The sequence below is a fragment of the Tachysurus vachellii genome, chromosome 22 (genome assembly GCF_030014155.1).
Source record: "Tachysurus vachellii isolate PV-2020 chromosome 22, HZAU_Pvac_v1, whole genome shotgun sequence".
Lineage (NCBI taxonomy): Eukaryota > Metazoa > Chordata > Actinopteri > Siluriformes > Bagridae > Tachysurus > Tachysurus vachellii.
Window position 1 is genome coordinate 12,442,584 of NC_083481.1, and position 137,034 is coordinate 12,579,617.

The 137,034-nt window shown below is 37.7% G+C and overlaps 2 protein-coding genes across 3 annotated transcripts; one reads left to right on the forward strand and one right to left on the reverse strand.

The window, feature by feature from the left end:
- The first annotated feature begins 200 nt into the window (after positions 1-200).
- Positions 201-8,654, forward strand: mdm4 (MDM4 regulator of p53). Of its 2 annotated transcripts, none has more exons than XM_060857704.1 (11): positions 201-367; positions 863-947; positions 1,034-1,108; positions 2,400-2,533; positions 3,320-3,369; positions 3,803-3,864; positions 5,916-6,015; positions 7,272-7,432; positions 7,622-7,810; positions 7,903-7,971; positions 8,125-8,654. In XM_060857704.1, exons 2-11 carry the CDS (start codon positions 870-872, stop codon positions 8,632-8,634), a joined length of 1,428 nt encoding a protein of 475 aa, XP_060713687.1. In that variant the 5' UTR covers positions 201-367; positions 863-869; the 3' UTR covers positions 8,635-8,654. The 2 variants fall into 2 exon arrangements, with proteins under 2 accessions (XP_060713687.1, XP_060713688.1); XM_060857705.1 differs by having other exon boundaries at positions 7,637-7,810.
- An 8,005-nt stretch (positions 8,655-16,659) lies between these two features.
- On the reverse strand, positions 16,660-67,434 carry lrrn2 (leucine rich repeat neuronal 2). Its single transcript, XM_060858164.1, has 2 exons — positions 67,186-67,434; positions 16,660-20,123 (listed from the first exon to the last, which is right to left on the reverse strand). The coding sequence occupies exon 2, from the start codon at positions 19,890-19,892 to the stop codon at positions 17,754-17,756; it is 2,139 nt and encodes a 712-aa protein (XP_060714147.1). The 5' UTR covers positions 19,893-20,123; positions 67,186-67,434; the 3' UTR covers positions 16,660-17,753.
- Positions 67,435-137,034: the final 69,600 nt, after the last annotated feature.

Genomic DNA, 137,034 nt, shown 5'->3' on the forward strand with positions numbered 1-137,034 from the left:
TGATTGATGCTAGGACGCTTGTTTATTTCACACAAAACTCTGAGTCAAAAAAATAAATCAAACATGTTTTATTATTATTATTATTATTATTATTATTATTATTATTTTGAGAATGATTCTGCTTAAGAAACACCGTTTTCTAAGGTACCCTTATTTTGAAAAGACGCTTTTCAGCTTTTTTTGAACGTGATAGACTTGTGATCGACTCTCACCATGTCTCCAACACGCACCACGTCAATAGTAGGCGGCTAAAACTTCCCCAGCTTGTTAGCTTGAGGTAGCATACAACAACAGTATTGTCCTGCTTATTAGAAACGCGGACCTGCTTTGAAAAGGGCCAACAATGTAATCGTTTAATTATTTTAAGGTGAGATTTTCTACTTCATCGCCGTATTTGATGCTTGTAAAAGCTTTAAATTTGTGGATGTAACGTAATATATATGTAGCTAGCGCGCTAACTAGCAGGGTTTGTTTGCTAGCTAGTATTGTTCCCGAGGGAACGTTTGCTAGCGATATCTTAGTTAGAGTGTTCGTTATCTGTATCGAAACGTTCTTTTAAGGGCCTATTTCAGTTCTCTGGCCATAACAGAAGTGTTTTTAAACGAATTAGACAGATATAACTATATTTAGTTAATGAATTAATTTTAAGAAAAATGACTAGCATAGAGTGGAGCTAATAGTTAGCTTTGTTGACAGGTGAATAATCAGCTCATGTGAGTGTTTAATGAACACATAAGCCAGCAATTTGTATAGAAAGCTACTACCCTGTTGTCGTTTTTATTTTATTGTAATAAATAATGGTCATTTTGTGCTTTTCCAAGGGAAAATATAAGCATTGTTGGAATTTAAAATGTCTTTACAGCTTGCTAATGATGAACTCCATGTCATCGGCCTTGCATTCGGCTTCAAGCCCAGCATGCAGAGCTCTACCCGGGGAAGGAAGTCAGGTAACTTTGACGTATTGTTGTATTTTTTGCAAGCAGGGCATAAGATGATCATTATCCAGTATGCTGAATAATTCTTTGTCATGCAGGTCCAGCCCAAGGCTCCACTGCTGCAGATTCTTCGGGTAGCTGGAGCTCAGGAGGAGATTTTCACTCTGAAGGAGGTTTGTACTGCATGCTGTCATTGTAACATCGAAGCTATAAAGCTACATTCACTGACCATTTTTCAGCCTCACTTACATATTATCTATTTTTGTTGCTATGCACAGTATGTCACCTCTCCCTGTCTGTAATGTGTCATTGAAAAAGGAGCATCACTGTCAAGATACCATTGAAACTGTGAACCATTCTCTGCACTGACATGATGGATATCAGGCTCCGCAGCATTGCTGGGATTTTTCACACATTATTCTCCATGCTCTTTTAAGGAATGAGGTCTAGTTTCACCAAAAATATTCAGCCAACAGCAGTGCTGTGATTTAGAAACACAAGTGAAGACTGGGAGGAAAAGGTTGCTGTGTGTGAAGTGGCCTGTCAGAATATATATGCTTTAAACTGAGCCCACAACATATCTCCAGTATCCTCTGAAGCCTCTTCTATGCAGTGAGTGAAAAATCATTAGACCGGCCACACAGGACACAAAGGCACGTAGTTTTGTATTTAAAGTTCAGCAGGATTTTTTTTCTTTTCTTTTCTTCACTCCTCCAAAAGGCAAAGCAAAACCTTTTTAATTGATCAATTTGTTTTGTGATGCACATCATAGTTCATGTTTTCAGTGCTGTGATGCTATTCACAGGAACCCTAATGAGAACCACTAGACAAATTCATTAGGATTATGTTATGTATATGGATTGTGGAAACAGTAACAGCTGAACAAAACACAGTAGTGCAGACTCCAGTAATGTCTTTACATAGACTTATATAGCCAGTATGTGGACAGCTATCCATCACCCACTCCAAGAGCATTGTTTAGCGGTGTTTAGTGGGTTTGAGGTCAGGGCAACCAGTGGCAGGAAATATAAATGCTACATCATTCAAAACAATTTTGCTAAAGGCCTCTATATGGGTGTGATGCTCAGGTATCTATATACTATAGTTTCCAAGACTTGCCTCATAGCTGAGCTCTACCCGGGGAGGGAATATATTGACATATTGTTGTTTTTGCAAGCAGGGCATAGATGATCAAGTTTAAGACCTCATACCAGAAGTGTTAGCCAGAGACCTGCTACCTTTTTTTTTTTTTTTTGGGAAAAAAGCAATGGGATGCCATAGGGAGAGGATGAATACTGAATAAAGTTGCTCTACTTTTCTATGATATGCTAGCTAGGCTTTGTCTTAAAGTGAAAGGAAAAGTGAAAGGAACAGATCAGGCTCTAATCTTGAAAATGTTTAGCCAGTCATCAGTGGGACATTTTTCACAGATTTTTCATTGACCCCACTACATTTTTATTTCAGGTAATGCACTACCTTGGCCAGTACATCATTGTGAAGGAATTATATGACAAACAGAGGCAACACATTGTCCATTGTCAAGATGATCCCCTTGGGGAGCTGCTGGAAGTGGAAAGCTTTTCTGTCAAAAGCCCCAGGTGAACTTATGCCTTCTGTAAGCCATAGAAGAGCCATGTAGAGCCATAACCTCAAACCAAGATAATCAAGAAATAAAACATGGCATTGTAGGAACATTTTAAATGACAGATAACAATTAACAATTACATTTAACAATACAGCGCTACAGTTTGCCAACACTAACACACTATCATACTTATCCGTTATTTGTTTATTGTTATGTTTCCCTTTGTTGAAACATTTATTGTGGCAGATTTACGGCCTAGCACGGACACTGGAGAAATAAAAACTAAATAAATAAACATCACAAAACAATTACATTTTTATTAACAAATCTGTTTATATGTTTTTCTTTCCCCAAAGAAGCCCCTGTGTCAGTCATTACTGAAATGATATATGTATATATATATTAGTGTGTGTGTGTGTATATGTATGTGTGTGTGTGTATATATATATATATATATATATATATATATATATATATATATATATATATATATATATATATATATATATATATATATATATATGTGTGTGTTTATATGTGTGTATATATATATATATATATATATAATATGTATGTATATATATGTGTGTGTGTGTATGTGTATATATATATATATATAGTTATGTAGTAAATATTTTGTTGCTGGCACTTTTTAGTGCTGCTCTTATAGACACTTGATCATTGCATTTTGACCAATCTGAATGGAGGATTCATTCTAACAGCTGTGGTATTAAATAATATGTTGACCTATACCCAGTACAGGGGTTTCTTCATGAAAAGCTCATTATCTGTTTCACAGCCCTGTCTATGAGATGCTGAAGAGGAACTTGCTCATTTTAAATGGCTCGGGTATGTTTTCTACGTGTGTTATTCTCTTTCTCAATTAGTTAAAGGTATTTATCTGAACATCTTAAAAATTATGTACACTTTATTTCTGTGATATTTTCTGTGAAGTTTTGCACTGCCCTGTGAACATGGATTTCATTTTATTTTCACCTTTCTTAGCAATTAGTGCGTGTGTGCGTGTATGTGTGAGAGAGAGAGTCTGTGTGCATGCACATGGTGAATTTGGTAATTTTAATTCCTTCTGTAAGTATTTATAAAATTCTATGTCAGAATCTTTGTGCCATTTAGATTTTTTTTAATTCCCATACAAATCTGGCTAATGGCATGATGTTTGTCTGAATACTAAGAATGAATGGTGTGTGCTTGGTTAATAAAGGGCAGGTTTTTTTTTTTTTCTTTTTTTTTTGTATGTTACTATGTCTTATTTGAAATGCAGACGCGGCAAAGAATGTTTCAGTCGGCAAGGATTCTATGTCTCCATGTGAAGATCCCGGGCAGGTAAAGCGACAGCATGGTGCACAGGAGAAGCGTTGTTCATCTGCCCCTTTCATGGCAACAACTTTCATGTGGACGGATATCAAATCCAAGTCACTATATTAGAGTTTGACTCTCTGTTTAAGTACAGGCTAACTGAAACATCATTGCTTAAGAATGTTCTTTCGAAAGAGCTCGGAAAATACATGCGCCTTTAACAGCTGTATATTGTAGCCTGCTCAGGGTTCAGATTTATCCCAAACTATACACTATATATTAATGGTGATGATGGATTAGTTTTACTGAAGGAGGTTCATTTGAGTAGTCTGTAAGGGTTTTGGCCAGTTCAGAAAAATGTCTGATTTAATTTGATCAGATTAATGAGCCATCGCCTGAAAGTACATCACCGGAGTAGTTAGCACATTAAAGCGAGGTCCAGGTTTTACTATAACCGAGAAAACTGTGTTTGCCGAATTTCAGGCTTTTGCTCAGGAATTGTTCATTTTTAATCTTTTAGAGACTACAGACATTACCTGTTTGTACTGTTTCATCTCTATTATCGCTTAATATTACCTCCCCAGGTACAACTAATCCATCTTACACAGGGCTTTTCACAAATTATTTATTTTTTCTTTTCTTTTCTTCAACCTCTGCTTTTGTACTATTTGTTTATATTAGTCCCCATTAATGTTACTAATAATCGTTTACTTAAAGTCTTTTGCTAAATCTGAGTTGCAGGTTTTGTTAGATACCTAAATCTTTAGTTTTAGTCCAAGGCTGTTTTGAGTGTTTGTATTTAGCATTTAGCTGGTAAGATGAAATGCAGATGAAATGCAGTTTGCCATGAGAGGGCTGGAAGAGCAGCTGCCTCCAACTGTCATGTGTGTACAGAGTGGCACCGTCTCTGTACATCCCCAAGGCCAGCTTCGCCTGGTGGTCTTAGTTAGGGGGGGAAAAGCCACCAGTGTGGGCATGGCTAATGGGGAAACAGAGTCCCCGTCTCTGTTTGTCACTCAGAGTTTTCTTCTCTGCTCCGCCGCTTATTCTGGCATAATAGCAGCTCTGTTTGTTCCACACGCTGGCCTCCTCCACCCCTCTATCCTACACCCTTACAAGCATTAACTCATATTAGACAGTTTGTCATGGGTTTACACAGGAGATTATGATTTGCCTGATAAAAGAGAGTTTGGTGTGCGAAGCCTGGCAGTTTTTTTTTTTTATCTTTATCACTTGCTTGTGGTGGCTACACCTTTTGGGTGGGGAAGGGCAATACATGTTTAAAAAAAAAAAAAGAGGCAAAGCAATTTCTTAAATAGCATTTAGTATTGAAAGGTATGGCCACCTTTAAACTGCATATTGTATTGATATATCCTGATTCAGGATTAACAATATCTTTTGGTTTTTTTTTTAACATTAAAAGATTAGCTCGACAATCATATTTTTCTCTTTTTTTGCTTTTTAATTTCTTCTTTTTTCCCTGTCACAACCATCAATTTTAAAAGTAATAATATGTCGAACTCCTGAGGGGATTTTGATGCCATTTTGATACCCACAAGCTTAGATACCTTTTTCCCCTTTTCCTTTCTGTGTGTGTGTCTGTCTGTCTGTGTGTGTGTCTGTCTGTGTGTGTGTCTGTCTGTGTGTGTGTCTGTCTGTGTGTGTGTCTGTCTGTCTGTGTGTGTGTGTGTGTGTCTGTCTGTCTGTGTGTGTGTGTCTGTCTGTGTGTGTGTGTGTCTGTCTGTCTGTGTGTGTGTCTGTCTGTCTGTGTGTGTGTGTGTCTGTCTGTCTGTCTGTGTGTGTGTGTGTCTGTCTGGTGTGTGTGTCTGTCTGGTGTGTGTCTGTCTGTGTGTGGGTCTGTCTGTCTGTCTGTGTGTGTGTGTGGGTCTGTCTGTGTGTGTGTTGGTCTGTCTGTGTGTGTGGGTCTGTCTGGGTCTGTCTGTGTGTGTGTGTGGGTCTGTGTGTGTGGGGTTCTCTGAAGCCACATAAACAAGGTCTCTGTTGTGGAGGAGCTGCTATTCTGCCTTTTGTCACATCATAGCCACTGGCAGTAATGCCGCTTCTCCTTCACCATGTAGGTGTCCAGCAAGATGTGTAGCTCTGGAACATCCTGCAGTGATGCCAGTACCTGTGCCATGCAGAATTCGTCTCAACGAAGACCGCGGGATGAAGAGGACGGTATGTATTTAATTCAGGCCCAAGCGCAACAAATCCTGTTAAATTAAATTGCCTTATTGCTGGAGTCAGACAAGACAGAGTACTATACATACACATGTAGAAGTCAATTATGATTTGGCAAATCAATAAAACAAAAAAAAAAATCATTATCTGCATATTTTAAGTGGTTCTGTTCAATTGAAAAGCATGTCTGCAGTAGAGGACAACACTCCCCTACACTTAGCAGAGCTTACTTAACATGTGCCGAACAGTCAAGTAAAACACTTGGGGCTGTCCCAAAAGTCTTTTTCTGTGGAATCTCCAAATTCTTACCGTGCTTCAAGCTTTTGCCACTGATTTTGTCCCAGCTCTTTTGACTCTCCTTTTAACTCTCCTTCATTGAAGCTTCTGTCTGATGTTCTCCACAACACAGAAGCCTCTCTTGGGTTTACCTGCTAAAACTTGCTGGTGCCCTGCATGGCAGATCTAACTCAGTCATGTGGTGACCAATTTACAGCACTGCTTCTTCTTTACTCAAGAGTCCAACACAGAGGTGATGTGATGACAGATTTATCACTGTAGTTCCTTATTTACTGGATATTTGTGCAGTGCAGCAGGGTGCATTATCCTGCTGAAACAGACCACTGCCATTAGGGAATAATGTTGCCATGCGTACTTGGACTGCAGAACTGTTTAGGTCAGTAGTCTGTCTCAAAGTAACAACCGCTTCCCAGCAGGACATTGCCCAGAGCTGCACACTGCTTCCTCTAACTATTTTTTCTCTCATAGTGCATCCTGCTGTCATCTCCACCAAGTAAATGATGCACTCACACCTGGCTTACATTAGCTCTTCTGTCTCTTCAGACGTGTTAGCCTTTATTCCTTGAGAGTTTCGGTGAGGATTGGGCACCCCTGAGGAGGCCTAAGGTGTAGTTGTTTTATCATTTCCTCCAGAGGTGTATAAAGGCATGGATTGGATTGAAGTCATGGCTCTGTGCAGGCCTGTCAAGTTCTTCTCCACCAACCCTGGCAAGCCATATCTTCGTGGATTGTGCTTGGTGCACAGGGGCAATGTCATGCTGAAACAGTTTTGGGCCCCTTTAATTCCAAAGAAGGGAAATTTTAAATCATACATTATACAAACACATTCTCTGTGTGCTTCTACTGTATGCTAAAACAAGTTTAATATATTTATTCTTTACAAATAAGAGTGTCTATAAAGACACTGTATAGAACCCACAAGCGACATGTTTTGTATTTCTTGAAATTGTTTACAGACTCTTTAGATGGGATGCCAAGGTCAGCCTGTAAGCGGCCAAAGCTGGATGTGAGTCTTGAAGAATGGGACCTGTCCGGCCTGCCTTGGTGGTTTCTGGGTAATCTGCGCAGTAATTACACACGCAGGAGCAATGGATCCACAGATATCCACACAAATCAAGTAAGACAAGCAACTTAAAACAACATTTTATCAAATATATTTGTATTCAGACTCTGTATACATGGAGGGACCTAAATTATTATTGATGTTTATATGAAAATGTTAATAATTTAAACAGAGACGTTTATGCAGTAAAATGGTATTGCATCATCACATTTCCATCAATACCCCATGTTAACCTAGTAATAGCTTCTTTGTAAACAGGAGGAGGACACTGCTGTTGTGTCAGACACCACGGATGACCTGTGGTTTCTGAATGAGGCAGAGAGCGAGCAGGTTAGTGTGGAAATGAAGGAAGCAGCACTTGAACAAGGCAGTGACTCAGAGTCTCCTCAGGAGGAAGAGGAGCAAGGGAGGGGCAGTAAAGAGGACAAGGAGGTAGAGGCTGCTACTGAACCACATCTTTATCATTTGTGGATTAGTATAAATCTGAGGTGAGCTGTAATATTCTTTTATATTTGTATTCTTAGATGCAGGAGGAGCTAGATGATGACTCGCAGTGTCTCAGTGATGATACAGACACCGAGATCTCCACTCAGGTACCTTTTAATGGATGCCTGTCCACTTAAAGAATGCAATACAACGTTATGAAAATATTAAATAGGGAGATTTATTGTGGTGACAATAGCACAAATAATGGATTAAAAAAAATTTTTTTTTGCCCACTTCTGTTCCTCCTCTGTTTGCTGCAGGATGCCTGGCAGTGCTCAGAGTGCCGCAAGTTTAACTCTGCCACACAGCGCTACTGCATGCGTTGCTGGGCACTCCGCAAGGACTGGTACAAGGACTGCACTCGACTAGCACACTCTGTTTCTGTCCCGGAACTCCCAGATCCCAAAGACGAAAACGAGGATGAGGATGATGGCATCGACGTGCCTGACTGCCCAAGAACCGTTTCAGACCCTGTCATCCTGCCCTCACATTGGGTATCCCGTGATTTACCTGCCTCGCCCGTGTCCGCTAAGGGCAAAGCCCCACGACGGGTCCTCCAGTGTTCCCAGGAGAGCCAAGAAGGGCGTGAAGTCATGCTGGAACCCTGCAGGCTGTGCCGTGTCCGCCCACGTGACGGCAACATCATTCACGGGCACACGGCGCACATGCTCACCTGCTTTCCCTGTGCACGCAAGCTACACAAGTGCCACGCCCCTTGCCCTGGCTGTGGCCAGATCATCCAGAAAGTCATCAAGACGTTTGTAGCCTGACAGCTTAAGAAATGGTTTGTGTGTATATATGTATATATGTATATATATATAAAAAAAATACACAGGCATAAAGCATACAGAGGGCTCCATATCCTAATGACCAAATAGCAGGTTGCATGTGAAAGTGTACATTTAAACAAAAAAACCCCCCAAAACAGCTATACGTTGTACAGAGTTGTTTATAGCTAACAACTGTTTAATGGTCTGCATGTAAAATCCACATGATTAAGTTGTATAGAGAACTCCGGCTCAGTGTTGAAAATGTAAATTGTAAATAGGTTAATCCTGCGGCCTGCCGTGTGTGTATATACTGTACTGAGCAAGGTAGCTTCTGTCATGAGTATTCATGTGAAGCTGACATTTTCTCTGCATTACAGAAGGAAATGTACATACTTCTATTCCTGTGATGGTACCTGTGTAAACTTGACACAATACAACAAGGAAACCAATCCTTGCGTTAAAAACAAAAAACTCGTACTTAAATACATGAAAGATATTTGCACAGATGCTTAGCCCTTGCCACCATGATGTAATACAAGAATTTACCAGGTGTTGGGATTTAAGCTAAGAATCAACTAAATTATTTATTTATGAACATTATCTCCCCATTTCACGGGGTTATCTTGTTTGCTTTCTAGTTCGTCTAGTCCCGCATGTGAATTGTGACTGAACCACGGTTGTTTTGCGTGTGTTGTTTTTTATTATTATTATTATTATTATTATTATTATTATTATTATTATTATTCATTAATCTGTGGGTTTTTTGTAGAGAAACACCTCAGAGTAGCACTTAATACTATAAATGTCCTGGATGTCTGTAAGCTTAAAATACTGCTATTATATGTGTGTGTAACTATATAACTGCCTATGCGCCATTGTTTCCAAATGACTAGCCAGCGAATCTTCATGTTTCCTCAAAGTTTAGACTTTTTTATCAAACAGGCCAAGAGGTTTCAGTTCTCCGCACGGCCTTGGTGAAAAGTCGATTTCTTTTTGCCGTCACCCTCATCTCAAGTTGGAGTCTTGGCCATGTCTAAGCATCACCAAAGTGTGAACGTTGGGGAACAGAGGATCTTTTTGTGTGCCATTCTTGCCTTTCTATTACACCGTGCCTTTATGCCTTCTTTCCTGTCCACTGTCTCTTGTAGCCTGTGTCATGAGCATAAAGAAAAATCCTGAGAAAGCCGGATCAGTGTGATCTAAATGACTCTTGTTACAGATTTTGCCAAAAGTTTTCTTTAGAATTACAATTTTGCTCCTGACATTTGAAGCTTTAGTTGAAGTTGTTGCTGTTGTGTTTTTTGAGCTTGTTTTAGCACTTCTTTCCATTGAGTTTCTGCCACACTTCCTTTTTTCCCCACAGATGAGCAGTTCTTTAAATTATTTGTGCTGTTGTTTATAATTCTCTTATTTGACTTGCAGTATGTAGGAAAAAAGATTGTCTGCTCTGCCTATTGAATGCTTGATGTCTGCTATGCTAATTTTTTTGTTTGCTTATCTTACAAACTGCTAGATCTTTTCTGTCTAATTTATTCTGCCACCAGGGGGCGATAGACGATGATTTTCTGTACCTGTAATCTTAAACAACAACGTGTTAAGGGCCCATTAAGGGTCCTTGCACACAAGAGAACTGATTTTAGTCGTTTTTGCCACATGGTATTTAAGGTAACACGTATTTCAGCTGAATTCACTGCCATAATTATTGAAGTTTGTTTATATGTTTTTATGTTTTGCTTGAGTTCTGCTTTTGAACACATTTCATGTTTATGAGCATATTTTGAGTTGAATAAATAGTGCTACTAATTAATAAACTAGGTCTCTCTCTAATTTTTGGTGGAGTACTTTGTGTATTTCTGAATCCAGTTTGCTTTCCAATCACCACATGGCCTACTCTGGTCATTTATTTATTTATTTATTTATTTATTTATTTATTTATTTATTTATTTATTTATTTATTTTTAATTTCTGTTGGGCTTTTCATATAAACCAGTAGGGGGCAGTCAGGGTCTATGAAAGTATTGCAGAAGACAGGATCTGAAGCAGGACTGAACACAGGTATTAAGTACACAATTACATAATTTATAATATAATAAATGTACACACAAACTGAAGCTGCCCAGTAGTGATTATAAGATGATTGAAAAGACTATAAAAGAATGATGTCACCACCAGGTTGATTGTTTCACAGTACCTGCCATGCAGAGATGTACTGATACACTGTGTAATTGCATTTACAGGCCTAATTTGCAGTGCTTCAATCTGCTGATCTTCTATTTAAGGTCATTGCTTTAATTGCATGTGATGGCATTAACGGGCTGTCTGTAATGTTCCGCCATCTAAACCGACAAGAGCTAATCAGTGGAAAACGAGGAGCCGAAGTAGTGCTGCATGTTACAGCAACACGAGCATGGACAGAAAGAATATAATGGGTCTGACTGAGTCCCATCATCTGTTTATTTTGTTTATTCTATGCATCATCTTTCTTGCACGTGCAGCATCTTTTTTCCAGTGGTGAATTTACATCAACACCAGACTGAAGTGTTTTATTCTTGACCTTCTCAGACAATGTTTATGATTGGTGGTGCTGTTGAGGCAAAACTTGATTAAAGCACGAGCTATTTCTTTAACATTTAATCAAGTATGTCTTTATACTAAGAGTGTGTGTGTTGGGGCTGCTGTGGTCTATTATCATGTGGCATTGCTCATGATGACTCTGCAGTCCTCAGGCCCTGCTAATACTTACTATGCTCATAGGACTAAACCGTCCCTCTGTTTTAGGGAAAAATACAGAATAATAAGCCTCAATTTTTGTTGTTTTTGCTGTTAACAAAGATCTTAAAAGTGGATTATCTTGATTTTTCTGGAATGGTCTCAGAAATAGTCTACATGAATCCACAGCCTCTACTTTTGATCATTTTAACTATCACTACACAATGGCTGTAATGAATATGACCAATGTGAGTTACTTACACAATTACTTAAAGAAGTTTGCATGTTTCTTTGAGCAATATCCTATAAACAAGTGACTGACAGATTGGAGGATTTATAAGTAATTATATTTGTTACCTGTACATGAACTGACTAGATTTTTTTTAATTGATCCAAACAGGTACAAAGTCACAGCAAGGTCAAATTTCAGAAAGGATTAGAGACCTGATGGTGGTGGTGTGGAGGGATTCTATTTGTTTAAAATACTAACAGAGGGACTAGAAGTACGTAGAGTAAGGAAACTATAATAAAAGGACAAATAAACAGAACAGGGATTGAATGCTCAGCTTTTCTTATTCGCAGTGTTTCCTTGGAAACAGATAAGCTGTGTTTGTGAACTTGAAACACAACGTTAGCGATCGAGAAAGTTTTCGTCTGTCTGTTTTTCTGCGTTCATTTGAGATTATGAAATAGCTTTATTATTACTGTCATGAGAGCCTAAGCTATAAGCCACAACCCTAATGCTTTATTAGGATTAATACAAGTGATATTTTTAATATCACGACCAGCTGCCACTGACAATACTGGTTTCAAAATATTACCATATCAATGCTTTATTATTGCTTTCATACCAAAATAGAGGAAATGAAAATCTTTGTCTAATAGCTTCTCAGCTTTGTGATAAATACTCTTGGAGAACCTAAAATAGCTGAATTCATTGGGAGATCTGCAGTGCCATTAATTAGAAACCCCAAAATTGCTCTGTGGAGTAACAGGAGCTCGTACACATATGACTTGACTCGAGCACTGCTACCATCTGTGAGCTGCATCGTGGTTATAGAAATTCAGTTAATTAATATGTTCAGCGATGGCTGACTAAGAACCCTGTGGGGCCATTTCAGTTTCGTCTCCATGACCTGTCTGCTCTATGCTATATCATGCTGCCATGCTCACTGCACACTTATTTCTGTCATTAGCATGAGGTCTGTCAGTGCAGCTAATCTTTTTTTTTTTTTTTTTTATTGAGAGATCAAACTTAGCTAAAGTTATCTAGGGGATGGTCCAGGGATGTATGCTTATCCATATCCATATATGTGCTGCCTTGGCATCTGATACTAATGATACTAATTACTATTTATCATGCCGTTTTCCCAGAGCTTGAAGAATTGTCCATGTAAAAGCTCCAAAATTCTGTCTTGTGGTTGTCTGGACTACTAAGAAGTGTTAGGTATCATAACATGGTGAGTAATTTGGAAAAATCTGGCCATGATTTGTTCACGCTAATTAACTTGGCTTCTTAAGATCATCCCATCGACATTGATTCTTTCTGGTTGTTAAACCCACCCTCCAAACAAGCTCCTACTGTACATATCTATTACAGAATTGATGTACATGTGGAACTCTGATATAAAACATATTGCGTGTGTTGAAATTGGAGCGTTCTGGATGTGGATATGTGAAATTTGCCCTCACACTGGCTAACAAAACAAGCTTAGGATCATTAAGCCAATTTGCCTATGCTGTCATTTAACCACTTGAGGAAAACACAGACACATTTTCAAAACGCATCTACTGGTATCAAGTTATTTATATACCTTTATTAGTAATGGGTGTGACATCAAACAGTTTTTGTCAGAAATGCCAAACAAAATTTTCTTACAAACTCTCAATTTTAAAGATCCTCACAGAAAGCATCATTTACGCATTTAAGCATTGTGTCTTTTTTTTATCTTAGGAGTGATTCTCTACACCTTATATACCTACTTCTAACCTTTGTGCCTTTCTCTAGTGTTTTTAGTCAGGAATATTTATTAGATGCTTATTATCACTTCTGTTGCTGCTGCTGATTAATGGTGTAAACACCAAACACACAACCTATCCAAAGGGCACGGTAAGGTTACAGTAGCAAGAAAATCCCACTGTGTATAGCAGCAAGGCCGCAAAACCCCGCCTTAGACACATGTACACACACACCACTTAAAAAAGTCAACATCTACTCCAATAACCGGCGTCACTTTCCATTTCTGTGATCTCCGTAGCCTATTCCAGATTCCATTACCCTTCCTGCTCCTTATGTGGAAATCAGTAATCAAATTCACAGTCCGATGCACTCCGTTTAAAAAATGGTAACACTTACTATGAAGGCCATATGACCTGTGAATACATTCATAATGATGTATTTTTAAGGCATCTAAGACCACTGTAGGTACTTATGGAAATGCAGTAGACTTTATAGCCATGGTTAACAGAACATTGTGTTATGAAACGTTGTGTTCATGACAGTGCAGTATGTTACAGAACCATGGAGACCTGCCTTGGTTTTTAAACAATTTCAATGCGATTCATTGTGCATATACTTTTTTGTTGAGATTACTGACTGACTTTAATGTCTAACCTGATTCTAATATATTCCAAGGTGCATTTATGAGCCATAAGTAAAGTTAAACCATTTAAAATGTTTATTAATCCAATGCCATTTCCATACTAGTGATTTACTCATAAAGTCACCGGTATTAATGTGTAGCGCCATGTACATAGATAATCATTTGTGCACTTTTCTGGTCACAACCTTCAGGATCTTGAAGGCTGCACTTTGATTGGTTGTCTGTTCCATAGTCCGTAATCTTGTTTCGAACAAGAAACCAAACACGTTTTTGGAGGAGGGCAATTTTCCATTTAAACTTTCAAGAATAAATGTAGCCGGCTTCTTATCAGTAAAATGGATTTTTGGCCATGTTTATTGAAGAATCATACAATACTCTCTAGTGAAAGGTAGAGGTCCCACCACTAATGATTCATTAATAATATAGACGCTTAAATCCACGTTTAATTTATCATGTGAAACCCCCCATTTGCTGAACTGAACTGCCATGTGTGAGAAAGACATGGCAATGCCTTTACTATTTAAAAATATTCTAAAATCTTAGAAGGAAGCTGTCCTTTGTGCGGACCTTTTCAAATGGCACAGAATTTATCTTGGGAGCTCAGATGCCGAGACAGCATTTCCCCCGAACATAACGCAAACATAGTTGAAGGTATTTTAAAAATAAATTGAAGGAATTTAATTATTCAAAGGAAATGAATTATTCGAGAAAATTCAGTGCAATCGGAGCTTGTGGGTTTATTTAAATGTAGTCGTATTATGTAGTTGCAAGTGATGTAATTAGCATAGGTTACTGTAGTTTTATATACAGATTGCTGTGTCAAGTTTAAATAGCTAATCCATAAAAAGAAATCTATAAAACAAATAAGCTTAGCTATTCAATTAGGACAAATTGCAGGGTATAACAGGAGGAAGTGAGTATAAAGGAAATCAGCTGTGTTGATAATATGGATATATCCCATGGGATTTTTAACTTGAGTTGACAGAGAGTTACATTTGATGCACTGATTCCTGCATTAATTATTTCCAGTTTGAACTTAAGAGATATGATGTGTGAGGTAATAACATTCAGCTTGACTGGTTTATTCATTAAATTATAATTCATTAAATAATAAGAGGCGCCCTGTCTTTTACACAGTCACGCTATAACATTGTAGCGCACCTTCCTGAGAGACGACAGTAATAGTTTAGCTTTGATATTGGGCTGTGAAAATAGACCTTTGCCCCATTATCTGCAGGTCAGCGATGCAGTGAGCTTTATTCTTCTTATTTCCACCCTTAATAGGTTAGGAGGGGACCGTTTGAGTATGTAAGACAGCAGTAAATATTATGTAACTGAATGATGCTTCACTACTTTCTGTGGTTAAACTTTAGCTGCCTAGTTTAATCCCATTTCCCCATACAAGTTCTGTGTTTTAACTTTCCTATTTTATATTTCAACATTCCACCAATGCAGTATCTATAAAAGTAAAAAAGCAATTTTAAATGAATACAAAAATAAGAGATGCATTTTTAAAAGTAGAGAGATGTTAAAAGCTGGTAAGCAAAATGTAGTAATTCTTAAATATACTATATTGTTAATGCTTTCAGTTATATCAGATAAGAAGTTTGCTCAAGAGGTTTTTGAGGTTTCTTTTATGTGATTATAATATTTGCTTTTATTTTAGAAAGACAAGAAAAGTATTTAACCAGACGCTGCTGTAAATCCCACGTGGTGGACGAGTTATGACAAGCACATTTTAACCTGCAAAGGAAAGTGAGATTTCACATTAATTGTGGTATGCTCGAAGAAACTGGATGTGATGAGGACTGTTATAGTAGATGAATGTTGCCGAGAAGAGAAGCATTACCCACCTCAGGATCCGTGAGATCTGTAAAAAGCTACGAGCTATTCTGCAAATGAATATTTATGCTCATTATAATTGAAATTAAAATTGCTCCAGGAACAATTTCACTGATGTGCAAATGGCAAGTAACTTGAAGCCCACAACCCTGACTTTGTATACGCTCAGGTTTGATTTAAAGGTTTGATTTGCACTTGTTCTCACATTGAATAAATTCTCAAACCACGACCAATTAATCAAGACACTGACATCAGTCTAAAATGGTTTAATAATACCTCAAAATAGAATTTAACACACAGCCTTCTTAATAATTTCTGAAAGGGGAGCTGAACACAGACAGGAAATTTAGGGTGATTTAGTGTATGTACAGATTCGAGGTGATAGAAAGTAAGAGCCAACGAATTATATCAAATGGAAAAGAAATAGTAGGGGAAAGAGAGACAGTTTAGTTAGAGCAAGAGAAATTCTGTAACATGGGGACACATCAACTACAATCTGACAAAAAACTCAAACAAAACAGCAATTTTTTTTTTTACCATAAATGACACTGTAGAAAATGGGGATCCCCATAGTAGAGAAGTGAGAAGAGCAAAGCTCACAATCCTTAGAGCTGACAATCCTGTTAACAAATGACCAAGTCCTTTGGCCCTGGTAAGGTTTCTTCCAGTGTTAATGCCATTTTGTCGATGCAGGGTCGCTGACTTAAATAGTCAGACAGCAAGCTGTTGAGTAAGAAAGACATTTTGTACTCATGTGGTCTCCTCCTTCAAGTGTGTCCTTGCTAGCAGTATCCAGTCTTTCCATTGAATTTCCATTGAAAAAAAAAAAAAAAAAAAAAAAAAAAAAAAAAAAAAAAAGAGAACTGCCTTTTTTCTTTTTTTAAACAATAGGACATGTTTCATTCATTGTACTCAGCATGTTGGCAAGTATGAATACCCCTCACAGAGTCCTGGGGCTTTTCCTTCTGTCCCCATGCATAAAATATATGAAGCTGGCACAATGAAGCTGTTCAGGGCTGAATGTCACTTGATAATCAGTCTTTTGGCAGATTGCTTTCAAAATTTTTGTTTGGTTTTGAGTGAGATAAAGAGAAAATCCATAGCCAAACAGAGCCCTGATTCACACGTAATACTGTGTCCTTGGTCATATATTGAAGTATCCATCATTTAAAAGACAAACACATACACACGCGCACACACATACACACAAACACACACACTAAGACAAAGATACCTCTTGATAGCTTGGACTTCATATTGTGTGCTGATTATGGCCCATAATATCAAAGAGAAATACTTGATGTACAGTTATGCAACATATTAAAAATACCCTTCTGTATTGTACATATTCTTTCAGTACCTATGCTTAGACCTGTTTATTTGAAAAAGAGTATTAGTTTAAAAAATAGAAAAGTAACATTTAACTCTTTAACAACTCGCACAAGGAGAATACGATTCTTCAAAACAAAGAAACAAACAAACAAAAACAAAACAAAAACACCAGTTTTCTTCCAAATTGTCACAAAATCGAAAGTTTCTTTCACAGAATTTCTTTGCCTGTTGGTCAGCTCTGTCTCCAGCAGTACGAAAAATATGTGATTATTTCATATCACCTTGCAACTTTCATGTAAAGTTCATGCAGCTTTCAAAGTTTCAAGCTTCTTGCAAACATTTGATAGCGCTCACTTACAGCTGCTCTGTTTTCTCAGAATATATTGTACGTGATTACATGTAAAATGCTTTCACTGTACATATACGGTCTGTATCATTTCCATTATAAAATAAATACAAATGAAATCTCTTATTATGACACTACTGTTTTAATTGGGACACTTGTAATTTTGCGAAAAAAAGATATGGTTTTGTTCAGTGGTCTGTTAGTGTGGACCGTGAGCTGTAATTTGAGTACAAAGTTTGTAGGGCTTCTCTGACATAATCCCTTTCAGTTGTTGAACAACACGTATCTTAAAATGTCTCTTTCTCAGTACCTGGAACATCTTGTGCTGGCTTAGCATCGCTTAGCGCCTTTCCGCCGCCCTCTGAGAGTTTATCCTTGTCCTGCTGAAGTGAAACTGGTGCCATGAAAGCCATTGCTTCCTGGGTCAAAATGGTAGAATGGGTTTTTTCATACTCTTTCCAGTCATACATTGTCCTCAACTGACAAGCTCTGACTGCCATCACGATCATGGAAAAAGCTGATAAACCCAGTAGGATTGCATGGGTGAGGTCTGCCCAAAGATGTAGTATAAACTCCTCTTTAGTCCTGAGGTGGACACATGAGGTGTCATTTGACCCCATATGCAGACAGACCTTGTAATGGGTTCCTGGTTGGAGGCGGGATAGGTTGAAGCCCCTAGTGCCAGCGAGTATTCTGATGCTATGCTTTTGGTGGTCTTCCAGGCTTCCATTTGCTATCCAAGAAATTCGTGCAGTAGGAATGTTGTGACCCGTATGCCAAGATAGTAAAGCATACCGTTCTGTAACATCGTGGACCTGCAGGCTGTCTTCATTTATTTGATTGATTGTTATTTGAGCCCTGCCAGATCCCTCCACTTTTAGTGTTAGACTCTTTGTGTCAGCTCCAACTAGATTCTGTGCGACACAAGTGTAGATACCAGCCTCCTCAGCGGTGACTCCAAATATTTCCAAAGTGCCCTCTGTTAAAACCTGGTAACGTCCATACCTTGTGGAAGGAGTTAATCTCAAACCTTTTGGAATGACCCAGTAAATACTTGGTTCTGGTTCTGCCAGTGCTCGGCAATGCAGGGCTATGTTGTCCCCATGTCTCAGTTGAATGTAAGAAGGGAACATGTTTGGAGCAATCAAAGGGAGGCAGCTATCTGCCATCTCCCTGAAGGAGACTTCTTTCACTCGTCTTGCTTTTAACTCTGGCGGTTCTGAGCAGAATGTGGACTGTGGTTCAATGAAACGGACTGGCTTGTCATCCTCTGCTCCTACCCAGCGAATAAGGCAGTCACAGCGAATGGGATTGGTGTGTAGACTGATCTCCTGTAAGCTTGGCAGAGACTGCACAGTCTGACGATGCAGAGCACTCAAGGCGTTACTGTTGAGCATCAAGCTCTCCATACGTGGTAGCTTCTGGAAAGCCTGAGGGTGAATGAAAGACAGTCGTGGATTGTTTGTGATTTCTAGTTTTGTTAGTTCAGGGAGGTTTTCCATTGCTGATTGCTCAATGGACACCAGATCCTCCATGTTGTTTAAGCCAAGCTCCTTCAGATGAAGCATGTCCCTGAAGTCCCCTTTCTGCACCAGCTGAATTGGGTTCTTGTTAAGATCCAGAAATTTCAAGCCTGGTAGCTTCTGAAGTGCCTCTTTTGGGACCTTGGTCAAGTTGTTGTCATAGAAGCTAATGCTCTCCAGGTTCAAAAGTCCTTCTAGAGCACGCTCTGAGACCTCACGTAAGCCCATGCCTGCCAACACTAGGCTGCGCAAGGATCCAAGAGGTTTGAAGTTGAGCTCTTGGATAGTGTCCACTGGATTTCCACCTGTCATGAGTACTTCAAGTTGAGGCAGAGAATGGAACCAGCGCCTGTCAATTATCATTAGGTGGTTAGAGTTGAGATGAAGCCTCAAAAGGTTACCTAAACCTTTGAAAGCTCCTGGCGAAATACTTCTGAGCCTATTATGATTGAGATACAATTCTTGAAGGTTAGGCAGTCCAGAGAAAGCTGCTTCAGGCAGGTGCCTCAGCTGATTCTCTTCCATGTGTAGGCTTAGAACAGCTGGCAGGTCAGTAATTTTCAAGTTACGGGTGCTGATGAAACTGTTGTGGGAGAGATCCAGCTCAGTTAGATTTACAAGACCCTCGAGTTCACTTTGGTCCACTGAACTGATGAGGTTACTCTGCAGCCTTAATGTTTGTGTCTCTGGAGGGAGGGATGTAGGCAACTGAGTGAGGAGCAGGTCATTGCAGTCAACAGTTGGAGCCTCTCTATACACAGACTGTGGTGAGTACCAGGGTTTGATCTGGCATACACACTGGTGAGGACAGGGTACCTTCCAGGGGATTGAGTGAATAACCAAGGAGCTGGCAACCCCAAGCAGGAGATGAATAAGCACAAAGACCATTGTAATCACACTCATTTTTTTTTTTTAAATATTGGTTATTTGGTTATATCTGCCAAAATTTACTTGGTGTTTGCAAAATTCAATTTCTTGTGTTTCATCTTTTCCAGTCTTCTATCAAAGAATGACTTGATTTGATGTTCTGGAGAGGGACACACTAAGATGGTTTTGGGTCTTCACTCATTTCCTTGTTCTTACATCCTTGTGCAGTGGAGCTTTCAGGATTACTTCAGAGCTTCAGGGGCAGACCTGACAAAGAGAAAATAAATGCAGTTAGAGATGTCAGGATTCATATATAATACCATATATAGGAGCAATACCTTTCAATTGTTCTTGCTAGTTGTCCAGTGAAAATTTGTGCTTGTGTTAGAGGCTATTAACTGTTACTTTCATTTAACTCACAGTTTCAAAGATAGTTCTCTCCTCGCTAAAATTCGAAAGCATTTTCACTAACACCTTACCACAACTTCATCTTGTAAATCCCTCAAAGATTATCTCAAAATTTGTTCAGGGATATCACAATACAGTCTGACTGAATTCCTAATCCCAGCTGCAGGATCAACGCTGTGGAAATGTTAAAGGACTAAAAGCTTCTGTTCATTATTGCCAGATACCATCTGGGCCTTACACTAGCATAGGATTGAGCCCTTAGGATAAAGCTATCGAAGATTCATATTGTCCCACATGGTGTTCATATACTGTATATTGTAGCTCAGTAACCAGAAAATTATGTCATTTATGTTGATTTGACCCCAAGAGCCATAAAACATGTTCTGGGATAAACAAGGATATAGCTTTCTTTCTGTGTTTTCTTTCTTTATTAATTTTTCCAGAAAGAAATTCTGTATATTTATACATGAAAATTTGTTTTTATCCTTACTTATTGGTGTTTTTTCCCTAAAATTGCACCAGACTCTTAGGTGCCCAGGCATAACTGCACTGCAGCTAAGTGGCAGATTGGCAAAGGCTCTTCACTTGCTCTGATTATTGTATCCACCACCCTCCCCCCTCTTTTCCTTCCTCCTGCCTTGCTGATCCATCCTTCTTCTGAATGCCCAATTACTCCTAATGTACTCCCTGTCTCTCTTCTCCAGTTCACCAGAGAGCTACCTGATGGCTCTGAGACCATTTGTTCTCCTTCAGACACGCACACACCTACACACACACACATGCAGAAGAAGCAACAGCGTGATCTTGCGCTAACAACACATCGCCCATTCCTGCAAGCAGAGAGCATGCTGTGCCACAAAGCTCGTTTACAAAGTGTCAACTTTACATGCAGAAGCTTGGCCCCAAGTTCCACTTCATCAAACCATCCTGAATGGCTGGGCTGTGTACCAATGATCCCACTCCTCTGTGCTAACAAGGCGTGAGGGTGCTTTGAGCACTTTTGATGAATGCAGATGTGTTGTGTCTTGTGTGTGTATCACAAGTAGCCCATGCCTCCAATTTGAAATCTTGTTACCGTTGCCAGTAAATTTCCAATTTTAATTAGTTCACAAAGAAATGGACTTAAAATGTTCCCCTAATGATGTGACTGTGTGTTTTGTATGTTGATTAATGATTGAATTGGTTCTTAACAAGCAAAAACAGCATTTGTTGTTGATGATTACTGTATATCTAGACACACATTATTGTCTTGTTTTTTTGGTAATGGCTTGACAAGAATAGCCTTAAGCAGCCTCAAGGTAAATATTTATTTATACGTGAGAAATCACTTTGCCTGCAAAAATTAAAAGTCCTGATTACAGCTCCTGAGTAGTGCAGTACAAGTGTTCACCTATTTGTCTGGAGATTACAGGTTTGAACCTCTTGCGAAGGCAATGGGAGGTTTTGGGATCTAGTGTCTCTACTCTGTCTTCGTACACAAATACTCAGCTTTGTGATGAAATACTCTCAGTCACTTGTAGCAATAGCTATCTTATAGACAAGAATGAGCTCATGCATGCAGAATGGGGTGGATAGCACTTTACACTGAGTGTGTCACACTGCTCTGTGACACCACATGAGAAGCTATTTGAAAGGTTGCAGATGGTAGAAACACCCTCAACACCTTGGCCAGCTGGGAACTGCTGTATAATTGTGGAGACTTTACTCAAGGGAAGGAACTGGCCAAGACTAAATTAAGAATCATGTTTGAAATCGGATGTATGAATTCATCTGTGCTTGGGGAGATGAATAGAAATCTGAGCATTTTTTGTTTTGAAATATGTAAAAAAATCTGAGATGTATGAGACGTTATGAACTGAATGTAGATCAGACCAGATTCTCTAGAGCTGTGAGGCAAAAGCGAGAGATGGAAGAATGAAAAAGAGATTCTCATTTGAGATTATTACTGACAGCCACTTTCGGTTCTGGAGCAGAATAATGATCAAGAATGCCACTGGTTCACAATAGTATTCTTTTGTACACAATGGCTCATGCAGTTGGGTACATTTTCCTCTTTAGCAGACAAAGACTGCCATAGAGATATAAAAATCAAATTTTAAAGTTTCATTAGAGCATTGCCTTATGTCCTTGCCTGTTGAAACCTCTCATCATACGGAATGTTTTGGCGATGATATTGTACATTGTATTTTTAATCTGCTTTTCTGAAGCTCTGAAAGATGTGTAAGCTATTAAATGAAACCCTCTGGATGAAATCAGGGTTATGTACTCATCTCAGTCAACACTATAATGCCATCTTATCCTTTGTTTTTATTTCAAGCCTTTCTCTCAACTTTTACTCTCACTTAATTATCATTTATTGTTCTTATTCAGTAATCCAAGCTACATCACTAGCAATAAGGCAACAGAGCTCATTTTATATACTTTTTAAAGGAGCTTTCATTCTTCAACAAACCATTTTTATGAAACAAAGTGTGCAGTGATAAATGGTTTATTGGAGAGTTGAATTGACTAGCATTTATATTTCACAAAATGTGGCTTGAGGTTATTAAATAAAAGGGAATGCTTGAATCAATGTTGAATCCATAAGTTGTTTTTTTTGCAATGAAAAGTTGTAAGTAGGCTTTTCCCCTCTGGTGCTTTTAATAAAGAATGTTTTGTGGTGTAAAGAAGCTCAAAAGGTTTAATTAATGACAAAGTTCAAAGAGTTTGTTTGTATAGATATATAGTATTAACCACTGATCATGGAAATTCAATAGAATTTTATTTGTATAGTGCTTTTGACAATGGGCAGTGTCTCAAAGCAGCTTTACAGAAAAATAAAAATTACAAGGTTTAAATGTATATGTATCCCTAGTGAGCAAGCCAGAGGCAACAGCGGCAAGGAAAAACTCCCTGAGACAAGATGAAGGAGCCATCTACAGAGACACCTTTTGGTGTACCAAAAACAGTGTAATTATAAATAATGTCCTTTTCACAACTGTAAATAGTCAAGTGGAAATGTGTAACCAGGAGCTTTTGAGGAACTTCTAAGTTCCATTATAAATTGAACTCTAATTCCTTCTTGACAAAGCCATCAAATGTTCAATGATGGAGACCCAAGCACAAAACCAGCCACTGTAACAGCAGTTCAAATGTATAAATAATAATCCAGGTATATGTTGAATATAGATTTAACTTGTATTCTGCATGGACAGTTAGGTTCAGTGTATTCAATCTGTAAAATGAAAAATGTTTAAGAAAACTGACCTATAGGAACTCTTTACAACCATAGTGAGTTGTAGAATGTCCACATCAATATTCAATATGTTGTGCATTCTGAGATGCTTTTCTGTTCACCACGGTTGTAAGGAGTAGTTATGCGAGTTACTGTAGCCTTCTTATCAGTTCAAACCAGATCCACTGGATGAAATCAGGGTTATGTACATATATCAGTTAGTAATGTTAAAAAGAAAGTAATAATAATACGTTATAATTGCATCTCTATTCCCTATTTGTACAGTATATGGAGCATCGCTCTCTATCATTTCATTGTTCTTATTGGGTAATCCAAGCCATATGGTACCAACCATGCCACAGTCAAAGTCACCAAGATCATATTCTTTTCTTCATTTAAACAGTAACTGAAACTCTTGACTGGTAATTGCATGCATTTTTGGACTGCACTGTTGCTACATGATTAGATTTCAAAAATAAACAGATTCTCATTGGTTTCTCCAGACATAAGGCTCCCTTTTGCTCTCAATTACTTATGACCCTGATTGATTTTACTCTGACCTCTGCACCAGCATCTGACAGTGCTGCTACTCTGTCCTCCTTTTCTTCCCTCCTCTTTCTGAAATCCTGTCTGACCCACCTGTGCTCAAAGCGAGCGTTTGTGCACTTGCAGTGATTTTACACAGGGAGCAGTGGGCCAGGGCTGATGGCCTGTAAAACAGTATTGACCAAACTGCTCTTACAGCCTGTAATGGGTTTATAATGGACAGATATAATTTTATTTAGTTAGTTATTTATTTTTATTGTTATTATTATTTTTTTTAAAAACTCCATGCTATTTTTGCAGCAGACCTATTGCATACTTCCAAATAACCCTTGCTCTGCCCTTGATGTATGGATTAGTTCCAGCTTTGGTAAACATACACACATGGATTTAGGCATATACAAGCTTGTTACAGGCCAGAGGTGAGATTGTAAATACACACTGCAAACTGCTGACACAAAGAAGCCAGTGTTGAATAATAAATAGCTAAAAATCACCTACATGATTTTATTTATTGGGGGATTTTAATTCCCAAATGCTGTGTTCATTTTGATTTGACAGTGATGATAACATTCAAACTTACATCATAAAATAAAATAGATTCTGTCTGTTATTTTGAAGACAAATATGAGATTCTTTTAATCTAATTTTCTTGTTCTTCATAACATTGTAATATGTTTGGTATATTGTACAAACTTCATATCAAATAGACCCTTCACTAAATTGTATGGGAGATATGAGCTGACAAACTTCTGATGATAGACCAGTTATCGTATAAGACACAATGCTGGACAGATTACCAGCATTTTTATCTGTCATTCAAAAAATGGAGTCACTTTGAAGCTTTATTAAAAATTTAATTTTTTGTGTGTGTTTGTGGCTTTCTGTGAGCAGGACCCTCAATCTGTGTTGTTAAATCAGTTCACTGGTATATGTGACATTGTCAAATATTAACTGATTACAAAAAAAAAAAAAAGAATTGCAAAAATCCAAAATTTACTTGTAGCTCAATTAAAACGGAGAACATCGAAGTAGATGGTAGATTAAAGATGAAAAATACTCTATAATAGAGTCTAAAATAGTCTGTAAACATTGCACATTTTCTCTTTCTTAAGACAGTGTGAGGGAAGGTGTGCACCAGATAGGTCTTAGAGCACTAGCTACTGTAGCGGATCTATTATCACAACTACACATACATCCAAAGTACACAGGGGAATGTGGTAGCTTAGTGATTAAGGCGATGGACTACCGATTAGCAGGTCATAAGTTCAAATCCCAGGTTCACCAAGCTTGCACTGCTGGCTAACCCTCAATTGCTCATGAAATGAGATAAAACATAAGCTGCTCTGTATAATGGTGTCTGCCAAATGCTGTACACACAAAAGAGTGTGTTTTCTCTCCATTTCAGGAAAACATTCATGGAAGGTAGACTATTGGTAATTTTTATTGGTATTGGTATCATTGTAAGCTAATAATATAAGTTAAATATATGGGATTTGCATCTGGTGTTGCTATTATGTGCTTTTTATAAGTCACAATGTCACTTTTGATAGTCAGGTTTAATAGTATGGATACTAATGAAACATAAAAATAAAATAAGAAACCACTAGAATGGAAAAAGACTAGCCGTATACTGTAGGTTATATACTTTTACAGAAACTAAATTTATTTGTAAATTTGTTTTGTGCCCTCTGGCCACTAATACAGCTTGTGCACTGAGGCATTGCAATAGCAATCAACGGAAAGGTCATTGGGTGCACTTTTATATAATGAGGTCTAGGTGGAACAATTCCCCATCGGGTCACCTTTAAAAAGCTCTTAATTCAACACCTAGGACTCTGCAAGAAAGAAGAATAGTTCCTTATGTGTCCATATTGGAAAAGGTGATTCTTTTTTTTAGACAAATATTACTTTTATATCAAAAATCCTGTGGTGTAAATGCTAAGCTAGATGACAGTATCTTTTCTTTTTAATAATCTACAAGTTACTTGTACTGTCTATATGGTGGGGGATTTCAATTAATATCATCATTGTTGAAAACATTGTTGAAAACCTCCATGAATATAATTGTGTTCGTCCAACAGTTTGTGGAAGAACCACATTGGGTGTGAGGTCACGTGTACACAATCCTTTGGTCTTCAGTCTCTACTTATAGCATTCATACACTCTAAATGTAAGTGAGTATAAGTATTGATTTTATACATAAATTCAAGAGAGTGCAATTACTACATCCATCATAAAGTATGTCTATAATAAATGAACGAATCATGTCATGTGAATCACAGGGGACAATATTTGAATCATGCAAAAATTGCATGTAAATAATAAACCAAAATAAATGTGTGGAAAGATGTAGAAGATGTAGAAAATCATCCTGTGAGGTGTCCTCATGTGGTAATTCCTCATATTTTATTATCTAAATATGCAATGGCTGTTTTTATTCCATGTAGGTGTGAAGTGAATGGTTTACTGGCTCCACCAAATGGCTGCTTATAAATCAAAGCGACATGGCAGAACACATATCAGTCACAACTTAAGGCACATGGACTAAGGAATTTGCATTAAGAAGAAATTTTCTGATGACAGTATTTTTTTTTTTTTTTTGTGCATTTTTGTAAATGCACATGAAGTCACAACACTGAACCTGTGTGATGGATATGAACTTCATTATTCTGATTAGTTATTCCTTTTGTCCTGCTGCTACTGCAGCACCCTAGCCACCTCTTTGTCCTGGGAGAATCGCTGTGTATTATGCTCACCTTCTCAAAGTATATTGACCTTTATAATAATTGGATGTGTCCTGCGGCATGAGCGCGCAGGGAATTGATGGCAGCTTGTCAGAGAGAAGAAAAAAGGCTGAGGATTATGGAATTATATATGCTCTTCACAGTTTGAAAGGCACTATAATCATATCCATTAGCAGATTGCCTTTTGTTGTGCTTTAAAAGCAACGTGTCCTATATGCAAAAATAAGTTGCGATATTCCTCTTGTTTTCTCTTTCTCACGCACATTCGCAAACACACACACACTCACACACACACACACACACACACACACACACACACTCACAGTGAGCCTCTGCATAGCTGCCGTCATTTATTCCTTGGAAGGAGCTATTGCAGTGGTTGCTGCAGAGTTGCCATGGTGATCTGCCTCTGTGTTTCACAAGGTCAGTAGGAAAGTTGAGAGAGCTCTGCTGTTTTCTCATACACACTCAGTGCTCATGCACTGCCATATGGCAAAATGGGTTTCTGTTTTTGTTCTCCCTGCCCTGGTATTTTAATGGATGGGGTGGGATTATGTAAGCTGCTTTTCTTTGTTATTTTTCATCCATCTTATATGGCAACAGACCATTTGTAGTTGTAGCTGGAGGATGCAATTGTGTATTGCAACTATAGCCTTCACTTCTGTCTTGCAGCCTTGTATATGTATTCATGCCCCTTGAACTTTTCCAATATTTTGTAGTGTTACAACCTGCAACAGTTTGTTTGCGAGCATGTCATCCCTCCCACCCAGAAAGCATGGCCAATTTTGCTCGAACATGGAATTACATTACGTAACAAGGACAAAGGTTCATGGGGACCTGACCATCATGCTCTAATCTGAACTAATTTTTAATGACATTGTGGAGAAACGCTCACAAATTGTAAAAAGCAATTAAAGCAAGCTGTCATGATAGAGTCAAGAAAAAGTATACATGACTCAGGCGTGACTCAGTCACACAATCGGAACCTCTGCACCACTGAGGTTCAATCACTGTGAAAGAGTTTGGCGGTTACGTGCTGATTGAATTTTATTTGTAGCAAAAAGAAGTGACTCATTTCTTGACAGAAATACTCTGCACTATTTACACATGATGGAGTTTTGTGTACAGACCTTCTGGGACGGCTTGTATGTTGGTGATATTTGGTCTCACAACGCACAAAATAAAACCTGGCTTGGCTTGAAACATTGTGAAGGTCTTGCAAATGCTTCATTCCAGTTTTCATGCTGAAACTCTAAAAAAATAATTTGAGGTTTTTGTTTTTTCATGAACAGCAAATCCTTTATTAGTGGTTTACTTTTGGGCTTTTTTTTTTTTTTTTTTTTTTTACTACACACATTACTCTATTTTTCCAGGAAATCCCTGGAGTCTTGCTTTGCCATATACAGTATATGTATACCTATTATCCTTTATTATTACATTTTCTCTATTTTCCTGTAGGTATTTTTAATTTTGTATGCTAATTTGCTGCTAATCGATGCTGAGGAAGCTACACTTTGTTTTAGGGATTTTATACTTCTAGTCCCATGAACACAAAAGCATTTACGCAACACTTTTGTATTCAGTGGCTGTGATAGCACATAATACCCCAGAGTATATAGGAACACATTATACACCTGGAATAAGTCTGAGGAAAATCCACTTTCAAATCAAATTCTCTCTTGAGATTCCCTTATCCATGCTTCCCAGACATTCAGTTCTAACTTGTAGTAAATGGAAACGAATGGAGAGCAGGTAATATCTATCGCTAATGGAAGGAACGCAGCAAATTAACAACAAGCACTTTACATGGCAGATACAAGCCAATGCACAGCAGTTAGACTGCAGTGCTAAATTGCACCATTTCCGAACCTTCACAAGTTGTTGACACTTTAATTTGTTAGGAAGTGAGACTTGTTAGGAGCCACCAGTTATGGTTACCATAGTTACCAAAGTCTCGCATTGACAGATCTTCAAACTGAAGGCAGAAGGTCTGGACTACATATCAGCTTTTATTGCCCAAGGACCTGATTGTCATGTAAAACAAACGATAAAATCATGAAAAGGCATGAAAATGTAAAGCCGATGTTACTACAAAAAAACAAACCACAAGAAAGTCATGCAAATTAACCAGTCTGTACCATGAACTTCAGATCGTTTGAAAAATCCATCATAAGCGCTCACTATCACATTGGTGCAACAGTTTTGTTTCTAGGCGGATTTAAAAAAAAAAAAGGCCACACATACAACCGTCCCATAGAATTCAATCAACCAGATGATGACTTTGAAACATTTCCAATTTTGTTTGCCATATGTATCAGATGATCAGCCGATGGTTTGACATCTGAGACTGAGCCTATTTTTACCAAAACCTCCAACTCTGACCCCTGCTGGTCAATTGGTTGACTGCAAGACACAACACATCTAGAGAGTGACCTTATATCATACCATTCTCAATAACACTGACACAGGTTTGCCTGTGGAACCGGTATTCATCTTCATTAACTCAAGGTTTTAAGCATCACTGTCAGAGCTTGCTCCCATGTGATCAGGGTAGCTATCTCCGGCCCTGTCTGCACCAATCTCTACCATCTCTCTTGCAATCCCAGCCATTCCTCTTTAGCTCAGAAGAAGCTCAATCAGACCATCACCTGAGGGAACTGCGCCTGAAATTGACATGGACTTTAAACTACAGGAAACTAGGCCGAAGAAGAGATTAAAAAAAGGAGAAAAGCCATCAGATGTAAAGATTGAGCAGCCATATAAACCCGAATATAAAGCCGATTTACAGCAGTGCATCAATGTAAACAAGATCTCTTTTATGTAAGTATAATGATCCCTGGTTTCCTTGTAAAGCTCTTGAGTTGAGTCCGCTGATACAGCTGTCTGTAAGCTATAGATATAGTTAGCAGGTGGGTGCTACAGTAATACAAATCTAGATCTACCTGAGTCCTGCGTCCTTTCTTCAGTGCAGACAGATACTGAAGATGTATCTGGTGCTATACAGTCTGTTAGGAAGCCAGCTCTTGATATTTAGGCTACATCCAGTAACGCAATGTCTGTTTGTCCAGTCGACACTATAACAAAAGGAAAGTCTTTATTGTACATTATATACTTGCTGCAGATTGGACACTGCATATAACTATGACAAGGAAAATGAATTAGCTAATTAACTCATGAGAAATCCAGATTTCCTTAAGTGATATTTAGATGTTGGGGTCAAGATGGCTTAGGGCGTGTTTCAGGGTTTTCTCTGTGTATTTTCTTTAGATTTGTTCCCAGTCCAAAGACATGTGCTGGAGGCTGACTGGCATCTCTCTTTTATTGCTAATTATTTGTGTTGTGTGGGTGTGTGTGCAATTGTGCCCCTGGGATAGGCATCAAGTTCTTAGTGACCTTGTGTAGGATAAGCACTAAAGATAATGGATGAAAGGATGGATAGACTGTATAAAGTGATCACAAATTCAAATTCATTCAGTGGAAAGCTGATCAAAACAGCATGGTTTTGGTAATGCTGTATTGTTCTGTTTTGTTATTGTTTTTGGTGTTGTGTCTTTTGTTATTATTGGTATTGAATCATGGTTTTGGTTTTGCTGTTAAGCTTGTTTATTCATTGCCTGTTGGGGTTTTGCTTTTATATATATATATATATATATATTGTGACGGCGGCACGTGCACCACCGCACACACACGGAGGAAAAACCGCTCTTCGCCCACGGCATCGGCAACCCGGAAGCGGGAGAGTGGAACAGGCGGTGGTTCAGCACCCTGGCCAGCGGCACTATCCGCGAGCCCCCGATCTCCAGCACCCTGGTCAGCACCGCGGCAAGTGAGAGAGGGGCGGAGCGGCCGAAACTCCCGCCGGAAATCCCGGACCATTCAGGAGCGCCGCTGGAGCATTCACCCTCCAGGAGGAAAGCACAGCAGGAAGCAAGGCTCAGCGACTGAAGAAAGGAAAGGGGGGCGTGCTAAACGGGACTAATGTTGGTTATCTTTTCTTCCCTTTTTTTCCAGAGACATCCAACTGACCTGGGACTCCACGGTGCTGGCTGAGCCTTGCTAATATCCTGGGAGGGCCGCTGTATGATTCTCCTGCCGTCCTCCTCTTGCTACCGGGTTGTGGAGCCTGGTTCTCTGCCCAACCGCCCCTACAGGAAGGACTCAGTTTTCTGCCTTCCAAAGTTCTGTTTTTCTTGCTTTAAGTGAGTGAGGAAATAAATACCTCATTTTTTGTTATCTCTCCCACCGCCTCTGTGCCCTTTTTTTTTTTTTCCCGTGTCCCATCTCTCGAAGAGCCCTACAATATATATATATATATATATATATATATATATATATATATATATATATATATATAGATAGATAGATAGATAGATAGATAGATATATCATCAACATATTGAGATTTATAGTGTGAAGTCTGTATATAGGTTTGTTTACATAAAAAAGTCACCTATGAAGTCAGTGTTTTCTCCTGTCAGTCTTTGCTGTTTTCATGCTTACCATCACGTTTGTTGTGTTGTTTCAGTTTAAAAATACTATTACTGAAGAATGCTCTATAATGGGAAGCTTTATTTCTCACACTCCTGCGCTTTCCCTGATCTGTCCAATTTTTTTTCCACACATACAGCGATGCAAAGTGTGCCAGACTGAGACAGGCAAAAACAAAAAGGACTTATTTATGTTTTAGCTAGTAAATTATTTATTTATTTTTTAAATCTGTGTAATTTTATATAGATAAAAATATATATATATATATATATATATATATATATATATATATATATATATATATATATATATATATACATTAAAACCCTACCCATAATACAAATCCTGAACATGACTAACAAATAACATTATATTAAGCATAATAATGACATAATTATAAACATTATCATTATTGATTTAAATTTCCTTTTATATACATGATAGAATTCTGTGGTAAAATTTAAGTTTAAAGGAACAGCTATGAATTGTGTTCTGGACTACATTATTCATGATACTACACTGAACTCACCAAGGAATCCAGGAAAAACACTTCAAATGAAGATTTTTATCTTTTTAAGTGAACTTGTGCCTGAAACCAAAAGATAAACCAGTTTACATGACCATCTAATGTCCATTTATTATTTAATTTAATTCAACTGTAATTTCCCCATCAAACACAACCTAAGGTCCTTGTTCAGGCACAAATTTTGCTCCCGTAATGAAGTTATGTAAGCTCATGTTTAGCACTGACCTTTCATGTCTTTGCTTGGCCTCCTGCACAGACTGCTACATGCTTTTATTATGTTGTTGACTAGCAACGCTAATGCCATTTTACAATTCAGCCAATGTTGAGAACTACAGTCTTGGCTTGCCTGAGTGAAGAAAATAGCGCACAGTATTGTTTTAAAAACCATGAATACGACCGAGAGTAGTCTGGCATAAGTGCAAAGTCGATATTAGGCTTTTTCAGAAGAAAAAGAATCAGTTGCTTTAAAAGCTGCTGGGATGTGTATGTATTATGGTGCTAAATACAGCTTTCCCATTGAGTTCTGTATTTAGATGCATATATCCAGCACTGAATTCATTCTCTAGTGTGTTGCAGTTTCCAATGTACCAATAACTGCCTTCACAACGTGAGCTTTGGTTTTAGTTTCGGTTCTTGTTACCCTGTTGCGTGCACTTGTTATGTGTTTAGTTTGTCTACTGTAAATATGTATATTCTGTATATACTGTATAACATCCCTGCTGTTTTTTTTGTATCATTGCAAGGTTTAATCATGCATGTAGTGATGCACCAAGCTGCCACCTCTGGGCTCCTGAGCAAGGCCCTTTACCCTCAATTGTTCAGCTGTATTAAACGTAATAAAAATGTAAGTCGATCTGAATAAGAGTGTCTGCCAAATGCCGTAAATGTAAACTTATTACTGCTTTAAGTACAAATCATGTTTCTAAATTATATATATTATTGTGTTTCCTAGATTTGTCCTTCACTTTTATGATCCTCCCTTTTTCTTCTTATGGTTTATCCTGATATAATTTTTCTCAATCTAAAGCCACTTATTATGTTATGAATCTTGGATTGCCCTAAATGCGCTTTATGCACTTGCGTCTTGTCCATCTCACCCACGCGTTACAACATACCACCCCGTGCATGCTGTTATGAGCTGCTTCTGACTCATTGCTGAATCTTGTGCTGTCAGTGTTATATCATCTAACAGCATGCCCAGATGCCCCTCTGAAGAATCCTCAGCATCCATCTCTTCTTTTGTGAAGACGCAGGACCGGAAAGAGATGGGGCAAGGATTATCTGTCTCCTGTGCTGCTACATCTCTTTTTCCATTCCCTTTGCTCATCCTCTCCTGAATGCTCCTCTCTGGCCCAGGAGAAAAAAGGATGCTTTTTGCAGGTTCTTTAAACAAACAGCAAGTGTGCTGAGGGAAAGCATACACTGCCATCCCGCGCTGCGGCATGACCCCACTGTGGGTTTAAACACTGCTTTCCGGTGTGTCAGCCTTGATGGATGCATGGACCCAGGGCTGCTAGCTTGCACGTTAGAAGCATACACTTTATTCTGCCTCATACTGTTGAGCTGCCTAAACACCCACACACCTCACTTATATCAAGCTCAAAGTGGCACAGTGAATCAACATCAAGCTCACACATAACAGCCTTCTTTCAAGATGGATGGATGAATAATAACAATTTACTACTATTTTTAATTTGAAATCCTTCTCATGGCCTACAAAATCATTGGTAACACCTAGTTTTTAATAGATATTTGGCAATTCCAAGCAATTTCTGAACTGGAGGATATCTGTTGTAATGTCAAAACACCCAGATTCCACAAATGTTAAATATAACCATATATTATTGCTGTTGTGATCTGTGCCATATTTATTTAACATATTCTGTATTTAGCTGAGATTCTGCAGTTTTCAAAGCCAAACCTTTTCCATGTTCATTTTCTACCTCAGGAAAAAAAAAGTAATTAGCTTAGCTAGTAAGGTATTTTTCCCAGATGTCATTAATATGCACTAGAAACACTTTGAAACCCATTTTACAAAAAAAGAAGGAAGTGAATTTATGCCTGCAGGCATTAAAATCTTGCTAGGCAGAAAGTCACAAAAAGCTGAATATTTTAGTTAGAAATTTAAGATAACTAGCTAACCTAGAAATATGGTCCAGTTAGTACATTTCAGGAAGCTGGTGAATTAGGGTTATAGACACATTTTGTAGGGTATATGAGGTGGGTAAATTATTACTATTAAATTTCAGGTTCAGTTTGCACTTTTGCCTCACACCTCCAGCGGTTCAATTCCTGCTTCCTCCATGTGGTTGTGGTGTTCGTATGTTCTCCCATTGCCTCAAGGGTTTCCTGTGGGTACACATCAGTTTTCTGCCCAGCCCATATTGTATGCAGATTAGTATTTCTAAATGGTCCGTATTGTTTGAGTGCATGTGCGATTGTGCCCTGCGATAGACTGGCATTGTGTTCAAAGTTTACCCTGCATTGTGTCCTGAGTCTCAATGGATAAGGTCTAGGTTCCTGGGACCCAGCAGGATAAGGGTTGTAGAGGATGAATAGATAGATTCATTGATAGTTTGAAGATCTTAACTGAAGATGTGTCATGTTGTGACTTCAACACAGCACAGACTCCAACTCCCAGCAACCACCAGCACTCCCACACACACAGTCACCAGCCTTCTGATTATGTTCAGCTGTATTCAGTTATGTATCTTTTGTTTGCGCTCTTTATAAGCACATTGACTTTGGCAATTGCTTATGGTTCTGCTCTCCACTTATGTTGACATGTTCCTGTTCAAATTTGCGTTATGCCTGACAATTTCGGATTGTTCGCTGTTCTCACTTGTTCCTAATTTTTTGGCTTTTGCTATTAAACACCCTGCACTCGGATCCAACCCTCTGTGTCTGTATTGTGACAGGAAGGTGCTAAGAGAATTTTATATTCTGAAGTTAATGTCTCACGGTGTCTCTTTGGTTGGTTGATTCTTGAACAGTCTTTTATCAGCCGTTACATCAGTGTAGGATTTTAGAGAAAGAGTCTGTTGAATCCTTGACTCTTGCTTCTCTGGAGTCTTGCCATCCTGTTTGAACAGATATCAGCACAGAAGATACAGCCATAGCCTCAGTCTAGCCAGCTTGTCCAGAGAATGCACACTGATGCTCCAAAGATCTCCTGGGTCTTCATCTTGCAGTGGTAGATGCAGACTGACATCAGTGCATAATTCAATGATCAGAGATGCCTGGTTCATGGATATTTTATACAGGTTTTATACTGATGTGTGAACAGGCAGGCCAGTGTTCCTGACTCTTCTCATTCAGTGGTGCTGATTGTTCAATCAGCTGTTGTTGTTCAAAGGGAAGTCTTGGGGTGGAATTTCAATTCACTCCCCCAAGCCCTGAAACTTTTTGCATGTTCATAAAATGCCTAGCTCATTTCCCACCACAGTGTTGATCTTTCTTGGTATGGTTGAATAGGAAAGATCATACTTGAAGTGATATATTGCTGGCAATGATCCGTTAAATTATATTTTACCTCAGGAAAAATAAAAACCCACCTTAGCTAGCATGGTATTTTCCCAAATGTCATTAAAATGCAGTATTCCAGCTTGAATCACTATTTTGCAAAAAAGGTTAAAAGTAATTGTACCCTGGCAGGTAGAAAGATGTTGCGATGCAGAAAGACTCAACCAATTTCCTAATTAGCTGTATAGCCTAATTAATGTGACCTAGCATATCTGAATATCACAGTAATAACCTGTAGGAATGGTACTTTCATGGGTTGTCTTTTGGTTTTCTTTTCTTTTTCGGGATAATCAGTTCTTGTTGAAGTGTCCTTTTTTATCATTAAAAATGTATGAATAATAGCTATCTTTAGTGATACTGTTTTAACCAAAGAATTTCAAATGAGATAGGAAATTATTAATTAGTTGTGTAACTGGAGGATATAAGAATACACATCCCTGATCAAAATAAAGCACAGTTTTTGTGTGTATCTTGTTGATAAAGTGTTGGAAATGAAAGGTTTTGATAGCCAAAGGTTACATACAAGAATGCTTTCATAAACTAACAAGTCACACAGGGGGGTGTTTATTTCCAGCATGGAAGCAAACCACTCTCAGAATCCAGCACTGAACATTGGGCACTGAAGCCACACCTTGCAAAAGCAAGCCAAGAGTTCACTTCTAAGTGTAACAGCAAGAGAAAGAAAGCATGAAGGCTTTCTGGCTTCTCTGATCCTCTTCTTTTGATCTCTGCACATTTCCTGAATAATGTATTTAAGTTCATTTATTTTTGATTCCCTTTATTTTTGACCTATCTTTCCACTCTTATTTTTCTACCCTCCGATTCTGTGCTTCTAAATACTGCATGTATGACTTAACACCCAGGAAAAGCATCCGAATTGCTTGTGCCCCATTGCGTGGCACACTCAGATGAAAGAAAATCCTGTCAGATAAGACGCAGACGTTCAAAAGAAATGCCCATAAAAGCAGACAGGAGGCCTTGAAAATAAAGTCTGTCTCGCAATCTCAGATTTATGACTTAATTGTCATATGCTTCAGCGACGGAGAGCCCACCCGACTTCATCCATCTTCTGTGAGAGATGACTCCGAATGTCTGATGGAAGAGAGAGGAAAAAAAAATGTTTGCAAAATAAAATCCCTTGCCGGTATTTATTTTGAAGGGTAAAAATATTGTCTTGTCCCTGAGAGGACACAGAGCCACCTACCAGATTAGAGATAAATTCATTTAGGTTAGAACATTAAAGCCGTGAAAGTAATCTAGATCATAGTCAGAGCTCATTTGTTTGCATGATCCCTTGTGATGGGAACTGGACACTGTTTAAAAAGTTTTAATTATTTAACATTGTTTTAGCAAGTTTGACTATAATGTAGTTTTATTTACCCTGAAAAAAAAAGAAAGAAAAACTGAAAGTCCATTCTGGCCTCGGGTCGAACATTAAAGTGTTCACATGAGTCACAGTATAAGTGCGGGCAAATATAACCCAAATAAATGGCTATTTTGAACTGATAATGAGGTTACAAACAGGGTCACAGCCCTACAATCAGGCAATCTGTAGGTTACTCACTCAGAAGCCAGGAATGCTTTAGGGTCTGTGTGTTTTTGTTTTTTTTAATCTTGATAATATACAGTAAGCCACTTTGATGCTTTTTGCTAACATTTTTATTCTTATTCAGAGCTAATAATCGATTTCCATCCAAAGCTTCTCCAGCACTCTCTGTATGTAGCCGCAACATTTCGTTATGTTAGATTAAGAAAAATCACAATAAAAATCGCATGCTTGTACACGTGTATTCCCAACAGTCTCTTGCTCTGATTTCCTCCCTTCTGTTGCCACCGCACTCATGGTGTTACCTTAACCTTATTTTGTTCCGATTGTTTCCTTATTTATTTTTATTTCCGTAATAAAATCAGATTGTGCAGGAGCCAGGGCTATTGATCTGCACTGCACTGATGAATGACCTGGTTTCTGCAATGTGCTGATGGATACACTAAAGCCTTTCCCTGAGCTCAATCTTGGCCCAGCAAACACATTGGGCCCACTGGCAGGGTTTTACCTTGATTAACTAAAACTTCCTGAAAGCCACTGAGATCCAGACCCCTCGCTGCTGAGCTATGACCTGCTGTCAGCCATTTACCAGCCTGCATATGCTGTTAAAGTCCTAGAGGCGTCTCTGTGTGTCTCTCTGTGTGCCACGTTGGTTATTTTACTCACCATACTCATTCCTTGTTACACAAATGTGCCAGTGGCTGTGATCCTCTTGGGAAAACTGACTTTGACAGTGAAGGCAAAAAAAGCCTGGACTAGAACTGGCTACTTCAGATGAAAGCACAGAGTGGGATTGGTTTTGTTGTGCACCACACTACTTTAAATCTGGAGTACTTAGCCATTAAACTGTCTAGTTAAAAGGAATGTCAGCTTGTCTTAATTCTGATTGTACAAAGGCCATAATGTGTTATTTCCTTTGGAAATCAAATAGATATTTAATTGATTTCCCTGACAAACGTTCTTGTTCTTTTGTCCTACAAGCCTCGTACACTGCTTTGAATTCAGCATGCTTAGCAGGCACAGACATCATTACACACTCGGTCAGTCCAACGCAAACTCCTAATGAGCAACTCCCAGCAGTTCTTCACTGAAAAAGATGTAATAATAGGTTATGAGACCTAACTCATGACCCGTGAGGAAAAAGGAGAAGAAAAGGCTCTTAGATGTTGTAGCCATCAGATGGCAGAGGCAGAAGGAGGAAAGTGCTGAGTACTTTGTTTAAGCTAAACATGGAATTGTAGCTGTAAGATAGACATAGATAAATTGCATAAGCCAAATACTCAAAATGAGATTAAAATGTAATACTAGATAAGGACCAGTAGTGCTCAGGATGCCACAAATTACAAAGAAAAGTCTACAAATCTGTTTACTCTTTAAGGTGTCCAACAACCAGAAAAATCAAAACTCTTGCACAAACATTTTCTATCCAAACAGTTCACACCATGACAAAACTGTAAAATAATAATAATAATACAATTATGTAAGTGTATTGCTAGCACAACATGCATTCATCTCACATTTAACCACTTAAAGATGAAAATGAAGAGGACAAATGGACTCAACCGGCAGTGTGACACAGCTTTGGGGCAGTGGTGGAAAAACAGTTAGAGTTGTTACATGGAAGGTCAGGGTTTCAAGACCCAGCACTGTCAAGCTGCCACTGTTGTACCCATGATCCCTTCCACTCCAGGGGTGCTGTATCATGTGCTTTGACTTACTAACTTACTCATTTGGAATATGTGATATTTTCTTTGTGCTGTAATGTGTGACAAACAAATAAAGTCTTCTTCTTCTTCTTCTAGCTGAAATGTTATCCAAAGATTTCTGTCAGAGGTGAATTCACAAGAGACTTTATGCACATAATTAGCTTGACATACTTTTGAGTTAAATTATGCTGGTTGCCACTTTTTAACAAGAACATTATGACCTATACAAGTCATACTGAGTACTTATAACAGTAGCCTCTTTTTTTAACATAGATTGCTGATGTAACAATGGACCCCGCGATTTCACCTCCGGCTCGTCTGAGGGAACCGGAATATTGAATCATCCGGTTTACTTCTGGATTCAGGGACCTTTAAAACGCGTGCATGTGCAGTGTGAAGTATTGCCAGTGTAAGCCGCAGTTTCGAGCTGGGTTTGTTGTGTTTCTTTGCTGTTCTCCGTGATGGACCTGTTGATCATGCTCGTAGCATCTATGTTTTTGGATTTGTTTGCTGTTTTGTTTTTGTTTTCCTGGTTCTGATTTGTGTGCTTACATTTCCTGACCTTGTCTTTGGGATTTGTCTGCTTCAATAAATCCTATAGATCCAACCTCCAAAGAGTCAGGTAATCCGTTACAACTGATTCAATTGAACTGAAGTAAATTGAATTATTGATCTACTTTCATATTATTACATTTTTACCTTAGCTCAAACGTGGACTTTTTTTTTTTAACACAGACAACTTTAGAGAGCACATTAAGCCATGTTTTCTGTGAACAAGTACCATCCATTGCTGCTTCATTCCTTCATGAAAGAGATTAAATGACAATAAAGATGGCTGAAATACATTCTTTGGAAAAGGGTGAGTCGATCTTACTCGCATCTTTGCACTTGCCCTCTTCGTACCCTATGCACTCAGTAGCACCATAATTCTTCATATCCCTCTAATGAGATGATGAGCACTGCAGCAATAATCCCAGCATGCAATATGCTCATCTGCCACCTTTGGGTGTCCATGAAATGTGGACCACTAGCATCATCATTAAACTTTTAATTAGCAGTAGTTGAGGCAGCACTCAGTCCTAACTAACAGCAGAATCTCTGAGATCCCCACCGGTGCTGAGACGAAAAAAAAAAGCTTGAAGAAAGAAGCAAGATCACACCATTCCCCCACACCATTATTCATTTGTCTGCTTCCTAGAGGGATATCAGCCTTATTATATAGTCTTCCTGAAAGCAAGGTTCTTTTTATTTAAGCACTTTCATTTCATTAAAACACCACTTCTGCTTCTAATTTCATTTGATGATTCTCTGGCTTTATTAGGGAAGAGCCTAATTAGCACAACCTGATCTCAAGCTCATGGGCAGAGCTTTGTAATTAATTTGTAATTAATAATTTCATTATTTTCCTAGGCTTTTAATGTAAATAACATTTGTGTATAAAAAAAGTTACTAATAGTTACCAGGATGCTCTCTGATTCTTTTTCTTCTGTAGCGTCCAAGATTTCTAAAATAGCACTTGATCCAGCACTTCCTATTCTATTGTATTTTTTACACTGGCACACATTGAGGTCATGAAATCTTAATGTGTACATGGGATGTAGGAACAATTCATTGGTTATTTTGAATCGTTAAAGTAAATACCACCACTGATTTTGCTCATTCAAAGCAATCCCCTTTAGGGAATAGGATAAGTTGACCAAACATTCTCTATTCATTCTATCTCACTTCAAGTTACCTTCAACGTTACATTTACAGCATTTAGCAGACACCCTTATCCAGAGCGACTTACATTTTTCATCTCATTTTATACAACTGAGCAATTGAGGGTTGTGCAGTGGCATCTTGGTGGACATGAGATTCAATCTCACAACCTTCCAATTGGTAATCCAATGCCTTAACTGCTAGGCTATCACATCCCATAAACTTGGATGGATTATTCGGATTGATTTTGCATTCTCCATTGTACTGCTGTCCAGAACCAGCATTTTTCTTGCAGTAAATCTCAAGCCACCACCTGAGCCTGAGAAAATGTCTTTCTTCACTTCCAATCTGAGCTCCGATGATGATCTTCGTCTCGGTTGCTCCTCTGAGACTGCTCAGGAGTGTGTGTTTCACCTGTCACCACAAATAACTGAAACATAGACATTAATCAGGCTGCTGTAGTAATGTGTAAGGGTTCTGGCCTCCCAGGACTGCTCTTTTGCAGGTAGATAGACAGGAAGATAGACAGATGTGTCTACTTGCACTGTTAGCAGTGAGGAGCTTACTGATTTATTTCTACCATTGCTGATTTACCCATTTGATTTCCAGACTCCTTGCATTGAACATGACACTGACACTAAATTTAAAGTCAGGACAATTATCAAGGCAGACAGATGTGTGTCCAAAAGGCCAACGGATCATGGCTTATGAACAAAGAAGGAAAATGTGTTAATGCTGGGAAGGACTTTACTTGAACCTTGTGTTACAGGACTGACTGATGGGGAGTCATTAATACATTGTTATTGTTTGTCTCTATGACCATTTCTGCCCTATGCTACTATTTTGGTATAAAACTGATTTTAGAATGTGCTTTAACTCAATTCAATTTAATTTTGTTTGTATAGCACTTAACAATGGATATGCATTTTTGAATGGAGTAATTTATCCCTAATGAGAAAGCCTGAGATGACAAGAAGAAAGTTTGAAAGAAATCAGAATAAAAAATCTCCACTTGAAGATCAACAGTTGTAGTAAGAAAATGATTTATAATCACACTCTCTGGTGTCACATGAAGATGAGTTCCCTTCTTCCTCATATCGTTTCCTTGCCACTGTTGAATCAGGCTTGCTCATTAAGGAGAAATTTATTCTTAAATTATATATTTCTGTAAAGCTGCTTTGCGACAATGTCCATTTTTTAATGGAAAAGGGAATCCATCTTAAGCTGGGTGACACCAGATGATTTGAATATAATCCAATTCCCTTCTATAACTAGTAATATATAACATATACCATTGCTGAATTCATATTAATTTTAAGTTCTATACTGATGTACTGATCAATGATTTACTGTTCTGTGATAGAAACTTGAGTGCAAATTGTTCTCAGCAATTCCAGTCCTAAATCTATCCAATCAGTAAACAATAATTTAAACCATGTCCAAAACATCAGTGAAATAACTCACCACCTTGGCTTGGTATTAGGAGATTTAGTTATTCTGTTATTCTATATTCTGCTATTCTGATTCTGTTATTTCTTCATTTTAATACAATTTGCTGGGCGCACAATATTATTATTATTATTATTATTATTATTATTATTATTATTATTATTATTATTATTATTATTATTTCACACAATAAAAATACTTAGAGTGGATAGACAGGAAGCCAGTGAAAATTAGGAAGATGTGGATTTGTCATTTTTAGTAACTGTTATTACAGGTTCTTAATATTTATTTTTTTTTGTATACTTTTTATTGATTATTCATTTGCTCTTAGTCAAAGACAGTGTATTTAAAAGCAACACATTTAAAGGCTTAATACAATTTAGCGTAGTCTGAAATAGATGAATTGTAATGGAAATAAACTCTAAGGGATAGCTACTGAGGCGAGCTGCAGGACTAATCCTAAATGGTTTCTCTAGTCCACTAGGCAAGGTGTCGAAGTCATTATGTTTTGCCCTACGTAGAGCAGGAAGCCATTTGGGATTTGGGCCACTCGCTGAACTTACATTGTTACCATAGTAACAGCCATAAATAAGGTTGGTGTTGAGTCTCTTCACATCCAATTAGAAAGTAGCCTGGTCTTGTATGACTTGTAATAACTACCTGGGAGACTTGCCAAAGATGGCTGCTGAGTGGACAGACTTTACTATAATGAACAAGAATCAATGAAGTAAACTCTGCTAGGACTCAGTGTTTCTTGCACTAGTAGCCTTTCTGCTGTAATGGTAATTAATGTTAGCATATGAAAGCAGAGAAAATGCAGAGGGTCAGTTTCCTCATGATCTATGAAAGCGAATTAATACTACTGGTTTTACAGGAAGTGTTTGGCTCGAGCAAAGCTGTCAGTGGGACATAAGAGAGTACCATATTGATTAGATGGAACAAATAATCTGATAACTTTTGTCTCTGAGCAATGTGACTTCAGGGACTCCTGAGTCATAACCTACTAAAAACACACCACAATTCTATTAGCAAGAACAATTTAGCTGTAGGTCTTAGGTTCAATCTCCTGGGCTCCTTTTTTAGGCTTATAAAACGTTTATTATTAACCGAGCTTACTGTATATTTGCAACTTTTTAAAAGGTAAAAAATGGCTAAGCTAGCTAATGTCGTTAGCAAAATTGCTTAGCATTTGTTAGCAAATAGTCATGATATGCCGTGCTATCAAAGTATGTACACTATGATATATACATAGCTATTTGTTTTTAGAATCTTACATTATAGGCTGTTTAATTATGTGCAAGATGCATGCTTACCCATACCTAAGAATGTACCTATTTATTACATAATCATTTGCTGAACCTGACAAAACAGATACAGTCACAATGATATTTGCCCATAGGAAATGGACTTGTTGATAGTTATTGCATTTTTAATTTGACTAAAATAATAAGGGGAATTTTAGTAAGTTTTATTAGCATTAGTAATAATGCAGGGAATAGGGGAAATGGCTCAGCAATGACACTAGTATTTGCTAGGCTCAGTTTTATTTAATGTACGGGAAAAACAAACCCTTGATTATATGGCACCGAGGGTCTTTTCACATTTCCTCATAGTGCATTTATCACAGGCTTATGAGGAACAGAGAAAATGAGTTTTCATTGTTTTTGCTTCTTAACACTACTGTATTTATGACAATGGGAGATTTACACCAAGCATATTCTAGTTAGAAATAACATTGCATTATTTTTTTCCTCTATGTCCCTGAGTATCACTTCCAAGCATCTGCTTTATGCACAGCTCTTGTTGAGATATTTCTTTTTTTATGGGAACTAAAATGAGCTTACGCTAGCATAATTACAATATCCCTCCATCAATCTTGTTGCATTCCACCACAGCTGCCTGTTAGATGATTCAGTAGGCTGCAGGAATACTTATGAGTGCATGTTCATTCACAGCACTAATGCAACCTCTGCCTACCATATTGTGAAGGAGTACATGGCATTTTTGCTGCAATTGTGATGACGCTACATACAGTAGCACCGTGCTTCTAAAACACCTTGCAATAAATCATCACATCAAATCTATTCATTTCCTGTCTTTCCCAGAACTCCGTTATGAATGTGCCTTAGACACTGGTATCCAAAACTATTCTGAGCTTTTAAAATGGCTTTCCAGTAATAACCGCATTTCATCAGTGAAATGATTTATAGCCTCCATTAACCACTGAATAAACGTACGGCCTTTTGTGTAATAAGCTAAAGTGATAAATAACTAAACTAAATCCGGGTAAAAGGAACATTTACCACCCAAATGTATGGGCTACAACGTGGACTTGCATTGTCTGTGGATTACTGTCAGTTTTGCTTGGAATTGTCTCAAATTTGGGAATTGGGAATATGGGAATAAAATATTTTTTTTTATACTGAGATTTTTTAAAAATAATATTTATGTTGTCTTCTCATGTTAACCCACTTACAGTATATGGCTAATATTTTTGATTTACATAAAGAAAATTAATCTATTTTGGTCTTTCCTGTATGACACTGAAGTAAAGGCTTTGCATCAATAAAGCATTTAATAGATTTCAGTCTAAATCTGGACTTATTCTTGCTTTTATTTGGATTCCACCCCCTTAAAACTCTGCCTTGACTTGATCTCAGCTAGTCCTGAGATTGGATTTGGACATGGACAATAGTAGTTTGACTACAACCCTACCATGGGTTTTTGCATTTGTGTTAAATACAGTTATTAATCTATTTATGAGCGTTAAATTGTTCACCAAGCTTTGACAAAACAGCAATTAGGATTAGTGTTTGAACAATTTAGCATTGCTATTCTTAGAATTATAATTGCACGTTTAACCAGAATGACCATGTCAGGGAAAATTGCTTACTGAATCTTCAGTGCTGTAGTTGAGGATATGAAATTACTTACAAAGTTATTTTGCCTGGTCAGTCTAACTGGACATAAATTGAATTAGAACATATCAGAAAAGCTGACGCAGGATGTCAGGAAATTTCATCCTTCAAAGTGAAGGCTAGGTGAGAGGACAGGACGAGTGGAGGAAGGAATAGTTGGCACTCAGCCACTCCTGTACTTTGGGCTTTACTGAGGTGTCCTTACAAAATGTGTGTGTGCCTGCCTGCCTGCCTGCCTTCCTATTTGTATGTGAATTGCATCAGGCTTTTGTAGCTTTCACAATGGTAACAGCATTCACATCAACTTTGTAGCTTGATATTTACTCAGGTGGGCTGAATGTCAACACCGAGGACCTACGTGAAATGCCATTGATCTCTGACATTCTGTGGGTGGAAGTGTAGCAGTACTTGCCTTTAATTTTCATAGAGGGCACGTAATTGTGGAGCGGCACATTAAAATCTGTATACGTGACTCTGAAACAGATGGATGTGGAAAACGGGAGAAAATGGATTGGCCTGAAGTTGAGGAGAGATTGAAAGGATGAGGCACAGGGCTATAAATCAAGCACACTTGTCACAACAAAAAAGAGAGGAGCTGTGAAAAGAGGAGAGCATGGCAGTAAAGCACAGTGCTCAGCTCTAGTCATCTATCTATGTGAGGACGAGGCTATTAGTGGAACGACAGAGCTAGTAGACCTCGGTGAACCCATTCTCTCTCTCTCTCTCTCTCCCTCTCTCTTCTCCCTTTCCATCTATCCTTCCCTCTGTCTTTTCTTCCTGTCTCATATTCTTGTGGTTTGCTAGTTTACTAAGTTTAATCAACAACATAGACCAGGGGTGTTTAGTCTTATCCACAAAGGGCTCGTGCAGGTTTTCATTCCAGTCAAGACACACTTGATTCCACCTGTTTAATCTGTTTATCCTGGCCTTTAATAGACTCAGGTGAAAACCTGCACCAATACAGACCATGGTACTTTCTAGATAAATTGGAAATCTCTGACTAATAGATTAATCTACCTTTACGTTGTTAGGAATAGGTTCAGATTTGTAAAAAGCATCTGTAATGTTGTCGTCCTTCAGCTGATCCCTGTTTTCGGGTTGTCCCAGTAGACCATCCAATCTGCATTTATTTGATTTCGCACAGGTTTTTCAGACTGGCACTGAGTTAACCCCTCAGTGGCTGGGTTTGTTCCCTTTTTCAGGAATCTAACCCAGGACATGGTTTGAGATCATGGGATCCTTAACTGCAGGATAATAAGCATCTGTAATAATGTATGTCATTTATTCACTTTATACCCGAGCATTGGTATTGCAAAAAGAATAATATTCACCAGTGTAATTTTGTCTGCATCTTTCTATTAGGTTGTTCTTGCCTTTACTAGCATTTTACTGTGAACACATTCAACTGTAATGTGTCTATGATCCATAAAATAAGTACAATTCATAACATAAGTAAAATAAGTGGTGTGATTGTCTGGATATTTCAGCAGACCAAACTGAGAGCTTGAAAAAACAGTGACTGTATTTCAGTGTCATTTTTAAAAAAATTCAAACAGTGTGGCTTCTGTAGCAGATCCAACAGCTGCAAATGATCTAATAACATACATTTATGTGAACTATTTAACTCCAACAGGGCCTAAAGATCGAAAAAGAAACTTCACAAATGGGGTTTTTCTTTTGTTAAAGTGTTTACCTTCTCTGGTCTGATTAGTGATGTGATAACGTAGAAAAAACTAAGAGAAATAAAGGTTTATTCTCGCTGAATCCGATTCATCTTTTCAGAGTCTATGGCACTTTTCGTGAAGCAGCAATACAATACAAAGATACTTCACATTTTGGCAGTCTGTATTTTGCTGTAGCTCTTCCTGATGGTGCAAAAGAAAAATACAGATTTTACAAGACTCCTGTGCTAGATATCATATGATCTATATAAGGTAGGTGTTTTTTCCTTCTGTGTTTTTGTACATGTTTTATGTAAAACTTGTGTCAGTGTAGGTGTTATTTTTTTCAGGATGTCTGTTTTCCTCCCACCTCCTGAAAAACATGTCAGTGGGTGGATTCTCTCTGCTAAATTGCTCCTAGGTGTGAAGGAGTAGCTCTTAATTATAGTAACGTATGATGCCATATGCATTGCAGTGTTGGTGTGCATTAGTTTCTGTATTAGTGGAATGTAGACTCTTGTCACTTTATTCATTACAACAATTTCAAGATATCAATCAAGTCTTGATTTTATCAAACTTGTATTATTTAATACAATCTTTGGCTTAAAAAAAAAGAGGCATCGTTCTATGCAGAATTGTGCTTTTTTTTTGTAGTTATACTCTATACGTTTACGATTTAAGTTCCTTGTTGATTCTGAAAATTCTAAATTGATTACTTTCAATTGCTCTGTAAACATGACAGCTTACAAATCATTATCTGGACCTCTGCTGTCAACAGCGTGAAAAGCTGACAGGCATGCAAAGTGAATGTGAGTCAGAAGAGGAGATGGAACACAATGTCGTGAAATCTCTGACAACATTGTTTAGTCATGATACAGAGCCTGTCTCAGCTGATGTAAGTGTCACATGTCTGTATCATCCACCGCTTATGTAACCATGAGCGAGACTGTCTTATTCAAGACTCGGTCCTTTATAATACATTATAAAACCAAATGCAAAGCATCAAAGCTTTCTCTTTTGCTCTCTCTCTCTCTCTCTCTCTCTGTCTCTCTCTCTCTCTCTGTCTCTCTTGCTCTCGCTAATGGATTCAGGCAAGGAGCATGCAGTGTAGATAAGTCTCCCAAGGGTACTGGATAAATAGCATGCAGGCAACAATTATTAAACCTACTGAAATTAATGATGGCTTTTTCCTGTTTTAATAAGGCATATTAATTCATTTCACACAGGGAATACTGTAATTCTGGAATCAAATGTATTTATATTACCACATAAAACATAAACGTGAGGGTATATGGTAATAATGTAAGAAGTCTGGAATATTATTAGTAGCTGTGACTTGAAGACTCTCTAATAGAGCTTCTTTTCCATGTGTAAAGACGTGCTGGTTATTTGTCTAAAATGCTGGAATGGTTGCTGATTTATTTCATCAAGCAGTCTCTTAAAGCCCAAGTTAAGAATGAAAGATCAGGGACATATAAATATATTATATATTTTTTTCTGTATTTTTTAAGTGTTGTTGGCATCTAAGCGCTGGAACATGAGCTCAGAAAATGTCAAATGTGAAATAGAGCACTCTCAAAAAGAGAAGCTGAGATGGAAAAAAAACAGTTGTGCTTCAGAGGAAAGCACTGGACAGACAAGGAAGCAAGAGATGGGCTCCACCTTTGTATTGTATACACACACACACACACACACACACACACACAATGCCTGAATTGTTCTTGCAGACATTTGACATTTCACCTTCTGTTTCTCAGAGGTTGTTGAAAAGGTCCATCATTTCCATCAACAATTAATCTCCCACCATTATATAAGGAACACAAAGAAGAAGCTAATTAAGTGAATACTCATTCACTCATTATCACCATCTTAAACTGGAAATGTATGACGCACGTTCCAATTTGGATTAAACACATTTAACAAAAAGCATAATTGTTGCTATGGTGATTATAAGTTATTTCCGTCTCGAGTTGCATAGATGTTTGGTCTTCTCCAGCATATCCTGACGACTTTCAACAGGGTTAAGCTCAGGACAGTGTTCTGATCAATTCACGTGTAAAAATTATTTCTACTCCCTGAAACACCTTTTAACAATCTGAGTCCAATGAATCTTGCTATTGTCATCCTGGAATATACCTGAACCTTCAAGGAAGCAGAACAAATCCCCCATGGCTTAGGAACAGGGTCAATCTAGTCTCATCAGACCACATGACCTTTTCTTATTGCTCCTTCTTTGCTAACGTTTCTCCTCTTGATGCTCCCTAACAAATTGAAGCCACTAACAAGTGTTTTTCTTGTGAAAACACAGCTGTTTAGTATCAGTCGTGTCAGCTCCTGCCACGTTGTGTGTGGAAATGCTCTTACTTTCGACTAGTAAACATAGCTGTGAGTTCTAATGTTGACATGTTTAAGTTCTGACTTCACCAAGCGTTTTTAAAGATCTACAATCATTAATAACATGTTGGACCATTCATAAGTCAGTTCAGGTGATTTCAGTAGTATCCTTATGTGCTTCCTTTGCTTTTTACAGGCCAATAATTAGCTTTCAACATGGTTATTTAAGAAATAAAAAGCTACGCACTGCACCAGTTAATTCAATTCTGTTTATTTGTATCACACTTTTAACAATTAACATTGTCTCAATGCAGCTTTATAGAAACATAGAAACAGAATAAATTGTAAAGTTTAAAATTAAATTACTATTTATCTCTAATATCTATCACTAGTGAGCAAACCTGATGCGACGGTGGCAAGGAAAATCTCCTGAGAAGTTACAGTATGAGGAAGAAACTTCGAGAGGAACCAGACTCAGAGGGGAACCACATCCTCATGTGGGTGACAATGGGCAGGAAAGTAGAGTGGAATTAAGCAACCAAGAAATTCTGAGGAACTAACAGTTCAGCATAATTTCTGAATTCATTACAGACTTAACATTGATTCCTTCCTGCAGAAATCTTCAAATGTTTACTGATAAAGACCTGAGCAATTCAAAGACTAAGTGATCTTCTCTAAGTGATTCTATCCTCAGTAAAATCTTAAAAGAAGTTACAAGGTTTTCACACATACTCGCGGTAACAAAGTGACCAGAGAATAGAGCTGGTGTCTTCTGGGGACACAAATTACTGTGATTCTTATCGACTAGATGTGGGTGTGTCCAGTGACGAGAGAAAAGTGCAACTGTGGAGTGAAGAGCACACACTGCTCCTTCTTCATCATGCATTCACATTCTCCCTCTAGAATGTTTCGGTTTAGTGGCAAGAAAATTGTTTTTGAATGCCACTCACTGATAAAAATTATTACTATGCAACCAGCAGACGGAACGCCTACTGGAGATTTAATAGTACAGCAATAAAATCACTGTGTGTGAATGTAGCTTTAGGGATAAAAAAATCATTGGAAACATCAATTAGCATAACTAATTTCGTTTATTTAAATCCAAATCATGACCTTTTTTGGTCAGACAAAACCAATCCAAAGATTTTTAAAATATATGTATGTTGTGTCATCATTAGACATGAAATTGGTTTGATTCGATTGAAAGTGATGTAACTGTACCATTGAGGTTTTTTAGGTTTTTGGTTTTAGGTACTCAGAACTATGATACCAGTATGGTATTGGTGTCTCATTAGGAGATTTTTTTTTCTCCATAGCTCCATTTTATCTACTGTAAACTTCATGAGACTGTCTAACTGAAAATGATTTAACTCTATCAAAGCCAGAATACTAATGGAGCTTGTTGCTGAATCAGCCCTTTGGATCCTGAGTGTTTGCTGTGGTGTGATTTACCACACTGGGACCAGCATCCTAACCATCCTAAATGAATCAACTGGGCTTTTTGCCCATATTTGGAAACATGCCAATAGGAGTGAATTTATCCTACTGGAACTATTACATAAAATAGCTGAGATAAGTAATAAATTGCTTCATGTATTGTGTCTTATTTCAGCAAAATGAAGATCTTGGGGCTGAGAAAACTATTAATTTGCCAGTTGCAAAATATTCCAGATATTAAATGTATTGCATAATCTTATGTTTACATTTAATAAGGATTGGCGTTTCATTCTTACAACATTAAATCTAGTTTAAACATACATACTTTATTTTTATACTTTTAAAATGTATATTTAATTTTTTTTGTATAACACATTCAATCTAACAATTTTAATGTTACTAACAGTGTTTCTGGTATGAAACTTTAAATTGATTCAGAAACTTAAGAATAAAATATAGTTATACTGTACAAAGTATAAAAGTAATTTAATTTTATTTAATTATGCCTAAAAGTGAAGTTTAGTTAAACTGGGATGGGCAATACTGCAGTTTGTGTAGAGTGGGTGCTGTGTTTGTGTTTTTGTGCTGTGCGGGTTTACATTATTTATCTGAACTAATAGCCTGAAATATCTGATAACAACAGGTTGTTGTGAAGGACACTTATCTATTCTGACCTAAAATGGGTTGGGGTTATTCAGGGTTATGTATTATGTATCCGCCCTATCCTTATTTCCTTCCCGCCTCTGCACACCTGTCCCTTATATATCTTTAATTGTTTTTGTTGTTTTTTTTGTGCTCTAATTGTTTTGTCTATCTTTTACTTTTTATCTCTGCCGCTTTGTTTGTCTTTGTCTGTGTTTTCTCATCAGTGCATAAAGTCTGTCTACTCTGTTACTTCTTTATGGATTCTTTTGTAGTCCAGTTATTTTTTTTGCCCAGTTTACTCCAGTGTTTCCAAAATGCCAAAATGTCAATCTTTACTTTAGAGACATATTTGTAAATGTACTCTCTGTAAATCACCAAGCCCTTCCCATAGTGCTTCACTTTAACAAATTTGACGCTTGTAATATTTCATAATTGAAATTGACTGGTCCCAATTGTTAATAATCTGCAGTTATGAGATCATGTCTGACTGACTTTATTTCCTAGCAGCTGCTGGAGATTTGATCTAGATATGTCTGGTTCATCACAAGTGCCACTTGGACACTCTGCAGACTTGATGGACAGGGCCTGGTGGTGCCTGGATGCTGTGATATCTTAATAAAGCAGTTCTTCACTATAATAACAGCATGCTGGGATAATCTTGTGCCACCTTCATCCTTTGCAACTATGACCAACCGGGTCCTTGCTGCCACGCTGGGATCTCCAATCCCACACAAGTCTGCATGTGACGAACAAGATAAGTGCTTAGATACCTGCTTTTAGTATCCCTCTAATCACTCACATATACACAAGGTTCTGATCTGTCTCTCTATTAGACTTTCAGACTGTGCATGCAGTCCGAGTCTAGATCTATATCAGCGTTAGTCTCGCTTAAACGACAAGCGCTGATGGAGTCACACAGTCTGTTTGGTTCTCCAGTGTGGCTCAGTTGATAAGTCACAGTAACAAGGCAGCCTCCTGTGGGTCAGTGAGCATGTTTTCTCCCAATGTCTTTAATCCTATGTTTTAAAAAAAAAACAAAAAACGGTGCAGTGGAGATAAAAACAGAGGCTAGAAAAATCCATACTCATCCACTCGGCCTGTCCTCAAGACTTCTGCCTTGAATGAGCCACAGGAATCAATGGCATTTGTGTAATTGGCTGACCGAGCGAGTCTACTGTAATTTTTTTTACCCTTAAGTTTGATTGATCACAATGTCAAGTGTGGATTTGCCCGGCAGGGTGCACAACAGGGCCGGCAGTCAGAGCTGTGGGGACGCAGTGTGAAACAGTAATGCCTGCTTTAACAGAAACAGGATTTTTGGAGAGATTACAACCAGATAGTCTTGCTGTAACTGTTCCAGATACATATTGATTATAGCCTGTTTTCGATATGACGTTTAATAACAAGTTTTGTCTTTTCTTTTTGTTTTCTCTCAGCAACATCAGTTTGATTGTGGTTATGTTATGAAGTGATTAGGTATGTTGCTAAGCAATTACGTATGTTTCTAAGTGATTCATGTGCTACATGTTTTGTCGTGGCTATAAATTACACGTGATCGAATGACTAGGACACATGGACAACTTAAAATGGACTATTAGTTTAGAGAACAGATTTTGAATCTAAACTGTAGGATTATTGAGAGAGCCAGTTGAAGAACAGAGCTTTGTAATGCGCTTCAAGTGTAAGATGCTGCATTAAAAAAAAAACAGCCTTCACAAAACAAATGGTCTGTTAAGACTTTATGGCATTTCAATTGCATTTTATCTCAGCTCTGATTGCTGTCATTTGGCACGCAATTAATTGGCCTGTTGGCCAAAACTTAGAGCCTCATTTGCCTCCAGTTAGAATTATCATCTGTTGCACTAAGCAGCTTGCTAGCAGCCTAGAGGCTAAGCCACTGCGGTGGAGCCTGCCCTCGAGCATGTGTGTAATTCCCCCTTCCACCTGCCTGTGTTAACCAGTGGAGATTTATGCAGAGTGTTTTGAGGTGGGGGCTTCACACACAGATGGAATAACTGCTTTAGGCTGCTTTATAAACATTGCATTCAATTACATCCAGATACTCCTTTCCTGTACTCTGTGCGAGCCTCTGTCTTCATGACACTCTCTCTTTCTACTTTGAAATGTTAAAGCTGTCACTCACTCTCATCTCTGTCCCTAGCTATTATGCAAATAGACATTTTACTACTTGCTGCAAATCACAATAGTTTAAAGAGCTGTTTCTTCAAACATATTAAATTGCAGGGCTGCATGCTGTGAATTTAGGGGAGATTACAATATCAAATGTTTTCTTTTTTTCCCCGGTCTCTACATATATAACATTTGAACGTTGAATCAAATATCAGCCTGTCTTCCGTATGCTAATGGCATTGCAAGCACTCTAGTAAAGGTCAGGATTTGGGTAATGGTACTGACGCATGCTCTCCAAATGCTTGACTCTGAAATGAGGATCAATATATGAATTGACATGTTTGTCCTGTTCTTTCGGTTCTTGTTGTCAAATTCTCTTATGTAATACACAGAGGTTGACAGTAAATTTTCTTTATATGCCCCCTCCAGCCCTGAAAAAAAAATTGTAATGTAATGTAATGCAATGGCACTATCTATATCTGTTTAACGCTTAAAATGTTCATGTATCAGATACGTGTACACTCGAAGTGGGCTTGAAAATAGTGACTTTCCTATTTGTACACATTATCTTTTTATTCTGAGTAGTGGATTCAGTTCCATCTCTAACATACACTATATCTTATGTATCTTCTCATTTTCTTTCATCATCCTGGTCGTGCTGCTGCTGCTGCTTCATTCATTATAAATGTAGCTCCTTTCTTTAAAAAGAAAAAGAAGCATAACCCTCACCCAATAAACATATTGCACTATGTCGCAGACATACCATGGCCTCGGGATGACCCTGAAATTCTTGGCTTGGTTTACTTCTAGTGAATGCTTTAAGACTGCATGAGGAATAACAGCTTTGCCATTGAACTGAGTTGAACAAGATGCAGAATTGAAGTGTTTAATTGTGTAGCATTATTCTGGTTGATAAAAATACGGACTATAAAGAATTTCACTCTGCACTTATCCTGCTGTTCCCAGTACAGTTTAATGTGGCGTTCGGAAACCAGGAGACTTCAGCACAATTATGTGTCTTTATTCAAAATGTTTTACTGCATAAAATCTCAATATTTATTGGATAAGAAAATCTTTTAAAATGTCATATTTTGTTTATATGTGCCTTCAGGGGTTGACAGTGAGTGAATAGAAAAAGAGAGAAAGAAACACACATACGCACACAGAAAAAGAACAGAACTTCTATTTTTATATTTCCTATATATTTTCTCTTAACTTCCTGTTACTTGTAAGTCTATTTCTGTTTTTTATTCTACTTTGAAGACAAGGACATATAAAAAAGCATTTCACTACATCATATTATGTATGGTTTGAAGATTACCTATCATGTATGAATCATTTTTTTTTCATCAATTTCATGTTATTAAATGCAGTCCAATTATACACTTTTCAGCATGTGATGTTTATCATTGGTTTATCAAGCATTGGACGGTAAATTTATTTTTATCCTACCCACAAACCTGGCTTCTTTACTTGCTCACTGGCAACCTTATAAAAACTACCAATAATTGAATCTAATGTACTGTATGGGTTAGAAGGTTTCAGACTAGAAGGACAATATCTGTATGCTTGTCATACAATTCTATGCTCAATTGTTCTGCTGTAATTTGTAATAGACTATCATTTGTTAAAGCAATTAGCATGTGGCCATATAATATTATTATTATTAATAATATCAGCGTAGACATTGAAAATATATTTTATTATTAATATTATTAACAGTCAATGAGTGGATAAATACAATTCTGCAATATAATCTGATTCATTGGATGTATTTTCCTACAAATAATTTGTTATCTAGCTAGCATTCTGTGAATTTCAAAATGAGCATATTCAGTCTGGTGTATGCTGGTTACATCTGGTCTGTTGCACGGTTAGTTACTGTTGTAGATGTCATTAGCAGACCCCTTTACTTTACATTGAGCTACGTTCTTGCTTGCTTTGCCATCATCATGGTCGATATGCTACAGACTGAAGCTCTAAATACCTTTGATTAGCTCAGGCATATACTTTCTATGTGTCAGAAAACATCATCTGCATCTGAAATCTATACCAAAGTGTGCTGCAGAGATGATGTCTTTGATTGCATCACTTTGATTCCCTTGACAAAAAGTCAGTAGGGTTTTTCCGTTGGCTTTTGGATTTTTGCATGAAATAAGATATCAAACAGAAAATTTTTGTTTCTTTCACATTTTTCACAAAAGAACACAATTTTTTTCCTTTCATTTTGAAGCTCCAAAAACACAACATATCTGTGTATTATACGATTCAATAATCCTTTGGATCCAGTCAAATCTGACGTTTGATTCATCTAAAACAGTCAGTTCAAAGCACTCGAACTTCACATCCATGCTAGTACAGTGTCTGTAACCTTTGTCTGTCCTCCAATTTACACAGTGTTAATTCTTAAAAGTGATTATGAATAAGCAAGAAGTGGAAGAATCTGCAGCAAACGGGTTGTACATGCCGAACAAGTGTACGAGTGTGTGGGTGTTTGCATCACTGATAAGGGAAGCAGACACTAGCTTACATATCCCAACAGCATGCCGGACTTATGGGCCCTGCATTATTTATTTATTTATTTATTTATTTATTTATTTTTTAAAGGGCTAAATGTTAAAACACAACCCAGCACTTGACCCATAGCTAGAGACGACGTGTTTTTAAAGCATTAATTAGTGAAGTGTGAAGCTTCACAGAGATGTTATGCCGCTCTTTATCAAGACTCTTTGGCAAGTTTTATGTTTGTATCTGACTGACAAGCTTCAGTGGAAGACCTGTTAGTATATCTGCCTTACATGTCTTTTACAGTATAAGCCATTAAAACTTCCAGCCTCTCAATCTCTCTTTCATACAGCTGACAACAGTTACACACAGAACCTGGCCTAGCCAAAGCTGACCCATATATCAGCAAAAAGAAGAGCAACTAAAGTCTTGAATACACAGCCAGCATGATTTACAACCACATTCCCAACAAGTATAAATCTCCAGCACTTCTCCAACGTGACTTTTCATTAGCAAATGCTACCGTAGAAGTAGCAAAGCCCCATGGAGTACTAAGTCTCTGCATTTCTTTCTTTCTCAACGCAATCATAGATCTCCATATCAGTGCTAATTGTGCAAAAAGTTGTTTGGGGAAATTACCTTAGCACAAATGCCCAAACGACAAATTAGTTTGTGTTGTTGTGTGCTCTGTCCCTGGTTCTCGCACCCACCAAATGATCAATTTCCTGTATGTAATGAGCATTATTAGGGCAGCCCATGTACTGTAGGAGGAGAGGCTTTTCCATTGCCACCTCAAGCAGGGGAGAAAATAAAGGTTCAATGGTGCACAGGGAGGAAGCAAAAAAGCTGATAGGATTTTTTTTTTTATTGTTGATAGTGCCTCATGAATTAGAGGGGATGCTAGGGATGGGAAGTGTCTGCTTCTAATAAATGATCTTGCGGCCTTGACTTTTTCTTTTGGAAATGAGCGTATTGAAGAATATAATTTAATTTCTCGTTTAAATGGCCCAATGAATCAGATAAGGAGCACAGGCTCGCAGGCAAAGTGTGGGACGTTAAATTAAATGGACGTACAGGACAGAGGGAGTGCAAAAAAAAAGTGGGTGGGTGGGTGGGGGGGGCTGTTGTGGGGTTGGAGGGTTGTAGTTGTACTAGTAGAATCAATGCTTCACCCATCAGCACCTCCACACCTGCCAACTTTGGATGTACGATGACCGTCTCTACCATTATGCAGTGAAGAACAAGCACTCACATTTAATTAAAAGCAAACTCAGCCACCTGAGCTCGCGCCTGCCTTTGCCCATTTTACTGATTTCACTATGGATTATAGTCAGGCATTGAATTTGTGGAAATTTAAGAGGTTGAATCTAATTATGAACATTGCATCTACACTCATTAAATATGCGCAATGCTTTTTTGTTTTTATTAAATCATACAGAAGCACTTCTGCATAAATTTTGCCTCTACATGCACTGAACATGCACATGCAAATGTTTACACTGATGTGTTTTTGATGTATTTAACAAATCTCATGTTAAGTTGTTGGCTGGTGTGTTTGTGTCTTCGTTATGTCAAACAAAAGCTTTTTTTTCTCCCTCATCACTTTTCAGTGGTGTTCAGTGTTGTATTAATGAGAAATTCATCATCAATGCAGTTTAGTGAAGACAGTGATACAACCAGAAAAATCAAACAAACAAAACCTCAACCACTTGTTCTCCCTCAATAGAATTACAGAATTCCTGCTCAGGAACTTGAGATGGTTTTCTCAACACCAAAGTGCTCTGAGTTCACCTGATGATATCAAATGAACATAACTGTGCTAACATAACTGTACATAACATAGCTTCATCAGTAAACAGCATTTACTAGGTATGTACTAGTTTGATGGTAACATACGATGAACACAGAGATATTCATGACTTTTTTTTCCACCCACTTTGAAGCACAAATGCATGGAGTGGAAAATGACATCATTCTGAGGTCTGATTTTGCATTCCCTAGGCAAGTTGAGTGCAAAATAATTCATGATAAGCAGGTTGTTTGCTGGCATTGTAAGGAAACGGATATCTAAAGTGAAAATACACCGGTGTGAAGATGAAAGAGCTAAACTAAAGAAGAGAGAAAATGAGTGTCATTACAAAATAAATCTTGGAGATCATATGTTAATTATTAAGTCATTCATGCTTACTAAATGTTAAATCATTCAGGCCGGATTGTTCCTTTGTGTAGAAATGTTGCTGTGCATGTAGATAGCAGGGATTTATAATGCTAATCTGCTATTTATAATGCCGAGCTGTACCAAGGTGTCCCTTTCCCGCAGACAAGCAGGTGTTTTGCGTCCATAAGGAGTACGTTACGTGCAGGAGGAAGGAGAGTGTTGACGGATAAAAAATAAAAAATAAAAACAAGAGAATGAGAGACAGAGAGGCTGCTACTAAGAAGAACAACATGTAGATCATGGTGATTAAATGCAACAGGAAGCTCCAGGAGGTGGTGGGTGGGCAGAATAGTACTTAGGCCTCCACCAGGCACAGATGGCCCATGGCATCCTGGATCATGTCACACTGAGCTGGGAAGAACCCGGGGCGAGGCGTCTCCTCCCTGGACTGTCACCAGTCATTGATGTCAGGTGACGCTGCGGGGAAGAGACTGCTCATTAGGTTTGCCTCAATTTCCTTCAACCTTCCTGGATAGAGAGAACAACATTCAATTTGTGTCACTCATTAAGCCCCTTATTTCCAGTGACACTTAGCAGAGGGCTGTGGCTGCTACATTGCCTGCAAAAATGAAAAATACAAGCAGATACCTGCTGTAACAGAGGGCCATGCCTCCATATGGGTGTTGTAGAGAGAAGAAGAAAAGGAAGTGTGAGGATGAACGTGGGTATTTATTTTGAGGCAGCTAAGTATAACCACATGGTTGCACATGGAATATAGAAACCGCTAGGGTCTGTTGGATTATCTAACTAGTGCTAATGTGTGATTATTGCAGAAGATACATTTGATGGATTCATGTGTTTGTGACTTGAATAAGTCTCTCTCTTTGCTTTCTCAGTAGGTTTTTGGCCCTGCAGGGAATTGTCATCTGGCAAACCACTATTTCTAATTACTGTTGTGTTTCTACACAATGAAGTACATAGATTAATGTACTGTTTAACTGGTGCATTATGTTAAACATTCTTATTATGCAAACTTCTGTTATACTCTACCGATCTAAAAATGGATCTGTATCTGTTTAGCATTCCAATCATTTGTACATCTGGATTTCAATCTGACATCACACCTCCAGGGTTGGGGTTCGATTCCCGCCTCCACCTTGTGTGTGTGTGGAGTTTGCATGTTCTCCCCGTGCCTCGGGGGTCTCCTCCGGGTACTCCAGTTTCCTCCCCCGGTCCAAAGACATGCATGGTAGGTTGATTGGCATCTCTGGAAAATTGTCTGTAGTGTGTGATTGCGTGAATTTATGAGTGTGTGTGCGTGTGCCCTGCGATGGGTTGGCACTCCGTCCAGGGTGTATCCTGCCTTGATGCCCAATGACACCTGAGATAGACACAGGCTCCCTGTGACCCGAGGTAGTTCGGATAAGCGGTAGAAAATGAGTGAGTAATTAAATATGAAACATTTCACTGTGCCCTCAGAAACAACGAACGTCAATGCAAGTCAAGTAAGTCACAAATGTTGCCATTCAAGTCCCAAGTCAAGACAGTTGAAGCCCAAGTAAAGTTAGAAATCCTTAACTTTAAGTCAAATCGTGTTGACGTTGTCCTTCGGTTGATCCATGTTTGGGGTCGCCACAGCAGATCATCTAATCTGCGTACTTTGATATGGCACATGTTTTCCATTCTTCCTCATGCACCCCTCCCATTTTATCCCGGCTCAGGACCGGCATTGAAAGTTAACCCCTCAACGATTCCCTGCTTGGAAATCAAACCCATTCCGTCTGTCGCGGTGAGGTAAAGGTGAGTGAGGATCCAAATGCAGTTCAGTCTTTTATTAATCCAAAACAAGAAACAGGCAAACAGACGGGCAGGCAAAACAGGGCAGAACACTGAGCAAACAGGAAACAGGAACATAGACACAAACCTTCAACAATGACCAGCACCAGGGAAGTGAACAAACAGAGTAGATATAACAAACAGGAACCAATCACCAAGCAGAGACAATCAGAGACTAAGACAACACACCTGAGGGAGAGATGGAGTTCAATTAGTGTCTATGGTAATAAATGAGTGGGCGGAGCAAACAATTAACAGCAATGCAGACCAGCAGACAGAAACAGGGCAGAACACAGACAGACTCATTACATTGTCTAAGTCAAATCATATTAAAATCTACCAAATTTAAGGCAATAGTAATAATTTGTTTAGATAATGATGAGTAGAAATCAGTTCAGCTTGGAATTTGCTTTGTGCAATTGTTATTGCTAAACAAAATTTCTAAGTTTTTGCTTTTCTGTCAGGGTTATTCATGGACATTTGCTGTTGATACTCTAGGGGGCGTTTTGGCAGTGTGTTTTTTTATGTATCCTGTTATGTGGTGTTGTTTTTCATGTTCACGTGTCCTTGCCCCGCCCTAGCCTTTATTTCTTCCCTGTCCCTTTTTGACTCTAATTTGACTCTAATTGTTTCCCCTATTGATCCATGTCTTCGAGTTCTTCATTCTGTGTATTCTTCTACTGTACGTAGTTTCGAGTTCTATTTTATTTCTAGTCCAGTTATGTTTTTCCAGTGTTTCCTGTCTTTGTTACCCTTGTTATTTTTGTTCGTATTTACCCTGAGAGGCATCGCCTATCGCTGACATTTTAATCTTATATTCTTAAACCACAAGTTCTACATGTTGCAACCTTTGCGTTATTGCAAATAATACTAGCATGGTGCCTCCAAAATCGTGGAATGATCTGTCTTTCAACGTTGTCACTGACAAGCACAAGCTGATCAGCTGTATTCCTGGTTGAACTTTGACTCTAGAATTGAAGATTGATGCTAATTTGTTAAAAAGTTAAAGTTTGCAAATTTGTAACTCAAGTCAAAGTCATGTAACTCAAGTGTGCATGCAGATATGTATAAATAGAAAATAAATAGAAGATACAAAAAAAGAACATTATTTAGATTCATAGCTCTACTAAATACCTGATTTTTTTTTTTTTTTTTACTATTTTACCTGACTAGTCTCCTATTTATGCATGACTCATATTATTCAACAGTTTGTATACCCATCAATTTTGTAGCTAAAAAAAGTCTCTATAATGCAATAATTCAAAGAAGTAAAACATAAATGTGAGCTATTTCCAGCCACGATAAACAAAGAGCAGAAGGCAAAGTCAATAGCAAAAGTAACATAATTTTTTTTTTTTATCAAGACCTTCACAGTCTCCAAACTTGATATGAAGAAAGCAATGTAAGGCATATGAGTTAGAACAGATAGAATCAGTCAGAAGGTGTGAATATTGGCCATCCAATCTGATATGGGATATGGATATGGATAGCTCAAGGCTTGGAAGCAGTTATGAAAATGATTAGGTATATTTATTTTGTAGTTGGAAAGTTAGATAGCAACCTTTGATTTTATTATTCAGTATATAGCATCTCTGAGTGAAATATCTGATCATTTGAATTCATCTTCTTCCCTTTGTCCTGAGGGTATGCGAAATCTTGCACACAACAGTGGATTTTATACGTTAAGATTTAACTAAAATGATAAGGAATGATTAGCTATGCAATCTATGATCAGCACTGTGACTACACAACAATGAGTTCTGCTTGATTGAATAAATGTGTACCACCGTGAAGGCTGCGTATGGGAGATTCCCTAATGAGGCAATAAACATGCATGTGTTCTGCATTTCAGCAAGATGGAAAATCTTGATGGAAATATCATGATAGAAATGCTTAAGTAGGAGTGTTGGAGCTCAGGAATGTGGATCTGTTTCAACAGAAGTATATAGTGTAAATGTATATATTGTTTTAAAAAAATATATATTTCGCCAAAACAAGAAGTGTGAATATGTGTGTATGTGTGTGTGTGAGAGAGAGAGAGAGAGAGAGAGAGAGAGCCTGTGCAAAAATCTCAGCCACGGAATCACCTAAGCATTTGATTTTGAGCCACTTTCCTTTAATTTAATTTACTAGGGTATGTTATGAATTATTCAGTTTTGTACATTGTGATATTACCCGAATGCTCAGAGCTACAGGCGGCAGCTGCAGTCAATTTCTAGCACTCACTTTGGGACGTTCTGGGCACCTCCAAACCATCATCTCATTAACCCTTCCTGTGTTTTGACTCTTAGCCTCTGAGGCGCTGTAGCAGGCATTTTAATAATTCTCAAGGTGAGTTTGTATCTCTAATCATTTTTCTACTAATGGTAGAGACTGCACTAGTGCTAGAATACATTTTATTACAGAAACAATCTAGTGTATTTTCTTCAACCTACACGCTTCAGTGTACTAACAAAAGTACAGAGAGGTTCTTGTGTAGTTTTATCCCAGCTTTCCGATGCTGGAGCACTGTAATTCTGCAGCATGTAATTCTGGTTACTGATACTTTCAGTGAGACATAACATCAACGGTGAAGTGAGACATAACATCAACGTGCACGACATCAACATATTACTCATTGCTGTGAGCAAAGTAGAGTCAATGGCAAACACCTTTACTATAAATCTAACTGCTGTGAAATTCCTTTTAGATTTTGCATAATCATGTGATAAAAGGTGCACGATTTCATCATTTAAGGTCATTTAACCTATTCTACCATGCACAGTTTGATCATTTTTTGCTATCTATATTTTTTCTTCTCTTTGTCCTAAAGGGGATGCAAACCTTTGCACTCGATTGCACATGTTTATATGCTATACAAGGCAATTCACCTTGATTAAATAAATGTGTATTCACATTCACATTCAACATGTCTTCTTTATACGTTCTGGATCAAAGCATGTCAAACTTCTTGTCTGTAGTAATCACACATACACTAGAGATGAAGATTAATGAAAAAAAATAAACTGTAATGATTTAACTACATTTCACTTTGTTCACTCTGAACCATCCCATCTCTTTTGAATGCTTCCTAACGAGCTCAGTGTTTTTGGCCTGTTACACCTGAATAATATTAACACTAATTGGAGAAAAACCACTCGAGAAACAACTCAACTAAGCATCCTTTCTTGCTTTGTATTTGTATTCTGACTTCCCGAGTCCTTGCATAGCCCCTATGTTCTGTCATGGACTTTATTCAGGGTACTAAGATTGGTTTTTGGCAGCTTGATATACTTTAATCCACATGTGGGTCAAGACTGTACTGATGAGAAGGTTGTATAATCTTGCGATCAATACGTTCCATCACATTTTGTTTTAAGATGCACCGTTCGTTTGGTTTAACATGTTCACCATGTAGACAGATGGGCTCCTTCTCAGCATTATTTATGAAGTGCTGTAGCATTAAGCTCCTCTGAATTGACCTGGGTGACCTGTTTAATTCTGAACTCCAGTCTAATTCCAGCCCATTTTTTTCCACGCTCTTACTCTTTCATACCTGAGATTTATTCTCATGACTAAGCGTTTTTGATATGAGCTTTTAAAAAAATGAATGCATTAATATAGGTGTCAGTTTCAAGGTATAAAAGGAATGTGGTCGGACGGAGGTCTGGTTAAAGTGTCTAGAGAGACGATACCTGCTGACGAGTGAGGTGGTGTTCAGGTAAACTGGCATTCTGTCAAGTTACAAATGACTGCGATTAACCGTGTTGCTCTTAAATCTATCCAAGTTGCTACAGCGTCACTGTTTGCATTCATTAACGGCTGCAAAATGGCAGACTGCTCTATTTATTCATTCAGCTATGCTCTTGAGGGATGTGAGCACTGTTCTTTCTATCGCTTCTTCTTTCTGTTCATAGTGTAGCATGAAAATTGCTTGTATTTGTGAGAAATGTAAAGCACATTACTTTGTTTGGGAAAGGTGTATCATTTTACTTTAAATTACCTATATAATTGGAGGATTTCCCACCAAAAATGAATAAAAAAGGTAGCTGCATAGAGTTTCAGTGCTTTGGGGACGTGTGTGTGTAGTGTGTATGGCTTGACGGGTGTACACCACACTGAAAAGGCAGTATGTCTAGAAATGTGACAGCACAAGTTTTTTTTCCTCCTCTCTCCTCTTTCACTTAGACAGACGTTGGCGATGCCTGCGCTCTCCAACCAGGACAAAAGGTGACACCTAAGAGCACTTACAGTACACACACTCAACACACACATGCAGGCACAGAGTGCTCATCTGCAGTACTACTGCTTCCTAGCAGGCAGGAGTCAGGTATTGCCTCTGGCTGTCTAAGCTCAAGCTTAACTCAGTAAATCAGAGAGAATTCAAGAGAGACAGACAGGAGGACAGAAATCAATAGATATATCAACATAATGCCCATTTCTGTGAGTAGCATTAATAATAAACCTCATCCCGGGCAAATCTATCTGCACTGTCTTAATAAACATGACCATTTTTATTTTCAAGTATCTCCAGGCCTTTTCTTTGAGTGGTGTTTTATCTCACCTCTCATCTACAAGTTTTAAATCCACTGTAATTGGGATTATTCTTTAACTCCTTTGGGGCTGATCCAAGGTGATAAAAGTGGGATTACAACAGTTAATTCAGTGGGACATCACTGGAATGCTAATTAGATGTCAGACCTTGAATGTTGAGCCATTGAACCTGCAGAATATTAATACATTAATCATGCCAACTCATGGCACGTCTACGCATGACAAAGAAACGTGATTTTTGTCAAATAGCCAACCCAAATCAATATCCTTACATCTCTTAATCCATACGATGAGATAAGATCCTTTGACTCGACTGCTGTAGTCAAAGTGGCAGACCTGTGAGACAAAAGCTATACCTGCAATCAACCCGTGTCCACTCTCTAATCATTAGGACATCTGTCTGTATTGACTTTGCTCATCTGTTGGATCTCTCTCTCTCTCTTTCTCTCTCTCTCTCTCTCTCTCTCTCTCAGCTCAACCCCCCCTCACCCCCCCATCAATAGTACTTGAGCCATGAGACAAGAAGGATATAACAGATGTTTTGTTCAAGACGTGCAAAATCTCACATTTTTGCAAACTTACCTGCAGAATGAAGACATTGCTAAAAATGCTAGAAGTATAGAGAAGATAACTAAAAAAAAAAAAAAGGTTTACAAAAGAAGCTGTATACAGTAGTATTGCAGAAAATGGATCTAGGGTATTTGTATTCATGGAGTCTTTAATTGTTCGCAGCTGCCTGGTCAGCCCTCCAGCGGTTTTATTTTTAGAAGGATCAAGTGTACAATCCGCATGGTCTTCAGTGGGCACTTTCAGGGCTGAGCACAACATGAAATGGTTTTGGAGTTTAGAGTTACAATCACTGCTAATACAGTATCAGATTCGATAGCCTAGTTCTGATCAGGCATTCAAGGTGTTGAATCTGATAGCAAAGACAGAAAAAAAACATACATTCACAGTTTTTCGTCCGATGTTGCTTATATGCTTTGGGACCTGTGCCATGTTTTCTTTTGGTGATTTGTCTCCAGTGACAAATTTGACTCGGAGGTGCCGTGAAGGTCAACCTGAAATGTCTGATCTGGTTCCTGGAGGCTGCAGCGCATTTAGCTCTGGAGTGATGGAGCTCGGTGAGACTTTGCAACCTGAGCCAATTGAAAGGCAATATCCTAATCCCATTAGTTTATAGCTCATTACATGGACAAATGCCTCCATCTTGTTTTACACCAGAATGTTTAACCCTGTCTTGACAGTAGCTTGGCTTGACCCTTGAATGTAGACTGTGTAGAACCTACAACCTTGGTTTCCCCTTTCGGGAAAAAGATTCAGTTTAGAAAGGTAGACTTGTTACCTATTCACCCAATCTGTTTCTCCTCAAATAGGATACGAAGAACAATTAGATCAGGAAATATGGGAAGCTTTTATTAAGTAATAAAGATTTTTGTAAATTTCAAAGCTGAATACAAGGTTTAATTTGCACTTGAGTTCTTGAAGCAGTTTGGACCCATCAGATGGAAGCAAGAGAGAAAATCTTCACATATTCACCAGATGCTAAAATTGGCTGTGAAATAGCTACAGATGGGTGACAGATTAATGGAAAACTGGTGGCTCTGTTTTGTTCTGGCATTTCCCTGGCATGGTTTGAGTCCATTAGAGAAAAAATTCGTTCCTGTAATGTGCCCATTAAGGGAAAGTGTCAAAACATCCAACTTTTTAACTTTTTTTTTTTTTTTGCATATCCTTGCCTTGCAGTACATACTTCCAGAGTCTTGTAGAAACTACACTTTGTTCTTGTGGCTTTTGGTGTTCCAACACCTTACTATTGAAGTGCCAATGGAAAGTTAAGTACAATCAATTTTGCTGGCTATACTCTTAAATACATCTTAGATCAGCAATTATTAGTGTGTCAATTTGTTCTATAGCTTAATAATTTGTGATAGGACATCCTTCAGTAATATGATGAGCAGTCATAATGATAATAATGTATAGATGCTGGAATGTAATCTGGGCAAGAGTCAAGCATCATCATGCAAGAAATGGATGCATATTTGCCTTCTATAATCATAGCTCAGACAGGAGTGAAGGCTAATCAACATTACGATGAACAAACGACGCAATTATCTTTCCAGTCTAGTTGTCAAGCCAAGCCATGTGTTTAATTTCAGGGTACAAGTTATTAGTGATTCAGTCATTTATTTATGGGATAGAGTTCTATGAGCCAAGTAGTTGCTGTACAAATTTAAATATAAGATTCGAGGTCTTTTCCCGAAAATCTCTTTTCAGGATTGTTGAAATAAGCATCAAAGCTAACATGTGGGGCAAATATACAAAAATACATCCAGCGCATTTGATTGAACAGAATAAATATACGTGCACATTACACCCTCTCATACTCCTATATGTATGATCCTCTCCAAACAACAGTGCATACATATACAACAGCAACATACCAAACCCCTGCTAGAATGTTTACATGTCTGAGCTCATATATACACACACACACATGCACACACACAGACACTGATTCATTTCACAAGGTCAGGCAGGGGAGAATGAAATCCTTCAGCGTAGACTCCTCAGATATGCTTGCGAAGGAAGATGATCAAAACTGGACTTCTAGAATTACTCTAAACACTAAAGCAACCACACAAACACAGTAGCCAAGTACACAGTTAGATGACAAGTGATGAAAAGAAAGGAAGGGGTAGAGAACGAAAGAGAGAGTGGGGGAGAAAGAGAGAGAGAAAGGAGGAGGGAGGAAGGGTTTGGATGTTGATCACTTCAATGAAATGACAGATGCATCGCACTGAATGCACACACACGTACAGCCACCCACACACACACACACACACACACACACAATGGATTCAGTGGCACCCCACAGACACCTTATTTTACAATCACTTTTGCAGTGAAATTTCACGACAAGACGCATTCCCCTTTTACTACGAACAAGTTAATAACAGAATCTGAATCTGCTCGAATCCTGTGTGCCTGGCATGCCAATGATAACTGCCACCCAGGATGAAAGAGGAAAAAAAAATCAGACCAAAGCTGATCTCTGCTTAACAGCACAACTTGGGTTAGTCGACTCGAATTGTTGCCAGTTTTTTTTCTCCCAATGATGCACTTTGATGATGCCAAACCACAGGGCTACGGCATGAATCCTTAAACAGTGTTTACAAACGCGTTCTTCTTATTCTTAATCTTTTCACCTTTAGCTATGAGGATTCAGGGGTAAGCTATAATTATGTAAACATACAGTATTGCATTTTAAATGCCATTTCCTTGGTTACAAGTTCAGAAAGAAAGACAATAAACTTCCTTACCCTGAAAAGACAAGAAACGTCTGTGTTTCTCAAGGCTTTGTCTTCTGATCTTCTTTTTTCTTTCCCCTTAGCTGTTTTTCTTTTCCCCCCCAGCTTATTCTGTCTTTTCTCACGACGCCACTCTAGCGTACCTCTCAGGATTGCACACAGACCAAGTCTTTAGCCCCAAACCTACAGCACTGTGTCTTTATTTCTGACACTGTGTAGGCGTTCTACAGAGGACGGATTTGTGTGCTCTCCGCTCGTCTCTCTCTCTCTCTCTCTCTCTCTTGCTCACTCTCTCGTTCTCTCTCTCTCCCTCGCTCTCTCTCTCTCTCTCTCTCTCTCTCTCTCTCTCTCTCTCTCTCTCCCTCCCTTGCTCACTCTCGCTGGCTTGCTCTTGCTCTGAGCATGACTCTCTCTGTGTTTCTCTGCCGTTCTCACCATGTGACTGTTACTGTTAGGGATTAGTCCACTTGAGTGGCACAAACAAAGTGGCAGTAACACCCCCCACCATGACCCCCCCAACCCCTTATTTCTTACCAGTTATTTTCTTCATCTTCGTCTTCAACCATTCTAACTCATTCACATGCAGATAAAGAATACTTACTTCTGCCTTTACAGGAACACAAAGACATTTAGTCAGTAACCGTCATCATACACATGGTCTTCAATTAGCAAAACCTTTTTTTTATATATTCAATATTTGTTCTGAATTGTATGATCACATGAATATAGAGATGTTGGGTAACATGTCACTTGGGACACATTTTTCCAACAGAAATGTTTCCCCAATATTTCACCTAAAAAAATACATAGTAGGAGCACTTTGGAAGATTGGCATAACCCTACTTAATAATAATAATGTATGAATCAGTTCATAGGGTAGCCCTTATGAAGATTTTATTTAAGGATAATGTTCATAGCACTAAATGATACCTGCAGAAGTGCGACATAACCCTACAGGAATATTAATAATGTCTCTGCAGATAATGCAGGTTTTATGTAGCCCTTTAAACACCATCATACAAAAAAGTGTAAAGCTGCACGACTCCTGTTTATGCCTTCCTGACAATTCTAGTTGTGCATTCATGACAACTAACACAACCCTACGTAAATATGAATAAATGCTTATTCAGGTGTCATGTAACCCTTTTGAAACAATTTACAGGTAAATTGTTAGGGTCAACTAATTGCTTTCTGACCTAACCTGATATAACGTTACATACATAATGGTACTACATAAGGGTTGTGTTCATAGAGCTACATGATGCTGGCATAAAACTTCATAACTTCTCTTTATGAATATTAAGGGAACTCTTCCTCTTCTGGGATTATAAAACATGACTCTTCTACAAGTGTATACTATAAAGATAAAAGTGCACTGAAAGGATCTTAAGTATGCTCGTCACAGGTGGGAAAAATTGGATATTGTGAATTTGAACAGTAAGAGTGATCTTAAGCAAAGGTGAAACTTTGCACATGCACCTTGGCTTGGGTGAAATTTCTTTTGGAAAGATTATAATGGCTGCTGTACACCTTCTGATGTGCAGCCTCCTGACTGAGGAAAGAACAAAAGCATAATGGCTGCAGCCCATCTCCAGTATTTCTCAGTATGGAAAGACTTCACACATGGCTTTATTATAGAGGAGGCACGATCACAGCTCAGGTGTTTAGGGCCAATTTGGCCCCTTTTCATTCAACATCTCTCAGTGAGGGGGTGTGTGTTCGATAACACATGCTTCACCATTACTGCTCTGATGTCTATTTGAACGGATCAGAGATGATTTACTCCTCACTGGTAGCTGCCGGTAGCTTCACTGATTCTTTCTACTCTCAAAACAAGAAAGACAGAAGGGAAAAGAAGCAGGAATGAAAGAGTGATGTGGGAGGCGAATACAGAGACAGGGGAGTGTTACAAATTGAATGGCGCAAGGGCATGGTGCCAAGCCACACACTTGAAAAGCTCGCACTTAACCCTGGCCTCTCCTTCTCCACCCTCCATATTTCTCCCTCTTGTTTGGACAGAGTGCTCCCCTGAGGCAAGGACTCTCATTCTGTGTCAAAGCAGAACAACGAAATTGTGCATCACGAGCCATTTTATTCCTGTTTCAGGTGACGTGAGGTAGCAGTTTGTGCCTCCTTACAAGAAAGGAAGGGTATTAAAAAGAAAAAACAAGCAGTATTTTGTCTTCAAGCAATTAAAACATGACAGGAACTGTCTTAGTGTATCCTTTAATAGCCCAGCTGACCTTTTTAATTGAATGGCCATGTTTTGAAACGGTGACATGACAGAGCAGAATTTGGACCACATTTAGACTTCCTTGGAATCACTGATGCAATCATACACATACTAAATGAAGCAGCACAACTTTATAAACTAAAAATACATTTTAAAATACTAAAGGAGACTATAGTATATATGCAATTATTTATATTTACTAAATTATATACAAATTTTAGAATTATCTGGAGCAATCACATGCAAATGAATTATAAATAAATTATATGAAAAAGAAAATCCATCAGATGTGTAAATGCTGCATGAAACTCAAAAAATCATACAAATAAAATAAATCTGCTTAAAAAAGAAAAGAAAAGAAATGTATAAACATGTAAGCAAGAAAAGCATGCAAAAAAGCATGCACTACAGGAAAATGTGTGAAACAAACCATATGTGTAAATTTCACAGATGAATCATGTGAGGTTTGTGTGATTTTTCTGTAAAGTTACTCACATTTGTGTGTGTGTGTGTGTTTGGCACAGGGTCCTGGCACTGACACAAACACAGTCACACTTCTGTCTCTCTCAGCTGTGGCTCTCTTGGTGAGTGTGTTTGTCACACTCCAGTGCTGCTCTAATGTCTCCCACTTTCTCCATTTCCTTTTTCACACTATCTCACTTTTCCCCACTGTTTCTATTTCCCTACATTTCCTTCACACCTTCTGTGCACTTTTATGTCTATTTCTTGCCAACACCCCTTTTTCCTGTACAGGTGAATTCTGCTTGTACTTGTACTCCAATTTTATTGCTTTTGGTTTTCTTCTTTCTACTTTTATACCACATCTGTCTGGACTGAAAATGCAGCCTCTTTTGATAAAAAAAAAAATGATTTTATAAGGTTGTTTTGGAAGGATGCATGTAGCTGTCTGGCAGCTCATATATCAGCAGAACTGGGGAAGTTGGGAACCTGATACTTCCTCATGATGATTGAATATTCTTTTTTCTGTACCCAAATAGAGTCCTGAAACAATAGAACTTAAGAGGAAGATTTTTATCAAAATTTTGAATATCAGCCACAAAAACCTCAGACTGTTAATTTAAAACCATACAATTTGATAGCTAATCCTATAGATAACATCATTACTATATCAGATTGGCATTTAGGTTCATGACAGTCTGAGTTAATTTAACTAATGTCTTCTTCAAATTTATCAACTTGCATACTAGAGCCCTTACCTACATGTTTCTTTAAGCAGGTAATACCAGTAACAACTGGACACTTTAATAAATTCTTCTCTTAATAACAGCAATCTACCTAAATCTTTTAAACTGTCCCATCAGCGGTTGGCACTCCGTCCAGGGTGTATCCTGCCTTGATGCCCAATGACGCCTGAGATAGGCACAGGCTCCCCGTGACCCGAGGTAGTTCGGATAAGCGGTAGAAGATGAATGAATGAATGAATGAATGTCCCATCAGCTGTCAAACTTTACACTAATATAAAACTATCAAACATCCCCTTCATCTTAGAAAAGGTCATAGCACAGCAGTAACGCCCATACCTCATCCGCGTGGTCCTTATTAAAGTGGTAAATAACCTGCTACTGACCTCTAATCAGCTGGTGTTGATTGACCTTAGTGCAGCTTTTGACACTTTGATTATACTATTCTACTTACTGTAATAAGATAAGGTTTTTTGTTTGGAGACCATGGCAGTGGCTTTGAACTACTGTTGCTATGGTTGGTTTTGTGTTTGAGTCTCCACCATTAAACATACGATGGCTTTGGCAAAAATAAATTTATGTTAAATCTATAACTAATTTAGAAATTTTACCACTGCTCATATTTATAAGCTCTCAATAGCTCCTGGTTTCACAAACCCACTTGACTATATACAATTGTAGAAATGAAATTATTCATAAACACCCTATCTAATGTCACCCAGATGAGGATAGCTTCCATTGAGTCAAAGTATCTTCCTCATATCATCACAGCTAGTGTTTCCTTGCCACCATTGCCTCCAGATTGCTTATAAGAATAAAGATGTATTTAAATGAAAATATATGTCACAAAACTTCAGAGTAAAAATTATGTTCATGTAAAGCTGCTTTGAGACAATGTCCATTGTGAAAACCGCTATACAAATTAAATTCAATTGAATTAATGAATTGAATTGAAAGCTGCCTCACAATTTTATCAGCATGTTTCCTCTTCCTGGAGTGAGCACTTTCTGTGGTCCTGTTGACTTTTATGGCCTCTGACAGTAATTGCAGAGTTGTTTCTCAGTTCTTTAAAGAGACAGCTGTTTTCTGTATTCTGAAATAAATAATTTACAGCATAAACACAATCTCTGTTTCCCCCAATTGTTGTTATAAGAGAAAAATACGTACTTAGTTTTCTTCCACTTAACCTTTTATCACTATTTACAAACACATTAGATAATTTCTATTAGCCATTGTTAATTGTTTCATTTGCATAATTCAGTTAAAGCTTGTTTATTTGATAGCTGTTAGCTCCAACAAGTTACTCTTTTGCTAGGGCACTGAGTGGATGATGTTCCTGGAACAGCCAAACTGTTATCAGCCAGGCAAATTAAGTAAAATTTTGAAATTTATTATATGATAATATAATAATGAAGGGGACACTGTGCCATGCACCTCCAGGGTTGAGGGTTTGATTCCTGCCTTCTGCTGTGTGTGCAGAGTTTACATCTTCTCCCTTTGCTACTGGGGTTTCTTCTGGGATCTATGGTTTTCTCCCTCAGTCCAGAGACTTCTTCAAATTTATTGTGTCATTTGTCTGCAGCTGTGATGCACGTTGGGGTCCCACACCTTGTGCCCCAGGTCCCTTGAGATGGGGTAGAAAAAGTGGTACAAAAATTGGTGGGTGGATAGATACTAAATGAAGAAAGATATTTTAGGTATAGTATAAAAGATGAAAACAACTTAAAACTACTGATAGTTGGTTCAGTGCCTACTGCAGATGTAATGCTATGGTGCAGATAAATGTAGCCAGTGCGAATCTACAAGACTAGAGCTAAGAAGTCATGAAGCAGCAGAGCAAGTTTGAAATGTAAAACGGTGAAGCCCCTTCGGGCAAAAGATCAGCAAACGCAGCTAACAGCCATGCAGAAAAGCAGCAAGGCAGCAGATCAGCAGAACAGCTGAGCATTAAAAAGCATATCATAAAGCAGCAGAACAGCAGAAGGTAGCTTATAGAAGAAAAAAGAAAATTAGGAACTAATTGTTAATTGTAAATAAGAAACCATACCTGATCCAAGGCATCAAACAGATTACCTAGTTACTGCCAAGTGCCAACACCACCACTCACAGGATGATCCCAGCAGGTATAGAACAACCTGTATGATTATAAAAATCCTTTGTAATTTCAGACTCCAAATGAATGTTTTAACTGATAAAAAGAAAAGCATAGCTATCATATTGTGAATCTTCAGCTGGGCATGTTTTTTTTTTAACCAAATAAGAAGGACACTGCACATCACTGCCAAATAGCATGCAGGTAATCTATGTACACCATGTGAGGCTATAAGCCTCATGACCCAACGTCACACCCAGTTACACCATCTCTAGTCTTATAGGGTCAGTACTACTACACAATCACTACTAAAGTTTGTATATGGCAAATTGTCTATGGCAGCCACTTCTATTAAATGCATGCTTGATATTGACCTAATATCAATCAGATGACCATTTCTGACCATCATCATGTCTGTGAATATGTAAATATTCACAAAAGATCATTTGTGAAAAGAGGTGAATTTGTCTTCCTCTTCCATAGAGATGGGTGTTACAGTCTCGCTCATTCCAGTTCTTAAACCTTTTCTGACACATAATTGGTGCCTGCAAAAGTGTTTGGTTGCTTTATATTTCATTCCTCATAATATATTAAACAGGTCTTTTATGTGTTATGTGCTGTTATTTATTCGAATAGCTACCAACCATTTTTTACCATAGTTCAAACGCTTAAACTACACTGTCAAAATTAATCTGAAAAAGTGTCTAGGAAATGTACAGATTTCTGCAGTCTGGATCTCTGGAGGCAACACTGCTTCATAATAAACACCTACTCCAAATGCCACAGCCTACTCTGGGTCAAGAGGTGTCAAAAGCAGCACTATGGGGTGTTAGAGCACAACATTAGTTAATATGCACTTCAGGGTTAGTTCTATGTGTCTGACCATGAAGCATATAATATTTATTAAGGTTACATATTCTGTATATGGTATTGCTGGATGAATAACAACCAGCAGACTCAGTCTAGGTGAGATGATTTAGATGCTTAAATACAATCCCTGCCAAATATATTTTCACTTAAATGTACTTGGCAAGCATAGGTTCTGAAATCAGTATCTGAAATCCAAAATGAGCAGCATGTCACTATTTTTAATTTTTTTTTCTTTTATAAATTCCATTTTTCTGTTTAATTACATTTCATAAACGATAGAGTATTGACAGATTTAAGTCGTTTCATCAGGCGTATATTAGATATCCTCTTGATTCTTATTCTTAATTGCGCCTTTATTAAAAGAGGATATTGTTTATCCAGGAAGTGTGAAAGCACAGAACAGTAGCCTAGTTCTAAAATGAGCTCCTTTGCAATGCTATTTATGTCCTTAGCCCCAAGTCGAGGTCCCTTGACCTTTCGCAGGATCAGGGAGGGCCTGTCATCTGAATTAATGGCACCGTGGCACACTATGCAGCTGTGGTTGTCTCATGCCAGTCTGGCTCAGTAAGCCTCATTAATTACATTAGTCCTGTCTGAACTGTGCCTCTCACTCACACCTCAACCTGTCCTTCTGTGCATGTGTATGAGTGTGTGAGCGAGCGAGAGAGCGGGGCCATTTCAATGTGTATTATTGAAGCTGAATGGAACCATTTGGTTCAGATGACCATTATCTGAAAAAGCAGGTCAATGTCACGGCCGTCACAAAAGAATAAAAAAAAAAAGAGGGGGGGAATCAACCAGTCACATGTAAAGCACACATAACCATCTCCAAGAAATTCATGCATGAGCTAGATCCTGAAGGCTCTATATGCTTTGCATAGCTTTCCAGTTATTTTTGTCTTTCATATAGTTACAGGATCAATAAAGCTGAATCACTAAATATGCTGGAAAACGTAAAAGGTAACAGTATATAATCTTTATAAGGCATGTTCAGAACAAAAATTTATACTGTTGTCTTAAATGGTTTTGTATGAGCACTGCAGTACTGTTGCAGCCTGGGAAAATCCTCCACATGGGGAATTTTTTACATTTCCGTCTATATCTATAGCTCTACGCAGATGATCGAATTTAATGATCTGATTCCATTTCCCCTGAAAGATGCCCTGCCTACATCTACATTTATAACCTAATCAGCTTATAACAAAACAATTCCACCTTGTGGAATCCATGCCATGATGAACTGAAGCTGTTCTGAGAGCAAAGCTTCTCAGTAGCAGAGCAAACTAGGATTATTTTTATGGTGTTCCTTATAAAAATGGGAAAGATTTATACAATATGTTTATAATAAGGAAAAAGTTATCGCTTTCTTTATCAAAGGTAAGGCATTTCTTTGTCATTTTGGTCATATATATTTCATCATCATAAAACAGATGTCATTGAGATGATTATTGGCAATCTTGGCTGTTTTCCAAACATTTTTGCAGACCTCCACAGTATCGGGCAAGCAGATTCGACGACATATTCGAAAACTACGATACTCAGATGAACTATTTTTTTTTTGTGTTCCACCTTTAAAACCATGCCTTGCAGACTGTTGAGAGAATGCCAGACCATTCTCAGTATGAAACTCCCACCTCATCTACTGGAGAGGACCTTTTCCTATTGACCTGCACACAAGACTAATGAGAGTCATTTCAAAGCCACAGAGGCCGCCCTTTCCAACCTTCCCCTGTCCCCACACACCTCCACCCCTTGCTGGGTAATTGGCTGAGATTTAACGGATGGTGCTCTCATGTCGTACCAGCACACTTAGTCTTTCCTTTTGACGTCCTACTCTCTTGAATGTATTGTTTGAAATGTTGAACATGTTGTTTAGATTATGATTATACTACAATTATAATTATTGTGTTTGCCCAAATAAGCTGCACTTCCAGCCTAGTTTATTCCACCTATACATTTACATTTACATTTACAGCATTTGGCAGACGCCCTTATCCAGAGCGACGTACATAAGTGCTTAAATCTCTAACATTGAATACATTAATGCTGGATCACTAAGTTACATACTTAAGATACCATGAGTTTAAAACATTTGTTCAAAGTTACAATGAAAGTGTCAAAGGTGTGTTTTTTTTTTTTTTTTTTTTTTTTTTTTTTTTTTTTTTTTTTTTTTTTTTTTTTTTTTTAAATGCAAAAGATAATGAAAGAAGTGCTAGTTGAAGTGTTTCCTGAATAAGTAGGTCTTCAACCGCCGCTTGAAAATAGCCAGTGACTCAGCTGTCCGGACCTCTAGGGGAAGTTCGTTCCACCACCTTGGTGCCAGTACAGAGAAGAGTCTTGTAGTATACTTGCCTCTTACCCTGAGAGATGGTGGAACCAGTCGAGCAGTGCTGGTAGATCGGAGGGTGCGGGGTGCAGTGCGAGGAGTGATGAGGGCTTTGAGGTAAGAGGGAGCTGGTCCATTTTTGGCTTTGTAGGCCAGCATCAGTGTTTTGAATCTGATGCGTGCAGCTACCGGAAGCCAGTGGAGGGATCGCAGCAGCGGGGTGGTATGAGAGAACTTTGGCAGGTTGAAAACAAGCCGGGCAGCTGCATTTTGGATCATTTGCAGAGGACGGATTGCGTTCATAGGTAGACCTGCCAGCAGTGCATTGCAGTAATCCAGTCTAGAAATGACAAGAGACTGAACAAGTACCTGAGCAGCCTGTGTGGACAGAAATGGTCGAATCCTTCTAATGTTGTAGAGAAGAAACCGACATGAGCGAGTCACATTAGCAACATGAGAGGAAAAGGACAGTTGATTGTCCATGGTTACCCCAAGGTTGCGAGCTGTGGCTGAAGGGGAGATCAGATCGTTGTGCAAGGATATAGCAAGATCATGACCTGGGGATGAATCACCTGGGATGAAGAGCAGCTCAGTTTTGCTAGGATTAAGCTTTAACTGATGAGCAGACATCCATGATGAAATTTCTGCCAGACATGCAGAGATCCGGTCAGAAGCTGTGGCATCTGCGGGTGGGAAAGAGAAGATAAGTTGTGTATCATCAGCATAGCAGTGGTAAGAGAACCCATGTGAGGAAATAACTTCACCAAGAGAGTGAGTATACAGGGAGAAAAGAAGAGGACCAAGTACTGAGCCTTGTGGGACGCCAGTGGAGAGTCTGCGTGGAGCAGATGTCACTCCCCTCCATGTTACCTGATATGAGCGTCCTTCCAGGTAGGAAGCGAACCATTCCCAAGCTGAAACCAATTAAACCAATATCAGGAATCAGATCTCAAATTAAAACCATGATAAAATAACATGCACCCATTACTTTAGCCTGGTCGGGATCTAGAGCCTCTCCAGGGTCTTTGGGATACACCAAAAATGGGACACCAGTCCATCTCAAGGCATCATGCAGACACTCATTCACGCTTATGGGTAATTTAGTTTCGCCATTCCACATATATTGTAGTATACAACTACAACTGTCACATTAATCACTGCAGATTTGGTTTAGTTGACAGAATGGCACAGCGGGTACCGCTGTCACTTCACAGCTCCAGTGTACCTGGTTCGATTCAGGGCTCACATTACTGTGTTGATGGAGTTTAACATGTTCTCTCTGCTTCTTCATGGGTTTTCTTTGACTTCCAGCAATGTACCAGTAGGTGGAATGGCGAAACTAAATTACCCATAAGCGTGAATGAGTGTCTGCATGATGCCTTGAGATGGACTGGTGTCCCATTTTTGGTGTATCCCAAAGACCCTGGAGAGGCTCTAGATCCCGACCAGGCTAAAGTAATGGGTGCATGTTATTTTATCATGGTTTTAATTTGAGATCTGATTCCTGATATTGGTTTAATACTAAGACAGTTTATAAGATATAAGCAAAAATATACTGGGTATCAGATGATGTAACAAAGATTAGTTTAAATTAGTTCTGGTTGTCAGCTTCAAAATTAAAAAGTAGTATAATGCCATCTCTAGTTTTAACTAGTTACCAACATGTTTAAACAAGCTCATTCTTTGAGCGTGTTTATGAGTCAGTCAGTGTGCTTTACAATAAAACATGTTTAAAGATAAGTTTTGAAACATCTAACTGAGTTGACTTTGTCCAAAAGGATACACAATACACAAAATCCAGCATTATTTCTAGGTATTATTTTTGAAAAATAGTTGTGTGAGGCCTGAGGGTAGGCCTGAAACCGAGGACTTCACAAAAAACGCACAGCAGTTTCCTAAAATAAGTCCCATATCAGAATTTCAGATGACTCCCTGCTTGTTTGAAGATGACTTATGTCCACAGAATACATCTCATTTTCTGTGTCTAAATGTATTTGTATATGTGTGTGTTGCATAATCAGCTCATTTACATCTAGCAACCCACAAATGATATGCTGCACTTTATTCAGCTCTGATTTATAGTTGACTTAGAAATATTCCAAAATACTGAATGCTCTAAACACCAAAGGGCAAAATTTACCCATTAGAAAATAAAAAAGTGAGCCAGCTAAAGTTTCTTTTGTATTGTACAATTTTTTTCTGTCATACATTAAAGAGCATGGGTTAATATGAATTAAATAGATTTAATCCCCTGGTAATCACCGTTATCAAGCTACAGTAACAAGCTAGATCATCTGAGAGGAAAATAAAGATTCAGTGTTGAACTTTGCATGGCCCAGAAATTTTTCTTGCAAGCTCTAACAGTGTCTGTGAGATTAAATGCAGTAGTTATGATGAGAGGACAAACAACTTCAAGGATGATTTAAGAGCAAAAGCTAGAAAGACATTTTATTTCTGTGGGGTCCCTGAGATGGAGATGGAGATATGGGGACTCTGGGAAATGTCAGACAGTCAGGAAATGCCATAAAAGATGAATGAGAATAAGAAAAAAAAGCTAGCAAAATTGAAATGCTTTCAGTAAAAAAAAAAAAAAAATTTTTTTAAAAACAACACAACCTGTAAAGTTAAGTAAAACACTAAAATGGTCCAGTGCTGAATGTGGTCCAATAATTTCTACATCATAGTGAAGCTGCACATGGGACTGTTCCCACCTGCCCACTCTGGCAGGTATTTCTGTTTGGACCTGCTCACTATATTTTCTAATTAAATCGGCCTCCCTACATATCCTGTGGTTATTCGAGCTATTTGTGGTGCAGTTTCTCAGAAAATTTGCATGCTTATGTATCATTCTAAACAATGATGACATTTTGGTTTGAAAGCTCCCTGGTTGTCTAGTGTCTAGACTGGGGTTCAAATCCCAGGCAGGGCAGGGCAAAAAAAAATCTACAGTCTTTTACAGGTCAGGGGTGAAGGTATCACAATCCACCACTTGAAGAATACTTACCATACCACTAAGACAGAAATGACTCATCAGTAGTAAGACTCATAAGGCCAGATTGGAAATCCCAAAGAAATAGAAAGATGATCATCATAAAAGACATAAGAGCTCACCGGTCAATCATAGTGGAGGAAGTATCATGGTTTGGGCTTTCATGGTCACTTCTGGAACAGACTGATCCCTGATCTTTATTAATGATGTAACTCATGATAGCAGCAGAATGAATTCTGAAATCAGAAACACCGGGTCTGCCAATTTACAGAGAAATGTATCTGATCTAATTGGGAGGAACTTCATCATGCAGCATGACGATGACAAAAAACACAATTCCAATATAAAAATCGACTTCATCAGGGAAAAAAGTGAAAGGATTTAGACTCTCCAAGTCAATTACCAGACCTTAACCTAACTGCAGACATTTCACCTCCTGAAGAGGAGACTGAAGGAATAAACCTTATAAAGAACCATAGAAAGCATCACAAAAGAAGAATTTATCAGTGATAAAGCAATGTCAGTGTACTGAGTATATTAAGTATTATTTACATAATAGTAAGTCTACATGTTCCCATACTTCTGCTAAAGAATTGGCAGAGTTCCACTACAAGTGGCATGTATTTTGTTGTTTAACACATCCAGATGTAAATATCAGGAAATTCTGATCTATCATTTCATATTCAGATGTTTATCTAAAACACAAATATCGTCAGTGAATAGCAAAATCAATAGTACTGGCTTTGCTGTTCCAATACTAACAGAAAGAACTGCACAGCAGTAACAAAGAGCAGAATAATGTAAGTAGGAGGCACTGGCTTGCTTCATAGAAACTGGTGAACAAGGCTTCAGGGAAGAAAATTTCCTCTTAGGACAGACCAGCAGGGACCTACAACTTCAGCGGATGATATGTTCCCTTGGTTTAATTTGACATTGACGTCCAGTGCTCAGAAAGTACTTTCACCCATATTGACTGCCACTACAGAAATACCAGGATTGCAATGGTAGACATTACTGTGCTGGTTCACAGATTGTTCTTGCTGCAGTAGAGAAGAAGCAAAATACAGTAAAGTGCTGAAAGATTACTGTGTAAAAATGGTAAAAGATCATGGATTAGAGATCCACCCCATATGCCAACATCTGAGGGACTTTACTTTCAAATGTACTTCACAGAAGACAGAAAAGAAAATGTGAAGTTTTTAACTGATAATAATGGATCATTAAATTATAAGAAGGTTTTAGTCAGATATACCAAACTGCAAACTTTGAATGCAGAAGATCATTCTGTAGCTAAAGCAACTTTATTGTTTAAGTTTTAGTAAACATTCTCAAAACTTTGGCTTTAAATTTAGGGAATAATTGTTTTTTTTGTAATTTATTTTGGAATGAGTTGTTTATGTATTGTAGCTTTTTTTGTGGTTATCTTTTGTAGCAGCGGCATGGTCCTGGCAAAGACTGGTTGATACTGGTGCTGGTAAGATGCGTTTTAATACTCTCTCCTCTTCAGTTAAGTTAGCAAAGTCAGAAGTTAAGTAATATGAGTTTTAATTGTGTAAAACATATACTTCTGAGTAGGTAATGTTTCTGTTTGCCAAAAAAAAAGTGAGTTTTGTCGACATTTATTCTGACATTTAGCCTCACTGGATATACTGTCTGGTTTCTACAGGAGGTTGCTAAAGAGCCTGCCACTGCATGTGTGTATCTCTACTGCACTCCTGCTATTCTGTTATAAGTATGTCACAATGTTAAATATCTTTCCCGCTACAATTCCACAGTACGAAGGAAGAACTTGGATTGTCCAGATGGCATGTAATACATTCACCCTTACCCGACTAAAAAAATGTAATGTGATTTAGTTTCACTGTAGATACACTATCTGATCTGTTAAGTAACCAAGAATGATTCATGAATGATTCGTGTTCATGCTGCATAATTAAAAGATGTTGGATCATGTCTAAGCCAGAAGCTAACTTCAAGGGCACACTATTTGCATGTAGTACATGCACAGTGTAAACTTTTATTTCACTATAGTTATTGACCTGCCTTTATTGACGTGCACAGAACTAATCTGGTTAATTCTCATAACACAACTTTGATCTATGTGTGAAAAATAATAAAAAGATTAAAAAAAAGATTAAGGAGAAAACCCTGTCTGAAGATATAGGTTAAAACTTTATCAGATTGAGGAAAGATTGAGGCTTAACAAACATAAAAATGTCACTAGCAGAGTTGGCTACTTTTCTGTTGAATTTAATGTCACCAGGGGGAAAAGGCATTGTGGGGTTAATCTATAAGGCTAATCCTGTAAGAAGATAACAGGAGTTGGAGGAAAAAGAAAAAAGACACTTACATTCAAGCTACACAGGCTGCATGAACTGAGCAGGAGCACATTTTGTCATGACAAATCCTAAATCTAATTCCCTTTTCTTAAATCTGGGAATCTGTCTACACAAAACCACTTTCTACACCTTTCTCCCTGGCATTAATGTAAGTGCTGTTGATTTGTCCGAAGGTGTTGATTAATGTTCTATAACATCATGACTCTTACAGTAGTTCTGGCTGTAAAGACAGGCTCACACTGTGTGAATTTGTTTATGATTTGGTCATCTGAAACAATTTTTTAAAATCCTAAAAGATTTCTAGAATCCTAGGGTAAAATCTGTAGTCTTTAATCGCAGGTTTGACTTGGTCACCGACAGCTGAATAATGGCCGTTGTGATCAAGTTTTTTCTCTGATGTTCTGGCGGTGTCAGAAGATTTCAGACACTTACCTGCAGTGTGACATCTCCTACGACGAGCGTCAAACCAAGAACCAATAGGAAAACTAAGGAAAACTAGGAAAACTAACAACCCTATAGATTGTATTCGTTTGCTGCTACCTGCCATATTAGTGAGAGAATGCAGGCCACAAAGTGTCACGGACTGATGAAGTAAAACCCCGGACAAGTGTTCTTGTTTGTCTCCGATTTTGACGCGTCTTGACTGTCGTATAGTCTGATAGCAACTAAGATCCTACAATGTGATATAGGAATCATGTTGATACAGTCTGACAAGCAACAATGAGCAATAGGCAATTCACAGATTTGTTTTAATGCCTAACAATGAAAAACACACCAAAGAATATCAAGAACACTGATAGTGAATCTATCTGGGTGGAGATGTTTAACATGTAAGTAAGCAGTACTAGAGTAAAATCTTCACTACAGAGGACATTGTGAATTGTGGTTTATCAGGAACAGTATAACTGGCCTTTATTTATTTACTTATTTTGTTTTTCTTGTTTTTACCTTTCAAAATGTTTAAAACTTTTAAATCTTTGGTTTAAAAAAGATGGTGATTTGAGTAAGTGTTTATTGCTGCTATAAAAATGATAATGGGAACTAATTTCTTTCCCAGATGTTCTACAGCATTAAATGTAACTATAAATCATTCAATCAAATTGTTGACAAATGTGTTATACAAGCAATAAAACATTTCATTGTGCTGTTAAAAGAAAATATTGAAGTGTGGCTTGGTAACTCATTATTGTTATAAAGAGAGAAAGATTGCAGAAAAAACAATAGCAGAATTCAAATGTGATTTACTATTGAGTATGTGTAAACAATTTTCAAGATACAAAGAGGGAAAAACAGCAAGAGGTTGCTAAACTGGATTCGAAAGGCATTACCATGACTGTGGTGAGTCAGTGCCAGTGGGAAGGAGGAAGACCATTGTGGCAGACATCCACCATCCTCATCCCAGCAGTTCAGCCATCTTGCTGACTATCTCAGCATGAGACCAACTCGAGAACTAATCTGTGCTAGGTCCAACTGCTCTTGTTGGCAGTAATATCTGCAGGCTGACCTATTTCAGCAAGTCTATTTGGAGGAATTTCACTTTCCTCATTTTTCTTTCTCACCCACAGTGCCTTTCAGGTCTCATGGCTCTGCAAATACTATATGATTGGCATGGCAAAAAAAGGCCACGTGCATGTTAACTTCAGCTCAAGGCAAGAAAAAAAATGTTCTTCTGAATGGCTTTAAAGCAGCAACAGTGAGCAAAACATGACCTAGGGCATGACATCTAACTTTTGGTGATCTTTAAGTTTAGAATTTTATATTTCTATACATAAAGGTATTGTGTTGAGTGGAATAATATAGGCACAGAACAAAACAATGTAAAAATCTATGGATATATCTAAAAGTGTGTCATCAACTGCGTGTGTGTGTGTGTGTGTGTGGTTAGATATAGACACAGTCATATTTAGCTGCAGAACTTAGACACCCAAGGTGACATACAGATGGGAAAAAACAATATAAAGTGTATTATTAAGGAGCTAGGCCACCACAAGCTGCCAGAACAGCTTCAGGTTGTCTGCAACTGTACTGGTAGGCTGTATACCATTCTTCCAAAAGATATTCCCTTATTCTGTGTCTTGATGAAGGATGAGAGTGCTGTCTAACACATCAGTCCAAAATCTCCCTTAGGTATTACACTGGGTTGGGTTTTGGGGAGTGTTAAGGCCATAGCATATGATTAGCATAATTTTTACATTCATCTAATCATTCAGTGAGCACCCTTTGATCGGGAACAGGTTCATCCTAAAAGAAACCACTACTATCAAAAAAGAAATGTTTTAGCCCAGCATAAATTCGATCAGTCAGTAGCATTTTGTATTGCAGTGTCTTATTGTACTACAGTGTAATACGCAGTTATATGCATGTGTGATATTGTACTTATTTCTACATAGAAAAAAGGAAATACCAAATCCATTTACGGCATTTAGCAGACATCCTTATCCAATGCAACTTATTTTTTTTATATCATTTTATACAACTGAGGGCCTTGATAAGGGACCCAGCAGTGGCAGCTTAGTAGACCTGGGATTTGAACTCACAACCTTCTGATTGCTAGACCAACAACTTAACCACTAGGCTACCACAATTTTTATTTTTTATTTTTATTATTATTATTATTATTTTAAATCATATGATAAATCTTTTGATGTTTTTAACACATATCACATCTGAAAAGCTGAAAAGTGAGTACTGAAGCTTTACATTGTGTGTCATTTACAGATCTCATGTAGAAACTATTAAAAGTCTAAGAATTACTAACACTACACCAGAATGTAGCTATACAACATCTAGGTCTTTAGACATGTGCCAAAAACATGAAGTTTTATATTTTAAAACGTATCAGAAAACATGATACAGGCAAACAACATAAACTAGGCATGGCAGGAGACAGAAACCAAAATCTGGATCAAACCAGAGGAACAAAATACAAACGCTTGAAATCAACTGGTTAAAAGAACCCTTTTAAGCAGTTGATTCCAAGCTTATTGTATTTTGTGTATTATGTCAGCCATGTTTGTAGGCCATGTGATGTACAGGGAAGTGTTGCATAATTCTGACGTTGACGTGATGTCTCAGGTAAATTACGCTGATGTGTGTATCTCAGTAGCTTTTTGCTAATGTTAGATATTCTACAAAAAAGCTATTTAGAATTCTTATATAACTTTTAGAATTGCACCTCAGGGCCGTTTATAATCATTAAAAAATGACATGGCAAAAGGAGATGACAAACTCTGAAATGAAATAACCATAAATTAATAAAAACCAAATCTCCAGCTGTGACTTGTCAACCCTTCCTAATGTACCACCCAAGAATTTAGTACAACCCCTGGCAGTATGGAATCACCCCTCTCAGAAGATGTTCATTCAAATGTTTAATTGTGTAGAAAAAAAACAAAGATAACTGTAGTCAATTACAACTGTTTTACAGATCAAACAGAGGAAAAAAATATGGAATCACACAAATCTGAGGAAAATTATATAGAATCACCATGCACTTTGCATTTGTAAAACAAACACCTGTATCTGATTACAACTGCTAATTAGTCTGCAGTTAAAAAAAAGTGCTTGCACACACTAGTGATGTGTTGAACCAAGATGATTGACATAACTCATGGCTCCAACACGAGAGATGTCAGTTGAAACAAAGGAGAGGATTATCAAACTTCTCGAAGAAGGTAAATCTTCACGGAATGTTGCAAAAGATGTTAGTTGTTCCCAGTCAGCTGTGTCTAAAATCCGGACCAAGTACAAATCAAATGGAAAGGTTGTAAAAGGGAAGCGTACTGGTAGACCAAGAAAGACATCAAAGAACCAAGACAGAAAACTTAAAGCAATATGCCTTGAAAACTGAAAATGCACAACAAAACAAATGAGGAACAAATGGGCAGAAAGTGGAGTCAATGTCTGTGACCGGACTGTAAGAAATCGCCTAAAAGAAATGGGATTTACATACAGAAAAGCCAAACGAAAACCATCATTAACATCTAAACAGAAAAAAACAAGGTTTCAGTGGGCTAAAGAAAGACAATCTTGGACTGTGGATGACTGGATGAGAGTTATATTCAGTGATGAATCACGAGTCTGCACTGGGCAGGGTGATGATGTTTCGACTTTTGTTTGGTGCCGTTCCAATGAAATTTATAAAGACAACTCCCTGAAGAAAACATGCAAATTTCCACAATCATTAATGATATGGGGTTGTATGTCAGGTAAAAGTTTGGGAGAGATGACAGTCATTATATCTTCTATAAATGCACAAGTTTATGTTGAGATTTTGGACACTTTTCTTATTCCATCAATTGAAAGGATGTTTGGTGATGGTACAGTAGCATCATTTTTCAGGATGATAATGCATCGTGCCATAGGGCAAAATCTGTGAAAACATTCCTACAGGAAAGACATATAATGTCAATGTCATGGCCTGCAAATAGACCGGACCTCAATCCAATTAAAAATCTGTGGTGGAAATTAAAGAAAATGGTCCACGACAAGGCTCCGACCTGCAAAGCTGATCTGGCAACTGCAATAAGACAAAGCTGGAGACAGACTGATGAAGAATACTGTTTGTCATTAGTTAAATCCATGCCTCAGAGAATTCAAGCTGTTATAAAAGCCAGAGGTGGTGCAACAAAGTGCTAGTAGTGTTTTTATTTGGTGATTCCATATAATTTTCCTCAGATTTGTGTGATTCCATATTTTTTTTCCTCTGTTTGATCTGTAAAAACAGTTGTAATTGACTATAGTTGACTTTAATTGTTGAATATAGTTGACTAGTGACTTTAATTCTACACAATTTAACTTTTGAATGAACATCTTCTGAGAGGGGTGATTCCATACTTTTTGCCAGGGGTTGTACAAGACTTCAAAATGTCAGTTCAATTCTCTATATCTCTAACACAGGGCTACTGTTTGTGTGGAGTTTCTTTATGGACGTATCATCCAGGTTCTCTTGTTTCCTCCCGTGTCCACAAAACATTCCTCTAGTTGTATTAAAAAAGGTGTGAATAATTGTGCAAACATGTGTGTTCTAGTAGACAACTATTCTAGTCTTTCACCCAGTAGTACTCCTTGAATGAGCTCTGTATCTTCCTAGACCCTGAATAGAAAAAAGTGGGGACTGAAGATAAATGAAAGAAAAATTTATATATTTATGAACCATGTGGTAAACATCTGGGATTAGATCTGACATCTGCTCTCTTGTACTATTTTCATATGCTGTCTAAAAAAAATTATGATTTTACACTAAACGCTGTCTCGGTTTAGTACTTCCTAAACACACTATAACAAGCTTGGTAAGTGCAAATTACACTTGTTTTTGTAATATAAATATATAGGACCATAGCAGATGATTATGACCTTAGCAGCAGTGTGGTACGAGTCTTCGTTTAGGCTATAGTTTCTCTGTCAGGTTTCAGAGGCATTTGGAAAGATATGCTTTTATTGAATTCAGACAGGTGAACAAAACCAAAGCATAGAACAGAGGCAAAGACAAAAAACAGGCACAGGTTCAGAGGCAAATCTAGAATTGTTAAAGCAGGAGCAGTATCAGGAACTTGAGAACAAAGGCTTGGCAGATCAGGTCAGAATACAGTGAGTGATTTTATTCTGTTTATATAGGGTGTGCAGGATTGAAAGCAGGTCTACGTGATCAGAAATGAGGTGAGCTGGGACGTGCAAGGAGAGTAGTCATTTGTGGTCATATTTGTAGACCGCAATTCATCTTGAGAGATGGAGTTTTTCACCATTCATCATTCTGGTGTTGACATGGAATATTAATGACCTTGTAAAAATTCTAGTGATTTGATGTATTTACTTGAGATTTAAAAACACATGGTAATTGCAGCATATCCTACTTTATTTTCCCTTAAAAATATCTGGTGTTGCTTTGAAAGTGTGCTTTGGGATGTTGTCCATCTGTTCTATGAAGTGCCATCCAGTGCATTTTGGAGCATTTGGCTAAAATTGTGCAAATAATAAAGTCTTAAACACTTCAATTTATTCTGCTTTTTTTTGTCAGCAGTCACATTATGAAAAATGCAAGAGAACCAGTTTGACTGCCAGACATATACACAAGATAGGGTGGTGTGCTTCAGATCAAAATGTTTATTCCCTTCTCCATACTATTCTCATCTATTTATTCTTGTCCAAGTTTATCTCAGTGTCATCTGTCCACTCAGAACTTGTTTATTTTTTCTTTTTAATCTTCTTCCTGCTTTTGAGGCCTCCCAATGAGCTTTCAATAGTAATCTTATGATCACTTTGATGGGATTCTTTTGATTTTTTTTAGCTAATGATGACTTGCTTCACTGCCAGTGATAACATTTTGGACTTCATATCAAGAGTCAGCAGCGACATTTGAAATCAGCTTTGGTTCTGTTATCTGCTTACTTGTAAGTGTAAATGAGAAAATGCGCTTATTTATACACATTTATATATATATATATATATATATATATATATATATATATATATATATATATATATATATATATATATATATATATATATTTTTTATATACAGTACTCTTGGAGACATAAATAAATCACCAGTAAAATAGGTGAAAAAGTCCTTGAGCTACATCTACTTAAATTGGATCATGTGAACCTTTAGACAAGCAACTCAAGCAACTCAAGCACAAATAAAGTAGATAACTGACTCTGACTTAGTATCCTATGGTCACATTCACATTCATCCTATGTGTTACTATGTTGTACATAACTTTTACTGAAAGTTTCTATTCTCTTTGGAAATTTATGGAAAAATCTTTAATTTGGCTCATCTGGGAATGATGAGAAATGAATGTGATTAAAACAGCATCCTACAATTAAATCATGAATTGGTTTCCAAGTAGCTTTGTGATATCTCCCATACAATGGCCTGGCCTGCTGTATCTGTCAGTGATCCAGTGAATTTGGAATATACATTTGAGTGCGAGGTAAGAATACGTTCTTATAGAGACATTAAGTCCATCACAGGGCACCAACCACACAAATATTCATACCAGGGGCAATTTAGAGTAGTCAATCCACCTATTACTATGTTTTTAAGATGTGGGACAGGTTGGAGGAAAACAGAAAATGCAGAAAATCCCACACAGTTACAGGAAGGACATGCACAGAAACATCAACTAGACCATAGGATCAAACCAGGGGTACTGCTTATGAAGAATGAAATTACCCATACTGCATGCAGAAAGAACCATGTTAGATATCTGGCGGAGGTTAAAAATGAAAAGGAACCCATGCAGTTCATCCCACTATGAAGAATACCATTCTAAGAATAAAACTGTACATACAGTACTTGAGGAAACTCATGCTCAATAAAGTAGAAATAAAGTAAAAGAGGTTTGTATCAAGTGCAGTCCAAACCCATCTCCATGGTTTCTATGTGTTACTATCCACAACAATCCTATGTATTTCCAGGCTGTCCATGTGGGGTCATCCTCAGCAGCAGTGATCAGGCTCCAAGAGATGAGACTCCAACCAGAGGTAGGGCATCAGGATGGATCAAGCAGGTCTGGAGATCAGAAGGGGAAAGGGTCAGTGGTCTCTCAGGAGTAGCAAGTGTGGCTTGATAGATAGATAGATAGATAGATAGATAGATAGATAGATAGATAGATAGATAGATAGATAGAGATAGAGAGAGAGAGAGAGAGACAAAGAGCTGTGACAATATTGCTCAATACTGAAAAGAATGTAAGCAGGGACTCTGGCAAGACTACCTATGACAGTATTACAAAAAGGGCCAGAAGGTGACGCAGACATGAGGGTGCCCTGGGAGATAAAGCAACATCCAAGCATCCCAGTTCACCAAAACACTCCATGCCCATAGAGACCCTTTTCTTAGCAAAGATATAGAGGATTTAAAAGTTTTGCATAAAAGTGCAGTTGCAGAGCAGAACAGCAATCACAGTGTCACTGTTATAGGATATGTTGTGTATCACTCTGGGTTTCAATTGAAATTTCCCTCAATCATTCAATAAACATACCCCCACACCAGGAACACTGGGCATGAGGTAGGGATACATTAACATATTTATATTTATGGCATTTAGCAGATGTCCTTATTTCAGAGTGACTTATCCAAAAGGCTTTGAAGTATCAATAAATACATCCTAATAGTGATTCACTAGTTCCCAAGCTAAGAATATCATCATTCTAAAAATTCATTTGTGAGATAATATAAAGAATTCAAAACAATTCTTAGATCTTATTCTGTTGATAAATTTCCAACAGCATTAATAAGATTCATATCTGTCAACAGATTTGTATGCTTCAGCTTTGGATGCAGTCAAAAAGTGTCATGAAAAGAAAGAATTAGCTCCACAGTCTGCCCACGTGATCCAAAGATTTTTATGTTTAGATTGTATAGATTACTTAACCACAGGCAAGCTGTATAAAAGTCTTGAAATGGTTAAAGTTTGTATCTCCCCATGGTCTGGTGTGATGCCTAGAGCATTTAAAAGAGACCCAGAGGTAGCCACCATTCCTTATGGGCCAGCACTATGGGAGCAGCAACCACTTGAAGGTTGGTCTGAGACAAAGTTTCATAGGGAAACCCAACAAATAGAAATAGAATCTGTCTACCTTAATGTCTGTCAAACTCCTGTAAGGTTGGATGCCGTCATCATGGCTTTACCAAGATGTTAGTGAAACAATTATAAAAGAACAATCCTACAAAAATGTAGTTAGGAGTTGTTGTTTTTTTTATTATTCAATTAGAACTTCCATCTCTCCATCAAAGCAAGTAAAAAATGTAGCAGGTTAACACACTACAACCCACCTAAGCTCCTCTGTATCTTCTTAGACCTAGGGAATCATGCGTTGAAGTGATTTACAAGAAGTACTTGCATGCATTGCAGCCTAATTAAGGCACTTTGAGGACACTTTGACCATATACACTTTGAACTCCTGTGTGTGCAAATGACAGCATAAACGACTGGCATCAACAACACACCCATGTCACCTGCTACAATTCTAACCACATCAGAGAAACCTATAACTATCCACTCAACACCTTTTCATTCAAAACAAGACTTCAGCAAGGAACAATGAAGAGATCACACACCATCTATTGAGATTTTTACAACCTTTCAATTTCTATATCTTTTATCTGCAGTCAGGGTGAGTTCATATTTCTAATTTTAATTATTCAACAATTATCTGAGAAAAGGGGGATAGAGTTCAGATTAAACTGGCTTTTCGCATTTAGTTTGCACAACCAAAATATCCAGTATTTAAATCCAGAATAAACACAAAGTGTAATATCAGCTGTATCAATTTTTATCTTGGCACTCCTCATTGCTTTCCATTGTTCACACTAATTAGCTGAATCAACCAAAAACAGCAGACATAATCAGCTTTTAGAAAGATTTTCCCCTTTAACATTCATTAATTCCCAATAATGCCAAAATCTTTGATAACTTTTTCCACAATTGAGCTAAGGCCTTGCCATGCATCATTCTTTCTATCCAACCTGTATGCAGGTAATTAATACACATGATGTATGGCATAATAAAGAAATGTGATGCAGCCACCATATCTGTAATAATTGTTAACCTACAGTATGTGCATATAAAATATGCTACAACCTAACTGAGGAATTATATTTCCCTTATATTATGTTAGCAATTTATATATTAGGAATAATTTTCCCCTCTTGTTTTTAATAAACTAGTGAACTCAGGCTGTTGAAGACAATGTAAAAAAAAAAAACTGGTTAGTCTATTCCCACTCTTTACCTGTCCAGTTTTGGGGAGTCAACCATGCTGCATGATTGGCTACTGTTAAAGTGGTCATTGAGTGTTTCCCTCCTGTGTGACTACTCGCGACTAATCCCTGTGTTCCCTGTCCTATTTACTAGTTTGTCTAAACTCCTTAGAGTCTAGTGGTCCAGCCTTTCTCTAGTGAGTTTCTAGTGAATTTCCTAAGCTAGGGTTAATTTTTTTAAAACCTTTTGTACTCTTGAGAACCAAATGTTTTGAATCACCATCTGTGTATTGAATTGTGCTTTTGAGTCCAGTTATCTGCACCCAGATGTAACATTATGGATTCTAACAACTGAGAATGCTATTTTGACCTTTAAAAAATACAATACTCAAGGTATTTAAAACCACCAAATATATTCAGAATGAAAGGTATCCAGTTTAAACCCAAGCTACCACATCTTCAGAGTTTTATTCATGTTCTCGATTTTTGTTTCTTCTGGATTTCCACCAACAAAAACATTGCAGCATGATTAAGAAATATTGAGAGGAACCTGACTCACCTCCTAGATGACATTCTAAATCATTTAAAAAAATGTTACTCTAGCATAAACACAGGACACACTTTATACCAGAAAATATTAGACGTTACAAATCTACCCATCTCATTATCCACTAAAGACTGAGTGACACTTGGGAATGAGCGGTTTTTGAGAGTTTTAATTCTTTAGGACTATCCAAAGAGTACGGATGAATAGAGCAGATCTGTTGAGTGAGGTGCTCCAAGATGAAATTATATTATAGAAATTATGCCTTGTACTTTCACATAGCTTCAAGAGTGCAAATGACACTAAATATGGTATGAGGGACTCTAATTAATTGAGTATCTGAAAAAATGAACTCACATACAGTTGCATAAAGAGATAGAGGAAAATAAATGTACACAACTATGGTATATGATGTATTACTTTTCTTCTTGGCCATCAATTCACATATGTATTCACACGTACTAAAGGTACTTTTCTCATTTGCACCTTTTCTTAATGATGTGTCACGTATTAGGTGAAAAGACATGGATGGAATGCCCTAATAGAGTTTACTGCTTCTAAGTTTGTTAGCTCCTGTTTAGAACACACACCACAACCTTGGTCTCATCACATAAATCAAGCTAATTAGCAGAGTGCTGTTCTCCACTTGTATCTCTGATTTTGCAAGGTTGTGTAGGTGGAACAGGCTCTGGCACTGAGAGATAGCCCACTCAATCAGCGTTCTCTATTGGAGAAATGGGCCTTTCATCAGAAGGAATCTGTACTGAAGGAATAGAGCCAATGGCACAGAAAAGGAGAGACGTATGTACGCTGGCCGCTAACAAGACTGTTGTGTGCACAATGAGCCTTGGTAACGTTGCTGTTTTGATGAGTCCATTCATAGCATCGTGACACATCCCGCTCCCTCGGCTCTCCCTACTCTCAGCTGTTTGATTTTCCAGTTTGACACAGAACCTATATTTAACCAGATTCTTGTCCCAGCCACTTTGATTCAAATGAGAAATTAATCATGCTTTTTTCCCATCTTATCATTTGCTCTTTGTAGTTTTATGGGTCAATGGGATGGTATCCTGATTTAAATATGTAATATCTGGTGCCTGGAAATGTGAAAGTTTTTTTTACATGATGTTTTTTTACCTAACCATAATAAATTTAAATATGCAAATACATATAGCAAATCAGTATATTATTAATACTTTAATTTATATTGTTCAGGATCAGGGTTTATTCAGAGCAAATCCTAAGAAAACAAGAACAAGAGGTAGGAATACACCCTGTAATGGACTACCGGTTTACTGCAGGACACCATGCATACAGATACTGTAAAACTTCAAATAATAGCCCGGGCTTCTATTTACCCAAATCGCCGAACTGCACCGGCTTGTATTTGAAACAGGCGTCTATAAGAGGCAGGCCTTTAATTTAGTGTTGAGATGTTCAAGCATGACAGTAGGAGGTTACCACATTATATTACGTTTTATTTATAATTTATCGTTGTGCGTCTTCTGACTGAAAAGTCGTTGCGCTTCAGGAATTTGTCCAGCCAGCCAGCGCTTGCAGTAAAACTGTTGCATACACTTCTTTTGCCTTGGCCCTGATCATTTTACGTGAGACTCTGAGATTCTTTGCCCGCATGCTGTGGATCCACTCACACACGCTCACCTCCAGCTCTTCACTGGCCTTCTTCCTCCCTCCACCTCGCAGTCTGGCCCCAGACAGACGTTGCAGTTCAGCTTTATTTTTACGCCATTCTCGCACTCTCTTTGGATCAACCGAGAAATGTCTTGCCGCTGCTTCTCCCGAAATTTTTTCGGCAAATTTGACAACTGTCAGCTTAAATGTCAAATCATACTTTTTTCTTTTTGTCTCCATGGTGGTATTGAGAGAATTAAGAAAAACTGAATACTAAAAGAAAGTTCGTTAACCTCTTTGTTATGTTGCCATAGTGATGAGTCGTTCATGAACTGTTGCGTCTGTCACGTGAAATCTAATCAAAACATAGAACAGACGATCTGACGGTTTTAGAAGATCAAATACAACCCAATACTAAAAAACAGACCAGGCCTCTATTTGAGACCGGCCTTTATTTACCCAAACCTGTCGTCACACCAGGCGTTTAAAAGAGACAGGCGTCTATTTGGGACTCGGCTATTATTTGAAGTTTTACGGTATTCACACACTCATTCATGTCTGGGGGCAATTTAGTGTTACCAAGTCACCTATTATTATGATTTTAGGAGGTGGGAGAAAAATAAGAGAACCTAAATGAAAGCCATGAAGAGCAGACGTTATCCTGAGGCTAGGTTCTAACTGAGACTCTGGCGCTGTGAGTGAACACCACCATTATTCTAATAGCATATAAAATTAATGCATGTGTTACAAAATACAATGTTCCATTATTTCAATTCTATTTTTGCTATCAAGCTGTTCTAGAGAACTGTGGCATCAGAGTTGCCTATACTAAGTATAATCACATTTTAGTGACAAGTGCAACACCACACAGCAGACAAGGATGCTTAAATTAGTCCATTATGGATACTTCTAATCTTTCTAACCAATAGAAATAAAATATATAAATGTTTATTAGCCAGTGGAGAGGAAACAATTTGCAGACTTAAAAAAATGGCAGAAATTAGGACAAATTTAAGCTTCTTATATAACATATAATACAGTCAGCATAACAGATGCTTTTCCCAGTCTACTGTTTGGCCAACCACCCAATAACACAACAAATCAGTCATAGTGTTATCTCAGCAATCTGTTCAGATCACATCTACAGTGACAGAAAAATCTCACTTCACCTCACCTTGACTGGCATCATTCCCAAATGTCTTCCTCACACTGGCAACAGCATTCACTTTGTTCACAAAGCTCCTTTCTTGCTCTCTCTCTTTTTTTCTCCCTTTTTCAGGCTTGCTCGCTTGCAGTCTGGCTATGCCAGCCCTTGGGATCTCTTTTGTGTGCAGTGTTTATGCTCTCAGCCATGTGCATGCCAATGTTGGCAGTTTTATAAAGAAAAACAATGCACAACCTTCTGTTTACCTGATGTCACTTTCATAAGTGGCCTTGGAGAACCCAGAGGTTTAAACGCACTAGGACGGGTAGATGTGGTTCTGTAATCGGTGGAAGTGAGGTCACTATTATATATTAAAAGACCTGAGGGTCACAAGAACTTTTAGTTAATACACCAGATTTTTAAATGTACTGGTCCAATTTTGATTGAATAATAGCCAACAGGTATACTCACAAATTGCAAGATAAAATGACATTTCAACCAGGGTATCCAAAAAAACGACGAATGTAGGATATGTAATGAAATATATTTCTTTCCAAAGGAAATAATGCTCAGTAGTGTGATGTAAACTCCTAGGCAGAAATGTTCAAATACTGTAGGTAACCATCAAACTTTATGTACATTTGGAAAATCAGCCTTTTAATTTCCCTATGCCATGAAAGCACATGAAATGTGTCAAGAAAGAAAATGAGAAAAATAGTAGCAGGAGAGATGACTTGTATGGCATGACAAGAAAGCATATTGATTTCTTTTCGGGGTCACTGAGCATGATGAGAGCAGTGAGTGAGTGTGTTTGTGTAGGTGTGTATGTTTGTGTGTGTGTGTGTGTGTGTCTGAGAGTGAGAGAGGGGAAAAGAGATTGTGTATTACTGGTATGAGAAATAGAGAAAGGATAAAAAAAGAAGACAGGACTGTATTCAGACCTCCTAATATCCTCACTTGCTTTCAATGCTTGATTTCACAAAATGAGAGGTGAGCAGTTTTTGATGTACCTCAAACCGACAGCTTGCTTTTATATGATCAGTGACCTGATAAACATTACAACAAGCGAATGCCTGTGCACAAGACGAGAAGACATAAACCTTTGCAAGGGCTGTGCACACAAAGTTTCTCAGGTTATTCAGTATATTCATGCTGTCTACTTGAGAGAGCTCTTGTAACCTGTGGCTGTAAAGCTATTTAAGTCTCAGAATAAAATAGATAGTTATCTTCATAATAAAGATTCAGAAAAGGTATAAAGTTGGCCCGAAGGCATTCTTTGTGCTTCTTTTTCCCCTTCCTTTCACAGCTCTCTTCCTCTCTTCCAATGCGGATTGCCATGGTGATATTCTCAATCTGTGCCCAGTCTTCATTTCTGTGCTCTGCTCTCATTTCCATCTGAAAGGTTTGTTCGCTTTCACTATCTTGTCCTTCATTCATTTCAGCCTGTGATGCATACAATATCTTGCCCTATCCCTCTTGCTGTCTCTTTGCCTCCTTCATGTTCCAATCTGTTTCTATCAATTTTTCTATCCATTCTCTCTTTGAGGAACTGCAGGGGTGCTGATTTCCATTTTTCTAGGTGTCTGGCCCCTATTGAAAGGTCTGCAACCTCAGTTATGGAGTGTTTCCCTACAGGTAATTTACATATTAACTTGAGAAGACAAAAACAAAACAAAAATTAATAAAATGCAGTTCAATAGATCAAGGACTGCATTTTATTTTATTTTATTTTATTTTATTTTTGTAATGTCACTGATCTAATAAGATGCTCAGATGTGCAGAATTACATGATCAAAGTAATTCCGCTCTTGTGTATGTACTTTCATCTCATTTAAAAAGAAAAAAGAAGTAAATGGAAATTATTAGTAGTGCAAATCTTTAAAAGGAGATATTAATGAGACATGGTTTTATTTACGCTCCTTTTGATCTGGTGTATTGCATTAATCGTATTTTGCAGTTGACTAGTTGTAGCCCTCCTCCCATTATTTTGCACTACGCTAGACAAGCGTACATTCATCTTTTAAAATGAAAACAACCTTTTTAAACTTAAACCTATTTAATACCACAGCTCTATTAACTGACATTTTAACTTAACATTAAAGGGGGAATAAAGAGAGGTAGCTCTTTTTTTATCTCAGAAAAACAATAAACAATGATATCCATTTTTTTCATATGCCATAGCCTTTTTAGAATATTACAGGAGTAATGTCTGTTGTGACATAAAGTAACCGTTTGCTGCCGTGTCGCTAGTCAAAGCTTTCCTATTCATTCAAAGCAAGATGTGGAATCAAACTCTGATAGAGCTTATAAAGGACATCAGTGTACCCAGCCTCTTTAATAAAGGAACAGATACAGTATGCTAAATGATGTAAATGAACAGGAAGATGATTTTAAGAAAGTAGCTGTGGATATTGTTAATTCGGTTGCTTATGACGCTAAGGCAATGAGCAATTTGATGAGCTCAGAGGCTTACCAATACCTTCACAGTAATAAAGTAGGTTGTGTGTTATGTAAGGGTGTGGGAAAAATTTTTTGTACTTATAAGCTGACTTATATCCAAAGTCAAAGCCTGAACGTGTCAAAGCTTGGGATTTAGTGTCAGTGTTGGCTTACAAACTGCACGGTGCTCACGTATTTATTCAGCTGCAATACTGTGGAAGGTCATTACATTTAGCATACAAATAGATAATGATGATCATTTTTGTTATTATCAGTACTTGAAGTATTATTCGAAGTAGTAGCATTGTCTGAGCTCTACTACTGTTTTATAGCTACAGCCCTACGGAGGTAAGTCAATAAAGAGTATGAAAGACTGTTCTTTCTTCTTCAATTTCACTTAGTTTCATTTTCTTTGGGAAGACAGTGAAAACGTTAAGGCAGACTGCTCCCGTGAGCTATTGTACAGTTAAGTCTGGGTATTTAGCCCTCTACCTTAAGGCAAGTGCAGCTATGAACAGCACATGATGTCCCTGAGCTTTGTAAAGAAGTGTTAATATATTATCCATCTATTAGTTTTTTTCTACACATAGATCACGTCATAAACACCCACTTGCACACGCAGAATCTTTAACCACTCATTTCAGTTCATCAAATAAATTGTATTGTGTATACTGTTTTTAATCACAAACAGGATTACATAAATCAGGATGTAGATTTAGATTAATGATGAGCAAACCAGAGGTGATAGTAACATGGCAAGAGTAACAACAGAATAGTGAGTTTATATTTTCATTTAGGTGTTTCTCCTGAATTTAACACGGACCTTATGTTGTTTCCTTAAGTTGTTCTGTCAGGGAGGAAACTAGGATTATTTGCTTCTGTTATTTGGAGTGACTATCTTTAACAACACCATCTCCAGACCAATCCTGCAGGCTGAAAAGCAGAGGCCAAGCGGGAGCATGGCGACATGGAGTTGCCAGGACATGCTGCCATGGTAACACTAGGGAAGCTTTTTTTTTTTTAGAGAACGAGCAAATACGCTATCTCCATTTCCTTTTCAGTTGAGCAATTTATTTCCCCACTGCCTGTGTTGGCATTTTCTGTTCCAAACAGAACTAATTACATCTTTCCTTCCAATGGAAAAGACTCTTGCTTGTTAGTGGTACATAGTGATTTGTTGCTTTTTCAAATGTGAATAAGTTCAAGTGAACTTCTGAAACATCGACCCGGGCAGTAAATTGAAGAGACTAGATTTTGCTTCTAAATTAAGTCTTAAAATGGGCAAAATCTGAGAGACAGACCACATCAGAAGTTCATTTATAGACATGTTTATTATATAGCTTGATGGGACAGCGTGATGTATGCTGATGCAAAGAGGATTCCAAAGATGATTCATTTTCCCATTATTAATGAATTACAAATTTATAGTTACATTTTATTTTGTTTAGCTTTCATGTCAAGTTAAAATAGAATAGAAGCCTTCATTTTGTCACATATTATATTAAAATTATTTCTTTGCATATCCCAACTTTGGAAGTACCCCTGGAACAGATAGGGTTAAGGGCCTTGCTCAAGGGCCCATCAGTGGCAGCTTGGCAGTGTTGAGGCTTGATCCTCTAATCAACAACCCAGAGACATAAACGCTTGAGCCACAACAGTTTGTTACCACACACAGTATAAGTCAGTACAAGTCCCACTCTGTCCTCATGATGCTACCTTAGCAGGAAACTTGTGGACAGGTTCAGACATATTTTTAGTATGTTAATTATTAGATGTAATTTTATGTAATACAAGACCCTATGAATTAGCTGTTACTATAGAAACAATAGTGTATTCATGCATCATTTTTTTAATGTAAAATTAACAAGTTTCAGAAAATTATTTGTCAGGATGCTCATTAGTTAGACTGGACATAACTGTTTCTAATATCATATAACAATAAGATGTGCATTTTCTGACTACTCCATATTCTTGGGTAATGTGATTTCAGTGGAATCTGTTGTATTGGTAGAGGTGTAGTAAAAGTGGGTATAATTGAAAATTGGTTTTAGAGATGCCCTATAGAACAGCCTCTCTTTGGTGATGGGGTCAAACCATTTTCTCTAATGTGTGTGAGATTGGGAGATGGGCTATAATGAAAGAGTCAAGCTTTGGAACATTACTGTCACAGCTCTGAAAATTTTCAACTGGTCTACTCTTAGATTACTGGCCAGGCGTTTTAAACTGGCTGAAAATGATTCTTGAAACCCATCTCACAAAAAGTCCCAGGAATCATACTTAGTCAAGTGGTAACCAATCTCCTGAGTCAGCATGGATACTTGATGCCCTACAAATGCCATGTCAGGGTCAGAGAATATAACACACTCATGCTTGGTGTGTTATACTCATACTCACTCATGCTTCTGGTACTTTTATAGGAAAAGAGCAAAAGTTGAATTCAAAGCGTGAACTGTATGATAAGTTATACCACCAAGGAGGGACAGATCTTTTGCAGTTGCCTTTTTTAATAAGCAAGGATGACAGTTGAAAGTCTGAGAGAGGTGTAGGGAAGATTGAGACCAATAGCATGGCATGAAACCCCAACTCAGAAAGATCTGAAGCTCTTTGTCTTCATCTCTAGGGCGCCGATGCCAGTACAACTCATTAGCTTTGTTCAATGTCCTTGTTTCACCAGGCAATACTCAATTATTTCATGCACCATCTTCTAAAACAGCATTAACAGGCATTCTCATCAGTAGCATCTTCAAGAGTAGAACAACCAGCATGACCTTACTTCTTTCCTGTGTGCAAGTACAGCTAGAACATCGATTATTTATTGCTCATTTATTTTCCTGTACCTCACCTGTAAAAGAGGGAATATGAGAGAAAAAAGTAGAGAGCTAGAAAAGAAAGCTATGCCAGCTCTCAAATCAGCACCACACTGTCCGGTTGACGAGGGCAAAACATGAAACAAAAATGAAAAAGGGCATTTGGGAACATTAACAGACTGATAGAAGAATGCTACATTGTTCAATGGTGTCCTGTTAGGGGAACCCCAGATGTGCATTTGAGGTGTGTAGTCAAAGGTTTGATGAGTGTGGCTGGGAGCCAGCAGAGTTGTTTTCCAACAAGCACAGAGAACCAATCCAATTAAAGCGGAATTACAAAAGAGACATGTTGAGTTACATATCTCCCCTGTGCCTTTGTCAGCAATGAAATCTCAGGGAGTATCCATCTTGGTTGTATCTACAGTTTGCTCAATGAGAGAGTATTGTCGTATTCCTTTTTTTTCCTTAAACTGATAGCACAGGGTTTTGATGCTACCTGTAAAGACTCAAACAAACCAAAGTCAATTAGCTTAAACTGAACTGTCAGATAGATAGATAGATAGATAGATAGATAGATAGATTATTTGACTGAATGATACACAGAGTTAGAATTAATGCAAAAGAGAGGGAGCGAAAGGAGCACACCAATGCAAGCACACCATCATGTAACAATGTAAAATAATTCTGTCTTTCTAAAAAATGTTTGCGTAAGCCAAACAAAACCAATTATTTTTTTCATATGTTAATGTGAATGATGATTTTGCAATTACCCACAAATGATAGATAGATAGATAGATAGATAGATAAATAGATAGATAGATAGATAGATAACAGTCTAAGAGTGTGATGTATTGCATTGGGGAGGTAGCATTGTAGCGATAAGCAGCACTTGAGTGGAATTAAAGTGGCAGTGCAATCAGTGCAAAAAGTTATATGCAGTATTGAATAAAGTGTCTATGAATCTTTCCTGTTCTGCTTCCATGTGTCAATAAAAAAAGTGCAGTTGTTGGATTCTGACCTTGACACTGGAGACAGTGGAGACAAATTTGGAGACAGACAGCTATGTTCAACCAGTGACCAGATGGTGGTCAGAAATAATGGAAGAGGGACACACAGAAAACTTATTTGGTGACTATTTTTATATTACTGATTTAGTTGCTTTTTAGTTGGTAAAAGCTGCTCTATTGCTTTCAGACCAATGAACTAATAACAAACAACATCTAAGGAGTTAGCGTAGGGAAATCCAAAATTGGTCCATAGAGGGACATTGAATTTGAATCTGCTGCACAAGTCACAACACCATCATCTACGTTCAGGTGAATTTTTTGCCTGATTATAATGTAGATTTAAAAATGTTGCATGGTAGACTCACAACACATGATTGAGTGTGACTCGCATCAAGCACAGCAAATGGCAATCACTACTGTACATCACATAGCACAGCACTTTAACATGGCAATCACTATAGTACATATCTGCTGTGAATTCTGGATTGTGTGAAATTGTTTAGCAGTAGCAGAGAAAGTATAATGTTACATCTAACCAGATAGTAACTACTTTTATGAATCTGTTTTGCTTTGCATGACTATCTAGTTCATGATTCCATCTACTTTCAGCTATATGCCTTTGACAGGTATTCTAGCCACAGATACCTGTTGGACAGAGAGAGAGAGAGAGAGAGAGAGACAGAGAGAGAGAGAGAGAGAGAGAGAGAGAGAGTCTCTTTTGCATTCCCACATGATCTCATGTATAAGTTTTGTTTTCTTCTCCGTATGCAGTCTATTTTTCATGTCATAATAGAGAGTGAAATTGTTTAGGTGTGAAGGAAAGGAAATGAGTAGACTCTGCTGCCATGGTGACTGAGCCCAGCAGTATCTAATGGCAACGGGTTGCTAAGGAGTCAGTTTGCTATGGGGAGAAAGAGAAGGACAGAGCTCGGGAGAAAGGCAAGACGTGCTAATGGATTCCTCACTGCAAAAGTCTCCACCTCTATTTCTTCTTTCAGATTCTAAATAAACACCGGTTGAGATGTGCGCCAACCTTTTGCTTTTATGATCTATATTGCAGATATTTGCAATTTTATTCAATTGCAGCAGCATCCGTAAATGTGTCTATATAAGGAAAAGAGAAAGTAGAAATTGTACATTTCAGTGTGTTATTGTGGTTATATTATAATGAAAGAATTAATCACAATAATCCTTCATATTTTTTAAACCCAATGTGTTTCATGTCATCATATACTGTAACTCTCCACGAATCTCTGTCATTCTCCAAGAATCATGCCGGTAAAGTCGGTTTGTTTTATCTGAAGGCTACATGTTCTTATTACACATACATGACATGTTGTGTTGCAATTCCAGTGACACTGGAATCACTCTCCCCACAGTACAAATGAAGAAAACTCCTCTTACTGATAAAATCTTTAAACTCCCTGAGCTGATCTCTCCCTTTGGCTGTTGACACTCTCGTTGACTTTCTTATCCAGCCCAGAGTACTTCTTGCTAAGCCTTAAGATTCGCTCAAAAAAACAAATGTTATTTGAACTGCTAGCATCTCCTCCCCGAACACTGCCAGTGTGGCCCATGCTTGTGCCTTCTGTGCTGATTTTAGGTATAATTATGCATGCTTAGTATCCTGGTTAAAATCAATGTACCTCATTCATGAAGCTGGATATGAATGGATTTCTGAGCATTTATGCAATTTGTTATTCACAAAAATTTCCCAGACATTTGATCAGTTTTGAATTAATAATAGGGCATGAAAAAAAATGCGATAGGGCACAGCATTTCAGTCCAGTTCAAATCGCATTATTTTATTTATTTCAGATACACACATTTTTCAAGTACAATGAAATGATGCTGAACAAAAGTGGAGCAGGCTGGTCTGTGCAGATAGCAGCTATAAACTGAGATGGTACATATGGAATTAATATTACTGGAAAAGTGCACATTTTGTGCATGCCCTCTTTAAGAGTCTATGGGTATTTAGAGACTTTAATGATTTTTATTTATTTTTTTTTGGTAGAGGGATGATGAAATTTGGCTCGTAAGTCAACACTGCTTGCCTAGGCATCTGCTCAGTTTTAAAAAGTTTGCCCTCCCATGATAGTATAGAAACTCTGTGGATTAGCAGTACATTAGCAATATTTTTTTTCTTTTCACATTGTGTGTCAAGACATTTTCTGGATGGATGACACTGAATTCATCTCCATAACTTCGCTCAGTATTTTGGTCTTTTCTGCTGCTGTGACACTACTAAATAATATATTTTTTATCCTCATAGGCATGAGTCAAATTTCTACATTTATTTCAACTTCAACTCCGGAGAAATTCTTATTTTTTTGTGCCAATTTGTGCTTTCGGTTTGTAGGACATTATATATTTTGATATTAGTTATTTTGGTTTTTTGTGGACCTTCCAGCTGCAAATCTGCTGAAGCATGTAGGTGCCTGGTAATTTACAGTTTTTAATGATAACCAGTTAACATACACACATGCATATAAAGAAAATAAGTGTTTATGAAACTTTTGTAAATCATTTTTAGTTTGACTTGGCTTACACAATTTTGACATTTATGTCTTATGAAGATAATTATTTTATATTTATACAAGTTGTACATATCTCTTAATTACTAAGAAGTACAGAAAACCAGGACAATCCAATCTTCTACCAAGTCATCCTCTGCAATGTCTTACCCTTTGCCTTAACCCTCAACCCTGCTATTGTGGTTGCATATTTTTATTCCACCCATACACCTTTGTTAGAATGAAAACCTATCGCCACAGCTGTCCTTTTGAGGTTTGCTGAAACTTGCTCTAAAACATCACAGAGGACAATGGTGATAAAGTGAAACAGTTGATTAAGCTTTTCTCATACTGCCAAAGCACATATGCAAAAGTTCAAGTATTGCTGTTTTGTGGATTGTTGTAGAGAACAATCATTTTCAAAACCATTGCTAATCATTTTTTAAATGTACTTAACAAATTATGGTTTTTTTTCACATTTGTTCACATTTGGTGAATGCTGATTTATTTATTTATTTATTTGTTTGTTTGTTTGTTTATTTATTTGCTTGCTTGCTTTTACAATCACATTTGTTCACATTTGGTGAATGCTGATTTATTTATTTATTTGTTTGTTTGTTTGTTTGTTTATTTATTTGCTTGCTTGCTTTTACAATTACCTTTAAGTATTTTAGCAGCTTCTCTTTTTTCCCAGAATCTTCACACAACCTTGGCACCACTGTTCCCTATGTTCACCATATTACTGTATAAATACATTTTAACTGTTTTTACATTGATGCTCAATATTCAAGTATTTAACACTGATATTCAATGAATGCAAATCCTTTTTTTCACCAACAAATCTGTGCTCATCTATGGTTTGATTTATACATTGGCCTGCAGTTCACTGTCGCTTTCACTGCGGTTACATGCTGACTTACAATCCATTCAAATATGGTGTCACTTTTCCTCCTAAATTATTTAGTACCGAACCATATAAGAGAAGTGAAAAGTATATTACTTTATATTATTTCAAATTAAATTATTCTTGTTCTCTACTGTACACAGCTTTAGGCTTTTAGTTTTCTTTGCAAAAATGTGTTCTAAACTCATACATAAATACACTGTTAACCGTTTCCTTATCAGAAGCTGAACATTTTATATCATGTAGTATAGCATGACAGAACGAACTCACACAAGATATAATGCATCATCAACCACTGACTCATCAGGAGGAGACTCTGAAAAGCACTGCTAGGTTTGGTACTGTCATTTTGCCAAAGATCCTGTTGCTTATAGACAATAAACTTTGCACACTTAAAGTTTATTCTATAAAATGGAAAATAAATGGAGCAAAATCAAAATCAACACAACAAATGACAACTTTGTAGGTTGGGGGTCAGAGCACAGGGTCAGCCATGATACAGTGCCCTTAGAGCAGTGAGGGATAAGGGCATTGCTTATGGGCCCAACAGTGGCAGCTTGGCAGTGCTGGGATTTGAACCCTGATCAACAACCCAGAGCCTTAACCACTTGAGCCACCACTGCCCCTATGTATGTTAAGTAATCAACAGTGCAGTAAAGAAACTAAAACTAAAAAAACATATTTACTATGCAGTTGATGCATTTATGTTGATGTTAGCTGTTAGTTTATCAGATGCTTTGATAAAAAGTTAGTTTACATTGAGGCCCAGTTTATGGTGTTTTGAGATTTGAAAATGGAAACTTGGTATTGATCGGTACTTGTGTAATACATACTCAGGACATCTCCACACCAGAAAAGTTCTCAGTTTCACCCACCACTCTTCTAGCATGTATATACTGTAAGTGCACAGTAGCTGTGAACGTTTAAAGCCTTGTTGTTTTTTACAGTTGCGTTCCATTCCTTTGACTGTTACCAGTATTTTTTTCAAGTCAAGTCAAGAAGCTTTTATTGTAATTTCAACCATATATAGCAGTACACAGTGAAATGAGACAATGTTTCTCCAGGACCATGGTGCTACATAAAACAAAGACAGAGCTAAGGTAGTCCTAGCCACATAAAGTGCATCTGTGCAACCTGGTGCAAACAGTGCAGGACAAAAGACAAAAAAAGGCAGTGCAGGACAAAAGACAAAAAATGCAAGACATTACACAAAAGACAATACACAAAATCAGAAATACAGGAATGGATGAATTAATATTATATCAGCAGTTATGAGGTATTGTAATGTATTGTGCAAAAACAGTATGAAGCAACAGTTTGATATGGTGGTGCTGTAGACATGGATTTATACATTATATTAGAGGAGTGTGTATCTGGTGTAGGTCAGTGCAGTCTATACAGTTGATGTGCGCGTGTGTGTATTGTGCTCGGTACAGTTTAGTTCAGTTATTGAGGAGTCTGATGGATTGTTGAAAGAAACTTTACGCAGTCTGGTCGTGAGGGCCCGAATGTTTCGGTACCTTTTTCCAGATGGTAAAGGAGGTTAAAGAGTGTGTGTGAGGGGTGTATGGAATCATCCACAATGCTTTTTGCTTTGCGGATGCAGAGTGTGGTGTAAATTTTCTTGATAGAGGGAAGAACGACTCCAGTGATCTTCTCAGCTGTCCTCACTATCCGCTGCAGGGTCTTGCGATCTGAGTGCAGTTCCCAAACCAGACAGTGATGCAGCTGCTCAGGATGCCTCTCAATGGTCCCTCTGTAAAACGTGGTCAGGATGGGGGGCCTTCATAAGGAGTAGAGATGCTGCTGGGCTTTCTTGGTGATGGGGCTGGTGTTGAGTGACCAGGTGAAGTTCTCCACTAGATAACACCAAGAAATTTGGTGCTCTTGACAATCTCTACAAAGGATCTGTTGATGTTCAGTGGAGAGTGGTTGCACTGTGCTCTCCTGAAGTCAACAACCATCTCTTTAGTTTTATCAACATTCAGAGGTTGTTGGTTCTACACCAGGCAGTTAGCTGTTGTACCTCCTCTCTGTAAGCTGACTCGTTGTTCTTGCGGATGAGACCCACCACGGTCATGAAGTGGGCTAAGTGGGCTGAGCACACAGCCCTGAGGGGCTCCAGTGCTCAGTGTGGTGGTGCTGGAAATGCTGTTCCCAAACTTTCACTGACTAAGTTCTCCCAGTCAAGAAGTCCAGGATCCAGTTACAGAGGTAGTTCAGTCCCAGCAGGCTCAGCTTCTCAATCAGGTGCTGAGGGATGATTGTGTTAAATGCTGAAATAAAGTCTATAAACAGCATTTGTACGTAAGTGTCTTTATTGTCCAGGTGGGTGAGGGCTAAATAAAGGGCCGTGGCAATGGCCTGTGGAGTGGTTTGGAGGATACTCCAGGGGGTCCAGTAAGGGTGGTAACTGGGTCTTGATGTGTGTCATGACAAGCTTCTCAAAGCACTTTATTACAGTGGGTGTGAGTGTGATGGGAAGATAGTAATTGCCGCAAAACACTGTAGATTTCTTTGGCGTGGGGACGACGGTGGTTGTCTTGAGGCTCGTAGGATCAACAGCCCTGCCAGGAACGTTGTCTGGTCTATTTGGATTATTCTTTGTTTATTGATTCATCTTTGTTATGTTTGTTATGAAGATTTGTGTTTTGACCATCGTTGGAACACTGAACATTGAATATAAAATGTGCATAATGTGTACAAAAAGTCTGCAGTGACAGGAAAAAAAAAGACTTAATTATTCTGTTCTCTATTATCAAAAATCTGAGTGGCTCTACATTGGGGAAATTTAAAATTCACTGTTTCATGATGGATTTCAATTTAAAGAGAAGGTTGTTTAAAGTCTTCTAAGCTTGCCTCAGCTTTGAGGGTTTTTTCGTGGGGATAAGGACAGATTCTCTTAAAACATATATAGGCTCGCAAGCATCGCCAACTTAATTTAGCACTTTTCACTGGTCACAATAGGAAACCAGACAGGATTTTGCAGACAGACACAAAGCAGCTTTATTCTGACAGCTTATGCAATACCAATTAATTGCTGAGATTTTCACCTCAGAGAATCTTTGAAAACTAACTCCTATGATACCTCACACAGGAGCTCCCCAAAATGTCACATTTTAGAGCAAATGGTACCCCATGTGTATAACAGGTAAGCTTTTTTTCTAGCACATTATCATGCAATCTGATGCCTATAGATAGATATTAACCAAAGATTAACAAAATAATGAAAATATTACATTAAATATCAAGGATCTGCCTTTGCTTCCAGAACACCATTAATTCTTTGTTGAATAGTTTGTTGAATGATGCTGCACAAATCTACTAGAAGAAAATCTTCCAGCTTTTTTGAGGAATGGAAGTTAGCATGTACTGTATATGTCAGCATGTGTTTGGAACTACAAAGTGCTCTTTCATGTGGTGGTTAATTCATCAGGGTTAGGGTTAATGTAAGGCATGTTTGAGAAAACCATGGTGAATTTTATCTACAATTTTCTATCACGTATAGATTTAAATAAAAAAATAAAAAAATAAAACCACACTACAGGTTTTTGTGTATTTATGCCTAAAAGTGAAAAAAGGAGGAAATCTCAAGTGAATACTTTTCATTCCAAAAGCTTTACATTTAAAATGTAAAAAAAAAAAAAAAAAAAAGACATTAGTTATACATTTTACAGAGCTATAAATGTACATTTGTGAAATTCATTCTCACTTTGATTAAAAGTTCGATTCCCACCTCCACCTTGTGTGTGTGGTGGAGTTTGCATGTTCTCCCTGTACCTTGGGGGTTTCCTCCGGGTACTCCGGTTTTCTCCCCCGGTCCAAAGACATGCATGGTAGGTTGATTGGCATCTCTGGAAAATTGTCCGTAGTGTGTGATTGCGTGAGTGAATGAGTGTGTGTGTGTGCCCTGGAATGGGTTGTCACTCCGTCCAGGGTGTATCCTGCCTTGATGCCCAATGACGCCTGAGATAGGCACAGGCTCCTCGTGACCCGAGGTAGTTCGGATAAGCGGTAGAAGAAGAATGAATGAATGAATGAATGAATGAATGAATGTTTGGGAAGGCCAGGGAAAACGCTTAAATTGATCCTGGAGTTCAACAAACCAATATTTTAACTGTATATACAGTACTGTGCAAAGAAAAATTCATGCTTTGAAAAATAATTCAAATGAAATGTTTCTTATTTCAAAATACAGAAATATAAAGAGAAATAAAAGTAAAGTCAATCACTAAACTAAAGTCAATATTTTGTGTGAAAACTGTAAAAATCTGAGGTACACTTTTGCAGTTTTATGAGGAAACTGGTCTTGTAAAATCGCCTCATTTGTTGGCTGTTATACAACGATTAGTTCCGATCCACTAATTTGATGTTTCATTGTGTGTATCACTTCACTCGTGTGTGTTCAGTACAAAAATTTCCACTTCCTAGTTGGAAACAGTTACTACAATAGAGTTAGAGACATCATCAGGAAGCATAGCAGAATTAAAGAACACTTTTCAGTTATATTTATCAAAAAGTTCATCAGATGATGAGTTGCCAGTTTCACAAGTTAGACCAAATATTCATCTTCATCTTCTACCGCTTATCCGAACTACCTCGGGTCACGGGGAGCCTGTGCCCATCTCAGGCGTCATCGGGCATCAAGGCAGGATACACCCTGGACGGAGTGCCAACCCATCGCAGGGCACACACACTCTCATTCACTCACGCACTAGGGACAATTTTCCAGAGATGCCAAGGAACCTACCATGCATGTCTTTGGACTGGGGGAGGAAACCGGAGTACCCGGAGGAAACCCCCGAGGCACGGGGAGAACATGCAAACTCCACACACACAAGGTGGAGGTGGGAATCGAACCCCGACCCTGGAGGTGTGAGGCGAACGTGCTAACCACTAAGCCACCGTGCCCCCCTAGACCAAATATGAATAAAAAAAATAAACAGAACATGTTTGAAATGTAACATACTCAGTGTTAATGTTTAAAAAGCAATAAAGCTCTGACGGTCCCACAGATACGATGAATCTCGGCACAGACTTTCAGTATAACTACATTCTCGTGATATCACTTAATTATATCACCATGTAAAGCAATCATTAAACTTAATTATTTCCACAAGACATAAATGTCCTAAGTCCCACACTAGTAGGGGCAGTTGTAGTTTAGTGGTTAAGTTATTGGACTTCTGGTTGGAAGGTCATGAATTTAAATCCTCACACCAGCACTGCTGAGCCACTGAGCAAAGCTTCTAACCCTCAGCTGCCCAGTTGTATATATATAAAATAAATGTAAGTCACTCTGGGTAAAGATGCCTGCCAAATGCCGTAAACATAAAAGCAGGCATTTCCAAACAAATATCTGTCCAGATGTGGTATATATGGTGAAAATCAACTCATTAGACTATGATACTTTTCTCTATAGCACAAGGTCCAATGTCCAGGTTTTTTATCTTTAAACATTGTCTTTTGATTCAAACGATTTCTGAATGGTAGCCATGGCATGACCATGTTTTTTTTTTGTGTGTTTTTAGGGCTGCACTTTTCTGTAAAGTGTCTATCTATCCATGCCAGTCGAGCTTTTGACTTGCAACCACCGTTTCATTTTGTTGATGCCTTTAGTCTGTGCTTGACATACGCTGCAATGATGAAACAATAAATAATTGAAAAGACTTTGTGACGGATGTAATTCAGGCATCCACTATGTGGTCTCTTTGAAACTCTGTTAGTTGCCTCATGTGGCTTTGGTATCTGACATATCAAAGTGCCAACTCTCAGACCTCATTTATAGCTTTAACATACAGTTTTTCAGCCTCAAACAATTCACCTGTACTGCTGTGTGTGGAGCTGTGATTTAGTCACTTCAAAGTCAAAGTGCTCTTTCATGTGGTGGTTATTTTATCTGTCAAACGTGTGACATGTTGGGAAAACCATGGTGAATTTTATCTAGAATTTTTTACTACATATAGATGAAACAAATACATGCTTACACCTAAAAGTGAAATAATATACCAAAATACCACATTTTTCAGAGCTATAAATCTACCATGGGAAATTCATTCTCTCTTTGATTAGCAGCCTCATCCACATCAGTCTGTCTCATTACCTGATCAGATTAACATCAGGTAACTGTTCAGATTAACATCAGTTAAGAAATATTAGCTTAATTATTTTAGCCAGTTCTGGTTTGGTATCTTGTCTAAATGTCTGGTTAATAATGTGTTTTTTTTATAAGGTTATTTACATATTTTAAATCCACTGACATGATGTACAGTGTTTTGATGATGTGATGGTGCAGGACTACAGTGGAGACCTTTTGATAACTGGACTCGCTAACAGGAATGAATGCATTTACAGCTGCATTTGTTGAAATGGCTCTTTATAAACTTTAAAAGTAACCTTATTGAAAATATTATGATTTAATTTTCATACAATACATTTATATTTTAGAGAAGTGAATTATTAACAGAAAAAACTCCATATTATTTTGTTCCACAACTATTGGTCGTTGTAGAGAATTCTGCTGTAGTACAAGGAACTTTTGCACTAACTTTAAACTCATTACCCAAATTCTGTTACAAAGCATTTCAGAGCTCACTAATTTCTTTCTCTAATTCTTTCTTTCTTTCATTAGTTCTTTTCCTTTTTTCTTACCTTGTTTTAATTTTCTTTCTTTCTTTCTTTCTTTCTTTCTTTCTTTCTTTCTTTCTTTCTTTCTTTCTTTCTTTCTTATTCTTTTTTAGTTCTTTTTCTTTAGTTCTTTCTTCCTTAACTTGTTGTTTCTTTTTTAGTTCTTTTTCTTTAGTTCTTTTTCTTCTTTCATTAGTTCTTTCTTTTCTTTTTTCATTAGCTCTTTAGTAGTTCTTTTTCTCTTTCTTTCTTTCTTTCTTTCTTTCTTTCTTTCTTTCTTTCTTTCTTTCTTTTATTAGTTATTTTTTCCTTTGTCTATCTTTGGATCTTTCTTTCCTTCTTTCATTAGTTTGTTTGTAGTTCTTTGTCTTTCCTTCTTTCATTAGTTCTTTCTTTCCATCTTTCTTTTTGGAAGGACATTCTAACTTTCTGAGGAAAGAACACTGCTTTCTGAACACTGCAGACTCCAGAGCCCCTTTTTACAGCATTACTCTAGCCTTTGTTGTAACACCCTTGTGCAATATACTCAGACTAAACACAAATGTAAACGCAGAATGCCCTTTAAGTTAATGGTGGCTAATACAGTGATCTCCATTCTGCTTTTACATTTGTCGCTGTTAATGCTTTTATTTCTGTTTAAAATCCTGACATTGGAACAGAATGTCCTTTTTGTTTAAACAGGGAAACTGTATTTCATGCTTTTACACAATGCCTCAGATTGAAACCACCATTTATTACAGAACCTGTTTAACTCTTAAGTAAACATTTTCAATGGAGACCTTTATCTTTGGTTTTAAGTAAGAATCATTTTACCTGTCAGCTAAATTTCATCTTGGGCCAGGCAAAACTGGCCATCTATAAAGTCATGATACAGCACTTTTCAAAGCATGTGTCAAATGGAGAGTACTGGTTGAATTTTGTTTTTATAAATCTGTTGATGATTTACTGCCTTTGAGACAAGATGGTGTAAAAATGAAGCTTTGGGCTTGGTTAACAAAGGGGAAGTCATTTTTTACTTATTTAAACACACCATGCCTTTTCACAGCACTTTTTAGAATAATATGTACAGGAAGATTATTTATTTGTTGTAACTTTGTAAATTTTAACTAAAATAAATGTACTTTTTAAAAATCAATCATTCTTTCGTAAGTTCCATTTTTCTTTAGTTTGTTCGTTCGTAGTTTGTTCATTCATTCATAGTTTGTTCGTATTTTGTTCGTAGTTTGTTTGTTCTTTAGTAGTTCATTCGTTGTTCGTTCTGGTCTTTTGTAGTTCGTTTCTTCTTTCATAGTTCGTTTGTTCCTTCGTTCGTTCGTTCGTAATTCGTTCGTTCTCTCGTTGTTCATTTGTTTGTAGTTTGTTCGTTCATTCCTTCGCTGTTTGTTCGTTCATAGTTTGTTCGCTTGTAGTTTGTTTGTTCGTAGTTCATTCTTTCTTTCAGAATTCTTTCTTTCGTAGTTCTTTTTTCTTTTGTAGTTCTTTCTTTCTTTCTTTCTTTCTTTCTTTTGTAGATCTTTCTTTCTTGCTTAAGCTTGTGCTTGTTTAGGCATTAATAATGCACATTAAATACCAAAACTTCCTTTCTTAAATGTAGTATAAACTATTTACAGCATATACAACAACATTAATTATCCCTTTAATCCAGGTTGCCCGAAAGACCTAAAAAGACAATGACATGATTACTGATGACAGTTTAGTTTACAAATTTAATATTTGCACATGGAAACTGTTGTTATTTGTATTATTTTAAACAGATTTAGTTTACAGTTTAATAATCAGATAATCAGTAATCATGCAAATCTGAATTAAAAAAAAGCATTTTTCTGTTGCATTTTAATGTCAATATGAGAAATTCAGCCAATTTTTTATGCTGGAAATTCTTTTTATTAAATATTTAAATTAATCTGTAATTATGATCTTATTATTTGTGTCTGGGCAACTTTAGTTGTGTAATGCTTAACTGAGATAATTAAATGCATGCTATTAAATGATTATGAACAAACTTATAAACAGTAAATCATTAACATTTATCACTTAAGCAAGTATTACATTTTATTTCACTGCAGTAAATCAATATCAACTTCAACTAAATGATGTGTATGAACATCCCTTTAATAAATGTGTTTGTGGTTGTTCACTGGCAAAATTTCTAGCTGAGTCTAAAAAAGTATTTTCCACAATTTTGTAGAGAAAATTAGAGAGAATCAGTAGAGAGAATCAAGTACCAACCAACATGTATAGCTAGCTAGCTAGATAGCTAGATAGATAGATAGTTAGATAGATAGATAGATACAGTAGAGCTACAGGGAATGACATCGGCTTGTTACTTGAGTTATAAAATTGCTCTATATTTTTCTTTTATGTGCCTGTTTCTGGTATTGATCATTCATAAGTGATCAATTTGTAGCAATTCAGGCTTAAGGAATCTAACATTATTGGAAAGTTTTTGTTTTTATTAAATCAAGAAAAGACTCTGCACGTCTTCCATGTACAACACCGATACCACAGCTGATAACTTTGCACCAGGATGCATCTACACGCATACACCCTCTCCGTCATGTAGTTACCTGCTCTTCTACATCCCACAGTGTGTTTTAAACATAGCTGTTCCTCTGAGTGACGCTGCTCCTGCCGCAACGAGCTGTTTCCATCATCGTTCCACCCTCCCGCTGCCTGCCTGCTTGCGGTTGCCATGATACGTCGTCATAAACACACGGGCTTTGAATACAAATTTGAAGGAGAGACGGGTTTAACTGCACAGTGTGGAGGAAGTAAAATCTGGCGTGTGAAGCTCTCGCAGCGCTGTGATATACGGAACTGCCATTCTAAATCACGCTTGATTTTGTTTTATGATAATGCATTTCTTTGGAATTGTCTTCAAGCTAAGTGATTTTACTGATTTAGAATATAGTGTATGTAAATCATTTCTTGAAATAAGCTGATCGCTTGCTTTCGCACACCTAAACACAATTCTTCTCTTAGAATTGAAAGCTGGACAGCACAGATGATATCTCAGTCCCAAGGCTTGATTTACATTATTCAGTTTTTCAGTTCATGGTAGGTTTTTCCCTCCTGTAAATAATGAAGCAGTGGGTTGAAATATAATGGACTGAGATTGAAACACTAGCAGGATGCCTGTCAAGAAGCAGAATAGGACCTATTTTTGCCAGCCAAATCAATGAATAAGTGTATGCAGGAACATTTCCCAGCCTCCACCACTCAGAATTTGAACTGCAGGTCACACCCAATGGGAGAACATGACATGGTCGGCAGGCAGGAATATCTAATCATCTCATTACCAGAATGTGTGGTAGGGTTCCTGGAAGGATTCATGTGATAAAAAATATACCGCCTTTTCCAAAATTGTGGCAGCCATGGTAGGTATTTCTTTCTGTAGGAAAAAAATAAATAAAAACTCTGACACGATCATCTGTCATTTTATGCTTGAAGAAAATGTCCTGCTATTTTGAAGACTCAAAAATATAAGCTTACAATATGAAATAACTTTTTTCTTTTTCCCATGCATCCGATTGACTTTAATATGCTGCACCAAGAATTTACTGTTAAGAAAATGAGCCGTTTTATTCCCTGCCAGATTTCCACTGATGCTGCAGTCAATACTTACTATTGATGCGACATTCCCTAATAGTCCTGTTTGCTTTTTACCATGTCGCTAATGTGCACTCTACAATGTTCATTTGTAAAACAAATTTCCACCTGATTTAGAAATCACAAGAATATGTGCACTTCTCATTACTTTAAACAGCTCTCTGATCTTTTCATTACAGCCTCCTGGTTGACGCACAAGATCCTTAAATAAAAGTATGCAGAGGAAAGGAGAAAAAAAATCTAACGATATTACAAGAGAGAAAGATGAATTTGCTGAATACATTACAAATTCTTTCCTAAAGCCACTTACACAATGAGCTGTGTGCACGTCTCCATTGGGCCAAGTTTCATTAGTCACTAGGACACAAGGGAACTGGCAACTATCCTGAGACCATGTCCTCTGTTACCACTCAGTTTGCTTACAAGGACCCCAGCTAAGCCTATGGTGTGAGATCTAATTGACTAAGTACATTTTTAAGGCAATACTAAAGAGGATGAAGGGAAAAGGAAAACATAGTGGGCAAGCACAAGGATGTACAGTGACAACCTGCCAGCATGGTTATTCAGCCCATCTGCTCAAGAGTCTAGCCAAATTTCTTGATGGATCTACAAATGCACACCCTGTGAAAATGAAAGCATTAACTAGCAGCTGATTAGCTGAAGATTCAGCTGTGAGTCCCAGCTATGACATAGCAGCTATGTATATATTCATATAGCACAGCCAAGTAACCTGGCAATCAATCCATAATCTTGCAAGACAGTTTTTAGCAATGAAAAGACCTTGTATGGGAGATGATTTCATTTTCATGAACACTTGGTTCATACAGAGAAGCTGTTATAGACAACAGATACAAAAGAAAATTGAAAAGAATTACATGATATTTAATGACGTCATATGGTCTTACATAGGCATACAGTCCCGATTAATCCCAGCTTAATCAGTAGACTCAGCATTGACGCAGTCTAGTGTTTATTAGATGTTGTAACAAAATGAATTGCAAATATTGCAAACAAAATCAATACATGAATACTAAGTACATTGTGTACAATGTGCAAAATGTTATTAATTTCAAATGCCACTAACATTCAAAAGCTGTTGCAATTTTATAGAAATTCCACTTTCCACTGATTCTTTGTGTCTTGCTGAGTTAAACAGAGACCATTTTATTTCAACTACATGGAATTTTCTGCAAGATTTTTTTAATTTTTATTTTTTTGGTGTCTTATCCTTGACCAACCCGAATAAAATGTTAACTTGGATTTTTGCTGTGCAAAATGGTTTCTTTTAATTTAAGAAAAAAAGCTTTAGCATTCAGTGCTGAACTAAAACAGGCATGTAATTGGAACTGATCAGCTTATTAACCTTCAAAGCTGGATTCAAATCAGCTTTGAAATATCTAGAAGATGCTCTAAAATGCATGTACTGACCTGCAAATAGGATTAATTAGATAACTATCACTAAACAGGGATGTGATCACGTGCACGTAATCTGGGGAAATAATGAATACACAATCCCTTCTAAAACGATTACCAGCTCGTGTCCATAAAGCAGATCAATGCTAATAATGTGTAAATTTACAAGTTGATAATTAGACGGTTTGAGACTGAAGAGCTAGATAAATTCCCCAGTCCAAAAATATCCGCAAGGTGTTGTGTTGTCATTAAACATTAGAATTCATTAGTTAATATTTTACGATAATACAATTAGATGTACTGATTTTAATTACATTTAACTAAGCTATGCAGAGGCTTAGTGGTTAGCACGTTCGCCTCACACCTCCAGGGTCGGGGTTCGATTCCCGCCTCCGCCTTGTGTGTGTGGAGTTTGCATGTTCTCCCCGTGCCTCGGGGGGTTCCTCCGGGTACTCCGGTTTCCTCCCCCGGTCCAAAGACATACATGGTAGGTTGATTGGCATCTCTGGAAAATTGTCCGTAGTGTGTGATTGCGTGAGTGAATGAGAGTGTGTGTGTGCCCTGCGATGGGTTGGCACTCCATCCAGGGTGTATCCTGCCTTGATGCCCGATGACGCTTGAGATAGGCACAGGCTCCCCGTGACCCGAGGTAGTTCGGATAAGCGGTAGAAGATGAATGAATGAATGAACGAATGAATGAATGAATGAATGAATGAATAAGCTATGCAGAGATGAGAAATTAAGATCACTAATTATAGTACTTGTTTAATAAAGATCTTTTTACTGCTTTAGTGAAGTACATGACAGCTGCAGTGTTGGGTAGAAAATAAATCATATCTAAATATATAAACACATGAGGATTTTCACTTATATACATTTAACCCATATTATGTACCTAATATGTAAAGGACTAAAAACTAATACTAACCAACATTGAGCTACCAGAACTTTAATAGACAATATTTAAAGAAAAGTATATAATAATATATATAATCTTAGCCAAGTGAAATAGCAACACATCAATAAAGTATCATTTGGATATTTTGTATGCTGGAACATCTACATGGATGTGTACTGCAGTACATACTGAGTAGGTTTATATTTAAATATATACAGTGCCTTGCAAAAGTATTCATACCCACTGAACTTTTTCACATTTTGACATGTTACAACCACAAAGAAAAATGTATTTTATTGGGATTTTATGAAATAGACCGAAAGAAAGTGGCACATAATTGTAAAGTGGAATGAAAATTATAAATGGTGTCCAAATTGTTTTTACAAATAAATATCTGAAAAGTGTGGCATGCATTTGTATTCAGCTTCCTTTTCTCTGATACCCCTAACTAAAATCCAGTGAAACCAACTGCCTTCAGAAGTCACCTAATTAGTAAATAGAGTGCAGCTGTGTGTAATTTAATCTCAGTATAAATACAGCTGTTCTGTGAAGCCCTCAGAAGTGTGTTAGAGAACATTAGTGAACAAACAGCATCATGAAGACCAAAGAACACACCCGACAGGTCAGGGATAAAGTTGTGGAGAAGTTTAAAGCACGGTTAGGTTATAAATTAACATCCCAAGCCTTGAACATCTCACGGAGCACTGTACAATCCATCATCTGGAAATGGAAAGAGTATGGCACGACTGCAAGCCTACCAAGACATGGCTGTCCACATAAACTGACAGGCCGTGCAAGGAGAGCATTAATCGGAGAAGCAGCCACAGCTCAGGTGGGAGAATCTGTCCACAGGACAACTGTTAGTCACGCACTCCACAAGTCTGGTCTTTATGGAAAAGTGGCAAGAAGAAAGCCATTGTTGAAAGAAAGCCATAAGAAATCCTGTTTGCAGTTTGCGACAAGCCATGTGGGGGACACAGCAAGCATGTGGAAGAGCGTGCGCTGGTCAGATAAGACCAAAATTCAAAAACGTTATGTGTGGCTGAAACCTAACACTGCACATCACCCTGAACACACCATCCCCACCATGAAACATGGTGGTGGCAGCATCATGTTGTGGGGATGCTTTTCTTCAGCAGGGACAGGGAAGCTGGATGGAGCCAAATACAGGGCAATCTTAGATGAAAACCTGTTAGAGTCTGCAAAAGACTTGAGACTGGGGCAGAGGTGGGGCAGAAGAATGGGCAAAAATTTCACTCTCTAGATGTGCAAAGCTGGTAGAGACATACCCCAAAAGGCTTGTAGCTGTAATTGCAGCGAAAGGTGGTTCTACAAAGTATTGACTCATTGGGGCTGAATACAAATGCACACCACACTTTTCAAAAATTTATTTTCCTTCCACTTCACAATTATGTGCCACTTTGTGTTGGTTTAACACATAAAATCCTAATAAAATACATTTTTGTTTGTGGTTGTAACGTGTCAAAATGTGAAAAGGTTCAGTGGGTATGAACACTTTTGCAAGGCATTGTACATTTGGCAAACACTTTGTAACGCCGCGTTTACCTTCTCAGGCAAATCCGCTGCCACCTGCACGCTGTTTTATAGCCCCTCAGTCGTGACACGTGACACCTGCGCACACCTTTATTTTAACCCCAGGGTTCTTCCTATTTGGCGTGTGGACGTACGTCTGTGCCACATATCAGAGTGGTAATGTCTCTGAGAGGTCTTTTTTCCTTGTGTAAGAGGTGGTAAGAGGTCATTTTTCCTCGTGTAAGAGGTCATTTTTCCTCGTGTAAGAGGTTATTTTTCCTCGTGTAAGAGGTAATTTTTTCTTGTGTAAGAGGTGGAAAGAGGTCGGTTTTTCCTCGTGTAAGAGGTCGTTTATCCTCGTCTAAGAGGTGATTTATCCTCGTGTAAGAGGTAATTTTTCCTCAACCCACTTGATGCTTCCCCAGTGTAGGATTTAGAGGTTTTATTGAGATTCAGGTCAAGAGTTAGGTCTTTACCCCTCTTTCCCCCAAAGTCTATTTTGTCTGGTTTACTGAGTAATGTTTCTTGCTAGAGCAATAATTGGGTGCCAATTAATTGCCTCCTTCCTGCTCATCTTCATGGTGTGTGGTTCTGGCCGGTGACTCCCCTCATGCGGGGATCATACTTAGTCTTCCAGCCGAGAGTGAGGGCCAGAGCGGTTTGGTGATCCACTTTTATGCGCACTTTATATGTGTGCGTCTGTGTAGTATTGTGGGTAGCATGTTGGGTTTCTGACTGTGGAGCAGTATCTTTATTATTATTATTATTATTATTATTATTATTTATTTATTTTTATTATTATTATTATTTATTTATTTATTTATTTTCTTTTTCTAGTGGCATTCTCCCTTTTGATCTGCCTTTCATTGGTAGGCACTCACTCTGACTCTGTACTGAGCCCTCCACTGTAACACACTTTTATCGAAAGTGTAGTGGAATTCAGTCCAAAGCTCAGAGCTGAACAGTTAACTTGGCAGTCTTACAGCATTACTTTACTATACATCCAGTTAGCAGTGCAAATCCACTGCTCAGAAAAAACAAATACAAAGAAAATGTGAGGCAGAACATAGTCCAGGCATACAGGTGAGGCTTGCAGGGATAAGGCTTGATCACTAAAAAACAGCCATAACCACAGAGAAACAATCATATAAAGTTGATTAAAAGAAAATGAAGTGGGGAGGCAATGGTGTTTAATACTTATGTATTTTAGAGTAACCAATACTTGAAACAAGCCACAAATAATTAATATATTGAAAATGTGATATCTTTCTTTTTCTAAGGCTTTGAACACAATTCTGATGTGTAGACTTCATTCACTGATGTTCCACAGCTATAAATGGACTAAAGTGTGTTGTGCTCTCTTAAATGATCATTGTAATAACTGGCAAACTGCTATTGTCAGGATTTAGCCCGGACTTTGGCCATGTGCTTCTGTGTCACGTGTCTGCCCCACCCTTGTCTCTTCCTCCCGCCTCTGCAAAACTGTTCCTTATGTGTTTAATTGTCATGTGTATTTAGCCGTGCGGTGTTGCCTATGGCGGCGCAGAATCCTTGTCGTCTTTATCATGACGTTTGTCGAGTCCTTGTCCCTGTTTTGACTTTTTTTTAATTGAATAAATCGAGTTTATTTTAGCTATCCTGCATCTGGGTCTTTTTTTTATCCCCGCATTACTGACAGAAGGATTCCGGCATTTAAAGACCCAGCAGGATCGGCTTATTGTAGGAGCGGTATTTTTTTTTTCTGGACTGTTCTTCCTGCCCCGTTTTTCCCTGGACTTGTCTTTTTTCTTTTTTTTTTCTTTTTTGGGTGACGTTGGTCCGCATTTGTTCCGGTGAGGGAAGCCGCTCCACTTCCGGTTTTCCGCGGGGGACACCGCTTCACTTCTTGCTGGCGGACGATGTCACCAGCCCGTTTTTTTTTCTCTTTCGGTGCTCTGCGTCATTGTCCCGCACCTGTCCGGTGGGGGACGTCGCTTCACTTCCTGGTTTTCCGTGGAGGACGCCGCCTCACTTCCTGTCCACGGGGGGTGTTGCAGGCCCGTATTTGTCCCATCGATATTTTTGTTTATTTTTTGCTCAGTGGCGGAGGATTTTTTCATGCGATGGGGGGGCTTGGCTACTGTCAGGATCCAGCCTCATTCAGAAGGACATCATGAACATGAGGGTTCAAGGTGTTGACTTGGCCTCAAATTCTCCAGATCTCACTCAACTGAGCATGAAGGACAAGCAACGCAACTTACAGGACTTAAAAGATCTGCTGCTAACGTCTTGGTGTCAGATACCACAGCACACCTCAAAATGTCAGAGCTTTAATGCTGGCACGACGTGGACATATAATGTTTCCATGGAGAATGTGACTGCAGATATGTCAAATACATCTGCTTAAAAAATTAAATTACCTCCTTTAATACTGCCAAACAGAAGTCTTATCAAATTCACTTGAAGAAAAATACAACTGAATAAAAATTATGAAATATGTAGTTGAAGTGCTTGTGCCTTAACGTGAACTCCACTTTAGTGAACTGCTCTTGTGCACTTGTCCAATCCCCCCCCCCCCCTTTATGCCTCTAGACAACATGAATCTAATCGAATTTGTATCTGCCAAAGCTAAAGTGATTTTAGATCTTGTTAAAAGTTCAATTACGGTTCATCAATAATGGTTAAGATTAGAATCAAATTGAACTAACTTCATTTCGCGTAAGATGTATATGTGTAGAAAATGGGACGGTATTTATTTGACTCATCAATCAGTGTAGAATGCTTAATGTAAGACCTCAAGAAGAGTGTTTGCTTTTTTATTTTTTATCGTAAAAAGACCAGGTGTAAATGCCCTCCGAAACGGTTCCAAGACGGATATAAATCCGATCGTTCAAACCACTTCAGGAGGTGGTCTGGGACGCATTTCAGATGAAACTGGACAGGTGTAAATGAATGTAGTTGTTCAAGCCACATACGTCAGCGCTTTACTCCTCCCAAACGGAAGTGCGTCACTCGCAGGTGACTCACGAGTCATGCATCGCGTCAGAAACAAATATGATTTCCCATCAGTGCTGGCTCCGATCTTTCACCCAGGTGTCTCGTTTGGTCTTAAAATGCACTGCTGCCGCCAGCGAAAACGCAGCAAACAGTATATGCTGTTTTTGTAGCAACCGCATACACCAAAGCGTGTTCCATTTCAGTTACCCCGGAAATGAGGTAAAATATATTTGCATATTGGGCGGGAGTAGAAATATCAGGTTGATATCCGATTCACCAAGACGCATTTATGTGGCCTAATGTAATGGAACAGTTTTAACAAATCAGATAGATATCGGTTCAGAGAAAACACATGAAGTGACCAGGTGTAAAAAGGCCCAATGTGTGATCTAGCAACCAACAAAATTCAAGTGGAAAAATTAATCCACATTTCCATGGCTTAAAAACCTGACAATAAATTGTAGAAAATAAACTGCTATATAGAAAAGGATAAATGGCCAGTCAGAACCATATCTAAAGCTTATAAAAAACCTGTAGCATGACTTGAAGGACTGTGCACAGGAGATCCTTTCACTATTTGATAGATCTGCCAAATCAGCAGTTTTTCCAGTTTGTAGAAAAAGTGAGTGCTGTATTATAATTAAGAATGATTAGAGTATTAACAATTTAAGACCGGTGCTTCAACAAAGTGTTGGTTAAGAGGTGTTCCATTTATTCAGCTATTATATGCTAAAATGCTTCCTTAAATCTATTTTTCATTTAAAATCAACAAAGCACAAATCTTTTTACATTTTTACACGTAATTGCCTTTTTTTAGTTCTTATTTTGCCTTTGTTTTTGTCATTACATTCTGTGTGTAAGATCTTTGTCTGTTTCTATTACCCATCTAGGTCTGTCTTGAGTGTGATGACTTTCAAAGCTACGCATTTAAAAAGGGAATAAAACACAACTCACTATTAATAGCCTGATGTACAACATTTTAAAAAATTTTCATTTTGTCCTATGGGTATTTAAAAGTTTGCACCAAACAATGTGTTTAGCGTACTGTATGTGGGTGAGCAATTTTTGTACCTGTACATGAACCTTAATGTCGGTCATAGGAAGGAGAAAAAGTTATCAGATGACACAGAATATAAAAACTGACATCCGAGATCGCTAGAGAGATGACTTTATATCAACAGATTAAATGGAAATTTATTCTACATTTTGTTCTGTGCTCTTTTTTTTGTCTCTATAAATTGCACAGGGGCCTAGTATTCCCAAAAGAGAAAAGTGTTTCAACTTCCAAATCTCTTTAATGCACACACTGCAGAAGGGGAGCTGCTTGTTATAACAGTGTCATGAGAGAGACTATGAGAGTGGTAGTAAGATCAAAAAAGAAAAAGAAAGAAGGGTGTGAGAGATTGAGGAAAAGCTTTGCTTTTTCTGAAACTGAACCGTTCCCAGAGCAACTATTCTTCCATCATAACCCTGTTTGCCCTTCATACACAACCTAACCCATATTCTTTCTTTCTGGTGTCTACAATCTTTAAGCATCTGTTGTCTATCACATGATGATCACATATATATCTCGATTAAGTGTCTTATGATATACCTGCTGTTGATGTTTGATGGATTTGCAAAACCACACAGCTTTTAAATCAACCAATAAAGCTTAAAGGTCATGAAAATAGAGCGGTGGCGCAAATTGAATCGATCCATACACCTGATCAGTTTTTCAGTTGATAGATGACCTAGCACAAAAGCTGGCACAGCGATCTGTTTCTGGGGATAAATGGGAAAGAGAAGTATAAACCGAACTCGTTAAGTGATATGGAACTTTCACACAGGCCCTGCTTTTGATTTTCTCTTTCAGCCCATCTTTGTTACTCTCAGCCTTGGAATTTTCTTTGGGAATATCAATAAAAAAGGGAGTGAAATATCAAATGAAGACGAATGACCTATCTAGTTCAGTTCTAATGAATTCGAGCACTACCATTACAAATGAACCACGAATAACACTTCAGTCTCGAAAGAATTCAGTGGTCAGATACAACATACTGTGGTTGTTTATCTTCAAGTGGTGGGAGCTGTAATTTACCACAGTTTAACGACCCTTTTTGGAGAAAATGGCTTTTCAGGAACGTTTAAGACGGAATGGCAACATGAAACCTATGAAACAAAACAATAGTAGTGTTTAAGTTTAGCTCTTGGGTGAAAAGTCAGAATTAATGCAATAATAAATAGAAAATCTTCCCACCAGCAATATACCCTTGACTAAACTATGGAGTAGAATGATGGAACGCTACAAAAAGCTGTGTTAAAATGTCTGTCTGCAGCCAAGAATAACATCATTGAAGGACTCTTGTTTGTTCCCTACAGTGATGTTCACTGGGAAACTGAACAGACATCGTTTTTGTTGTTAGTTTTATACTCCAGCATATTGGATTTTTAGCAAAACATTAAAAACATTAAAAAAATTAATGTCAAGATAAGTCATTAAGGTCTTCTCAGGAAGACTTCATTATAAGGAAATTTAAAGGAAAAATTTGTTGTTCTCTGGTTTCCTTGTGGATTAAATCAATTTTATTCTGGCTGGTCACCTTTATCCTGTAATAATTCTGTTTTATTCTGGATATCAATATCCTGATGGGAGTAAACTCTTCCAGGATGTCCCACCCTTATTGACAGGGCATAACTGTGCTCAAACCATGGCATTAAATAGAGCCATAGCAAAGACTGGATTATAGAGCATGATTATAAATAATGTCCTTTTTACTTTATATATTAAAATAGAGTTGTGTAACCAGGAGCTTCTGAGCAACTAATGCCAAAGCCATCAAATGTTCAATGATGGAGAACTAAATGCAAAACTGACCACGGTGTACCATGCAGGTCTAATCAACTAATACTTTTTAAATTTATACCCACTATCAACATTTTTGTTTTTAGCATTTTTTTTTGCATGTGAAGAGAATTTTTGTTCATATTTCTCATAAAGATAAGACATTATGTGTCAATTTGAAGTGTGTTTTTATATATATATATATATATATATATATATATATATATATATATATATATATATATATATATATATATAACAAGTGTTTTAAATAAGAAGCATTTTTATTTTACACCATCCATAGAAGCCAGGGGATTGTAGTGTATGAATTATTTGCACGTGATTAATATTAACTCTCTCTTTCTCTCTCAAGAGATAAATGGCTCATATTTAGAAGATAAGGCGACCCGGCCGTTCAGCACATTGCTATGCGATATATCATGCTAATGAACAAAATAGCTTATGGATGTTTCTTGAGCTTAATTTTAAATATTTTTTCCCGAATAATTCTCCACTAAAGCAATGTAATAATGGGACGACCCCTCCCCCTTTCATAACCTAACTCTCTAAAATGTATTATTATGCAAAATGCAATTATATTGGATATAATTCTATTTATTGTTTAGTTTTATTTATTTATTTATTTATTTATATGGTTATTAATTCATTATTTGTGCACTTGTGCCTGGAGCCCACTCCTTACTCCTAATGGTAGCTGAAATTTTTGTGTGAACACTTTGGTGCTTGGGGTCAGAAATTGAACATGGCAACAGGTAATCATGCTTTTGATGGCTCCTAGACAGTTTCCATGGTAATGGTAGTGAATTCTTTTGTTTTAGGTGGAGGATTGGTTTTGTCCCTGCAATATTGAAGCAAACATCACTAAATGGCCGTGAGCATAGGTTAGCCGATTAAACATTTTTTCCTGTATACTGGCAGTATTTAAATTGGCCTTTTGTCTTAAAATGTTAGGGAAGTGAATGAAATGTCAAATGACATCACATTGCCTTTATATTATACCTCTAATGAAATAAATTTGGAATTTGATGAACAGTATTGTAACAGTTAATGCACCAATATGTATAAAATCATAGGGAGAAAATTTGCTAAAATTGGTCATGCTCTCGATGTGGAAGAGGGAGGACGTGTGCTCTATCCCGTCAAAGTGACACTAGACAATTGGGTGCATTTTGAGCTAATACATGCTGAACAGGACTTTCCCCTCAATTAATTTCTATTTTATTTATACTGTTTTGTTAACAATAGCCACTATAACACAACAACTTCAAAAATCTAGATATCCGTTTTACATTTGTAATCTGTAATGAGCAAGCCAGAGGTGGTGATGGCAAGACTGCCTGAGACTACATGAGGACGAAACACTGAGAGTAACCAGTGTCAGGAAAGGGTGTCTTAAGGGATAAAAATACAGACCCAAAAGCAGGGATAACATAAAAAGGGGTTTAATAGGGAAAAATAGCAAGAGGCTGGAAACACTAGGAATATAGAAACAGAATCAAAACACAAAACCGGAACTGAAGTTATTAACTGTTTCATGGCGACTGGAGTGCAAACTGTGCTTAGTAATAGCAGTCATAAGGCAATCCACAGAAATCATCAGCAGACATCTTGGAAAAGTCATTAAAGGTTTTGTCAGCATTGTAATCCTCCTTTGAGGGTGTATGAAATTTAAGTATGAGTAGCACTTTGAAATTAAGTGGACGTGGGTTTTGCTAGTCTTGGCGGAATCATGTGTTAGCATTCATCCTCCAAGGGTTGTTGCTGCCTTGTTTTGGGGAGAGGTAGCTAGTGGGTGGGACCAAACTAGGGGAGAAAATGTATCCTAGCATCTTTAACAAATTTGTCTCTGTCCTCCAAATGCTCTCTTTCAATTAACCTATAATTCAGAGGCTTATAATATAAAAAGGGAATAATTTTAACCCAAATCAGAAGCTGTGATTTTGAAAGAAGCAGCATGGCAAATTATGTGATTTCACCACTGGATTGCTCCTTTTCATTTACAGCTCTTTCATTGACTTTTGACACAGATGCTTGCCAATATTCTGTAGCAAATGGTTACAGAATGGTTCTAAAAATCTAAAGAAGGGAAACATGACAGCATTTGGAATATTTATGATTCGGAGTTTTATTTCTTACAAGCAAACTTGTGCAAGTGAAATGAGAACCAACAACTCAACACAATAGAACAATATACTATGCAGGTCCGAGTATAATCAAAATGAAGGGAAGGGGGACGACACAGTAAAGTACAGTTTCCATTTCATTGTGCAAATAAGTCATATGGGATACATATGTGAGTATGTATGTGCATTAGTTTTAGGATATGGAGTAGTAATCAGGTACTCAGGGCTCTTATGGTTGAGGGAAGAAGCGGCATTTGGCCCAAAGAAGCTTCTCATTTGTTATATACATTTTTAATTTATACAACTGAGCGGTTAATGGATAAAAGGCCTTGTTTATGGGTGATCCTGGGATTTGAATTTGCAACCTTAAAATCAATAGACCAACACCTTAATCACTGAGCTACCACTTCTCCTTACTACTGTAGCTCAGTTCTCATACACCTGGTAGATTTTCTGCAAGTTGGAAATTGTTGGACCTGGTGATTCCTTCAGCTGCAGGAATTTGCAGTCCTCAGGTGTGTATGTCCTGTTTTTTTCTAAGGTCCAAAAGACATTCCATTGCCTTATTGATGTTTTGGAACAGGTGACTCTACTAGGTACTGTTTGGACGGCCTCGTCACTTCATCGAAATCATCTCATTATGGTTGATCAGGCCTACTATCCAAAGCTTCAAGAGGTCATCCACAAGCTTCAAAGATTTTGAATTCGTATAAGGCTGCAGTCATAAAAGTACAGGAGGGTATGAAAAGTGAAGCTACCAACTTTCATCACTCGTAACTGTCTGGTTAGAAGGTATAGGACCCAACAGCAGTGAGGAGCACATTCCTGGCTCCCTGAGCTTAGAGAACAGCCTGAGAGGTAGGCTGTGCAGGCTGAAGGCTGACCTCTAACCAATTAGATCGGGATGTGTATAGGATATATATAGAACATGGGAGCTAGCATTCTGTTTGTTAGATATGTAAGTGAACATGAGTGTCTGGAATGCTAGGAACACATAAGGTATTTCTCCGCTGGATGAACAAAGCTCCGTTGCATTAGCAGGTATGCTAGTATTAGCAAGGGCTAGCAAAAAAGCATACACCAAAGTGGTTGGCACTCACCGGTGTGTAGGATGACCTGTAGTCTGTGATGTTTAACAGTATCTGCTGCGTACATTAATTGTTATATTCTTGGAACTTCTTTTAGCATTTTTCTGTGTGTCAAAGTCTATAAAATGTCACTTTGCCTTTCCCTTGGGAACATTTACTGTGTGAGGTAACAACTGTAAATAATATTTAATGTACATCAACATTAGCCATACCTAAGAATGAAGAATTGCTAGCTATGAGTAAATTGCTGTGGTATAAGGGGAATAAAACCTAATGAGATGTATTAGAGTTATGGTTATAATGTTATAGTATTTCCTGTCTTCTCATAAATGTTTATTTATATTTTCCTTACTTCTCACTGATCCATGCACAAATAGCGTATTTAGTGCAATAAAAGCCTCTTACTGTATTATATTTGTACTGTAATGAGCCTTTAATATGTACATGCAGTATATCATGTGAAAATAAGCTTCTGGAAGATTTCCACAATCTTCAACTAGGAAATAAAAGATGTACCAGGTTTATTTATTCAGTTTATAGGGTTTTACAGGTAAAACCCTGTTTAAAATAATCACCTTCCAAATGTTCTTTTCCTCATTGTTCAGATCTCACAAAGACACAGTATTACAAGAAGACAAAGCTCATCTGCTTATCTACTATTAAATATGAATCCCAATGAGACACCACAACAATAACTCCATATTCAAACAAACACATATCGGTCTTAAGAATCTGGATAATAACTCTCGCAATCAAATTCATTGCGATCTTTGAACACATGGCTTGGCTCCCTCATGTTTAATAGATAGTAGGGATTCAGAGCTATTTCCTGCCAATTCATTTTCAGAATACACATTTTCCAAGATCAAATACAAACCTGTGACTTATTTGTTGTGTAAATCGGGACCATGAGTTCTGCTAAGGAACAAAACATGTCTCTTGGGTCAGCATAAATCACTATTTTGCTTTTGCTTGCATTTAAATCACATTAAAAACAGTTTAAAATACATTTATTCAACATGTGTTCCAATACATTCCACTATTTTAGTAAACTTTTAGGAAAAGTTGTTCCTTCTGTTTGTTAGGGAATGGTAGTGGAGGTGGGTAAAGGTGAGGTTAAATTATTTTTGAAATTACAAACAACCTAAAGGTGGTAATGGGGCACAAATGACAAATCATCAACTGCAACAACTGAAGCTTCATAATGAGACAGACTGAATCAAGAACTTAAAGAAATTAAATGAAATCTCCTCGCTTTGGGGTGGCCTATAGGTCGACAAGGTCTATGGGGAGTGGAGCAAGCAGGAGATGTGAGGAAGACTTCTGCGTAGTATGGTGGAGCAATGGCCTTATCATAGCTAACGTCCAATGTGGCACACATGTGGAACGACAGCTACCGCAAAATAGGCAAGGGGAGCTCAAGCTGAAGCAACTCAAGGAGGTGGAGTGATGTCCTCAGCAGAGCAAGGAAACCTAGGTTTTTAGCAATGAATGTGACAACTAATACTAAAACTATGTAGTAATATTAAAGCAATATACTAGACTCCAATTTGATGTTTATCTAAACATGGCCCTGTAAGTTTCATCCTATAATTTTTCAGACAAAATAGTGTATTATATATGAATATAACACTATTAAAGGAAATAAAAAGAACAGTCAAAGGTTTTGAACATTTTTGCTAATAAATTAGTAGCTACTACCATTTTGCTATTAACCTTATAATAACACATTTCATTATGTTGCCCACTCATTTACAAGACATCATTTTGAGAGTACGTAATTTTGATTGGGTAATATTTGGTGTAAAAAAAAACAAATATGCTTTATTTTGTCAGCAATAGGCAGTTTTTTCAGATGTTTATCCGCATAGGATAACCTCCAGACTATACACACAGCCTCTTACTGACCTGACCGTGATGAAGCAGCGTAGCCTAGCAACTGACAATGCTTGTCCTATACAAAAGCACACACACTCCTGTGGAAAAGCTGGTTGTGTGTGGCAAGATAATCAACCAGAAAATGTATTAATTAATCCCGGGAGAGGATTTTCTCAGGTCACATGAATAATTGCCAGAATCCACATTTGTTGGTGTTGTCTAGATAGGTACTCATTCATGATCATTTCAAACCACAGAGATACGTATAAGGCCAACAAGATACAAAAAATTTATTAATTTGACTGATGTTAATCCATGCACTTGCTGAAAGTGTAAACATCTGGCAACTATAAAATATGCACTTATTGTGAAGAACATTGTCCATATTGTTGTTATGCTGACATGCTTATGGATAGCTCTTTATTGATGGCTATTTGAGATTATTTAAAAATAATAAATTAATACCTGTATATAGTTCCTGACTGCCAGAATTGTTTTCTTTTTATAGAGGGTTTTTATTTATTTATTTTTAAACTGAGCCTAACCTATCCTCTTTACTATCTGATCCAGAAAAAAATAACTCATGTTCATTAGTTAATTAATCCTTAGCACATCAGGAAGTAATGACTCAGGAAGTAAGAACCTCAGGGTCATACATGAGTAGCTGTTTATAATGGTAAAAAATATTTGCAGTACTTCTTAAATGTTTGCTTGAAATATTAATACAAATTCATTTTTAAATAACCCTTTTACAGTCTTAACATTTCTAAAACACAAATGGTTTCATGTGAAAAAAAAACATTACCAGCATTACCATTACATTACCAGCTTTTGGGAGACACCCTCAACCTGAGTGACTTACATTTATACAATTGAGGGTTAATGGCCTTGCCCAGGAGAGGCAGCTTGGTGGACCTGGGATTTAAACTCACAACCTTCGGTTTAATAGTCTAACATCTTAACCTGCTACTACTTTCAAACAAGGTCAAGAGATTAATGAAATAAAATGGCACTTTTACCTTCCTAACAATGGAGTCCAAGATAATGCAACTGGATAGATGTAGACCAAACAACCCCAGGGGGAGCTGAATAAGGCTCCTCAACACCCAGTGTATGAACAATTAAATTTATAACATGTGATGTTATAAATTACCGGCTGTAGTCTAAGTTAGAAAATAAAATCTCAAAATCTAACAATTTCACAATTGTCTGACTCCAGAATATTCAGCTCCAGAAATTTGCTGCGTAGGCTAGCCTAAATTCTAAGCTATTTGTTATACTATATAATTAAAAATAAATCTAAACATTCCACAAAGTGTTGCAACGCAGTTGTATGTTGTAGCATTGCAATTTCACATCAGTGCATGACAATGCCCCTGTGCACAAAGCCAGCTCCATAAAGACATTATTTGCCAAGTTTGATGTAGATGGACTTAAATGTCCTGCACAGATCCTTGACTTCAATTACCGATTAGCCTTTGGCATGTATTTTTTTTTTAAAGCTAACTGTGCCCCAGGCTTTGTCTCAGATTAGTGCCTGACCTCTTGTGACTGAATGTGCAAATCCCCACAGCCACACTCTAAAAACTAACGGCAAGCATTTTTAGAAGAGTGGAGGTTATAAGAGTAAAAAGAGGGACCACACCTGGAATAGAAAATTCAAAGAGCACATATGGGTCTGAGGCAAACATTTAGCCATATACTTTAATTTCTGGCAATTTGAGCTAAAAAAATCATCTCAACACAAACTTATGACTTAAGAAATACTCTTATTAGTAAATCACCATCTGTCCTATTGTGGACATGAATAGATCTGGTGAGTTGTTTATAACATCACGGCAATAACATGTGATGTTATAAATTAGGCACTGACTTTAAATTGTCCAAGTCATGTAAATAGTCAAGTTTGGGTTAACTGACATGGATTAACCTGTACTCAACAGGACTTTTATCAATGTAATGTATATTGTATACATGTGACTCATTAAATTAATTTATTACTGCTTATTTATTACATAGTAGTTTAAAAATAAGCAACCTTGTCATTGCTTAGACTGGCAACCTCGGTCCTCCTTGCTCCAGGTTAACAGAGCAGGCAGGAAAGAGAATATTTAATAGTGACAAAATGCATTTTAATATATATATACAGAGAGATAGAAATAAATAACCAAATTTGTTTATTGGATCATTTGATTATGATCAGTGCAGTTTAAGTTAAACCTTAGGTTATGAATGGACCAAAAACAAAGCCCATTTGTTACAGTTCAGGTTACTCATTCCATTTGAGGCATAATACCACTAAAGAATGTGTAGACAATCTGAGGCACTTGGTGTAGTAGGAAGTTTTGCCACCTCACAGCTCCAGGAAGCCAGATGGATCATGAGCATAGTCCTGTCCGTGTGAAGTTTCACATGTTCTCCTCATGCCCACATGGGTTTCCTCTGGGTACTCAGTTTCATCCCAGTTTCCAAAAGCATGCCTATAGGTGGATCGGTTACTCTAAATTGCCCCTAGGTCTGAACACGTGTGCACAGTGTCTGATCTAGGCGTATTCCTTTCACATACCCAGTGTTCCCAAGACAGGCTCCAGAATTCAATATGACATCAAAAATAGTGTCTTGTAAATTTGATTTATTACATTCTGATGCAAAAACTTGAAATCTATTAACTTGTGAAACCTTAGACACTTTTAAGGAAAAATGTGAGGAACTGAAGATATTCTTTGTTGTTTATGTTCTTTTAAAGCTCTGAAATTTAAAGGAAAATACATGCGAAAACTACTGTATTTAGCTTAAGGCTACTTCTCTCTGCTCAGCTCCCCAAATCCCATCACTTTTGAAACACACACACACACACACACACACACACACACACACACACACACACACACACACTATATTCTAGCGGCTTTGGGCTTTATTAATAGAAAGATCAGATGTCAAGAATTGTAAGTATCAGGCTTCTGTTGTACGTGTAATAGTGAAGGTAAAAGTGGACTGCTGTAGTGAACTTCTTGTGTAGGGTTGTATCAGTTGAATATCTTTGGCTTTGCTTTTTGGTGACCCCACAGTCCAATATAAAATTATATATTACAAAAAAATGGTTCCTGGATTATAAAGTTATAAGTTTATAAATAGTTTCTAGGCTACTTAATGTTCTCAGAAAAGGAAACTCATTTCACTGTAACATCTCAAATAGGAAATTATATTTCATCTTCTAGATTCTAGACTAAATGTACAAAAAAACCGAAGGGTCCTATTCTAAGATCAAAGGAAAAAAAAATCCCTATATGCGTTTCTCGAACACGGTTAATTTAGGCACACTAACAGCTATGATTAAACAATGACATAAAATGTACTTAATGGTGCCTTTTATGATTACTTCCTATATCTATGACCAAACATTAATTGTAAATGTTTTCGCACTCACTAGAAGAATATCCATATTTTACGTATATAAAGTGCACTCATGTGTGACATGCATTATGGATTATCCCATGTAGAAGTGTGGGAGGACTACATTTCATGACTTCATGCTCAAACCTGCTAACAAATCAGCATTGCATAGCCATAGATGGCCACAAAAACATGGCTGATAAGCGACACACTCCACTCGCTCAATAATTCAACAGCTGTGATGAAGAATGGCCTAAGGGCCTGACTGCGTTTAACAAATCCCTCCAGTCTCATGAAGTATTTTAAGGCTCAATTAACAAAAGGCTGAAGAAAATGTCTCTAATTAATGTGGGCTAGGGGAAAAAAAATCTAGTGCCGTGCTATGCCTTCCTGAATGATTACTGCTATGTTATGTACCTTTGGTTAATCCTATTAACTGCTATGACCATTCTCACTTAGTTGGCAAATAGTAAAGCTGGACAGCTGGAGGGCAAAAGGTTGATTTTATATTAATCATGTTGGCCTGGTGTTAAAGATTTTACAGTGCAGATCGACTAGGCAATATCCAGCAATGCTAACTTCAATTTAAATCAAGGAACAGGAGATGTTGTGTGTAGTCTTTTTTTTTTTGCTAAAGTTTTAAGTGGAATGTCAAGAAGTGGGTGAATTTACATTTAGAGCACTGGAGCAAAATTACAGTGACAATTTTATCTGCAAATCCTCATGTATGACTAAATAGGGTGTTGACTGAAAACAAATAGAGGAATACTTAATATTTGATTCTGTTGAAGCAATCTATTATTTTACTGCTGCTGCTGCAGTAGACTTGTCACACTGCTGTGTGTGTGTGTGTGTGTGTGTGTGTGTGTGTGTGAATTATGTAGCTCTTAACTAAGCATGCAGGGTGTGTGTGTGTGTGTGTGTGTGTGTGTGTGTGTGTGTGTGTGTGTGTGGTTGCTAAGCTTTTAATTGCAGCAAGAATCAGTAGCAGCACTCCTGTCACTGAGGAGGATGTGGTTGCCAGGGTAACGATACAGATTTTTAGAGAACAAGGCCTTGAGTTCATACAAAGCCAAAGTAGGAAGCAGTGGCACAGTACACAGGTGTAATAAATATATCCGGGTCATATTGTTAAATCACACCGTATACAATAGTATTTATGTAGGATACTAAGAAAAAATCTCCACATATATTATCTTTTTAGTAAATAATGTCATTGACTGGACTTTTGGATGTTTCTAACCTCATCCTTACTTACTTGCTGAAAATGAATGAGGAACTTTGGTGTGTGAAGTCTCTGTAAGTCAGGTGCTGCAGAACATGATTAAAGGAAAATTAGCAGCTAATCTTGAGCGGTTTCGACATACCCTCAACTATGTCCAAGCAAATATCAGAAATCAGGGTTGAACCACATGTCAAAAACCTTACAAAGACCTTAAACTAGTCCAAAGATTTGGGAATTATATAAAGGAAGACATGTTTCTTCTTTTTCTCAGCTTTTTCACAGGCAAAGCACAAGCTTTTTAACAAATATTTCCAGAGAGGACACGAGGATGTTCCCAATCTTTAGAACTATATCTTACAATACAAACAGTTCTGTACATCATAAACACACTGCACAGCGTTACTTTTTTCTTATGCAAAAATTATTGGGTATTAGGTTTAATTCACATTGCTTGGATTTCACCATGATCCTGCTGGATAGGTGAGTATTTAAAAAAAAAAAAAAAGCTCAATCTGGCAACCCTGTCATTAACCATCTTGTCTGCTCCTGCTTCTCCTCCACTGAATAGAAGCAGGAAGGAGAGAAAATTCAGGCTCTATGGACCTCTGTTAGCACTTATAATAATATTCCAGGGAACAAAAATGACAGGACCACATAAAGTGTTTATGTTGATAGATCAAAAAGAATATGCCACAGGTGGAACTACCAACTGGTGGTTACATGACATTATGGATAACATTGTGTGTGAATTTCATTAATTAAATTGAATATGCTGTTGAATATCATATTAATTATAAAGATTAACATGCAAGTCATCCAGGGTGGATTTTTTCCTTCAAGGAGAGATGTTTGTTCCTTTTGTAGTGCTTTCAGGCTACAAATCAATCACAGTGACAGCATTGCTTTTAAAGCGCTGCTTATTAGTCTGCTCATGATAACCATCAGAAAACGAATTTAAAAGATTCCAGGAACAACAAATTTATATTTTAAAAAAATCAGTGTATCTGACCACTGCTTGAAACAAGTAAGGTTAAGTAAAGAGTTAAATGTGCAGTTGTTTTTTTATTCCATGAGTGTGTTTTCCAGATTATAAATCACATCACCACCAGCATAAATATTACTTTGTCTTGGAGAAATAAACTCTACCACCCTGAAAAGAATTCTGTACACTTATCGCTGAAGTATATGAAAACCTTATAACTTTACAATAAGTCATCTTGTCACAGAATGCAACGGCTTGTGTCCCGTTTTGGAGCAACGAAAAATAAGCCCAACACAGTCTAGACTACAACTCCCATCAGGGACGGGCACTTTAATTGAGCTCACCTGTTCCCCACTTATGTGTTTGGTTTTATCCATTTATGCCTCTTTTGTTTCAGTGCCTCTTCACTAGGTGTACAAATTCAGGTTCTTTTGATTTGTGACGTTACTAAGCCTTTGTATTTCTGCTGTGTTTTCTCGTTTTTGGCTCTTGTTTACCCTTGGATATTGCTGTTTGCCCCTGATTGAACTTTGCTTGTTTATGACCTGTGTTTTTGTGTGTGTGTGGTGTGTGTGTGTGTGTGTGTGTGTGTGTGTGCTCCATTTCTTTTTCCTGTTCTGTTATTTTTGGACATTCCATATTTTTTTGTAACCGCCTTGTATTTTTGTTTTACCTGTTTGTGTGCCCTTGTTGGGTTGTTCTCATATTCCCAGTGGAACTGTTATGATGTTTGTACTTTGTGTGTGTTTGTGTGTGTATGCATGTAATATCTCCGCACTTGCATTCTACCTGCGTAGTCTGTTTCATGACTCTTCCTAATTTTTAATCACTTCTAAAAGGTGAACAAGTCGTAATGCATGCATGTACAATAGCAGAGTCAATTTTAGTTCCTTGAGTGCGCTTTGCCTCAGGCTAAGCAGCCATCAAGAGGGGATTGGACATACCAATGAGCAAGAGCGTCTAACGATTCGCAGTAGAAATCCCAACAATTATGCACACCATGAACATGTGTCAAGATGTCAGATAGTCTGAACATTTTCCATAAATAATTTAGGCTTTTTAGGATAAAAGTGCAACATCACTGTCAGCTCTATAAGGGAAAAGTGTGTGTGCATGTGTATAGAAAGTGGCATGTCTGTATGAAACTGTTGTATATTTCATAACCTGTTCCTCTCTGCTGTAGAGGAATGATGAGCCCTTTCCCTATTGCATTACTCCTAAGCAGCCTCAGTCAGATATGAAATAAAGGAATGATTTAAAATAACTGGCCCTTGTTTGAACCAACTGACTTGACTTTTCTTTCTTTTTCTCCCTTTCCTTCAGGAACCATATATAAAAATGAAATTCACAATGTAGTAAATGGAGTATAAGCATAATAAAGGCAATGATGTCTCACCATCTACAGCTCTATATTCTCTTTGAAAATTATTGATCACACAGAGCTGTCGTCCTAAAGATCAGTCACGTTTATGAAAGGTTTCAGTCTGATCCTTTCTGCGCTCGGGTTAACCATTGGCGCTGTGTTTGATAGAGAAAGGATATGTGGATAATGACAATACTTTAATGTTACATCCGTTTGATTCACCATTCAGAGCATCAACCAGAAATACAAGGCAAAGTAATTCACACTGTCACATTTCATAATAAGGTTTTATATATAATGTTAATTACTACACAGTGACAGGTTAGAGCCAGCAACGAATCAGGGGAGTAAGCGATTCAGAGTCCAGTATGATGGGAGTTACAGTTGGCTCACCAGGGAGAGATACCCTGGTCCAACCCATCGTACACACACATACTTACTCACTCACTTGTGCACTATTTAGAGATTAACCTATTGTACACTGCATGTATTTGGACTGGTGGAAGAAATAAGAGTATTTCATGTTAACCATTGAAACCAAAATTGCTGCTGCGGTTTATATTATCATTTTATTAAAGGACAGTGTTAAACTTTTGTTCCATTTAATGTAGAGTTCATCATTTTGGCTTCCCTTTCCAGACTTTCTCTTTCTTAAAGCTAATAAGAACAAAATACAATACAAAAACACTGCTGGCTTACAACAATGTCAAAAGTCTTTTTCCCTGAAGACTTTTCCCACAGCAAAAAACTTAAAGCAAAGTTGACACCAAAGTGCTGATTTCAACACTTTTTTAAAATATTATATTTATACTATACAAATTTATGAAATCTTAAGAGCAAAGTTCATACAGCTTTATTGTTAAATAACACTTTCCAAATCAATTTATTGTTGGTTTTACATACAAGAAAAAATAGCTACATGGCAAACTTCTTCTAATACGTTGCTAACACTAAACTATAGCTGTGTAGTTGTACAGAATGAATCCACACCACCTGTCAAATTTTGATTTTCAATGTCTTGGCTCAATGGAATAGAATTTTTAAAAGTTCTAGTCTACTGATATAATGACAGTCAGAATATGAGCTAACTGGGTAGTTAGAAAAGTATATGATATAAAAAAGAGAATGGTGTTTGTGTGTTCATTCAGTAACC

What these genes read in the sequence shown, in the direction of transcription:
- lrrn2 (XM_060858164.1), bottom strand. Translation starts at nt 19,892, where the DNA reads ATGAGTGTGATTACAATGGTCTTTGTGCTTATTCATCTCCTGCTTGGG.
- mdm4 (XM_060857704.1), top strand. Translation starts at nt 870, where the DNA reads ATGATGAACTCCATGTCATCGGCCTTGCATTCGGCTTCAAGCCCAGCA. An exon ending in CATGTGAAGATCCCGGGCAG is followed by an intron (nt 3,865 to 5,915) that starts GTAAAGCGACAG and finishes TTCACCATGTAG; the next exon opens with GTGTCCAGCAAGATGTGTAG. An exon ending in CAGATATCCACACAAATCAA is followed by an intron (nt 7,433 to 7,621) that starts GTAAGACAAGCA and finishes ACCTAGTAATAG; the next exon opens with CTTCTTTGTAAACAGGAGGA.